Source organism: Camellia sinensis, chromosome 2 (assembly GCF_055761805.1).
Source record: "Camellia sinensis isolate YWXY chromosome 2, ASM5576180v1, whole genome shotgun sequence".
NCBI lineage: Eukaryota > Viridiplantae > Streptophyta > Magnoliopsida > Ericales > Theaceae > Camellia > Camellia sinensis.
This window is the reverse complement of record NC_138962.1, coordinates 49,694,892-49,839,070: the sequence shown is the minus strand read 5'-3', so window position 1 is coordinate 49,839,070 and position 144,179 is coordinate 49,694,892. Positions and strand designations below refer to the sequence as shown.

General features: G+C 37.7%; 4 protein-coding genes, 1 long non-coding RNA gene and 3 pseudogenes across 13 annotated transcripts; all 8 read right to left on the bottom strand.

The window, feature by feature from the left end:
* Window positions 1-47,438: 47,438 nt before the first annotated feature.
* LOC145820030 (uncharacterized) lies at window positions 47,439-52,646 on the bottom strand. The gene is made up of 4 exons (XM_082914343.1): window positions 52,524-52,646; window positions 51,157-51,367; window positions 48,969-50,061; window positions 47,439-48,541 (listed from the first exon to the last, which is right to left on the bottom strand). The coding sequence occupies exons 3-4, from the start codon at window positions 49,885-49,887 to the stop codon at window positions 47,490-47,492; spliced, it is 1,971 nt and encodes a 656-aa protein (XP_082770469.1). The 5' UTR covers window positions 49,888-50,061; window positions 51,157-51,367; window positions 52,524-52,646; the 3' UTR covers window positions 47,439-47,489.
* Window positions 52,647-52,652: 6 nt separating this feature from the next.
* LOC114300635 (uncharacterized) lies at window positions 52,653-119,799 on the bottom strand. Of its 5 annotated transcripts, none has more exons than XM_082914337.1 (22): window positions 119,652-119,789; window positions 119,214-119,261; window positions 118,564-119,096; window positions 106,890-106,993; window positions 105,686-105,752; window positions 104,233-104,320; window positions 103,778-103,947; window positions 102,838-102,981; window positions 101,445-101,573; window positions 100,069-100,247; window positions 63,448-63,514; window positions 61,952-62,057; window positions 61,515-61,684; window positions 60,568-60,711; window positions 59,625-59,753; window positions 58,309-58,484; window positions 57,974-58,040; window positions 56,501-56,606; window positions 56,070-56,233; window positions 55,096-55,239; window positions 54,152-54,280; window positions 52,653-52,999 (listed from the first exon to the last, which is right to left on the bottom strand). In XM_082914337.1, the coding sequence occupies exons 1-22, from the start codon at window positions 119,749-119,751 to the stop codon at window positions 52,817-52,819; spliced, it is 3,147 nt and encodes a 1,048-aa protein (XP_082770463.1). In that variant the 5' UTR covers window positions 119,752-119,789; the 3' UTR covers window positions 52,653-52,816. The 5 variants fall into 5 exon arrangements, with proteins under 5 accessions (XP_082770463.1, XP_082770465.1, XP_082770464.1 ...); XM_082914339.1 differs by having other exon boundaries at window positions 56,519-56,606; XM_082914338.1 differs by having other exon boundaries at window positions 61,970-62,057.
* LOC145820795 (5.8S ribosomal RNA) lies at window positions 53,689-53,839 on the bottom strand (annotated as a pseudogene).
* On the bottom strand, window positions 59,162-59,312 carry LOC145820796 (5.8S ribosomal RNA; annotated as a pseudogene).
* Window positions 91,923-94,054, bottom strand: LOC145820716 (uncharacterized). Its single transcript, XM_082917324.1, has 3 exons — window positions 93,902-94,054; window positions 93,195-93,783; window positions 91,923-93,109 (listed from the first exon to the last, which is right to left on the bottom strand). The coding sequence occupies exons 1-3, from the start codon at window positions 94,052-94,054 to the stop codon at window positions 91,923-91,925; spliced, it is 1,929 nt and encodes a 642-aa protein (XP_082773450.1).
* LOC145820031 (uncharacterized) lies at window positions 98,808-99,890 on the bottom strand. Its single transcript, XR_014360935.1, has 2 exons — window positions 99,772-99,890; window positions 98,808-99,261 (listed from the first exon to the last, which is right to left on the bottom strand). It is a non-coding gene; the product is annotated as an uncharacterized LOC145820031 (long non-coding RNA).
* LOC145820794 (5.8S ribosomal RNA) lies at window positions 101,062-101,212 on the bottom strand (annotated as a pseudogene).
* Window positions 119,800-128,312: 8,513 nt separating the features above from the next.
* LOC145820028 (protein KINASE OF THE OUTER CHLOROPLAST MEMBRANE 1-like) lies at window positions 128,313-137,481 on the bottom strand. Of its 5 annotated transcripts, XM_082914335.1 has the most exons (7): window positions 136,844-137,476; window positions 135,776-135,967; window positions 134,271-134,641; window positions 134,102-134,193; window positions 133,524-133,997; window positions 129,112-129,472; window positions 128,313-128,572 (listed from the first exon to the last, which is right to left on the bottom strand). In XM_082914335.1, exons 2-7 carry the CDS (start codon window positions 135,795-135,797, stop codon window positions 128,564-128,566), a joined length of 1,329 nt encoding a protein of 442 aa, XP_082770461.1. In that variant the 5' UTR covers window positions 135,798-135,967; window positions 136,844-137,476; the 3' UTR covers window positions 128,313-128,563. The 5 variants fall into 5 exon arrangements, with proteins under 5 accessions (XP_082770461.1, XP_082770462.1, XP_082770458.1 ...); XM_082914336.1 differs by lacking the exon at window positions 135,776-135,967 and having other exon boundaries at window positions 136,844-137,474; XM_082914332.1 differs by lacking the exon at window positions 128,313-128,572 and having other exon boundaries at window positions 128,917-129,472; window positions 136,844-137,481.
* Between the last annotated feature and the right edge of the window lie 6,698 nt (window positions 137,482-144,179).

The window sequence follows — 144,179 nt, the reverse complement described above, 5'->3', positions numbered from 1 at the left end:
TACATTCAACCCCTGTAAAGACACTCTGACAGCACATAGCAAGCAAATGAGAATCAAAACACCCCTATGTTGGGGTAGGGTTTCCCTATCCTATTTTGTCAGGAGCTAGGGTTTTACTACGCACGCAGCGGTTTCAAATAACCTATGATCGGGTAAGCAGCCTGTCCTAGTTTGGAAAAGTCACTATGAATTTTGACATGCACTAGGTCAAATTGTCAAAAGGGTGCCCCGGTGACAACCGGGGTTTATGTTCCTATCGTGGCAGAGCCCGTAACTGGTCTACCTTATAGCGTGCAGCCTCAGGCAAATCGTTTAAGAATAGCAGACGGCGAACACGGTGTCCTAGGCGCACCAATGCAAATGCAATGCAAAGAGACACATAAGTGTAATCAAAACAAGATATCATGAGTTTGAGTCAAGTTCTCTAACTCCCCAGCAGAGTCGCCAGAAACTGTAGACGCGCCCGAGGGCTCCCGAGCTCCGCGCGTGCGAGGGTGCGAAATTCGTTTGCTCTCTAGCTACTACAAGTTCGGACTCAATGTCACGGTTCTGAATCTAATCTCACAATGTGCGATATGAGATCGATAAATCACCAAAGAGTCCAAATCCGGCAAATCGTTTGGGAAAACTGATTTTAATAAAGAAGTGCCAAACATGGACTGCTTTGCCAGATACAGAGTCGCCACCTAAATATTTTGTTTTGGGGGAATTTAGAAAACCCTGACTCGTGCCTAAGGCCACGTGTCCGTCATCACCAAAGTTGTCTCGGCACGGGAACTTGGGTACGAGAGGGGAAGGTCATGCAATGAGCACCCCCGCTCGCCTGATCAAAGATCGGCCTGTACTAAGCATGATATTTTATTTTTGAAAACACATGTGTTCTTATTCCGATTAATTAGCTAATCTTATTACGTGATGCGCACAGCAAACAAGTATAGACTAGATCTCCTAATTTGGAACAAAACATTGCATATCCGTTTGTTTGGAAAATGGTTTAAAGTTTGCTACTCGCAAGTAGGCTAAAACGAGGATTTGATGAATTGTTCCAATTCAAGTAATCCAACCTTCACCCACAGGCATTTAGGCAGTTATATCAAATAAGCAGCTAGCCTCATGGCAGGCATGATTTCATGGCAACATTAACACACATGTAGTATGCTAAAGCGCAAACACTCACAGTGTACTCCGTGCCAAAACAAAGAACTAGTTAGAAATCATGCATGATCCTAGTTCATGTTAAGATTGCTAATGCAACACATGCGAAAATGGAACTAGGATAGGCTCGGCTACCTAGAATGTCATGTGAAATGCAACTTGGTACATGTATTCAATTTGGAATTGAAATACAATGTAGTTAATATGATGCACTGAGCTCGGTGCATGCAATATAGATGAATGGATGCACGCATGCAAGCATAAGGTATGCTAAACGAAACATGCCCTAAAACTAACCATCGTAAGCGGTTAAGTAAAAAGGAGAAAGAAATGGGGGTTGGAAGACATGCATCACACATACGCACGCTTATTACAACAATACGTCCTCTTGACGGAGGGACTGAATAAGAAGCTAACTAGCTAATCTAAGCTAATTAAACTAATTATTACACAACAATTAATTAACTAATCCTAGTTAACTAATTATTATAAAACAAATTGAAATAACTAAACGCATTAACTATTAAGGTACAAACCAAAGCAAAAGCTAGCTATCTAAGCATGACAGCTAAGGAAAGCAGTAAATCAGGAGCCTCAGAGGGAGAGGAATGCATGCAAGCCCGGTCGCGTCGTTCGAAAATCCAATGCGATGCCCCGATTTGCCTCTGTTTTCAATTGTCCTCAGAAACTTGCACCAAGCTCCAGAAAGTTGAAACTCCACCTTGAGAATCCTGTGGGATGGTGGCCGACCACTTTTGGTCTCTCCAGCCACCTGCCGACCACTTTTCTTGCAGAAAGCTAGAAAAAGTGGTCGGCTAGCTAGTTTTTCTGGCTGGCCGACCAGTTGTTGCTGTTGGACTTCACTTTGCTGCAACAGAGAGCAAGAAAGGGCATGGCAATGTATTTGCAAGATATGTGTGCACAACCACCCTCCCTATCATATCGTGAACTTAATGGAGTGTAGTTCTCGACCCTCGGGCCACCAGTCGCGCATTTCAATGCATGATGGCCGAGAGGCGAAGTTGCACAATTCAATGTAAAATGAATGCACAAGTAAACAAATAAAGCCTAAAACTCTATCATGTATGATCAAGAGCGTCGGCGACCAAGAATTGAGACACGTTTCATCACTTGAAGTATGAAACGTCCATCGTTTCTCATGTTTGGACTAACACCTATTCCAAACAACAATGCAACACAAGTAACATGGCAAACATGCAATGTAACTTAAGCAGACAAACATGCAACTACATGGCATACTCAATACAATGTGATATGATTAACTTAACAAAGCTAATGATATGCGAACAATGCTAATTCATGCACACGCAATACAATGCAACAAGGGCAACTTAGCAATGTTAGGAACATGCATACTCAATGCAAAGGAACAACTTGGCATACACAATGCAAAGGACTACATGGCATGCACAATGCAATGTAACTTGGCATACTCAATGCAATTAAACAATATGGAATACTCAATGCAATATACATGGCATACTCAATGGACTTAAACCAAAAGGGGTAGACCTCAGTCATGCCCAAATTAGTGGCCATTAGTGATGAAATCAAAGCACAAAAGGCAAGGAATGCATGCACCATGCATTGGCCATCCAACTAGGCCCAAGAGCACAACCCTCAAGAAGGCTTAAGTAGTGACAAATGCAGAAGTGTAACAACATTAAATGCACTGAAATTAGACAAGAAAGGATGCCAAATCACTTAGTCAACACAAGCATGGCATGCAATGGTCCTTAAAGCATAAGACTAACAAAGAGGACTACACATGAGACACGCAATACATGGCACAAATGCATGAACCAATTATGGACAGAGGTCAAATAGGTCAAAACAAAGACCTAAACATGCTGAGATAAGGGCTCAAAGGCCTAGGCATGCAAGCATACAAGCTAAGCCATAAACTAGGCAACAATGCACAACACTCAAAGGCACTTAAAGCATGAATGAAGTGAGAACATGGAAATGCTATAAGTTTAGAAATGAAGTATTAAATGATACCAAATCATCTAAATAGCTCAACGATAGCATGCATGAGTCACCAAAACACAAAGCTAGCAAGGCTAATTGCACTACAGCTATACAAAGCATGAAGGATATGGTAAAGACAACCCAAAACAGTCCCAGAACATGTTAAAATGAGTCTAAAACATGCATGGAAGGAAGCCAAAATAAGCTAGCATGGAGGGCATAAGGCACAATGCATACAAGGCAAATAAGGTAGATTACACTACACCTATTAAGACCAAGCATGGAATGACTTAACCAACAAAAATCAAAGTTATATCATGGCATAATAATCCCAAAAACACACTGAAATGATAGCTCGCAAGCTATGGCATGAAGGTATACACAATGGTTCATGTTAAGACATAAAGGGGGAAACCCTCAAACGCATTGAATGAGTGACAAATGTGAATACATGGACATGAAACATGAACTGAAATCACATTAAAAATGATGCCAAATCATTAAAATAGTCTAAGTAATGCATGCTAGAGGACTCAATACACAAAGCTAACAAGCTAGATTGAACCATAGCTATACAAAGCAAGTCATGCATGACCAAGACAACACAAATCAGACCTTAGCCTCATTAGTGAGCACCTTGTTTAAGTGTATGTTGGCCATGCCTTAACTGTTTTTTATGACTATCTTGCCATGATATAGCATTGTCGTGAGTTGGCTTAGGCACACCATGCTTGCTTAGCATACATGTCTTGTAATGCCATGAATTGCCTTAACATGCCTTGTGCTTTGAGCCTTGTTTCTAGCATGTTTTTGGCTTAGCTTTGTGAAGCTTTTATGCTTGTTTTAGCATGCTAAAGGTCTGTTTTTGGTCATTTGAGTCGTCCATGCTTTGCGTTGTATAGCTACCATGCAAACTCTCTTGCATGTCTTGAGCATTGACCCCTCTAGCATGCCATCCTTGCATCATTTCAGTGGTTTGGCACTACTTATAGCACCATTTCAGTCCTCATGGTATGCTTGTATGCTTGCATTTGATGTCCCTTTAATGCCTTACAAGGTTGTCATCTTATGCTCCATGTGTGGCCTCTTTTGTATGCTTGAATGTTCAGACCACTTATATGCCATCTAGGTGTGTCCTTAGCTTTGTTTAGGTCTGCCTCGGACCTGTTTTAAGTCCTTTTAGCTTTGTGGGGCTTGTTTGACTTAGCCATGGTTTAAGCCCCTTAGGCTTTCCTTGAATCTTGGACCATTGTTGCATGTTTAGCTTGTCTTGTTTGCCCGGTTTGGCACCTTTATAACATGATTTTCAGAGCTTTCTGTGCATGCTATGTGTCCATGTTTATCCTCTTTTAAGTGTGCTTAAAAGTTGTCTCCATATGCTTAAGTGTTTAGGCCTTAACATGTGCATGTTTGTGTGTGTTTTGCCTCTCATTCCTTAGTGTGTTGGCCACTGTTTTGGGCCTAGTATAGGGTTGCCCAAATTGGTATAAGTCCATTGTTTGCATGTTGTTGCATGCTCACCTTGTGTGTTGTCATATACTTAGCCTATCGCATGTGTTGTATGCTTCAATCGCTTTGCATTTGGCACGCATTCTCTTGGCTAAGTTGTCTAACATGTTGTCCATGTTGCACCTTGCATGCTTGTATGGTTAAGCTTGCATAGTTATTCCATGTCTTGCATACTTATTTGCTTAGGTTGTGTGCCTATTGCATGCTTACTTGTTTGCATCTCATGTTGCACACTTAGCTCACATGTCTAGGTTGCATATCATTGCATGCATCTTTCACCTCTTGATCAAGCCATGATAGAGGTTGAAAGCCCCTTTGTATGTTTCTATGCATTGCATTTCATTTGAAATCAAAATGCACGACTTGGTTCCTTGGGCCATCACGCATTGAAATGCGCAATTGGTGGTCCGAGAATCAAGGAACATACCCCTTTGAGTCACAAACATAATAAGGGATGTGTTGGTGCACACATTTGCTTGAAATGCATTGCCATGCCTTGTTTTGCCCTCTGCTGCTGTCAAAACAGTTTCCACAGGAAGCTTTGGCTGGCCGGCCGGCCATCCATACTGCCGACCGACCAATTATTGATGGCCGAGAGCTCACCAAATGGTCGATGACCATCCAGACATGGTCGGTGGGGTTTCCACTTGGTCGGTGGTGATCCACAGTGTCCATAGAGCATACCTTGGGAGTCGTGCAATTTTCAGAAGAATAGAGCAGGGGAAACAGAGGCAAACTTGTGCATGACAGTGGACTTCCGAGCGGAGCCGAGCACGCATTGCATCGGGCCCTCTCCCCGAGGCTGTTTACTATTTTATTAGATTAGTTAATTAGCTTAACTAGTTTAATTGGTCTGTAATATTTAATTAGCTTGTAGGTTAGTTAAATCTGTATTATTTTTTCGGTCCCTCCGAGCGAGGGCAAATTTGTAATAAGTGTGGGTGCGTGTGTGCATGTCATCCAACCCCCACTTCTTTCTCCCTTTTACTTACCTGCTTTGATGGTTAGTACTAGGGCATATTTAATTTAGCATACCTTATGCTATGCATGCATGCATCATTCATCAGTATTGCATGCACCGGGCTCGGCGCATCATGCTAACTACATAAGTATTTCAAATCTAACTTGAATATGTGCATCAAATGGTTGCATTTCACATGCCATCCTAGGATTAGTCGAGCCTATTCTAATTGCATTCTGTATGCGTTGCATTAGGCAGTTAACATGGACTTGGATCATACATTGATTGCTAACGAGTTCTCTGTTTTGGCTTGGAGTACACTGTAAGTATTTTGTGCTTTAGGATCTCGCACGAGTGTGAATGTTAACATGACAGCATGCTTACCATGTGGCTAGATGCTTATGTGATATGAATTGCCTGAATGCCTGTGGGTGAAGGTTGGATTGCTTGAGTTTGAACAACTCATCAAAATCCGTGTTTTAGCCTACTCGCGAGTGGCAAATTTCAAAACGTTTTCCAAACAAACGGATATGCGATGCTTTGTTCCGAATTAGGCGATCTAGTCTATACTTGTTTTGCTGTGCGCATCACATAGTAATTCTAGCTAATTAACCGGAATAAGAACACATAACGTTTTCAAAATTGGATATCATGCTTAGTAGAGGCCGATCTTCGGATCGGACGAGAGGGGGTGCTCATAGCTGACCTTCTCCAATCGTACCCAAGTTCTCGAGCCGAGGCAACTCTCGTGATGACGGACACGTGGCCTTAGGCAAACGAGTTAGGGTTTCCTAAATTCTCCCAAAATAAAATATTTAGGTGGCAACTCTGTATCTGGCAAAGCAGTCCATGTTTGGCACTTCTTTACAAAAATCTATTTTCCAAAACGATTTACCGGATTTGGACTCTTTGGTTCACATTAAGAACCGTGACGATTTGAGAGTCCGAACTGTAGTGAGCCCAAAACAAACAGAACGGGACTCATCCTCCCGGGGCGTTCGGGGACGTCTACAGTTGGCCGACCACTTTAAGTGGTCTCTCAAGACAAAAACTGATCGGCCATATGTGGGAGTGGTCTACACACTGAATGCAAGGTGGTGGTATGGTGGCCGACCAGAAAAGATGGTCCAAAGACCAAGAAAGCCAGTTATCCGACCGGAAAACTGGCTGGCAAAAGGAAAAGTGGTCTCCAAGGAGAAAAAGTGGTCTCCCACCCTTGTACCACCTTCCAAACAAGAGAAACAAGATTTGTACCAAAAACAAACTAAAGCGGATGCAAGACGAGAGATCGGGAGGCAAAGCACACGGCTGAAAGCCCCGAAAACTAGCTGACGAGCACCAAAAGTGGTATGCAACCACAAAAGTGGTCTCCCAGACCACAGTGTCCCTCTAGGAAGAGGCAACAAGGTGTGGTTCAAAAACCACGCCAAACGGAGAACGTTAAGCGGTCCTGAGACAAGGCGCGCGACTGAAGGCTCCAAAAATCAAAAACTAGTCTCCAAACGAGAAAAGTGGCCTACGACCACGAAAAGTGGTTTATGACCACAAAAAGATGGTTTACAAGACCTCTCCCTCCCTCCGGGAAGAGAAAACAAGACTCGGTCCACAAACTGAGCCAAAGCACAAAGAGTTCAGAGGCCCGGAGGCAAGGCTCTCAGCCAAAACTCTGGAGACTCGAAACGAGCACAACATGCACTATCACCGAGCGCTCAATCGATGACGTCTGAGTCTTAAGGTCAGTCAAAAATGGGGTGTCTACAGAAGCTCTGAACACAAAAGTGGTCGCTCGAGTGTAGAAGCCAAAATCTGGGTTTTCCAGATTTGCTTCCAAAGCTCAAACCAAGAATCAAACATGCCAAAACTCATCCTTTTGGGCCAATTTTCTGGAAAATACTAAGAAACTCATAATACAACATGTTTTAAAGATCATTTTATAAAATCAAAGCCCAAAAGTATGTCAATTGAACACAATTCCAATGAAACTTTCGTGAACAATGCAAGAACATAACATGCATGAGTTCTCATGAACTTTAATGCTCCAAAACATGATCAAATGCAAGATTGAACTCTAAAACATGGTGAATTCTTGGACCACAACTAACATAAGAACATGCATGTAAGAATTTCATGAAAAATAACTTCAAACTCTATGATATGGACATGCATGCATGAATTCACTCTCAAATCAACACTTTAAGCTAATTCTTGACTTAAATCACCAAATTTTCCATAAACCAATCATGAAACAACTTAAGTTCATAATTAAAAGATTGAATTTCCTACCTTAAGTCTTGAATTCCAAATGTGGTAGCTCAAATATGAAATTTTCCTTCAATCCCTCTAATTTTCCAAGCCAACCTCTAGATGAATCAATTTTCCTTTATTCTCCCCCTCTCTCACGGTTTGGTCTTGAGGAGATGATGAAATGATAGTGCCAAACACATATGAATCAAGACTAAATAAATGGTCTAGAATTAATCCACTCAATGGCAATTGTGTAATAAATTCAAACTAATGTAATTTAACATTATTTATTCTAATTTAATCATTCCAAATCGAATTTTAATTAAACCTACCATAAAATCATATAATTCCTAATTAGCATATAACACTAAACAATTCCTGAATCGGTCACCGATAAGGCTTTCAATTCACAGTTCGAAATTAAAACATGAACAGATCATTTAATAACAGACAGATAGAAATGCATTCTAAATAACACACTCACACAACAATTTAGGATTTCATTTTAATCAATTACTTATCATGCTTAATCACAATTTAACGCTAATTAGATGTGAGGGTTGTCACAACTATCCCCTGTTCAGCTTCAATGCCAACCCCGAGTATCCTTTGGAAAAGATCACATTACCGGTTCGTGCAGGCACCAAGTCAGTCGATGTGGAGTTTCTGGTCGTCAAACTTCCATCACCATACAATCTTATCATGAGGAGAACCTGGTTGCACGTAATGCAGGCCGTACCAAGTACCTACCATCAATTACTTTGTTTCCCAACGCAACATGACATCGAGCAAATTCAGGGTTCTCAAAAGTTGGCAAGGGCATGTTACATTACCGCTTCGGCAAAGAAGCCAAAGGAACTGCAAGTAAACTCGATTGAAGTCCCGGTTTGAGAATTCCTCGAGGACGTTGGAAAAACCCTTAGTGATAAGGCAACTGAAGACCTCGATCGGGTCGGAATTGAAGGGGAACCTGACAAGTTCTTTATGATTAGCACCTCCCTGAACTCAGCCGAAAGACAAGAGCTGGTTTCCTTCTTACTCAGCAACATCGACGTATTTGCCTAGATGCCGTATAAGATGCCGGGAGTGGATCCGAGTGTAGCCTAGCACCGTTTAAACGTTGACCCAAAGGTTAAACCAATTATTTAGAAAAGTCGACGGTCGGTTGCGGAGCATACTTCAAGTTGACAGATTGCTGGAAACCGGGGCAATTCGTGAAGTAACTTATTCAACGTGGCTGTCCAATACCGTGGTCGTCAAGAAGAAAAACAGATCCTGGTGCGTTTGTGTGGATTTCGCGGACTTGAACAGGGCTTGCCCCCAAGGATTGTTTTTCCCTTCCTTGAATTGACCAACTTGTGGACGCAACTGCGCACCACCAACGCATGAGTTTCTTGGATGCTTACCGGGGTTACCATCAAATTGCAATGCATCCAGAGGACTAGGAAAAAACTGCATTCCTCACCCTACGAGGAACCTATTGCTACAAGGTCATGCCGTTCGGACTGAAGAATGCGAGGGTAACCTACCAGAGGCTAGTCACCACTATGTTTAAAGAGCAGCTCGGCCGCACCACAGAAGTGTACATTGACGATATGGTGGTGAAATCCAAAGAAAAATAGGCCCATCTAGCTGACTTAGCCACGACCTTCAGCATTCTCTAAAAGTACAAAATGAAACTAAATGCCTCGAAATGTGCATTCGGTATCGGATCCGGCAAGTTTCTCAGCTACATTGTGAACCATCGCGGAATAAAGGCCAACCCGAAGTAGATCACGGTAATTATTGAACTCGGCTCTCCTAATTCGGCCAAAGAAGTTTAGAAGTTGATGGGAATGGTCGCCGCTCTTAATAGGTTTATCAGCCGCTTCTTGGACCGCTGCTGACTAGTTTTTCACACACTTTGGTAGGGCAAAGCATTTCAGTGGACCCATAAGTGCCATGCTGCGCTGGACTGCTTAAAAACCTATCTCGATTTAGTACCACTTTTGGCAACTCCATTACCAGGTGATCCGCTCATCTTTATCTAGCAGTATCCGGCCAGGCGGTCAGCGTCGTGTTATTGAAGGAGGAACTCGGGGAGCAGCGACCAATCTACTATGTAAGCAAAGCAATGGTCGATGCCAAGACACGATACCTACCCCTAGAAAAGCTCATTCTAGCTCTTGTGGTGGCTACCAGAAAGCTAATGCACTATTTTCAGGCTCATACCATAGGGGTACAAACGGATTATCCTCTCTGAGCAGCGCTCCGTAGTGTGGAAACATCAGGGCAAGTCTCTAAATGGGCTTTGGAACTCGGTCAGTATGACATCCAATTTTTGCCCAGAACGGCCATTAAGGGGCAGGTGCTGGCCGACTTTGTAGCTGAGTTTACAGGGTGCCATGTCGACTTCAAAACTGATCAACTCTCCCCTCAACCTCAACCAGACTGGAGAATGCATGTTGGAGACATTTGGCAAATTTACTGTGACGGATCATCCAACCAATGTGGCAGCGAGGCAGACGTAGTAATCATGACCCCCGAATGAGGCAATAATCGAGCAGGAAGTCAAATTGGGTTTCGACGCATCAAATAATGAGGTCCAATACGAAGCATTGCTAACCGGCCTTCGTAACGCGCTACACCTTGGTGCCCGGCGGTTGTAGGTTTTCTGTGACTCAAAATTAGTCATCAACCAGTTGAAAAGGGAATATGCGGCTAAGAACGACCAAATGACAGCCTACATGAGAACGGCGAATTCCTTGGTCACAAAGTTCGACCACCACAAGCTAAATCAAATAACCCGAGATCTAAACACACATGCGGATGCCTTTGCTTGCCTAGCTTATGCCATTAACTCATAATTCAAATGAACCATTAAAGTAGGATTCATCCCAGAGCCGAGTATCACTTCTTCTGAACCAGTTTAGATTAACATCATTGAGTCAGGACCGAGTTGGATGGACCTTATCGCCAAATTTCTCTCCTCAGAACAACTCTCAACAGATAAGAAAGAAGTCCATAAGCTGCGGAATAAAACCCTATGATATTACCTGGATCCCCTGGGAAAGCTTTACAAAAATTCTCTCTCAAGGCCATATTTGGAATGTGTTCACCCAGATAGAGTTGAGGACTTTTTGGCCAAAATACATGAAGGCAGTTGGGGTGCCCACTCTAGAGGACGATCGCTGGACAACCGAGCATTAACGCAAGGATATTATTGGCCGACCATGTGTACTGATGTCGAGAGCTACGTGAAGAAGTGCGAACAATGCCAAAAGTTCTCCCCATTAATCCATATGCCTGCCGAAGAATTAAATTCCGTTACTAGCCCTTGGCCGTTCGCTCAATGGGGCCTTGACATCGTCAGACCATTACCGCGAGCACCGGAAAACAAACGATTCTTGATCATTGTAACAGACTATTTTACAAAATGGGTCGAAGTAGAATCACTGGCACATATCCAAGATGTCAATGTTAAACGCTTTGTGTAGAAAAACATTATAACTCGATTTGGCATACCAAGAGCACTTGTATTCGACAACGGCACCCAATTCGATTGTGGTGTCTATCGGGAGTTATGTAATATATATGGTATCCAGCCTAATTTTCCCTCACCGACTTACTCACAAAGTAACGGTTAGGCTGAGGCCTCTAATAAAGTGATCCTGGACGGAATCAAGAAACGACTGGAGAAGGCCAAGGACAAGTGGGTTGAAGAGTTGCCCAGTGTATTGTGGGCTTACCATACCACTCTGAGGCGGTCCACTAGAGAAATGTCGTTCACATTTTGCTTTGGGACAGAGGCTATTATCCTTCTTGAAATCGGCTAGCCCACTCTGAAATCAAAGGCTTTTGACACAGGGCGTAACGGCATGATATTGGCCTTAGATCTGAATTTGATTGAGGAATGCCGAGATCGAGCTCTTGTGCGCATGGCACGATATCAACAGCAGTTCGCCAAGTCGTATAACCAGCGCGTGCAGATGCGCCGTTATGCTCCTAGAGAATTGGTACTCAAGAAAGTGCTTCCTGCAACACAAAACCCAGCACACTGAAAACTAGGTTTCAATTGGAACGGCCCTATCATATTGATTCGATTGCCGGTACGGGAGCATATGGCCTTTCCGACATGATTGGAAGACGTTTACTACGACCTCGGAATTCGACCCACTTGTATAAATTTTATCATCAAACCAACTTGTTCGATATGCTAGTCCGCTTTTATTTTTGCTGCTAGCCAAGCATGTAAACATCTATGTAGTTACTCGGCAATACAATGTGCATTTCTCGCCAACTTCTCGTTTTAATTTGCCATTTGGTATAAGCCTCCGAATTCGGAGCGCCTTTCGTGCTTGATCACGTTTGGCCATTACAAAGACTCCGAATTTGGAGCGTCTTTCATGCTTGATCACGATTGGCCTTTACAAAGACTCCGAATTGGGAGCGGCCTTTGTGCATTGCACGATTGGCCAAATGAGTCTCTGAATTCGGAGCGCCTTTCGTGCTTGATCATGATTGGCTTTTACAAGGACTCCGAATTCGGAATGCCCTTCATGCTTTGCACGATTGGCCTAATAAGCCTCCGAATTCGATGTGCCTTTCGTGCTTGATCACGTTTGGCCATTAACAAGACTTTGAATTCAGAGTGGCCTTCGTGCTTTGCACGATTGGCCGAATAAGCCTCCGAATTCGGAGTGCCTTTCATGCTTGATCACAATTAGCCTTTACAAAGACTCCAAATTCAGAGCGCCCTTCGTGCTTTGCACGATTGGCTAAATAAGCCTTCAAATTCGAAGTGCCTTTCATGCTTGATCACGATTGTCCTTTACAAAGACTTCGAATTCGGAGCGCTCTTCGTGCTTTGCATGATTTGCCGAATAAGCCTTCGAATTCGGACCGCCTTTCGTGCTTGATCACGATTGGCCTTTACAAAAACTTCGAATTCGGAGCGCCCTTCATGCTTTGCACGATTGGCCGAATAAGCCTCCGAATTCGGAGCGCCTTTTGTGCTTTATCACGTTTGGCCATTACAAAAACTCTGAATTCGGAGCACCCTTCGTGCTTAGCGCGATTGGCCGAATAATCCTCCGAATTCAGAGCACCTTTCGTGCTTGATCACATTTAGCCATTACAAAAACTCCGAATTCGGAGCGCCTTTCGTGCAACCCTCGATTGGCCGAATAAATTTGAGAATTCAGAATTACCTGAATTGGAAAAATTAAGCAATCAAATCATAATACCAAATAGACAAACGCAATTTATATTTATGTCGAACGGTACGTGGTACATGGTTTCTTGTTACAAATACAAATACATGGATCCTACTATAAAAAAAAAAAAACATACAATACAAGTCTCTTGTTAATTAAGCCTTCTCTGGACTGAGACCTTCTTCTTCATCGTTAGTTTTTTCGACGTCATAAGCTTTGAAGGGAAACTTGTAACTTTGATACAACGGCGATGCTGAGTCTATACCAGCAGCTTACAAAGCCTTGGTCCACCCATGCTTAAAGCCACGGTTCTCATATCGGTAAACGTCATCCGTCAACTTTTCTTTGGTCTTCTCAATGCTGATTTTTCGGCCGTCAAAAAAGCCTTCTTCATATGCCCATGTTCTTATCGCTTCTTTAGCAAACATGCTTGCCGTATCCCAATCGGCTATAGCATGATCAAGTAGGCGTTGGTTTACTCTGTCTATTACGACCGGGTTCGTTGCATCTGTCAATTGGGTCTTAGTGGCTCTGGCTTTTCTCAGTTCACTCTCAGTCTTTTTCGCGCGGTGCTTTAAGTCTCGAATACGCCCCTCTTTCTGCTCAGTTTCCTTTTTCGCGGCTCGAAGGCGCATGCCAATCTTATCTGAGCTATAGAGTCCCCAGATTGCTCCATGAATGCCCTCTCTGAAAATTTCAAGTCATTCCGTCCAACCATTGATTGTTAACTTCGGGTGGAAACATTTGCCGAGTAAACTCGACTACCACATTTGGATCACGAATAATTGAGTTTGCTTCGGTCATTTGTTTGTTCCCAACAAACACAGAAAAACATAACGGGCGTGGTGGCCTGCTCTGTTCGTTCCGCATTGAAGCAGGTGCACTCCCAGTTCTTGAGTTCCCTCATTGCTGCACCCTCCTCCTAGGTGATTTTTCTACCTCGCCCCCTCTAGGGGACCTGCTACGACGACGGGGGGATCGACACCTCTTTCGCTCCTTCGACGCCATTTTACCCATTCGAGAGGATTCGCCACCGATTTCGTGGTTCATTTCTGTATCCAATTCAGCTAACGTCTTTCCTTCCCTCCTACCATTGAAGAATACTCTGCTGGACATACGAATTTTACTCAAATTAACGTAGTGCTTCTTTCCATTTTTTACATTCAAATAGGTCTGAGAGCTTCCATTTAATGAGGCCATAAGCCCCACACACGCCTGGCCACCCTGCCTATTAATTGCGTTTACAACAATTAGGAAGCGCCCACGATTGCCGGTGTCTTCTCATATTCTCAGCGATTATGCTCAGTGATTAGCTAAGGCAAGGGCAGATTTATTAATCTATTCGGCTTATCTTCAGACATTTTGCTGAATTAATACAATGCCCCACTTGATCCCATGAACATACTTCGTTTGTGCATTCGGCGGTTTCGCTTAGTGATCAACTGGGGCAAGGGCAAATTTATTAATCTATTTGGTTTATCTTCAAACATTTTTCCGAATTAGTACAATGCCCCACTTGATCCCATGAACATGCTTCGTCCGTGTATTCGGCAGTTTTGCTCAGTGATCAATTAGGGCAAGGGCAGATTTATTAATCTATTCGGTTTCTCTTCAAACATTTTGCCGAATTAGTATAATGCCCCACTTGATCCCATGAACATGCTTCGTCTGTGTATTCGGCGGTTTCGCGTAGTGATCAATTGGGGCAAGGATAGATTTATTAATCTATTCGGCATATCCTCAGAAATTTTTCCGAATTAGGACAATGCCCCATTTGATCCTATGAACATGCTTCGTCCGTGTATTCGGTGGTTTCACTCAGTGATCAATTGGGGCAAGGGCAGATTTATTAATCTATTCAGCTTCTCTTCAGACATTTTTCTGACTTAGTACAATGCCTCACTTGATCCCATGAACATGCTTCGTCCATGTATTCGGTGGTTTCGCTCAGTGATCAATTGGTGCAAGGGAAAATTTATTAATCTATTTGGCTTCTTTTCAAATATTTTGCCGACTTAGTGCACTACCCCACCTGATCCCATGAACATGCTCCGTCCGTGTATTCGGCGGTTTCGCTCAGTGATCAACTGGGGCGAGGGTAGATTTATTAATATATTGCACATTTTAGTTTCATAATGCCTAAATTATTCACATTCATTAGCAAAACAGGCATTTTCATTAATAAACTGCATGAGTTCACTTTATACATGAAAATGGCCTAAAAATTCAAAATAAAGTGCTAACAAAAGCTAACAAAACAAAAAAAAAAGGCAGAAGAAAATCTATTACAAAACACGGCCGATCAAATGTCAAAATCCTCTGGATTCGATTCCAGTGGTTTGACTTCTAATTGCTCATAGGGAATCGGTTGATTGAGAGTCACCTTGCCGGCCGTCAAAGCTTTGAGCCATCCGTGCTTGAAGCCTCAATTCTCAAACTTCAAGGCTTTGTCAACGTACAACTCCTTGGCCTTCAGCTCACCAGCATCAAAGGCTTTGGCAGTTTCTGCCTCAATGAGCTCTATTGCCTTCTTCTCATTTTCCAAGTCGGCCTTTAACTTTGAGATTTCTTCTTGAGCCGATTTTAGAGAGCCTTCTATCAGGTTTGCCCTCTCTTCGGTGGCCCTTTGGAGCAAATTGGCGTGTTGAGCCTTCTCCTGAGCAGCAACTGCCCTTGTTTGCTCTTCTTCGGCCTTCGCCGTCACCGCAAACAAATTGGCAATTACAGCAATGGCCTTGTTTTTCTCTTCTTCTAACTGGTTTTCAAGGATGTCGAATTGCTCTACGATGTCATAATGACAACGACCGATCTCCGCGATCCTTTACTCCGCCTAGCAAAGCAATAAAGCCAAAACATGTTAGTTTGAGTAAGAATGAAAATTTTAGCTATTGGGAAATTTTGAGTGTTTACAAATTACCAATATGGCTGACTGCACCGCCAAGGCAATCGAGATGACATTCTGTTCGGTACGAAAAATAGCTCTATCAGCCAGCAAAGAGAGCACCGAAGCCACACTTAGGGCTATGATGAGATCTTTGATGGTTGACCCACTGGTCAGCACCGGTGCACTCTTCATCCGCGGTTGGATGACGAATGCCTTGGCTAAATCATCTTTGTTGGGCGGCATCTCCAATCTTGGTCGTTTATCGATTGGTGCTTCTAACAACTTGGTTGTGATCTCGGCAAGTCGCTTCTGCCCTGTCAGATTGGCTCCCAAGACTTTTGTTTGATTCTTTTCAGCAACAAACTCGGCCACTGTCATTTTGCGGGTCATTTCTTTTGCATGAACTTCACGTGTTGGCGTTATTTGACTTTTCCCAGACTCATCGACTTGCCTCTTGGCCGCTATATTCTCTACATTTCATCGTCTGACAAACTGGGCAAGTGATTCTCCGCCCATCTCCTCGGCTTCAGATTCGGCCCCAGGAAGATTTTCTAATCTGGTAAAGATATCGTCTTCTGGAGCAGATAGATCTACTCGGCCAGAGGTGGAAGGGTGATTAGTGCAGTGGTCTAGGCTGACGTGCTCAACAGCCAATTCAATTTCTCTGTTACGTTCCTGATCCTTTGCATAACCCTATGATTGCGTGTCCTCACTGGTCTCTTCGCCGGCGTCGGAACTCTCAATACCAATATCCTTTAGACTCTTGTAACTTGGAAATATAAGCGCAGTAAGCTGCCGTTCGTGTCTTGGCACAGGGGTATTATCTGCGACTGAGAAAGTTGAGTATGTTGGGTCGTATCTAAGCAAAATGTGGGTTGCGCGCCCTTGTCCTTGAAGGTTTGCATAACCTTTGAATTTAAGGACCGTCTTAACTTGCTCCAGAACAGCTTCGTCCGCCGATGTCAATGCCATTTTTAAGTCATTGCTTGCAAGACAAACAAATAATCAGCACCCATTATTTGAGCCAAATAAACTGTTCATTTTAAGCCATGCTAACAATTCTAATCAGCCACCTGGTTCGCCTTTTTGCCTTGGCACTGGGTCTTGGCGATCTTCTCTTTTGTCGAACTCCCAATTACCTCGAATGGTAACCATGACATCGTCAACCCTTTTGCCAGAACTGGCGAGCATGGTCACCAAGTGATAGTCAACATCTTTGGCTCTCAGAAAGTAATGGCCCTGCCCCACCGGTTGATTTCGCCATAACATAACAGTGCGGAATAGTTGGGATTCCTAGGTTAAGACCTAATCGGTGATTTAATTCTACTATACCTATGATTATTCGGTAGAAGTTCACGTTAGGCTGGGAAGGAATTAATCCCCAATAGTGCAAGACTATCCTAAGAAGGGGATGGAGGGGGAATCGAACTCCACCCTTAGTAATTGCCAAAAGAGGGAAGTCAATGGTGTTTGTGTCAGTCCTCTCCATGTCCACCACATTGTCTGCAACGAGAGATAGGTGGACATTGTCTGGGATGGAAAAATGACGACGGAGGGCTGTGATTCGTTCCTCTGAGATGAGGGCTTTCAAGTGCCTCGCCATTTAAAATGGAATACAAACAAAATGTATACTAAAAGAAAAAACAAAACACGGAGGGGATTGGAATGAGAGCAAAATGGAAAGAGAGAGTAGAACTTACAGGTTAAAGAAGAAGATGAACAGTGGGGAGTAAAATTGCAGAAGTCCTAAAGGAAGTTGGTGTGAAGAATGCCAAAGGAAATTGAAAGCCTTTTGATTCGAGAGTATATGGAGGGCTGGTTTTCAAATCGAACATTAAATGATTGTCAAACACGAAGGGGCGGGAAGCTGTAATGATTAAAATATCGCGCCTGTTCTGACGAGTCAGTTCCAAAAAGAGTGCAACCACCATATTCCCGACTTTCGAGGGTTTCTGACATGATATCCAAGAGTAATGTATTAACCAAACATGCCAACTGGAACGAATTTACTCGGATGTTTGGGGGGCAATTGTGAGGGCCGAGTTTAAATCAGCCCAGATTGGGCTTTATCCACAAGACCGCTGAATACACAGTGATGAACGGTTCTGTGGCCGATTAGAACTTGATCGTAGGGCCGGATAGGCCACAGATCTTGTGAAAATGCCTGGGGGTCCAACTGTGAGGGCGGGGTGTCCATAATAGAAAGCAGGCCCCTGGGGAGCAATATAAAAAAGGAGGACCATCAGCCAAAGAGAGGGCATGTAAGAAAAAAAAGGAGATAACTTGTGACAAAAGAAAAACTTGAGAGAATATTAACTGATCCGTCGGAGAGCTAATTCCGACACCTCTGACCGAAGTGCATACCCCCATTTCAAGTACCAGTTTGAGGATTAGGAGAGTCTGCTAGGACCAAAAGGTATTTCCAAACCCCTTCACCACAAATCTCTAACTATCATTTTATGTAACGATAAAATAATAATAATTGTTAATTGAAAATAGTCATTTACTTAATAATTTATCAATAAAAATAATCATTTGTTGTGTAATTAGAAATTTAAAATGACATAATATGATTTTCATATAAAATAATTCGCATTTTAATCAAATTTCAAGAAGTGTATTTATAGTTTACTCAAAATTTTAAGTTTGGCCACTTAGCCTGAATAATTAATATAAATATTTTTTAAAATACTTTAAAATAAAAAATATAATTAATTTAATTATTTGAGTGCTTCTTTAATTTATTAGTTCAAATTTTATAACTAATTTTTTTAATAATACATGAGTCATGCTTATAAAAAATAAAATAAAATAAATATATTGTATAATATAATTTGTAGCTAAGGTTGACTTGCGTCACTCTTTTCAAACCGAATCATATTATAATTGGATCTAATTTTTTTTTTTTTTTTTTAATTCGGCCTTACGGAATTAAATCATAATCTCAAATCTTATAAATATAATTGGATCTAAAAAAAATTGTTTAATTCAGCCTTGTAGAACTAAATCATAATCCCAAAACCTTATAAATCATGGGCAATCTCCAGCGTGCATGAGTCTGTTTGGGTAGATTCTAGCCAGATTCATATTATAATATACTGTTAGCAGTTGACTCGTATAATATATGTATTATTTTTTAAAAAAAATATTTGATGGTACAATATGTATTATAAAAAAATAATTTTAATTTTCATTTAAAATTAAAATTAAAATATAATTTTAATTATGAGATTTTTATTGATAAGTCCAATTTAGAAGTGTTTTAACCCAATAAGTCCATGAAGGAATTTTTTAACCCATTTAGTCCCATGTATGTATAGTTTTATTCCATAAAGTCTATTTTCTTGATTTACACTATTTTCTTGGACACTTATGCCCTTATATTAAATTTTGATACCTTTATAAATATTTTTTGAACGAATAGCAATTTAATGATGTGAACATTCATATTTTAAAATTCACATTGGTAGGAATGTAAAATTGGCCCGTGGGCGGCCCGAAATCCGCCCGCGAGCCGGGGCGAGCCCGGCCCGTTGACAATGTGAATATTCACATTGACATATTAACATTCACATTAATAGGAGTGTAAAATTGGCCCGCGTCCCGTGGCGGCGTGAAACCCGCTCGCGGCCCATGGGCGGCCCGGGGCGGGCCCAGTCCGGCCCATTGACAATGTGAATATTCACATTAACATATTAACATTCACATTGATAAGAGTATAAAATTGGCCCGCGGTCCATGGGCGACCAAAAGCCCGCCCGCGGTCCGGGGGGGGCCCGGCACAGCCCGTTGACAATGTGAATATTCACATTGACATGTTAACATTCACATTGATAGGAGTGTAAAATTAGCCCGCGCCTCGTGGCTGCCCGAAACCTGCCCACGGCCCGTGGGCGGCCCGGGGCAAGCCCGGCCCGGCCTATTGACAATGTGAATATTCACATTGGCATGTTAACATTCACATTGATAAGAGTATAAAATTGACCAGCAGCCCAGGGCGGGCCCGACTCGGCCGGGCCCGTTGGCAATGTGAATATTCACATTGACATGTTAACATTCACATTAATAGGAGTGTAAAATTGGCCCCCGTTCCGTGGTGGCGCGAAACCCGCCCACGGCCCACGGGCGGCCTGGGGCGGGCCCGGTCCGGCCCGTTGACAATGTGAATATTCACATTGACATGTTAACATTCACATTGATAAGAGTATAAAATTGGCCTGTGGCCCATGGGTGGCCAAAAGCCGGCCCGTTGACAATGTGAATATTCACATTGACATGTTAACATTCACATTGATAAGAGTGTAAAATTGGCCCGCAGCCCGTGGGCAGCCCAAAGCCCGACTGAAGCCCGAGGCGGGCTTGGCCCGACCCGTGACAATGTGAATATTCACATTGACATGTTAACATTCACATTGATAGGAGTGTAAAATTAGCCCGCGCCCCGTGGCTGCCCGAAACCCGCTCACGGCCCGTGGGCGGCCCGGGGCGGGCCTGGCCCGGCCTGTTGACAATGTAAATATTCACATTAACATGTTAACATTCACATTGATAAGAGTGTAAAATTGGCCCGTGACCCGTGGGCAACCCGAAGCCCGACCTCGGGCCGGGGCGGGCCCGGTCCGTTGGCAATGTGAATATTCATATTGACATGTTAACATTCACATTGATAGGAGTGTAAAATTAGCCCGCAGCCCGTGGGCGGCCAGAAGCCAGATCGCAGCCCGAGGTGGGCTTGGTCCGACCCGTGACAATGTGAATATTCACATTGACATGTTAACATTAACATTGATAGGAGTGTAAAATTTGTCCGCTGCCCGAAGCTCGCCCGCGGCCCAGGGTAGGCCCGGACCCAAACCCGGGCAGCCCATGGGACGCAGGTCAATTTTACACTCTTATCAATGTGAATGTTAACATGTCAATGTGAATATTCACATTGTCAACAGGCCGGGCCGGGCCCGCCTCGGGTAGCCCACGGGCCGTAGGCGGGTTTCGGGCAGCCACGGGGCACGGGTTAATGTTACACTCTTATCAATATGAATGTTAACATGTCAATGTGAATATTCACGTTGTCAACGGACCGGGCCCGCCCTGGCCCGGGGCCGGGCTTCGGGCTGCCCACGGGTCACGGGCCAATTTTGCACTGTTATCAATGTTAATGTTAATATGTCGATGTGAATATTCACATTGTCAACGGGCCGGGCCGGACCCGCCGTGGGCAGCGGGCGGGCTTCGGGCCACCCACGGGCCACGGGCCAATTTTACACTCCTATCAATGTGAATGTTTATATGTCGATGTGAATATTCACATTGTCAACGGGCCGGGCCGGGCCGGGTTCGCCCCAAGCCACCCACGGGTTTCGGGCCGCCCATGGGGCGCGAGTCAATTTTACACTGTTATCAATGTAAATGTTAACATGTCAATGTGAATATTCACATTGTCAACAAGCCGGGCTGGGCCCGCCTTGGGCCGCCTACGGGCCGTGGGCTGGTTTCGGGCAGCCACGCGGCGCGGGCTAATGTTATACTCTTATCAATGTGAATGTTAACATGTCAATGTGAATATTCACATTATCAACGGGTCGGGCCGGGCCCGTCCAAGGCAGACCACGAGTCGCAAGCGGGTTTTGGGCCGGCCACAGGCCGCGGGCTAATTTTACACTCCTATCAATGTGAATGTTAACATGTCAATGTGAATATTCACATTGTCAACGAGCCAGGCCTGGGCCGGCCCGGCCCGGGCCCGGGCTTCGGGCTGCCCACGGGTCACGGGCTAATTTTACACTCTTATCAACGTTAATGTTAATTTGTCAATGTGAATATTTACATTATGAACGGGCCGGCCCAAGCCCACCCTGGGCGGCGGGCTGGCTTCGGGCGGCCCACGGGCCGCGAGCCAATTTTATACTTCTATCAATGTGAATGTTAACTTGTCAATGTGAATATTCACATTATCAACGGGCCAGGCCGGGCCTATTTTTTTGGCCTTTGGGTCGGCCCGGCCCGACTCGAATTTTTCCGAGCACCCACGAGGATCGACATGGGCCGGGCCCCTACACATTGACGATATGAACATTCACATTGACAGTGTGAACATTCACATTAGGGGTATTTTGGTAATTATGTCACCCATAGGACTTATTGAAATATAAGAAAATAATGTGAACTAAATGGAACATAAGTAGATGAAAAGGGTATTTTGGTCTTCTTATCTCAAATTGGACCTAATGGAATAGTCAAAAAGAATATGGGTTGGATGAAATAAAACTCTTAGAAAATGAATTTATCAAAAAAGCTCCCTTTAATTATTTATTTTGATAATATTGACGCTGTCGTTTTATAAAATTATTATTTGAATACTTATATATATATAAATTTTAGTTAAATTATTTATATATTTTGATAATGTTAGATCTATCATATTATAAAAGTGTAATTATCATATAATAATTTTGTATGATATATACTAAATTGTAAATAATAAAATAAATACTAATTTTGATATTAAAAATAATATTTAAATTAGAAGAAGAATTAGTAACATAAAATTAAAAGTAATTCTAATTATTTAATTTTCTTTTATATTCATTTCGAAAATAAAAATATGTAGAAATAGAAATTCTATAAAATTTATTAAAAAAATTAAATATAAATTTGTTATAATTGGATTATCATATAATAATTTTATATGATATATATATATATATATATATTAAATTATAAGATTGTAAAATAAACACTCTTAATTAAATTAAAATATCAACTATATAAAAGAAATTCAATAACGACTAACCAAGAAAGAATTACATAACAACATCTAAACTCAAAAAGCAAAAATAATGAGAACGTCCAAACGATAGATATATCTTAGTGTGTAAAGTGATTAATCATCTGTAATATGATATCAAAACATAAAAAAACTTACTGTTCAACATTTAAAAAAGTAACTTAAGCAGTAAATCTGAACTTTTGAGGTTCCTCGATAGTATCATTGTTGTACATGTTTTTTCTCATGTAAGTTGTGATTATATAAAATAATGTAGGAAATAAATTAAAATTTCATATATAGAATCACTATAAAATTTAAGCGATAAATCCATAATATAGAATAATATAAAATTAGTAGTGGATATAGAATAATGCATGGAAAAATAAGAAGAAAAAAACTAATTTAGCATTAAAAAAAATCTTAATACTTTTGAAAGAATTAAGAAGAAAAACATGATATGCAAAATTTATATTGGCTTTGTGGATTGTCTCAATTTACAATGAAAAATATATGGAAAATAAATCAATGTGTTTGGTTTCAATTTTCTGAATTCAATTTCTTGGAAATTGAGTTTTTGTTTTTAGTGAATATTTTTAAAATTTTAAGCAATTTTTTTAGAAAATATTGGTCTAACATCCCTTTCCAACTTTTAGTAATAGGAGAGGTTCACAATATTTTTTTTTGTAGGCTAAGATCCATCACCCACACCCATGTATCACACCCACTCTCTCTCTCTCTCTCTCTCTCTCTCTCACTGTAGCCTCTTCCTCTGCCTCCCACGCCATCGCCACCTCCACCACCACCACGACTCTCTCTAAATTGAGAACGATAACAAAATTGAAGCAAACAATAATGGCTTCTTCAATTTCAGGATTTTCCTTTCTGAATTTGATTTGCCCATCCAAATCTCACATCACTTCTTATGTTTCTTCAAGCTTTCCAGTTGGATCCCTTCTATCTCTCTCTCTCCCCCCCGTTGTAGCCTCTTCCTCCGCCTCCTACGCCGTCGCTTCCTCTACCACCACCGTGACTCTCTCTGAATTGAGAACGATAACAAAATTGAAGCAAACAACAATAGCTTCTTCAATTTCAGGATTTTCCTCTCTGAATTTGATTTGCCCATTCAAATCTCACATCACTTCTTCTATTTCTTCAAGCTTTCCAGTTGGATCCCTTCTCTCTCTTTCTCTCTCTCTCTTATTGTAGCCTCTTCCTTCGCCTCCCATGCCGTCGCCTCCTCCACCACCACCGTGACTCTCTTTGAATTGAGAACGATAACAAAATTGAAGCAAACAACAATGGCTTCTTCAATTTCAGGATTTTCCTCTCTGAATTGGATTTGCTTATCCAAATCTCACATCACTTCTTCTATTTCTTTAAGCTTTCCAGTTGGATCCCTTCATCTTCAAAGCCATAGCAGCTCTGTCAATCATATTCAGCGAAGCTACGGTTTCATCTCTGTGAAAATCTTTGAGATTTCTTCTCAGAAATTTCTCTGATGCATTTTACTTTCGTTCTTGAGTCTGTTTATCTATAACTCTGTTAATTTTTGTTTGTAATTAGGGTTTCAATATCATTACCTCACTCTGGTAAGTAATTCTATTCTTGAATTGGTTTTTCTCTGTATCTACAGTTCATTGCATTTTATAATATTCTTCAATTAATTAGGGTTTTTATTTCTTAATAATATCCAAATTAATTAACATTTCGTTTGCATTTTGTATCTTCTTGAAACTTATTATGTGATTCTGTCTATAATTTTCTTTTGTATTTGAATTTTCTCTGATGACATTAGATTCATTTTACTTTATGTGCTTGCTTGATCTTGTTGAAGCTAGTAGTTTGGTTGAGATGAATTGCTCTGTAATTTCTTTGCCATTAGTTTGGTTAAGATGAATTTTCTCTGGCATTTCAATAGATATTGCCTGTTTGATTTTCACTGGTTGGTTTCCTCTATGTCATGAATTTTCTCTAGAATCTGAATTTTCTCTGACCACAATTATAATCACATTAACTTTTGTGCCTTAATTGATTTTTTCTAGCATCTAAATTTTCTCTAACCCATCAATTTATGTTGCTTGTTTGATTTTCATTAGTTAGTTGTCTCTTTGTGTGTAATTTTTCCCTTGAGATGAATTTTCTCTGGCATCACAATTTTCTCTGAATACATTGGATTTTGTTTACTTTATGTACTTGCTTGATCTTGTTAAAACTAGTAGTTTGGTTGAGATGGATTTTCTTTGAAATTTCTTTTTCCTTTGGAGTTGGTGTCTTCTTAATGCTAGTTGCCTCTTGGGCTTGGACTTTCTGTTTTGTTTGCGATGTTTCTGGTGTTTTGCTGCTACCTTTAGATCTCAACTCATAACTGGCAGTGACAAAGACTTTCTATTTTGTTTGGGCATTTGTAGTGTTTTGCTGTTGCTACGTTTTAATCTTAGCTCATAACTAGAAGGCTGAAAGACTTTTTGTTTCTTTTGTGGTGCTCTAGGTGTTTTGTTGTTGCTGTGTTTTGCAATTTTTAGACAATGAAAACATAAAGATGTCAACAGGAAATTCAATACAAGGACAGAAAATTCAACATTAAAGATGTCAAATCCTTGAATTTTTTCAAAAAACAGAAAAAAAAAATTACACACACAAGCAGACAACTAGACAGAGAAAATCAAAGAAGCCACAAAAAGAAATTGGACTCTACTATGGTTAAAGAAAATATAGATGCCATAGAAAATTTAGTACAAGGAGACAACAATTCAGTGAAAATCGAACAAGCAACATAAATTGGTAGGAGTTTAATGTGGGCAAGAAAAATTCAAATGCCAGAGCAAATTTAAGAGAAAATCGAAGAAATAACTAGCCAAAGAAAATCAAGCAAGGCACAAAGAGAAAGTGAGTCCAATGTGTTCAGAGAAAATTAATCTAAAGTGGATATCTTAGTGCTAGAGAAAATTCATCTCAAAGATAAAATTACAGATAAGGAGACAACTAATTGGCAAAAATCAAACAAGTAACCTAATTGCAAGCAAATCAAAGAAATTTCAAAATATAGAGAAAATTTGAAGACACGGAGTAATTGAGCAAATCAGAGAAATTTCAAACTAGATAAATTTCAAAACACGGAGAAATGTCAAACAAATTGCTCTATGTTTTGAAATTTCTCTGTAAGAATTAAACTAGGTAGTAAGTACGGTTTGCTTGAGTGGAGTTAAAGCAAAAGAACAGAACAAAGGATCTCAAGAGAGTCCTTTTGTGGCCCACCATTTGTTAAACCCCTTTTTCTCAAGCAATAGGGATTGCCTTGTTACGTCCTTTGTGCTATAAAATCTTAATATGAGAGATTTTAGACAAAATTTTCCATTTTTTTGATTTAAATGCACCTTACTTAGATGTATCTAACAAGTAAAATATTTGTAAAAAAATATTTTAAAATAATAATAAATACACAAGAATACGAAAAAATGTATTGAATTTTCATATTTTTTTATTATATATTTTTGGTATTTAGTGATTTTTTCAAAGATTTTTTTAAAAAATATTATACTTTTTAAGTGTATGTATGTGTGTATCTAAAAAAATTTAAATTTTTTTTTTGCGTAGAATATTAAAAAATATAGTGAAAACAAAAAGATAGGAAAAATAAAAACTTATAATTTTTTAAAAAGTGAATCTTGAAAATAGGAACCAAACAATTTGTCAAATAAAATTCATATAAAATAGGTAAAGTTAGTATAATTTAAATTAGGTTTGGATTTGTGAAAAATTCTGTATGTAATTAAAAAAATACATACTGACGTGGTTCTCTTAGAAAAAAAATTAAACATTTATAATGTGTTAACATAGGAAAAGCACTATTTTTAATAATATATCTATATATATATAAACCGCTTAACTGCTTGAGGTTCATTTTTGTTTTCGATTTTGCCATTTCATTTTGAATAATTTACTAATGGTGACCTATATGTTGAGTGGAGGTGTTTCATAATTATGCACATATTCTTGGTCAATTATGCAACAGGTTTTTTCGTAATTATGTCAAAAATTTTGGTCAGTTATGAAACATGTTTTTTTCGTTATTACGCAAACATTCTTGGATAATTATGAAATATAAATCTTTTATTTTTTAACAAATTACAAATATACCCATAAGGTTTGTTTAAAATATGATTCGGTCCTATAATACTAGAAATTACAACTATCGTTTGTTATAAATGTTAATTTAACACAATACTCAAGAAAGAAAGAAAAAAAAAAAAACTATTCTCCTATGCAATAATAAATTATCAAAATTGTTTATTGAAAAATATTTCTCATATAATTAAAAACTGTTAACTGATTTAATGATTTATTTATTAACAAAATGGTTAACTGAAAAATATTTTTTACATCATTAAAAATTATTAATTTACTTAATGATTTACTTATTAATAAAATTAGTCTTTTGTTATGAGAGTGTGATTTATGTATTAATAAAATTAGTCATTTGTATATATACTAGCGTATGCCCGTGCCTGAAGGCACGGTACAATTAATTATGAGATTAAAATATAAAGAAATGTATATCATAGAGGAATGTATACAAATTTTTTGTTTATGGGATGAAAGTTTAAAAATCTGATGAAAGTTCAAATATTTAAACTAATAAAAAAAATCTAAAACTAACCCAACACATTGAAAAATAATGGAAAGATTGGAAAATTTAAAATCTAAAATCTGATGGAAGTTTAAATATTCATGGGATGAAAGTGTTCATGGCAGAAATTTTATCAGATAAAAGTTTCTGCACCAAGTGCAGCAAGGAAGTGCAGCAAGGAAAAAACCCAAGTAAAACTATAAAGTATTCCACAAATGGCATAGAAAACCTAAATAAAACTAATCCAAATAAAACTAACCCAACACATTGAAAATACAATGGAACACAACCATCATCAAATGCACAACAATTTCCCCCACTTTCTTTCCAACCAAACAGGATATAATTTTTTTGGTACAAACTATTGATTTATGGGTTGATAAAAATATGATGAAACTACTGATTTATGAGCCGATTTATGGTGGATTTTCGACATATCTATGGGATGAAAGTTTGAAAATCTAATGAAATTTTAAATATTTGAACTGATAAAGAAACCTAAAACTAACCCAACACATTGAAAAAACAATGGAAAGTTTGAAAAATCTAAAATCTGATGGAAGTTTAAGTATTCATGGGATGAAAGTATTCATGGCAGAATCTTTTATTCAATTTGGTCTGATTTTGATAACAAAAATACAACAATAATTTCATGGCTTTTCATAGATATCCATAAAAAGCAAAATAAGAGAGAGACATAGAGAGAGCATACCATTTCTGCTCACAAATTTATATGTTTATAGATTCATATATCTATACACATTTCTAGGAGAGATAGAGAGAGTAAACTCACGGGGATGTGTCGGAAAGCACCGAAGGCAGAAAACTTGTTCCCGGGGATGATGTCTCAAGTGAAACGACTTCAAATTTCTGCAGATTTCTGCGAATAAAACCCATCAAATCCATTTCAAATTTCAGAAATCAAAACCCATCAAACTTTTTTGGTACAAACTACTAATTTATGGGTCGATAAAAATATGATGAAACTACTGATTTATGGGCCGATTTATGGTGGAATACTCGACATATTTATGGGATGAAAGTTTAAAAATCTGATGAAATTTTAAATATTTGGACTGATAAAGAAACCTAAAACTAACCTAACACACTGAAAAAATAATGGAAAGTTTAAAAAATCTAAAATCTAAAATCTGATGGAAGTTTAAGTATTCATGGCAGAATCTTTTGTTCAATTTGGTCTGATTTTGATAACAAAAATACAACAATAATTTCATGGCTTTTCATAGATATCCATAGAAAGCAAAATAAGAGAGAGCATACCATTTCTGCTCACAAATTCACATGTTTATATATTCATATATCTATAAACATTTCTAGGAGAGATAGAGAGAGTAAACTCACGGGGATGTGCCGGAAAGCGCCGAAGCCGGAAAACTTGTTCTCGGGGGTGATGTCTCAAGTGAAACGACTTCGAAGTTCTACGGATTTCTGCGAATAAAACCCATCAAATCCATTTCAAATTTCAGAAATCAAAACCCATCAAACCCCAACAAATTAAAATAGCTTACACCAAAATCATGAACTTTAAAGCAAAACCTGGAGAGTATTTGTGCATTTTTTCCTAATGTAAGAGTTTAGGTTATTCCTACACTCTTCTAACTCATTGAGGGTATTGTTCAATGGAAACCTGAAAAAAGGAATGTGAGACATGTATTTCATAGAAAAGAAAAGTTACATTATTAATTGGAACATGATTAAACAACGTTATAATGGATAAGAATTTTTTAAGATTGTAAACCGACACATAATTAAATTCAAAAAGCAATTAAAGTTTACCTTGTGTTTAATATTCATTTTTGGATGAATATGTTGCTTTGAGTTCCCATCAAGAAAACAAACCAGTTGGAAACATTGTTAATTATAAAGGTTAAAAAATATAAAATAAATATAAATGATAAAAATAAAAATAAAAAAACAATATAATATTTTGATTCAGATCCAAAAATATACATGATCCCCTAGCCAGAAAATTCAAATCATATTAAATAAAACCTCCAACGAAGCTCAATAATTAAATCATGAATTTACCTTTTTAACTATAACTCATGCCTCAATCTGGAAGAGTTCACACTGGCAAATAAAAAAATTACAAACTTCAATCAATGTGAATTTTTCCAAAGAAAATGAGCATCAAAACTAACATCCTAAAAAGCAATATATTAAGGACATGGAAAGAATTTCAAAACAACAAATATGAAGGTCGAAAGAGCTTAACAGTTCAATAAATCCTAGTTCTGCTACATCAATGGAAAGAGTGTCTCGACTCCATACGATATAATATTAACACCTAAGCTCAATCCCGTTCAGTCAGTCAATTTTATTTATTTTATTTACTTTTAACAAAAAAAAAAAATAAATAAAACAAAGAAGACCATGAATTACTCTACTCAAGAAAATAACTTAACATCCACACAAAGATAAAGAATTACATGCCTAGAATCAAACCATGACAAAATTGGACTTTCAGCATGTTTAACTAATAAAGATAAAAACACATTAGCATGTTTTGTAGACCAAAAGAGAAATAGTTGTATAACCTAATCAGCATAATCCACAAATCTAAAAGTAAATATTTGAAATCCAATACACAAACTGAAGGGAAAAAAAAGAAAAAGAAGAAAAAGAAATCTTCCTTAAATTAGCAAAAACTTTAGTCTTCCCTGGAGATCGATTAGTGCCCTGTTGATTTCTTATAATTTATTTTTTCAAACTCTTGCTAGACCTTTAATTCCATAACACTGTTCAGATTCCATAAAAAAAAATAAAAAATAAAAAAATAGGAGTATGATGCTTTATCGATCATAACTCACATCAACTTATAACTTTTGCGTATATCACTTGCATAAGAACTGAAGAACTGAAGAAATAAAATACCTCTCATATTGGGAGGGTGGGAGCCGAGGGAGGGTGGACAGTCACGGAGCTTGATGTTGATCAATGGCGAGACCACCGTTTCTGTTGCAGAGAAAAGGGAAAATTGGAAACCACAACCAGAATATAAAATTATTAAATTAAAATGTAATTTATTAAATTCATTGCTAAAAATTTGAGGTTAAAATATAATTGTTGGTTTCGACTTTTAAATGAATTTTGTAAAATTATTAGGCCATAAATGCACCCCAATAAAATTAAAGTAAAAACTGGAAAAGATAATTTATTGTAAGAATATGTCCCGTGGGCTTTGTCACAGAGATGGATAACAAAGTTTTGTTAAAAAAAAAAAAAAAAAAATTCCTTTTCCCAGTCTTGAAACAAATAACATCACCCCTATTATCTCTCTTCTCTCTCTCTCTCTTTTTCACTTGCCTTGTGAAAAGATTACATTTAATAGTAAAGCATAAACTACTTTGATTACTATTTTTTTTTTTAACAGAACTCAATTCAAATTTTGAGTTTAAATTTGTCCACTAAAAAAAAAAAAAAACATTTCCAAAAAACAATTTCACATGCCCATTGCCTCCAAATCCTTCCCTACTTTCTTTTTACCTTTCCTATACAAACTACAAAAACACATAAATATAGGTCATGCTATTCACTTTAAGAAGTCCCATAAAACCCATAAAAAAGAGGGACCAATTTTACACTTAAAAAGCCATCAACTCATACCATACACTTTCTTTAGGAAGTCCCCTTCTCAAGACACTCCTCTTTCTACCCCCACTCACTTTATATAGAATAGAATGAATTTATATATAAATACTGGTTAAGATATAGAATACTGATAAATTAAATGTGACAATACAAATTTTTTTTTTTTTGTTTTTAGCTCACCAACATATTCAAAATTACATCCCAACTAATCTTGAGATGTATGTATTTCGCATATACCAAGTAATTTCCGTCATTTTCATAAAATCTTAAAAAAAACTAACAACCATATATTGTAGTCAAATATTTTTTCCAAATCATTTTTTTTAAGCTCTCTAATTTCTAAAAAAAATAAATCATAAAAATTGTAACAATATATTCAATAGAAATCAAAACCTAAATATTCAATAGAAGTAACCAAACACCAAATATATTCAAAAAAACATACATACAGATGTATGTATGTTTCTACAATTTAAGTAGTATTCAAAAGCATACCCACCTTCCCCTCTCTCTCTCTCCATTTTCTTTTCTCCTTTTCTTAGGTTCTCAGAAATCCTATGATGATCAACCTTTCTCTATGGTGTTTGGTTACTTATATAGATTTAAAAAAGCTTTAAACAATATATCAAAACCCAAATATATTGTAGGTTATTAATAGCAACAAAGACACTATTTAACCACAAAAAAAAAAAAAAAACATTTCCAAAAAACAATTTCACATGCCCTTTGTCTCCAAATCCTTCTCTACTTTCTTTTTACCTTTCCTATACTAACTACAAAAACACATAAATCTAGGGCATGCTCTTCACTTTAAGAAGACCCATAAAACTCATAAAAAAGAGGGACCAATTTCACACTTAAAATGCCATCAACCCATACACTTTCTTTAGGAAGTCCCCTTCTCAAGACACTCCTCTATTTACCCCCACTCACTTTATATAGAATAGAATGAATTTAAACCATTTGCCTACAGGAAATGGTAATGTTGAGACATGGTCAAAATGGAGCAAATTTGGCTGGAGATGTGTGGGTGATGAAAGAAAAGAGAACATATAATGTAGTTCTTCTATTAGTCTTTTATATACATATATATAACAATGTCAAGTTATCCACAAATTGAATAAACAAAGAAGTTTCATCTTGAAATTTGTTCAGTACTTGAACCTTTGAATTCCCCTTTTTCTATAAATTTAGTGCATAGGCATAAGATATACTTGAAGATACAATCTTTTTGTTGCAACAAACCAAAAAGATCAAAATTGAGATTTAAAAATCACCTACTGAACAAGACACTAACCTTCTTGCACCCTGAAGCTGGACTATCACCAGCTAAAAATCTATGCTCATACCATAGAAGCCTCCTATGATGTTCGGCCACATGTTCAGGCTCATGTTTAGGCTCAAGAGGCAAATTATGTTCATCAGGCACATGTTTAGGCTCATGAGGTGCATTAAGCTCATCAGGCTCATGAGGCAAATTAAGCTCTAGTCCATGGTGCTGGGGAGGATGTTTCATGGGGCGTGGAAACATTGTGTCTGTGAGCTTTATGGGAATACAGATGTTGGCAATGTAGTGTTGCCCAAATGTCAAGAGTAGGGAAATAAATCCAAGAACCATAAGCTCTGCAAAAATTAATCAAGAAGAAGATAGCTTACTAAGAATAAGAGAAACACACGAAAAAAATCAATTGCAAAAACCAACAACCCATATAACTTCATAACTATTTTAAAAGTATTATATCTTAGGATCAAGTGCTCATGTAGTTACCGACTTTAATTTTCTCGAGCGCTTCCAGCATAGGTTTCTTGCGTCTTTGCCTAAACCACTGAAAAGAAACATTGTTTCTTATAGGAGAGAAACCAATGAAGAAACTAAAAATAGATGTGAAACATAAAAATTCCAAGCAGTAGAGATTTGATTTTTTTATTCTTTCATTGTTCAGTCCAGCATTAAGAAAAGCTTTCTGTGTGAATTGAGTTTTGAACCCAAAATTCATCGTATGGAAAAGAAGAACAACTCTTCAATCTGATCGTTTTCCTTAGCAATCCACCAACTTGAGTAGTTTTGTTACCTTAGATCTGGTCAAATTATCATTTCCCAAAACAAAAACAAAACAGTTCTAGAGAAACAATGTGTTACCTTGAGTAGTTTTGTCAAAGAAGGTTTACATCCTTTTCTTTTCTCGTACTAAACAAAGGCCAGTACCTACCAACACTGCATTGGCTTCGAATGGTGTGAAATCTCAAGAGTGCAATGGTAGTGATGCATCTAAAAGCCAAAAGGTAGCTCATTCAACAAAAGCAGTGTCTACGAAACAAACTGTTGATCATTCTTTTGTAAAGGATAATTTGACCAGATCTAAGGTCAATAAAGTGCTTTCTGGTCCACAGGACAACTTGAGTGGCTTTGGAAATTCTGCTACCAAAAAGTTTCCTGCAACTGTTAATGGAAAAATTGTTAATAAAAGTCAATCCAACGGAAAGAGTGGGGATCTGAAACCCTCAATTTCTATGGAGAAGGGTGAGAAGAATATGTCATCAGTAAATGGAAATGGTGTTACAAAAAGTAAAACAGTTGAAGCAATTGATGGTGAGAACAGCCATGCATTTCCTTCAGCAAATGGGAATGGTAAAAGCCAGAGTGCACCTGTTAAGTCTGCAGAAGCAGGCATGCCTGAAAATAGTCATGGAAGAAATGGGTTGACAACAGAAAGAGGAGCCAGTAGGCATGAACTGCAGAATGGTGTTCACTGCCCCTCCAACATCTCAGGGTCAAAGAGAAAATCACTGGATGGAGAGTCATGCATTTTGTTCGCCAAAGATATTCATTCTCAGGAAAAACTTAAAGAATTCAAAGAAGTGTATGTTCCTTGTCTCATATGCTTCTGAAATTTTATTTGATGAGATATGAATGGATATGAATTTACCCTCATTATATGTTTGAATTTGATTTAGATGGTATATGCTTATGCTTGCTTATTTCAACATTGCTTATTTGAATTTGAAGTAGTTTTTCCAGCTGGGAGTCATCAAATATGACCTACTGGAGTGTTGCATCATTTATTGAATAAACAATGTGAATAATCTATTGAATAAATAATTTAAATAAACACAAAATAAAAAATAAGGGTATTCTCAAGAAACCTCTTCTGATAATTTCTTTCTGCTTTTTTTTTTCTTTTTTTTTTGTTTGAATTCAATTTCAACAGCCCAAAAAGGAAAAAAAACCAGAACTTCACGCCACCAAGAATTACAAATTTACAATCTATCCAACATGCGGATTATATATATATATATAGCACACACTCTCTATAAATCTTGGATGAAGATTATTCACCACAACCAAAAACTAATAAAAATTGTGATAATTGATTCAGATTAGTTGATTCAAAAAATAACCTCTGTAAACTAATTCAGATAAGTTGATTCAAAAAATTGTGGGTTTTACTATGGAGCCCAATGTAAGTGACCCATAAACAATTGAAGCCTCTGGAATTGAAGAGCTTACCTCTGTTGAACCGAAGAACGATGGGTTTGAATTGAAGCAACGATGGGGAGCCGAGCAAAGAGGGATGGGTGCAACCAGGAGGGTAGGTGCCGATCTTCAATGGCGGCGATGAGCGGAACTCAATCAACGATGGGTTTGAAGGGAGCGAGTGCGGCAGCGGGTGCGAGTGCGAGGAGGGTAGGTGTCGATGAGCCAAGTTCGATCTTCCCCTTCAATGGTGGCGATAGCGAACGTGTAGAGAGAGAACTTGTAGAAAGGGCCAGATGTGTAAAGAGGCGTCTGTTTGGGTAGACTGGGAGTGAAAGAGTAGAGAGAGTTTGGGCGGGAAAAAAATAGATCTCAACCGTAGATATTGAATAGTGTAACGCCCTCAAAATAATAACATTAAACCCATCAAATAGGACATGCATTTACATTTAAACTAACCGCATTCCTTTATTCATTCAAATTCCATTACATAAGTATTACATGTTAACATCAAAACAAAATGCCCTACGGGCTTACAGCTTTCCAAGTTAACACTTGGTTTCAACAAAAGAGTACTAACTCGTTTACACATTAAGCCCTTGGCTTGAAGTTACATGTAATACATCAAAAGTAAAACAACTACACTATGTCCGCCTCTAGCCTCCCAAGCTATGTCCTTGGAGGTGGCATGCTTCCTGCACCTGAAAATGATATTCCCATATAGGGTGAGCCACAGCCCAGTAGAAATACACTAAACCAACCATGGATAATGACTAAAACATTAGCAATTGATAGTTGGTCAACACTGATACAATCACATAAATTACATATTTATGTCAACGACTTACAAGTCCCAATTACTTTTCATTTTCCCTTTTTCAACAGATAAGCTTGCTAGCTCTATCATCATTTCCACAGATATGTATAAAAACTATATCTCACATTCAGATAAGCATAAAAGCTATATCCACATTCTCAACAGATATGTATATCAACAATATCCACAGATAAGCATACAAGCTGTATCCACACTCTACAACAGATATGTATATCAACAATATCCACAGATAAGCATACAAGCTGTATCCACACTTCACAAAGATAAGCATATGAGCTCTATCTTCACTTCTCTAGACAAGCATATGAGCTCTGTCTACGGAGTTCATCCCCTATCTCCTCCCAATACCTATCCGGTTTAGAGGTACATCCCCTATCTTCCCCTAAACCGCGGAGTACATCCCCTATCTCCTCCTCTACACATAACGTATATAAACACATTGGTTCTATATACAATCACACAATACACACAATTAATGTATTCTATCAACCGTCAAGTTCCATGACACATTCCATTGATTAGTTTCCGTTTACCAAATCATCATGCATTGTCTACAACAATCTCGACTATCCTCCACCGATAGCCCAAAGCAGTTATTTCTAAAACAGAAAATAAATGCACAAATGGATATTCAATCAACATTTTATTTCCTCATTTCTCACCAATTAATTATCCCAATTAATTAAACAATGTAATTAGGCCATTTTCCATAATTACTATTTCAACCCTTAGGTCCCATTTTCATCAATGATTCAACAATCATTCCGTTTTCTATGCCAAACATGCATCTAGGTTTATTATGAATAAAACCCCAACTTTTGTAAAATTACACAAAAGCCCCAAACTTTCACAAAATTACCAAACCAAGCCCAACATCTCAAAATACCAAAATTTAAAGACAAAACCCATAGAGAGGAGTAGGTTATCCCTACCTCAAATTCGGAGTCCCAAAGGAGAAGACGACAAAACCCAACGTGCTCCAAAACCCGTGATTTTCAGATTAAAATGTAGCCCTCGACGATCAACAACTTTTTTGTAAAGGCCAAAGGTGAGTAAATCACTCCTACTAGATCAAAACCTAGAGAGAAGGTAGAGTCTAGAGTGAGAGGCTCAACAATGGTGATTTTGGAAAAGTAAGAGAGAGAAGAGAAAGTGAAAAAGTGATTTAAAGAGTCACAAATTCGGAACTTTAACCCAGGTCTCCGCTCGAGCGTAAAACACCCCGCTCGAGCGGCCACTCACAGACTTCCGCTCGAGTGGCCAACCTCCCGCTCGAGCGCAGAATGCACTCGCCCAGCACTTTTGCAGAACCAGGCCTCCGCTCGAGCTCCCAACCCTACGCTCGAGCGTACAACACTGCACAACAATTACTGAATGGGTGTAATCTACGCTCGAGCGCCAACACCTCCGCTCGAGCTTACAGGCCAAAAATCTGGGCAACTAGTTTTGGTTTCTAAACTCAACCAACCTGAAACAAATCCGCCCAACACATCCTATAACTCGATATACAAGGTACAAAGGATGCAAACACGATAATAAACAACAACCAACATCCACGGACACATGTCCGGATCACTGTACAACAAGGGTAAACCCGAGATCGCTATAAATAGGATTGATCTAGACCATTTAAATGAAATGTATCTCACATACATTTTATACATTTTCAAAATCCCTCTTGCCTTATTATATAGATGTATTTTCTTCTGCTTCTTTATTAGTATAGTGAATTATCTTAGTAGTTTTTTTTAGATGAGAAAATTATCTTAATATTTATTTTATATTTATTTGTTGAGTTACACACCATAATTTTTTAAAATAAATTCGGAAGAAATGTTAAAAACTCATAAATTCACCTAAAATGATATTGTAATAGAATTAGAGTTCACATCATTAGGTGTATAACAAATTAAAAAATAATACATATCATACCACATAATTGGACGGGTCTTTTTAATTTTTTTGACTTTTATAAGAAAAAAAATGAAATAATTATGATTTAAATATAATATTGTGTCTTATTAATTTTTTAACCTATTTTATTATTGGGGAATTGACTAGTAAATCCCATTTTGTGAACTTGTAATCCATAAGGTCCTGAATGTTTTCTTAGTAACTGGGTGGTCCCTTAATTTGTTTGTTGACAGTTTTGCCACTGCTAATATTATTGATTGACATTTGGTGTGGGTTTGTATGGAATAAAGTGAATGGGTGTTTGTGTGTCACGTTGATCGAAAAAGCACATTAATACCTTTTTAATTTAATAAGTGTGTAACACTCACAACATGAGACGTGGGTTGTGACGTGAACACAAATATTTTGACATTTTTTTTTAATGCGTACGACATAGGTTGTGACGTGAACACGAGATCATTGCCTTTGTTTGTTTCACTTTATCTTCTTAGAACACTGTCAAATTTCAATCTGACTCTGGAACACATCGGCTATGGAGGCAGCTTTGTTACATTCGTCTCCAGATCAATCAATCTCTCCCAACGAGCAGTTCACAAACCCTAAGAGAAACAACCAGCCTCTCATTTAACGAAGCTCTGAGAACTTCACTCCTTCAAACTTCCATGGCGGTCTTCTTCACGCGCCTCGTCATTCTCTCTCACTTCTCAATCCTCAGCCACCTCTTCTTCCTCTTCCGATCCCTAAACCTAACATTAACCCTCTCAGCAGAGGCCTTTCGTGCCCTTCCAAAAAAATCAAAAATCGAAAGAAATCGAAGACACCAGTGAATTCAGATTCAAAACCAGATCTGAAATCGACGGACTGTGTGCTTATTAGACCATCAATTGACAGGTACTGCAGGTACGACGTGGGTTGTGACGTGAACACGAGAATCGGTGGGATTGGTTAAAGCATCACCCGTCGTACCCCGCCGAAACAGGCGATCGAATTCTGCATCACCCGTTGGGTTCACCCAGATCTGAAATCGACGTAGTGTGTGCTTATTGGACCGTCAATTGGTAGGTACTGCAGGTACGACGTGGGTTGTGACGTGAACACGAGAATCGGTGGGATTGGTTGAAGCATCACCTGTCGTACCCCGCCAGAATAGGTGATCGGATTCTGCATCACCCGTTGGGTTCATATTTGTTGGTCCACGCAGTGTTGTGTGACTCCATAACCCAAAAACATGGATCCGAATTATTAAACGTGGATCAGGAAACGTATCCCACAAAATCTGCATTCAATCCCAATATACACCTGTAAAAAGAAAAAATAAAATAGGGTCAAACCCGTCCACACACACATCACATAAATTTAAAACGGACCTGATTGTCCACAAAACATACCAAACAGGACTTGTCAATCCAAGAGAATAAATGTGGGACCAAATGGAGTAATAGATTGATAAATAGGACTTTCTGATAATTTTCCCTTTATTATTTTGTGACTATTTGAATCAAAAAGTTGAGCAGTGTATATGATTTGAAATTATTTTCCAAGTCTAACCCAACTGGAGGTCAGACTTGTGCTTTGTCCACAAATTCATTAAGAAACAAAATAAAAAAGTTTCAAATCCACCCACTTCACCCGAAAATATAAATATTTTCTTTTCTTATTTTCAAATAAAAATAATAATTAATTTAATTATTTGGGTGCCTCCTTATATGTAGTTCAAATTTTGTGACTATTTTTTTTTTTTTTACATAACTAGTAATAAATGATTTACGCTTACAAAAAAAGTTAAATAATATACAACAAATAAATTTGTAAAAAGATATTGTAAAATATAATTCGTGATTGAACTAAATTTGAATCACTCCCAAGCCCAACCTATATTATGATTAGGCCTAAAAAAAAACTATCCAACCCGTTGGGTGATTCTATTTGCATCAAAAAAAAAAAAATATTCAATACACCTTTCAAAAAAAAATTTTAATTATTATTTTTATTCATTGTTTGATTTTATTAAAACTTTCTTTTACTTGTAAATAACAATACAATAAGAAACAATTATGTTGATGATAAGGATAAGGAAGAAGATGAAAAGAAAATAATTAAAACTTAAAAAATAATATGAAGAGATTTGAATACGAAGAATACATATTAGTGATTAGAATATATCATAAAAAAATAAAATATTATATTTTTAGGATTTAGAGTGTATTGTTTTTATTAATAAATTCATATTAATATATAATAATAACTAAAATTTCAAAATTTTATTAAACATACTGAATTACTATTTGGGTGCAAATAAAACCACCCCAATCCATTCTGAGCCTAAATTATAATTCCAAACCCTACAAATCAGGCTCAAGCAAGCTTAGTGAGCCCATATATCCACCCCTACACAGAGCATCTCCAATGGTACATCAAATTTTTCATCAAATTTGAGTAAAAGGTCAATTTGATATCAAGTGCTCCAACGGAGGTTTATGAAGCTTCTTAAGAATATCGGTCAACCGGGCAGTGTAAATTTTTCACAAATTTTTGCCTTGAGGTGGTCATCCGGAAGGACAAGCAGGCGAATGTTCAGCCAGTCAACCGGCCATTGTAAATTTTTCACAAATTTCTACCTTGAGGTGGTCATCTGGTGGTAAAAATTCAACGGTAATGAACAGTAATTTGATGGAAGATACATTGGTCCCCAATTTGATGAAAGTGAAATATTGGATTTGATACTTATTTGATGAAACCGTTAGAGCAAAAAAATGAGCCATTTTCATCAAATTTAAATTTGATAATAAATTTATGGGGAATTTTTTTTAAGGTCCCTAATAATAACAATTTAGAGGATAAAGGACACCCAAAAAGATAGTGATGCATCAGGTCCCTGAAACAACTTGGCGTGCGTTTTTAATTATTTTGTGGACCAAAATACCCTTGCCAAAATCAACACAGAAACAAACTCATTCCGACGTCTGAGTTACATTCCAAACATCCAGCATCTTCACGAACAGGAGAACAGCAGAATTAGGGTTTCAACATCATCTGCACCATCGACATTAGAGCTTCGTTATCTTCTCCAAAAATCATTCTCATTCCTTCCTCACAAATTTCTCTGACCTAGGTTAAAGCTTCGTTTTCACTGCTCATCATCATCTCAGTCCATCTTCGTCACGTCGCATCTTCATCCCGGGCCATATCAACTCGTCATTCAAGTTTTATCCTAACTCTGGTAAGTTTTCCTACAATACAACTAGATTTTCTCTGGAAACACAGTTAATAGCATTTTATAATAACCTTCCATAAATTAGGGTTTCAATTTCGTAATAAAAAGCTACCTGAATTTGGAAAAAGTTATTTCTGTGTGTTTTGAACTTATTCTTCAACATGTTTGTGTGATTTTATCTGTAAATTTCTCTGGCATTTGAATTTCTCTGATTTTTTATTAATGTACGTTTCTTCTTTCAATTTTCTCTGGCATGTTTATTTTCACAAAAACAATTTTCTGTGTTTTTATCTTATTCTTGAACATGTTTCTGTAATTTTGTCTATAAATTTTCCTGCTCCGTAAATTTTTCTGTAATATGTATTTTTAATTGGAATGTCTATCTTTCTCTAGAATGTCTATTGCTTTCTTGCCTCTGTCTTAAGTTTCTCTGGTATTTATAATTTTCTCTGACCACATCACATCACTTTCTTCCCTTGTGTGTCTTTGTCATTTTTAATTTTCTCTGGAATTTAAATATTATGGACTGGAATGAATGTTTCTTCATTGAATTTTCTCTGCCATGTGTATTTTGAGAAAAAGTTATTTCTCTGAATTTTGATCTTATTCTTGAACATGTTTCTGTGATTTTGTCTATGAATTTCTCTGCTTTGTAAATTTCTCTGGAATATGTATTTTTCTCTGCTCTTGCCCCTGTCTAAGTTTCTCTGGTATTTATAATTTTCTCTGACCACATCGCACCACTTTCCTCCCTTGAGTGTCTCTATCATGGTTAATTTTCTCTGGTTGTGTATGTAAATTTCTCTTGCATTTTAATATTATGAATTGAAATTTTCTCTGGAATGGAAATTTCCTCAAGAATGTGTAATTTTCTCCAGAATGTGCATTTTTCTCTGGTATGTTTATTTTGTTCAATTCTTGATTTCAATATGGTGTAATTCTCAGTGGCATGTTTACATTACTTTGTTTATTTTATCTTTGCTAATTGTGGAATGGAAATTTTCTTTCGCTTACCATGTTTACTTTTTTTTATCATTCATTTTCTCTGGTATGTTTACTTCTATATGTAATTTAAACAATTATTGAAAATTTCTCTCCCATGTTTATGATGCTGTGTTGATTTTCTCTGACATTTAATTTTTAATGTCCAATTTTCTCTGGCATGTCCAATTTTCTGTAATTTTCCCTCATCTATAATTTTCTCTGGCATCTCCAATTTTCTCTTTTCTGTAATTTTCTCCCTTATCTGTAATTTTCTCTGACATGTCCATTTTTCTCTGGGATTTAATGTTGACATCTTTATGTTTTAATCATTGTCTAGAAATGGCAAAACGTAAAAGCAGCGAGACACCGGAAACACCAAGCAAAAAACAGAAACTCTCTCAGTCTTCTTATGGACTAGGATAAAAAACCAGCAGCAAAACACTAGAAATACCAAGCAAGAAAGAACAACTCTCTCAGTCTTCTTATTATCTAAGATCAAAAACCAGAACCAAAACACCACAAACTCCTCCCCAAAACACACAAGTCCAAGCTGATGAAGCAACTAGCATCCAGATGAGTACCCCAACTTCAAAAGACTCAAGCTCAAGGGGGAAAAAACCTGTTAAACTCCACAGAAAGAGAGCTCACTACAGCATTCAATTCCGATCCAACCTCTCATCTGTCATCTCCTTCTTTCAAACACTTAAATTCAATTCAAAACATCTTCTAGAGCTTCAAAAGATCCCATTCTGGTATTTGATCCAAGCTCTAACCACTGGAAGGATGGATACAAAGAAATCTACGAAATCTGATGATGATGTAGTTGCCATAATCCAATGTTACAATGAAAAAACAAAAGCATTCACAGTTGGGAAGAAGAACCTGACATTTACAACAAATGACATGACCTTGATTTTTGGTTTGGAAGGAGGTAAAGGAGCCATGTCATTAAGATACTCTAAAAAGCCAAAATCTACATTCCTCAGGAGAAGATTCCAAAAGGACACAAGGCTCACTGGTCCTGTTCTTAAAAATGCCTTGGTCAAAGCAATGAAAGGGAAGCAACCAACTGACTTCAAAGATGTAGCAATCATTGTTACATTGTACTTGTGTCTCACCCTATTTTTTGCAACAAGTGGGAATTCAATAGGTTGGGTTTTTATAAAGTATGTGGAACCTCTTGAATCAATGAAACAGTATGATTGGCCAGAAGCAATCATATCAACATTGATTGATTCTATCATGGCATTGCACAAAACTCCAGAAAAAGTTACGGGGTGTGTCATTGCATTGCTGGTAAGTATAATATCCATTCAAATTTGCAGTTATCATACTTACAAATTTGTGTGTTTACAAAATTTTATTTACTTTCATTTTCATCACAGTATTGGCTATGTGAACATGCAACTATCATTGACTCGGAAGACAGTAACACAACTGGCTTCCCAAGATGTGCCAAGTGGAACCTGCAAACCTTGACGAAACAGCTGTAGAAGACACCAGTCCACTCTCTTGCACCTCGACAGGTTAGATTCCTATTGCTACTGAAATCTCAGTGAAATTCCAAAATTTCTCTGACCACTGCTTTGTTTCCCTCCTTGTGCATTGATTGATTAAGATCAATTTACTCTAAACTATCAATTTATGTTTTCTTCTTTGCTTACCACTGGTCTATTTCTGCCATTGTAATCAATTTTCTCTGCCATCCAAATTTCTCTGACCACAATTGTAACACATTAACTTATATGCCCTGATTGATTTTCTATAATATTTGAATTATGTTGGTTGTTCATAATTTTCTCTGGCCCATCAAATTTTATCTCCTTGTGTGTAATTTTCTCTGCCCATAACTTATGTGCCTTGCATCTTTGATAAACACTGTTTATTTCTACCCTTCTAATGAATTTTCACTGGAATTTAAATTTTTCTGACACAATTATAGTAAAACAGTAACTTATATGCCTTGATTGATTTTCTCTGATATCTAAATTATGTTGCGTGTTTCATAATTTTCTCTGCCTCATAAAATTAACTCCATGTCTCTAATTTTGTCTGGCCCATACAATTTTCTCTGAAGTTTGTTTCCCATTAGTATCATTTAGATGAATTTTATTTTCCTTATTTGAATTTTTTCTCTCAGTGAATTTTATAACATTTCTCTAATAAAAGAGTCTCCTGTTACAGATTGATAACAAACAGCTAGTCAAAAACCCATCAGAGGAGTTCTATCTTGGAAAAAAGACGAAGAAAGAATTAAAAAAGGCAATTGTCAAATTCAAGGAGACATTACAAGATCCATCTGAAGATGGAGGGAATGAACAAGCAGAAGGCAACACAGAAGAATACGAAGCCAGCAATGGACAAGAACATCAAGCAAGCAGCACAGAAGAAGAAACCAGCGAAGAAAGTGAAGAAATAGAACCAGAAGACAAAGAACAAAATGAACAGAAAGAAGAAGACAGTGAACAAGAAGATGAAGAAGAAGATGAACAGCAAGAAGAAAACAAGGATGAAATTGATGAAGAAGAAAATAATGAGCCGATGGACCAACAACATGATGGCATTTGTGGCTAAACAATGCATCAGCCTGAAGAATTTGAGGAATCAAAGGATGCCCAAATTGCTGATCTACGTCAAAGACTGAAGGCACTTTCTCAATCTAAAAAAGAAGAAGACAGAAATTGGATTGACTTACTTGCTGAAAAGGATATTTCAATAAGAATCCTGACATCACATAACTCAGAACTTCAAGAAAAAGAAAGCACAATCCGAATGAAACTAAGGATGTTGGAGGTTGAAAAAGCAGACGATACAAAAACAATTCAACAATTGAGGTGTTCAAATTCGGAGCTTGAAACTGAAAATGCTAAATTGCATGAACAAGTTCAAGAACTATCCGTCCAACTAGCAACACAACCATACCGAACACCAACACAACTTCAACCACAAGGTCAGTGAAAATCTTGAGCCACAAAAAGTTATGTCCTTGTGTCAACATAACTCAGAGAAATTTCTATTTATTATAATTTTCTCTGTCATTGGTAATTTTCTCTAGAAGTTATATCTCTCTGAACACATTAGTTATATTTCTACTGCTCATTTCATTTCTCTGTACATTTTCTTATTCCATTTTTGGGGCTTGTTTGATTTTCACTGTGTATAGTTGGAATGCAAGTGGAACAACAACCAACAACCCAACAAGAACAAATGGCACACAAAGAACAACCGAAACAAAAGACAAAACTCTATGGTAACTGCAAAATATTGAATTAAATAAATTTACATATTGAAATATCATCTATTGCTTCAGAGAAATTTCACTTTTCCTAATATTTTCACTGTCTACAGTAAAAAAAGATCCGACGTCAATGATAAAAAATTTAAAGGCAAAAGAAAGGAAGGAAAAGCAGCATGATCTAGAATTCCAATATCCCAAAGTTGCGAAAGTGACTAGAGCTTCAAAACAAGCTGCAAAGCAAGTTGAGCAAAGCACGAAGGACAAAGAAGTGCTTGATGCTGATGCTGATGCATATGTCTTGCCTCAACCTATAAACATCAGAAAATCTTGGGTCTTTCCACAAACTCTTCCAATTTCAAGATTGATAAAAGATCATATAAAAGACATCTTGCAGCACATATCAAATGTGTCTGGGGTTGAGTAAGCACAACAAACAAAATAGAACATAACAAACAACAAATTACAAACTTATATTGCATTAACAACAATTCAATCTCTTCTTTGTCATCTTGTAGAGCTTTAATTTGGACAAGTGAGTTGAATCTCATTACCTTTGAAGACATTGGAAACCTAATAAAGCAAAAAGAAATTGCCAACAATGTAAGTCTTTCCCTTTTATCAAAATTTCTCTGCAATGTTCCATCAGCCTTTATAAAACAATATTACAATTATAAATCATATTTTTCAGGTCATTGATGGCTATGGAGAGATCCTTTTGGCTGACTAAATAAAAGAGAGACAACAACCAACCTCATTTTTTTTCACATCCATGTGCTTAGTATGTTACTACTATTTTATTTGATTTTCTCTGGAATTTACTTACTACTTTATCTTCTTAATATACTTCTTGAAGCCAGTTGTGTCACTAGTCATAACAAAACCATTTGTTGATTTTCTCTGAACACAGAATTTCATCAAGATGACAGAAAATCAAACTTTTCGAGTGTGCTTATTTGACAAGCATATTGAAACAGCATGGAGGAACTACAGGTTCCTCCATTTCCCAATAAATACTGGAGGTAATGAGAAGTCCACACATGGAAATCACTGGACCTTGCTTGTCCTGGACAAACAAGACAATTTATAGAGGTTCTACAACTCACTAAGGCCAAGGAGGGATGATGCAGAAGACAAATATGTCAAAGATGCAAAATAATTGGTAACGAGTGCAAATTTCTCTGATCCATCATCATCTTTATGTGATGATAATTTTCATAGAATCCATTGACTTGTCCGTAAATTTCTCTGTTATTTAAAAATTATTTTTTTGCAGCAAGATTACGTGGAGAATTTTTTGAAAGCTTGCCTTGAAAGAGACGCTCAATCACAACCCTCTTTCAAATTAATAAACTCACAAAACACAAGTTACGACTTTGAGTATGTCAACAATGCTCCACAACAAGAAAGCGATTCATAAGTTTCATACATCTATAAATAAGATAATCTGATTTGCATGTTTCTTAAAACTAACCATACCTATAATTTGTATGCAGTCTGGATTGTGGCCTCTTTGTCTGCTATATAATGAAACAATATAGCAAGCATGAACCTATCAGCTCCAATTGTCCACACAAGAGATAAGGTTGATGAGGGCAGAACTCATAGAGAGATTTGTGACCGAAGTTGCCGGTCATGGATTGAACCAATTGAAATACCTCCAGAAGAACCACAAATGTAATAGTGAAACTAGTGAAAGGAAGACAATGTACATATCCACACAGAAAAAATTGTCTCACATATATGTATATATCCTTTCTTGTTGATACATTGAAGGAATGATGATCTTTCACATATATGTATATATCATTTCTTGACTAATCTAAATTTCATTTTTTTTTATTTCGACTAATGTAAATTTCATACCTATCGATGGTTAAATATATATATATATATATATTTTTATTGTCATTCACAGAGAAAATTGTCTGCCAGAGAAAATTGTCTGCAAAAATTTCTCTGGTATGAACTACCAGAAATTCACAGAGAAATTTAACTTGTATCGTCCCAAGGGGATGCCTATATGATCATGTAATCTTTAATACTTTGTGTTGGTACAAAACAATCATCAAACTCAACAAAACACAAAGCACACAGTAATTTTATCTGCCACTGAAAAATTTCATTGCATGAATTTCAAATTTCAGAACACAATGCCCAGATAGTTTTCTCTTATGGTGGAAAATTTCTCTAGATGAATTTGACAGAAAATGGAATTTCTGAGTTATGAATTTCTCTGGGTTGAGTGATTTGGAGAGGAGGAATTTCTCCGAGTTGGTGAGGAAAATTTCTCTGGCTTTGACACAAATTTCTGAGTTGAAGTGAGTCCAGAGAAATTCTTCCCTGGTCCAGAGAAATTCTTAACTTAGAGAAATTCCAAAAGAGCTTAATTTTGTTTCTTGGTTGTACAATAATTTTTTGTGTGCTCTGTCTGGTGTGCACATTTCTTGAAATGACTGATATGAAGCTACCAGAAATTTACAGATAAATTTAACTCATATCTCGCCAAAGAAGGTGCCTATATGATCATTCAATCTCTAATGCACTGTGTTAGTACAAAACAATTACCAAATTCAAAAAACACAATCCACACAGTACTTTAGTCTACCATTGTCAAATTTATGTGGATGAATATGAAGCTTCAAAACACAACACACAGAATTTTCTCTGCCATAGGAAAATTTCTCTGGATGAATTTGACAGGTATTACAAACCCATTGCCTATAGTATATATCAACAAACACACTTTAACTGATATTGGAAAATTTCTCTGGATGAATTTGATTGATATTATTATATACATTGTCTAAAAAATACATTTCACAAAACAAAATACACAAAGTAATCATCAAATGTATTATTCAATCAATAAAATGTATAATCCTCAACTATTTAACAAAGGTTCCTTGTATGTCCTCTTATTATGGTGACCAATACTCTCACAACGACTACACTTAATCACCCTTTTAAACTCTCCAGTAGAAGCAATTCTGTTCTTCTTCGGCCTCCCAGCAGGTCTCTTGCTCAATGGAGGTAAAATCATAGCATCTTCAATGCTGCACACAGGTTTTTCAATAGTTGGAACTGGGCCAATCGAAAACGAGTATGCTTGACGATACATATCAGCATGAAAAAATGGTTCAACAAATGAATTCAAATTCTTTCCACTCCTAAAAATTGCAGCAACAGCATGTTGACATAGATACCCATTTATTTCCCATTTTCGACATGAACAAGTTCTCAACCCAAGATCAACCACAACCGAAGGAAAACAATGCACTTCAAAGACATTATCAGATGATAAACTCACATTCCATGTCCTCCCATCCAAAAAAGACTTCTCCAACACACTATATATACGAGGACATAGAATTTTATTCCATTTACTAGAGAGTAGCCTCCTATCAGACCTCATATTCATGATTTGCAACCGTATCATGTCCACCAAATTTGTTATTGGCAAGTGCCGAGCTTCTCGTATCCATGAATTGAATGACTTAGCAACATTTGAATACATCTCACCATAACGTTTCCCCACAAAATATGCATCACTCCAATTTTCATATGGTAAACTTCTCAAGAAAACACTCACAATGTCTCCTCCCTCACTTTTTAATTCATTTAACTTGAAATGAAATGATGCCTTTGTTGGAGCATATGCACATTCTGAAAACTCGAACACAATCGTCTCCCTAACCAAATTTGTGTTTCCACATGACAACTTATCCCTCAAATTTCTCTTTAGATGTTCCAGACAAAATCCATGAAAGTAGTTAGGGAAAAACCTAGCAATTCCCTCCACAATTCCACAATGTCGATCTGATATGAAACTTATCACCTTTTCTGATCCTAATACTCCACATAAATGTTCAAGAAACCAACACCAATTGTCTTTATTCTCAGCATCAACAACAGCAAAAGCTGCAGGAAAAAAACCTACAAAACAAATAGGAACAAGCATATTAGATATACACATGCAGAGAAAAATAGAACAATAAACAACCAGAGAAGTTTGACACTGCCAACATCCAGAGAAAATTCACTTAGTGCCCAACTCCAGAGAAAATTCACACATTGGCAACATCCAGAGAAAATTGACTTAGTGACTAGCTACAGAGAAAATTCACACAATCATAATATACAGAGAAAATTCACTTAGTGACCACCTACAGATACAATTCACACAATGACAACATCCAGAGAAAATTCATACACTGACCAAAATCCAGTGAAAATTCTCACAGTGGCCACAACAATAGAAAATCCACACAGTGGCCAAACCAGAGAAAATTCACATTCACTCAATTCCTACATGTATAGAAAATTTACATACTTAGATAAAATTAGATATATTTACAATTACCTTCATTCCCATCTTTCCCCGTTGCAGCAAGCATAACTCCTTTGTATCGTCCTTTCAAAAATGTTCCATCAAGAAAAAGCAATGACCGACAATATTTGAAACCAGCAATGCATGCATGAAAAGCCACAAACACTCTTTTGAAACGCTTGTTATCTTCAAAATCTAACTCAAAACGACTACCTGGATTGTTCTTCAATGCCTCATCAAAATACCACCGTAATTGATCAAATGACAAACAAGAATCCCCATATGTACTACATTTTGCTTTTTCAACACCCAACCAACCACAGTTATAACTGATTGAGACCCCATACTTGTCTTTCATTTCTTTTACAACATCCACTGGACGAGTTAAAGGTTTTGCACTTACCTTTTCAAGTATCAGCCCAGAAACTAAGCTAGAAGTCATCCTCGAATGTTTACTCATACGAACTGCCACACCACACGTATGTTCATTGTTCAAAGTCCTTATGTAGAAGAACCCATTTGTTTTTTCAACAGAAGCATGTACACGCCACATACATCCCATTGATTCCTTATATGCACATTCTGCCGTAACCCTCAGCTTGTCATTTTTAACATACGTAAACTGAAAACCAACCTCAATAGCATACTTGCATAAAAAAGTACGGAACTCAACCACACCACCCTCAAACTTTTGTCTAACACTCGTAATATTATTCCGCCAACTAGCCGACAATAACACCTTTTCTTGGTGAGAACAAAACTTAGAGAGTGAATTCCTTTCAACATCCACCAGCCTATCACACTCACCATCCACAATATCTACCCAATTAGACCCCACTTCATCCTCTTCATCAGAAGTACTACATCTACTAACTGAAACATCAACTATATCAACACCGCGTGCACAAACAACCCTCAACATATTCAGAAAATCAATATTATTTCGAACCATACAATTCGGATGGCCCAAAATAGAATATGAAATACACAGTCTCAGGTTTCAAATTCTCCCATGTTTTACACAAAATGCCAACCAATTCCTCAAAATTCAATTCGCATGAAACATTAATGACAATAGTATCATTCCCATATTTTCACAGCAACAACACTGCACTGTCCATTGAAACTGAAACAAAAAACAACAAAAATAATTTGTTTAACATAGAAACACTTCACAAGAATAACATAAAAGTCCAGAGAAATTTCTAAAAATTATAATTTTCTCTGAACTTACAAACTGATATTCACCTTCAAGATGATAAAAAACAAAATCACAGAAACTTAATGAATCACAGAGAAATTTACTGCTAACTATTAAACATAATTATAGAAAAAAAAATCACATAGAATATCTGTTATGAAATTATAGGCTTTAACATGATTTTCACCTCACTACAAGCTAACAATTTTCTATGCGTCATTCTGTAATATTGCACTCATTGAAAAATCCAGAGAAATTTACAAACTTATATACACCTTCAAGATAACAAAAAACACTGCATTGTCCATCTAAACTAAAACAAAAAACACAAAAAATAACTTTTGCTTAGAGAAACAAAAACTTCTATTCATCTTCTACAAACATATACTTTTCTCTGAATTACAAACTGAAAGTGAGTAACAAACTTATAATTTTCTCTGAACTACAAATACAAGTCCAGAGAAATTTATGAACTTACATTCACTTTCTCATATTCTATCTGCATTAGAAACTTCTAATAATATGTCCATATGCACTTATAATTTCCTCTGGACTACACAAACAAAAGTGCTGAAAATGAAATTTCTCTGGTTTGAAAAAACATAGAACAAAACTTATCATTGATCAGTATGTTGATAAAAAACAGAGCACCAAAAATGAACTCTAAACATCAAAATCACCTACACTGTCAACACTATTTGAAATTGATCAAAAAACAAAGAATGAAAAATTAATTCCAAAAATAAAAATCAACTCTATCAAGCTGGCCTCTCTCTAAACAAAAATTCAAAACAAAAATCAAAATCCATGTGGAATCTAAATCGAAAACAAACCTAATTCAACTCCACTCAAAAACCTACGTGATCAACACACTGTCAACACTCTTTGAAATTGATTAAAAAACAAATAATAAAAAATTAATTCCAAAAATAAAAATCAACTCTATCAAGTTGGCCTCTCTTTAAACAAAAATTCAAAACAAAAATCAAAATGCATGTGGTATCTCCATCAAAAACAAACCTGATTCAACTCCACTGAAAATCTACGCGATCAACACACTGTAATACCACTGAAATCTCCGACGAAATCTCCAACGAAATCTACACGATCGTAGCAATCTTTCTCGTCAACTCCATTGAAATCTCCGACGAAATCTCCACCATGAAATCTCCACTGAAATCTCCGACGAAAACTCCGACAAAATCTCCACTTCAAATTCGGTTTCCAAAATCTATCAGTTAAGTCAACAATATAATATTCAAACAAATTTATGTTATAAAGGAAGGGTAATTTAGGTACTTTATAACCTAAAATAAATTTGAGGGACCTTAGCCATCAAAACATATTATAAAGGACCTCTCCTCCTATCAAAAGTAGAGGAGGGACCTCAGGCCAATTTTCCCTAAATTTAAATAAACATTAGAGATGGTCTCATGAGAGATTTTTTTTTTTGTATTTTGTACACATAATTTATGTCCACGTAGTGCTGTTGCATTGCTTATTTGTGGTATTGAAGAGTGTGGATGATTTTCACATAATAAGATATAGACACAAATGATAAGTCTCAATAAACACTCATGTGAGACTTATCTTTTGCCTCGCTATGTTTAATTTTAGAAAATTAAATTCATTTTTTAAAAAATGAGTTTTTTATTTTTCATTTTATTATTTATTTTTTATTTTTAGTAATTTTTGTTAATATTTTACATTTAAATTTTTTTTTTTAGATGTACCTAATCTAAATACTCTCAAAAGTATAATATTTGTAATAAAAAAAATGATCAAACACAAAAAATCAAAAAATAAAAATATAATATATTTTCATATTTTGTTGTATTTAATAAAATTTTTACAGATTTTTGTGCATTTTTTTTTATTTTTTAAATATATTAAGATTAAGTGAGTGTATTTTTTTTTAAAAATAATTATAATGTTTTAAAAAATCATTAAGAACACAAGTCAGAAAACTGTTTTTAAAACTCCAAACTAAACAAGGTTTTTTTTTTTAAAGAACAAATAAGCTAATAAATTTCATAATTGTGCTATGAACACAATTCATAATTCATTTATCTTATTACCTCCTTTCACTTTTTCTCTCCTTCTAAGCCACCCAAACAAGAAAAAGGAATTTACTTTTAAAGTTTTCTCTTCCATTCTTTTATTATCTTCCATCAAACAAAGCATAAAATACCACTAGTAAATGTCTAATTTCAAAACTATATGAACACATAAAAGCAAAGCATTACCCTTCAGAGAGAAACCATCAAAATAAACCCAAAGGTTATCTATCACCTCAATCTGAGGCATAAATATGAATGTGCAGGTCAAAATCAATGAGAGAGAGAGAGAGAGAGAGAGAGACAATACCTCAGCACCGGAAAACTTACCTCTCTCAGTGAATAGCAAAGCCAACTCAAAGATTTGGTCGAAAGGCGTTGAGATTGTAGAGGACTTCAAATATGATCAATGATTGAAAAAGACTAGAAGGAATAATTCTTGGTGATAGCTTGCTAATGTAAATCAAACAAAGAATTAATAAATTATATCATACATTCAAAGACACATCCAAATATATATACCAAATAATTACACATTGGGGAAATAAGACCAGAGCATATGTTGGCTCAAAAGTTATGAAGATTCCATACTAGAAACAAGAAGAAGATCAAAGCAATTGAAATTACTCCATGTGAGGGCTTGATATTTTTTGAACCAAAGAGACGATAACAACCACGTCATCAAGCTTGCCACCAGTAAATCCCTTCTTGATCCTACGTGCCGCATATGCATCTACAAATGGAGTCATACAAGTTGTTGAATTCCCTATCTCATGTGCTCTCCTAGCTAGGGCTTCCGCTATTTCCTACGGATAGTATGCAGAATTTTTAAAATAAAAAAATGATAGGCAAAAAAAAAAAAAAAAAAAAGCATTGAGAAAACATGGAAGGATTGTTGATGAGCATCTCCAACCCTCAACTACTTTTTTTCATCTAATTTGATTCCAATTTGAAAAAAGAAAAAGAAAAAAAGAAGCTTGATTTGATATGAACTACCCTAACTCTTTCATGAGATTTTCAACCCTTAACCTTTTTTCATCTAATTTTCAATTTTGATGAAAATTTGATGAAAGGGTTGGAATAGTTCAATATTGAATCAAGTTTTTTTATTCAAATTTGAAATTATATATTTCCTAAGCTAAAAAACTTTGGACACTGAATTTCACCAGTATCTAACCTGTATGTCTTATAGTATAATCCACTTGATTTTCAAGTTTGGCTTTTCGCGGTTGGGTTGCTGTTATCAGGGAAATCCTTGTTTAGTTACTTTTTGTCATCTTAATGATATGCTAAAACTTAGTGGGCAGACTTGCCTGACCTGGTCATTTTCAAAGCAACGTAGCAAAAGCACATTCGGGTCATGGGCGCTCGCTCATGGCGACAAAGCACACACAACAGGACACAACAGTTTGACAATCACAACTATCTATAAAGTCTATTGTTGGGGACTCATTTTTAGGATGGTATGCATAGGCATGCACAAAAGACCAACATTTGCTCCCAAAACATAAAATATAAGCTACATGGCTTCAGGAATAAATTGTGTTCAAAGACTCGATGGTTCACAAGATTCTGCAATTTGCACAGAACATCACATTTTGCCACATCCTTCATTGATGCGAGAACTAAGATATTTGTTGCAAGTCATTTTGTTTCACACCATTGCCTGCCTAGCACCCATGAATAGGACTTCAGGGAATCACTCTTAGGTTCGAGTTTGCGAGTCATTTTGTTTCACACCATTGCCTGCCTAGCACCCATGAATAGGACTTCAGGGAATCACTCTTGGGTTCGAGTTCAAGGAGAGAATAAATAGTGGGTCACTCTTTGTTTTGGCCAAATGCCTTGTGCAATGACCACACTGCAACCAGCACGCCTTGCTACAAACTTATTCTCAAATAGTTCAGTCAAGAGTCTAGAGAAGCTTAAAAATGTTTAACAAGGCATCTAGGAAGCACCTCAAGTTTAAAATTGGATTGCATTGACTTGGATACAATTGAAACTATTTCTGGGTTGTACAGATTGTCAAAAAGGCCATCTGTTGAAGTCACGATCACATCACCCTCGTCCAAATCAATTCTGTATATCTGAAATGCAAATTGTTAGACATAATAAAATTAATAATTTCTAATCATTTATTTTTTAGAAGAGAAAAAAAATAACTTTCATTTGTATGGCCTATTATGAGGAAAAATATCCTTGTCATTTTTGTGCTGGCAATTTCATTCCAAGAATTGTATCTAGTACTTCAGAGTCTCATGAGCATGTCATGATATTTTGAAAATCCAAGCTATTAGCCTTAAGGTTTTTCAAGTAAAGTTTAAATTGATTTTGATGATAACAAAGTAAGTTCAAGGCAGTAATATACCAATTTTCCTAAATCTTGAAACTTTCTATATTTCAAAATAGATTATTATGCTTAAAACTTCATATCTTGTGAGTATCATTTCATTCTATGTTGTTTAATCATTCAAGAAATCCAAGCTTGGTGCTGTGGATTGAGGGTGTTGAGGTCATGGCAGTGGATTAGTAATCATAGCATGCTAGCGGAGACAACAAATCTAAGTAAGATTGGAACAAACAGGTTGAAGATCAAAACTACAGAACTGCTCATGGGATTTGGGTCGATAGGATTTTTGTCCAGATCTTATGTACTAGTAAACTTAATTTCCTAGCTAGTGGATTGTGCAGCGCAGTAGGTTTTTTTGCCTTCACATTCTGAAGGGTTTTTCCCACTCTAAATATATGTCTCTTGTGTGTGTGATTGCTCATAACATTACAGATGATTACTCCTACTCACTGCAAGCTTAATTTTTCAATGGATTTAAATATTCATAACATGATCAATATTAAAGTGTTTAGTCAGCATTACTTGAATGTATTAGTAATTGATACAACATACCTCCACATATTCGGAGGGATCAACTCCACTTTCAATCTGAAATGGACAGTTGAACTTAAATGACCTTGGTGTAGACCTTTTATAAACAACACCATTTCTTATTACAATAAATCCTGAATCTCCAATATTGGCCACATGAAGAACCTGAGGAACATTAATACTGTCAGTTGATATCCTTACTAGCAGAGTTCTTAAAGCATCAAAATTTACATCATTATCTTCTAAAATTGTTGAGCTATAGGTGGAATAAAACCTAGTGCAGTTTCTATGATTTTAAACTGACTTTCTCAATACAGGTATCTTTCCATACTATTCCTTCAGATTAAACTGATGTGTGACGGATATGTTTCCTTGCCATTTAAATAAAAATGGTGAGTCACTCTCAGAGAGTCTGTAGACCCTGATCCTGACCTACGCAGGCTATCAGAATATCATTTCGGAGTTAGAGCCTTCGAAAGGCAAAGCGCATGGTGCCAAGCAAGTAGTTGCCGAGTACAGGGTAGTGAGGCAATCAGATGGTTGCAGAGTTGGGTATCTGCTCGGGGAGCAGGGTTAGTAAGGCAAGCACCCATAGCACTTAGGTGAGGGAAGGCTTACAAGCCAATGTGAAGTGCTTGGGGGAGCACCTACCATGGCAAGGCGGCTTATGCCTTGAGGTTGTGAGGTCCACGCAATGGGTGAGGTTGTGAGGTCCACTCATTGGGGGTCATATGAACTGTCAAAGGCATTCAAATACCTACATTGCGCAAGTTCCTTTCTATTATTTTCCCACAAGCTCGTTTATGGGCATTTTGGAGCCCATTGCATTCAAACATTGGCAACTAACTTCCTCAACTTATATCCTACCAGGGGACTGAAAAAATTTCCTGAAATTTAGTTAACATCATCTAAAAGAGCATGGAAACACTAAACTTGTTCTGATAATTACACTTCCTCAACAACGTAACCACCCAACAGAAAGAGTCTACAAATACCTGACCATCAAAGTAGGCAACCAAAATTGTTGATGATCCAGGAGACTCTGCTTCCAGAGCACTTTCACTGATAACCTCCTCAGGATGAGGAACACTATTGCATTCTGAGACAATCTTTCGACAGTTCTCCATCAGTTCTCGAGAATAAATTCCTGGATCAATCCCTGGAAAGTACAATTCAATACAAATTATATTTAAACCAAAATCAAGATACAGATTCTTCTTGAACAATAGCATATTATTGCCTATGAGGGCTACCTAACAGCTGTATTAGGAAAACTTGTCTATTGAATAGATGCATAAGTGTATCTATTAAGATATAAATCAACAACTAAATCAAGATCACAAATGTTGGTAAAACCACCAACACCGAGACAAAATAAACAGAAAAATTAAGTTGACATAGCAATGGAAGCTGTAACTTGACATACTCTGTCCACAGCAATTACCTTCTTCTGACCACGAACCAACTCCATCAGCCACACCTAACCAGTTCTGGCCAACAATAAAATAAGCATCCTCCCCACCTGTCGATGCCTGTCATTCATTATTGCTGAATTACTTACTACAGAAAAATAGTTTGAAAAAATCACATCCAAATTATTACTGATAAATTTATAAATCATAAGAGAATGCAAGAATAAAAGAGAGAAGTAAAAGAGAAAGAAAAACAAGATTTACATGGTTCAGATAGAATGGCCCACGGCCAAGGAAGTCAATAGCACTACCTTTTGGATTTAAGCGGACCAAAATGTGATTTCATACAACTCTCTGCCAAACTTCAACCCCAAGGAATTCAATAAAACTTACTTTTAGATGGACCAAACTATGATGCAATTTTGAATTTGGGAAAGCTTAGTTTTAGAGAAGGATTTTAGTTTTTTTTCGTTACAATGGTGTCACCCCATGTCTGTTTAATAAAAGTTCACTTATAAAAAACACACACACACTAAAAATTTTATTATTTAGATTTACATAAAGTCAATGATAGGTAAAAAATTAAAATAAAAAAAATTATAAAAAAATAAAAGAAATTAAGTATTTCTTTTTTATAATAATTTAATATATATAATTCATTGCTTATGCAGAAATTGTATAATTCATCAGCTCATTCCAAAAATGGAAATACGTTTATAAGTTCATAAAGATTAATAAATAGCTATTTAACGTGCTTCTAGAGTAATGACATGTATTGTTATCATTTGGCAAAGGTGTGAGGGAGAGAAAATTTCCATGGCTCCAATCACCATTACAGTTACCCAATATCCGTTTTAGTGAATTGAGTCAGCAAACCAAGTCTGTGGCACTGCACCCAAGCTAGCATTCCGTTTGTTTCCCACCAAACCATAGCCTCCTCAAGTTTGCCTAGCATGATAGGTCAAGGTGCAAAGTGGCTTATTTGTCCACAAGTGCCCTCATGGCATTTGGTCAAATTGGACTGTCTACAGTATTATTATCCTTTTGTTTGATGAGTAAAACTATTCAATATGACGCTTTGTAAATGTTAAATTGACGACAATAATAATCCAAAATTTTCACTTGGCTCCAATTTCAAAACTTTAAACTCTCCGTCAAGAATAAATTCAAATATATAAACAAAAAATTTCAGTCAATAGCTGACCCCACCCCCATCCCACCAAAAAAAAAAAAAAAACTCAATTAGTAGCAAACAAGATGTCATAATGGCTCCTTTTTTCGCCCCACCAACTAGAAAACCATGGATTCCAAAGTCACAATGACCCACAATTTGAGGAACTTGAGATACAATTTTGAATCCTAACACTCTCTTTTCTCAGTTTGAATGCTCTTTTTAAATTATCTGAACATTATTACACAAGTATGTCAATTTCTTGTCATTCAAAAATATAAAACAGCATTTGTCATATCCATCATATGGAGATTACCTTAGAAGGATGTGGTAGTAAATAAGCACCAGAGGATAAGATATATCGTGCTGTTGAGATTTCCTCCCTGGTTAGAAGTAACATACACAAAAAATGATGATCAGAAGGATAATGATGCGTCCCAAGCAATTTATCCTGAAATTTGGTTCATTGGTTTTCAAGGAATCAACTATTATATGCTTTTCGTCTTCACCCTTCTTAATATGTCCAAATAAATCCCTTAGGCTGTGTTTGATTCAAGGATTTCAAAAGGGATTTGGAAAGAGAAAGGGAAAAAGACGGTTATGAAGATTCCATACTAGAAACAATAAGAAGATAAAAGCAATTGAAATTACTCCATGTGAGGGCTTGATATTTTTTGAACCAAAGAGACAATAACAACCACGTCATCAAGCTTGCCACCAGTAAATCCCTCGATCCCAAGTGCCGCCACTGCATCTGCAAATGGAGTCATACAAGTGGTTGAATTCCCTATCACATGTGCTCTCCTGGCTAGGGCTTCCGCTATTTCCTACAGATGGTATGCAGAATTTTTAAAATAAAAAGATGATAGGCAAAAAAAAAAAAAAAAAATGCATTGAGAAAACAGGGAAGGATTGTTGATGAGCATCTCCAACCCTCAACTACTTTTTTTCATCTAATTTGATTCCAATTTGAAAAAAATAAAAAGAAAAAAAGAAGCTTGATTTGATATGAACTACCCTAACTCTTTCATGAGATTTTCAACCCTTAACCTTTTTTCATCTAATTTTCAATTTTGATGAAAATTTGATAAAAGGGTTGGAATAGTTCAATATGGAATCAAGTTTTTTTATTTAAATATTTCCTATGCTAAAAAAATTGGGACACTGAATTTCACCAGCATCTAACCTGCATGTCTTATAGTATAATCCACTTGATTTTCAAGTTTGGCTTTTCGCAGTTTGGTTGCTATTATCTGGGAAATCCTTGTTTAGTTACTTTTTGTCATCTTAATGATATGCTAAAACTTAGTGGGCAGACTCGCCTGACCTGGTCATGGTCAAAGCAACGTAGCAACAGCACATTCAGGTCACAGGCGTTCGCTCATGGCGACAGAGCACACACAACAGGACACAAGAGTTTGACAATCACAACTATCTATAAAGTCCGTTGTTGGGGACTCATTTTTAGGATGGTATGCATAGGCATGCACAAAAGACCAATATTTGCTCCCAAAACATAAAATATAAGCTAAATGGCTTCAGGAATAAATTGTGTTCAAAGACTCGATGGTTCACAAGATTCTGCAATTTGCACAGAACATCACATTTTGCGACATCCTTCATTGATGCGAGAACTAAGGTATTTGTTGCAAGTCATTTTGTTTCACACCATTGCCTGCCTAACACCCATGAATAGGACTTCAGGGAATCACTCTTAGGTTCGAGTTTGCAAGTCATTTTGTTTCACACCATTGCCTGCCTAGCACCCATGAATAGGACTTCAGGGAATCACTCTTGGGTTCAAGTTCAAGGAGAGAATAAATAGTGGGTCACTCTTTGTTTTGGCCAAATGCCTTGTGCAATGACCACACTGCAACCAGCACGCCTTGCTACAAACTTATTCTCAAATAGTTCAGTCAAGAGTATAGAGAAGCTTAAAAATGTTTAACAAGGCATCTAGGAAGCACCTCAAGTTTAAAATTGGATTGCATTGACTTGGATACAATTGAAACTATTTCCGGGTCGTACAGATTGTCAAAAAGGCCATCTGTTGAAGTCACGATCACATCACCCTCGTCCAAATCAATTTCGTACATCTGAAATACAAATGGTTAGACATAACAAAATTAATAATTTCTAATCATTTATTTATTAGAAGAGAAAAAAATAACTTCCATTTGTATGGCCTATTATGAGGAAAAATATCCTTGTCATTTTTGTGCTGGCAATTTCATTCCAAGAATTGTATCTAGTATTTCAGAGTCTCATGAACATGTCATGATATTTTGAAAATCCAAGCTATTAGCCCTAAGGTTTCTCAAGTAAAGTTTAAATTGATTTTGATGATAACAAAGTAAGTTCAAGGCAGTAATACACCAATTTTCCTAAATCTTGAAACTCGCTATATTTCAAAATAGATTATTATGCTTAAAACTTCATATCTTGAGAGTATCATTTCATTCTATGTTGTTTAATCATTCAAGAAATCCAAGCTTGGTGCTGTGGATTGAGGGTGTTGAGGTCATGGCCGTGGATTAGTAATCATAGCATGCTAGCGGAGACAACAAATCTAAGTAAGATCGAAACAAACAGGTTGAAGATCAAAACTACAAAACTGCTCATGGGATTTGGGTCGATAGGATTTTTGTCCAGATCTTATGTACTAGTAAACTTAATTTCCTAGCTAGTGGATTGTGCAGCGCAGTAGGTTTTTTTGCCTTCACATTTTGAAGGGTTTTTCCCGCTCTAAATATTCGTCTCCTGTGTGTGTGATTGCTCATAACATTATAGATGATTACTCCTACTCACTGCAAGCTTAATTTTTCAATGGATTTAAATATTCATAACATGATCAATATTAAAGTGTTTAGTCAGCATTACTTGAATGTATTAGTAATTGATACAACATACCTCCACCAATTTGGAGGGATCATCTCCGCTTTTAATCTGAAATGGACAGTTGAACTCAAAAGACCTTGGTGTAGACTTTTCATAAACAACACCATTTCTTATTACAATAAATCCCGAATCTCCAATATTGGCCACATGAAGAACCTGAGGAACATTAATACTGTCAGTTGATATCCTTACTAGCAGAGTTCTTAAAGCATCAAAATTTACATCATTATCTTCTAAAATTGTTGAGCTATAGGTGGAATAAAACCTAGTGCAGTTTCTATGATTTTAAACTGACTTTCTCAATACAGATATCTTTCCATACTATTCCTTCAGATTAAACTGATGTGTGACGGATATGTTTCCTTGCCATTTAAATAAAAATGGTGAGTCACTCTCAGAGAGTCCGTAGACCCTGATCCTGACCTACGCAGGCTATCAGAGTATCATTTTGGAGTTAGAGCCTTTGAAAGGAAAAGCGCATGGTGCCAAGCAAGTAGTTGCCGAGTACGGGTAGTGAGGCAATCAGATGGTTGCAGAGTTGGGTATCTGCTTGCGGAGCAGGGTTAGTAGGGCAAGCGCCCATAGCACTTAGATGAGGGAAGGCTCACAAGCCAATGTGAAGTGCTTGGGTGAGCACCTACCAAGGCAAGGGGGCTTATGCCTTGAGGTTGTGAGGTCCACTCATTGGGGGTCATATGAACTGTCAAAGGCATTCAAATACCTACATTGCCCAAGTTCCTTACTATTATTTTCCCACAAGCTTGTTTATGGGCATTTTGGAGCCCATTGCATTCAAACATTGGCAACTAACTTCCTCAACTTATATCCTACCAAGGGACTGAAAAGATTTCCTGAAATTTAGTTAACATCATCTAAAAGAGCATGGAAACACTAAACTTGTTCTGATAATTACACTTCCTCAACAACGTAACCACCCAACAGAAAGAGTCTACAAATACCTGACCATCAAAGTAGGCAACCAAAATTGTTGATGACCCAGGAGACTTTGCTTCCAGATTACTTTTACTGATAACCTCCTCAGGATTGGTAAGTGGAATACTATTGCATTTTGAGACAATCTTTCGACAGTTCTCCATCAGTTCTCGAGAATAAATTCCTGGATCAATCCCTGGAAAGTAAAATTCAATACAAATTATATTTAAACCAAAATCAAGATACAGATTCTTCTTGAACAATAGCATATTATTGCCTATGGGGGCTATCTAACAGCTGTATTAGGAAAACTTGTCTATTGAATAGATGCATAAGTGTATCTATTAAGATATAAATCAAAAACTAAATCAAGATCACAAATGTTGGTAAAACCACCAACACCGAGGCAAAATAAACAGAAAAATTAAGTTGACATAGCAATGGAAGCTGTAACTTGACATACTCTGTCCACAGCAATTACCTTCTTCTGACCACGAACTGACTCCATCAGCCACGCCTAACCAGTTCTGGCCAACAATAAAATAAGCATCATCCCCACCTGTCGATGCCTGTCATTCATTATTGCTGAATTACTTACTATGGAAAAATAGTTTGAAAAAATCACATCCAAATTATTACTGATAAATTTATAAATAATAAGAGAATGCAAGAATAAAAGAGAGAAGTAAAAGAGAAAGAAAAACAAGATTTACATGGTTCAGATAGAGTGGCCTACGGCCAAGGAAGTCAATAGCACTACCTTTTGGATTTAAGCGGACCAAAATGTGATTTCATACAACTCTTTTCCAAACTTCAAGCCCAAGGAAGTCAATAAAACTTACTTTTAGATGGGCCAAACTATGATGCAATTTTGAATTTGGGAAAGCTTAGTTTTAGAGAAGGATTTTAGTTTTTTTTCCTTACCATGTCTGTTTAATAAAAGTTCACTCATAAAAAACACACACACACTAAATTTTTTTTTATTTAGATTTACATAAAGTCAATGATAGGTAAAAAATTAAAATAAAAAAAAAAATTATAAAAAAATAAAAGAAATTAAGTATTTCTTATTGATAATAATTTAATATATATATATAATTCATTGCTTATGCAGAAATTGTATAATTCATCAGCTCATTCCAAAAATGAAAATATGTTTATAAGTTTATAAAGATTAATAAATAGCTATTTAAAACCCCAATTAACGTGTTTCTAGAGTAAAGACATGTATTGTTATCATTTGGCGAAGGTGTGAGGAAGAGAAAATTTCCATGGCTCTAGTTACCATCACAGTTACCCAATATCCATTTTAGTGAATTGAGTCAGCAAACCAAGTCTGTGGCACTGCACCCAAGCTAGCATGTCCTTTGTTTCCCACCAAACCATAGCCTCCTCAAGTCTGCCTAGCATGATAGGTCAAGGTGCAAAGTGGCTTATTTGTCCACAAGTGCCCTCATGGCATTTGTCAAATTGGACTGTCTACAGTATTATTATTCTTTTGTTTGATGAGTAAAACTATTCAATATGACGCTTTGTAAATGTTAAATTGACGACAATAATAACCCAAAATTTTCACTTGGCTCCAATTTCAAAACTTTAAACTCTCCGTCAACAATAAATTCAAATATATAAACAAAAAATTTCAGTCAATAACTGACCCCACCCCATCCCACCAAAAAAAAAAAAAAAAAAAAAAAAAAAAAAAACAACTCAATTAATAGTAAACAGGAAGTCATAATGGCTCCTTTTTTCTCCCCACCAACTAGAAAACCATGGATTCCAAAGTCACAATGACCCACAATTTGAAGAACTTGAGATACAATTTTGAATCCTAACACTCTTGTTTCTCAGTTTGAATGCTCTTTTTAAATTATCTTAATATTATTACACAAGTATGTCAATTTCTTGTCATTCAAAAATATAAAACAGCATTTGTCATATCCATCATATGGAGATTACCTTAGAAGGATGTGGTAGTAAATAAACACCAGAGGATAAGGTATATCCTGCTGTTGAGATTTCCTCCCTGGTTAGAAGTAGCATACACAAAAAATGATGATCAGAAGGATAATGATGCGTCCCAAGCAATTTATCCAGAAATTTGGTTCATTGGTTTTCAAGGAATCGACTATTATATGCTTTTTGTCTTCACCCTTCTTACAATATGCCCAGATAAATCCCTTAGGCTGTGTTTGGTTGAAGGATTTGGAAAGAGATTTGGAAAGAGAAAGGGAAAGAGACGGTGAAATGTGAATAAAATACACCTATATTTCACCTAATTTCACACAACTTTTCTTTTTCCCTTTTCAAATCCCCCCAAATCCTTCATCCAAACACAGTCTTAGTGTGGAGATGTCATAATACACACTTATAAATTATAATATTGGTTTCCCTAGCCATAAAGAGGGAGACACGGAAATGTGTTTTTGATTAAGGTCTGATTGTAAAATATAAGCTCTGTCAAAGTAGAAATTTATGAGATGGCAATAAGGCCAGCTATTGACCGCAGAATGTTGGGTAGCTGGATCAAAGAAAAAATTCACAAAGTAACAGAACTAACAATGAGATGGCTATGATACCAATATATAGACATAGAGAGAGAGACAGAGAGGTTGGTGTGGTAAAAAGAAACTTAATTGAAGATGAAGGCACCCAACAGAAGAGAGGAAGTAATACAAACATGACTCAAGGTTGTCAGAAGGCAAGATAGGAAAAGATCGAAGCATGGATACAGATACAAATATAGAATACAGATACAAACACGGACACAACACAGATTTGGACATGCCGACAAGACAATGTTGAAAAAATCAGGACATGACATGACATGACAAGGACAATGCAACAAATAAATATATATTTTATTTCTTCATTTTAACTATTAATATGTCGAAATAGTACAAAATCATGTGTCTCTAATCAATGGAAACGTGTCCACCAAGTGTAGCATGTTTAGTTCAAAAAAATAACACATTTGGACATTTATCCAACACATGTAAGAAGTGTCCGACGAGTTTTGATGTCCAACATGACATGTTTGTAGCATTCATAGAAGTGTCCTGCCTTTTAGCCAAAGATTTGGTGGAGCATAAGGCTACTTTATTAGAGTGGAACTTAAAAGAAGAATTCATATATTTGACCCCAAGGAATTCATGATGCTCAGATACATGGAGTAAAGAAATGCACATGTGTGCCCGCTTTGGCACTTTTAATGAAAATAATATTACTAATCAAAAGAAAAGGGACAGTTTCACATATGGTGTAACACCTTATACAGTGCATTTAGTGATTTAAGCAAATAAAACACAAAAATCCAGATTGTAAAGATAGTAATTCTATTGAAACACTTGTACCAAATGTTAGGAGAAATCGGAAATTGAACATGTCAAGGAAAGGGAGACAGGATAGGAGACAGGGAATAAGCAGAATACCTCTTTACAGCAGTTTCTGATTCCAAATCTACTGCTCTGTGTTCCGATCCGTCTAAATCTTTGCTTTGTGCTTCCAATTCAACATTAGGGACACCATCATGAACCTACAAACAACATAAACACAAAAGGTGTCTTGGGACTAAGAGAAAATCACACTTTTCTTTTTTGAGTTACAACTCAGTAAAGAGCATCAAAGTAGTGGCATCATCCATGTACACACAGGGCATACAAAAACTTTAATTATAGCAGTTTGAATCCACCAAAAGAAGAAAACAGACCACTTACAAACTCTATAAAGAATCTGTTAAAGGTGGAAAACCCTCCTCAACACTAAATCCCATTTTAATCAACAAACCAAAGATCCTATGCCTACTATTCGGTTTATTTTAGGTGAGACATTAGGCTTCTAATGAAAAAAAAAAAAAAAAAAAACTGCAGAATATCCAGCAGCAGCAGGAGGTTCTCAGATGTATAGTGCATTGCCATAGCATACATCCCAACCCAACTAAGCTTGCCGCAATTTGCGACATGCCTTGCCCAAAAAACCAAGATGAGCTAAAAACCTTCCTGGGTCGAATCTCTTTTCTCCAAAGAGTTATCCCAGTTATGACAGAGATCACCCAAGCTTTTAGTTCCCTACTGGAGAAAGAAAAAAAGTTCAAGTGGATGGATCATGGATGAACATGGTAAGGCTTTCAAAGACACGAAGGCAGCTCTTACTTCTCCCCTCACAATGACTCCCCTTCGCAAGGCAAGTCCCTCCTTTACATCACCTCCACTTCGAAATCTATCGGAGCTCTTCAACTAGCTCAAGAAATGGATGAATTCAATTATTAATGTTGAGTAAATAAACAATTATAATAATAATAAAAACAAGAAGTTGAAAGAGGAAAAATGAGCAAAAAAATTGGCTTTTAAATGTCGCAGATTTGTCATTGTTCTGTAATGACATTAAGGGTTGTAACGGTGTTGCAACATCCTGCAATGGGTGTTACGTGACGGTGGCAGCCGTTACATTTGTAAAATTTAATCACGCTGCTATAGTGGCTGTAATAGGTAGCAATGACAGCCCATACAGTTATGTAATAACGATAGGTTATAGTTACAGTCCATTTTTAAAGCAGTTGTCTAATGACTAACAATCTTCCACTTTATTTTTGTACTTCTTCTCATACATGGCATTCAAACTACCTTAGCCAGTACTAAAGTAAATTTGATATTATTGTTGCCATAATAAAAGTAAGGATAATTAAGTGAAGATGCAAAGTAACCACATTAGTATATAAGAGAAAGAACAGTAAAAGCCAACCTTCATTGTGCTTTCACTTTTGTTTGTGTCAATGAGTTCTTCCAATGTGTCATGACTAGTTTCCTCATCAGGAATTGGTTCAGCCTCTATTGGATTGGACATGGTCATGGTTTCATTCACATTTAGAGCACCATTGTTTTCTATGTTACTCTTTTCACCAAGCTGGGAAACACTAACTGGATTTGAAATCTCACGCCTTTCATTCTCCATACAACCTTTCAGAGCATGCACACTTTTTTCCTGAGCAAAATCGAATCCGGAGCTAGAACAATCAATCACTTCAATTTGTAATTCTTTAAAATCAGACAATTCAAAATCTCGATTATCTTCCAACAATATTTTATTACATTCCATCCCGCAACCAGTTACTTCTATGACCACACTAGTATTGGTCTCATTATCACCATCATCTTTGTTGAGCACACCTATGTCTATGTTCATAACTGTATCAGCTACCTCAGTCAAGATATCTGTGTCATTGGGTTCCTCCATTCCAAAATTTATTGTAACCTCGCTCATGTCTCCAACCTGAAACACAGTGCTATCATTGGAACACTCTGCACCCAAAAACCATTAAACCCCGCATCAAGAAGCAAACAAGAAACCAACTAGGCTTAGCCTAGTTGGCCACCATACCTTCCTTAGGGCTTAGTCCCAAGGAGGTTATGGGTTCAATTCTCCTTAGGGGAGTTGAATTAAGGGAGTGCAAGCACTTAGGTGCTTTGCCAAGGGTGGGGAGATTTTCTCCCATAGGTGTTAATCTAACAACTAACAACTAACATTTGCCGATTAAAAAAAAAAAAAGAAAAAAAAAAAAAAGAAGAAGAAGCAAGCAAGAAAGAAAATATTAATACGGGCAAATTTCACTTTATCCCCTTAGGGTGGTTTAGTTCAAATGCAGATTACCTATCATTTAGAAATAACCGCATAACCCAACTGAAGTATATAGTCAGGCATTCTATCCAAGTTAACACCAAATCTGAAACTTGTGCCCAGACACAGAGGTTATATACTCATTTCCAAATGTCCGTAAATTTAAAGTGAATTTCGAAAATTCCGTAGTTTAACGTTGAAGTTACTTATATACAAGGTATTTTAGTATTTTTCACTTAAATTATTAATGGGTTTTTCACAAACCACATGGATTATGCGCTAATTTCCAAACAACATGGGGTTAATTATGTGCACATGAGCCAAACCACATAAGGCTAATCTGAAATTTGCTCTATTAAAATTGAGCATAATAACCCCACCTCAAATTGAAAAACCAATAAGATTTTGTTCTTTTTAAAAAAATAAATAAATCACTAAGTAGATTAATTCGGACCAAAAAGCAAACCTGCCGCATAAATGTGATCCAAGTCCGGCGAAGTGGGTTTGGATTGTTAGTTCTTCGTCTTTGGGGATGAGTTAAGGGTGTTTTGGGGGGTGAAGGGCATGGATGAACAGGTAGAAACTGTTGAAAAATTGAGAGTTGAAGAATTTAAAGTACAAATGGGCCATTTATATGTTGAGGGAGAGTCGTAAAGAGCTTCTTTGCTTGTGCGAATTGTCTAGGAAAAAGGGTGTGAGCTAGGGTTTCGAATAAACAACTGTTGACGGGGAATATGATTGAGTGTTTGAGACTCTCAGAATGACTGAACAGGGAAGGAAGAGTGGGATCATGGCGGTTGGTGGTCGTTTAAATTTTGAGTAAATTACACTTTGGCTTTTTATTTTCTCGTTATTACATTTTAGGGCAAATTATAAATGCGCTGTGTAGTTTGTTTAAAATACAAGTTATTTAAAAATTACAAACATTTTTTATCAGAAATTTTCATTTAACAAAATTAATAAAAAAAAAATGAAATTTCTAACTGCTCGTATATACAATAATAAAATTACTTTAATTATTAATTGAAATAAATTTTTAACATCATTAAAAATTGTTAATTAACTTGATAATTTATTAATAAAATGGGTCATTTATTATAAAATTAGAAATATCAGGAGTCTGTATATAATTTTTAGAATCACAGAGGACAATTCGTATTTTAAGTAAACATTAAGGGATGTGTTTGTAATTTATCCTAAATTAAATTTTTTTTTTCTACTTTGACTTGTCATATTTAAAATTTTTCACAATTTACTATTAAAATTAGATTAAAAAAAATATTTTGTTAGCTATCACATAATATAAAAATATATTATTATATTGAGATTTTAATTTGTATCAGATTTGTAAGTTATATATAATAAATTATTTATATGTCACATAATTGTCAATGTGTTGTTTTTCTGTTAATTTTTGACATAATTAATTTTTGGAGTAAATTAAAAAAAAAAAACCTTCAAACAAAAAGGATCAAAGTGGAAGAAATTTTTTTTTTTAAGAACCAGAATGAAAAACTAGACAATATTAAGAAAGCAAAGTGTAATTTACCCTTAAAATTTTACAACATCTCCAATCTAATACTTGGACTAGAAGATGAAAACAATTTTTTTAATTCAAAAAGTGGATATAAATATTTTACTATTCATCAAATTTCCAATTACAAATTTTATTTTTTAAAAATATTTCCCTTCAAAATTAATTACGTTTTCTCTCTATTCATTTATTTTCAAAAATTTAAAAATATAATTTTAAAATAAAAAAAATTATTTTTTTGATAAAAAAAAAATGATAATTCAATAAAGAATTCTATCATTTTTTACTGAGATATGGTGGGTCCATCAATCTATCATGGAATTTGATCAGATTATTTTCCAAGTTACTGTGACGGTGCTAGAAAATCAAATTAGAAGAATACTTATTAATTACAATATCAAAAATTTTAATAACAATATTTCACGTAAGTTTTTACGATTGATTTTAAGAAACATAAAAAAAAATAATATTATTCATAACTAATGTATCATGGACAATATAAAAAAATATAGATAGAAATCTTAAAATAAATTATACAATGATAAATTATTTTTTTATACAAAATTTGATTAAAATTGAATATAATTGTAGAACCACGTTATCATTAGTATATGATATCACCAACTAATAGTAAATAAACACGTAGACAGTGAACCTCACATGTCAAATGTAACTAAAAATCTAATAAATTTCATATTTTTATAGTGAGATTACTTATACTTGCATAACAAACGGACCTCAAATTGAAAAATCCAATAAGATTTTGTTCTTTTTAAAAAAATAAATATATCAGTAAGTAGATTAATTCGGACCAAAAAGCAAACCTGCCGCATAAATGTGATCCAAGTCCGGCGAAGTGGGATTGGATTGTTAGTTCTTCGTCTTTGGGGATGAGTTAAGGGTGTTTTTTTGGGGGGGCGGCCTGAATGGCATGGAATGAAGAGGTAGAAACTGTTGAAAAATTGAGAGTTGAAGATTTTAAAGTACAAATGGGCTATTTATATGTTGAGGGAGAGTCGTAAAGAGCTTCTTTGCTTGTGCGAATTGTCTGGGAAAAGGGTGTGAGCTAGGGTTTCGAATAAACCACTGTTGACGGGGAATATGATTGAGTGCTTGAGACTCTCAGAATGACTGAATGGGGAAGGAAGAGAGGGATCATGGCGGTTGGTGGTCGTTTAAATTTTGAGTAAATTACACTTTGGCTTTTTATTTTCTCCTTATTACATTTTAGGGCAAATTATAAATGCACTCTATGTAGTAGGGCTGAGCAAGTGATCCGTGAAATCCGTAATCCGATCCAGTCCAGTCCAATCTGATAGGTTTGGATTAGTTTTTTGAATCTGCAGTTCTGTTCCGGATTGAAGAATTAAAAATCCGTAGTTTACGGATTGGTTCCGGATTAAACCCCACGGTTCCGGATTGAAACCGATCCGAACCATATACAAATAGTCTATATTTTTATTATATATCCTCCCTCATAGTATCTTCTTTTAATTCTATATAAAATCTAAACTCAAACCTAAAATTGTATAATATTTTCTTTTATTACTCTTGTTTGTTGGTTTTTAGTTTTAAGTTGTAATGGTTTTAATACTTATAGTGAAACCAATTTTCTTATGGTTGTTTAAATTTTAGAACAGTATGTCGCTATTATAGAAAAATATGTTGCTATTGTGGAACTAATATTGCGCTATGTTTATATGTTTATAAAATTAAAGTGTTATAAATATATTTTTGTTATTTAATTATATGAATCCGTGGTCCTAAACCGATCCAATCAGTATTTAAATGGATTGGTTCGGATTGGTTCTATGATTTAAACGGATTGGATTGGTTCCAATTTTTTAGGAACCGTAGATAACGGATTGGTCCTGGTTTTATCCCAATCCGGTCCAATCCGGACCATGCTCACCCCTACTATGTAGTTTGTTCAAAATACAGATTACTTCATATAATTTAAAAATTATAAATATTTCTTTATCAGAATTTTTTATTTAAAAGAATTAACTAAAAATAAAATAAAATTTCTAACTGCTCATATATACAATAATAAAATTACTTTAATTATTACTTGAAATAAATTTTTAACATCATTAAAAACTGTTAATTAACTTGATAATTTATTAATAAAATGTGTCATTTATTATAAAATTAGAAATCTCAGGAGTCTATATATAATTTTTAGAATTACAGAGGACAATTCGTATTTTAAGTAAATATTAAGGGATGTGTTTGTAATTTATCCTAAATTATTATTTTTTTTTCTACTTTGACTTGTCATATTTTAAAATTTTCACAATTTACTATTAAAATTAGATAAAAAAAAATATTTTGTTAGCTTTCACTTAATGTGAGGTAGAAACTGTTGAAAAATTGAGAGTTGAAGAATTTAAAGTACAAATGGGCTATTTATATGTTGAGGGAGAGTCGTAAAGATCTTCTTTGCTTGTGCGAATTGTCTGGGAAAAGGGTGTGAGCTAGGGTTTCGAATAAACCACTGTTGACGGGGAATATGATTGAGTGCTTGAGACTCTCAGAATGACTGAACGGGGAAGGAAGAGAGGGATCATGGCGGTTGGTGGTCGTTTAAATTTTGAGTAAATTACACTTTGGCTTTTTATTTTCTCCTTATTACATTTTAGGGCAAATTATAAATGCACTCTATGTAGTAGGGCTGAGCAAGTGATCCGTGAAATTCGTAATCCGATTTAGTCCAGTCCAATCCGATAGGTTTAGATTGATTTTTTGAATCTGCGGTTCGGTTCCGGATTGAAGAATTAAAAATCCGTAGTTTACGAATTGGTTCCGGATTAAACCCCACGGTTCCGAATTGGAACCGATCCGAACCGTATACAAATAGTCTATATTTTTATTATACATCCTCCTCCATAGTTATCTTCTCTTAATTCTATATAAAATCAAAACTCAAACCTAAAATTGTATAATATTTTCTTTTATTACTCTTGTTTGTTGGTTTTTAGTTTTAAGTTGTAATGATTTAAATATTTATAGTGAAACCAATTTTCTTATGGTTGTTTAAATTTTAAAACAGTACGTCGCTATTATAGAAAAATATGTTGCTATTGTGGAACTAATATTGCGCTATGTTTATATGTTTATAAAATTAAAGTGTTATAAATATATTTTTGTTATTTAATTATATGAATCCGTGGTCCTAAACCGATCCAATCCGTATTTAAATGGATTGGTTCGGATTGGTTCCATGATTTAAACGGATTTGATTGGTTCCAATTTTTTAGGAACCGTAGATAACGGATTGGTCCTGGTTTTATCCCAATCCGGTCCAATCCGGACCATGCTCACCCCTACTATGTAGTTTGTTCAAAATACAGATTACTTCATATAATTTAAAAATTATAAATATTTCTTTATCAGAATTTTTTATTTAACAGAATTAACTAAAAATAAAATAAAATTTCTAACTGCTCATATATACAATAATAAAATTACTTTAATTATTAATTGAAATAAATTTTTAACATCATTAAAAATTGTTAATTAACTTGATAATTTATTAATAAAATGTGTCATTTGTTATAAAATTAGAAATCTCAGGAGTCTATATATAATTTTTAGAATTACAGAGGACAATTCGTATTTTAAGTAAACATTAAGGGATGTGTTTGTAATTTATCCTAAATTATTTTTTTTTTTTCTACTTTGACTTGTCATATTTTAAAATTTTCACAATTTACTATTAAAATTAGATAAAAAAAATATTTTGTTAGCTTTCACATAATATAAAAACTAGCCTATCACCCGTGCTATGCACGGAATAATTATAAATGCTTATATTTGTTTTAGATTTTTTTTAATATATAAATTGTGTTTTTTTATATTTTTTATAAAAATGATTTAACAATCTTATCACTAACCATAGTGTATGGGAAAAGTTAAAAAGGGTACTGCAGTAACTATCCACATATTGTATCTATAATTATGCACGAGTTGTATCTATAATTATTTGTATGAGAGGATTTTGACTCAAAAGGCATGTGGAAAGGAAAAAGTTAATAAATACTGATCAGGGGACTTTGACCAAATCAATAAATGCAGGCATGTGGAAAGACATGTGAATTGAAAAAAGTTAATAAATACTGATCAGGGAATTTTGACCAAATCAATAAATGCTGAGTTTTTTTTTAAATAAAAAATTTAGAAAATTCATATTGAGATATTGAAACTCTCACAAGCCTTGGGGGTTAAAAACCTCATTTTGCTTAATATATAGTATAGATATATTATTATATTGAGATTTTAATTTATATTAGATGTATGAGTTATATATAATAAAATATTTATATGTCACATAACTGTCAATGTATCGTTTTTCTGTCAATTTTTGACATAATTAATTTTTGGAGTAAATTAAAAAAAAAAACACTTGAAACAAAAAGGATCAAAGTGGAAGAAAAAAAATGTTTAAGAACCAGAATGAAAAACTAGTCAAAAATTAAGAAAGCAAAGTGTAATTTACCCTTAAAATTACGACATCTCCAATCTAATACCTAGACTAGAAGATGAAAACAATTTTTTTAATTCAAAAAGTGGATATAAATATTTTACTATTCCTCAAAATTCCAATTACAAAATTTTATTTTTTAAAAATATTTCCCTTCAAAATTAATTATTTGTTTTCTCTCTATTCATTTATTTTCAAAAATTAAAAACTATAATTTTAAAATAAAAAAATTATTTTTTTGATAAAAAAAAATGATAATTCAATAAAGAATTCCATCATTTTTTACTGAGAAATGGTGGGTCCATCAATCTATCATGGAAGTTGATCAGATTATTTCCCAAGTTACAATATATAGTGACGGAGCTAGAAAATCAAATTAGAGGGACACTTATTAATTATAATATCAAAAATTTTAAAAAAAATATTTTATGTAAATTTTTACGATTGATTTCAAGAAACATAAAAAAAATAATATTATTTATAACTAATGTATCATGGACAATATAAAAAAATATAGATAGAAGTCTTAAACTAAATAATATAGTGATAAATTATTTTTTTATACAAAATTTGATTAAAATTGAATATAATGATAATACCACGTTATTATTAGTATATGATATCACCAACTAATAGTAAATAAAGGCATAGAAAGTGAACCCCACATGTTAAATTGTTGGTTACATATTTTGTACAAGCCAGTGACAATTCGACGCGTGGCAAAGTAAGGGTAATATGGGGAGACCAGTCAAGTCTTCGATCCTGATCATACACGTGGCAGTTAATATTGGTTGTTATAAGATCTGAGTAGCAGCGGATCAACAAAGAGATGCAAGGTGACGTGGCTTCAACGGTTACTCACATTCAAATTCAAATATAGGAGGGAAGCCTAACTGCAAGTGAAGGCGTAGTGGAACTACTTATAAGGTAGCGTGATCAGCGATCACGGAGGAGCAGTTCGACGGTTTGAAGTGCAGTTCGATGGTTATCTTTGAAGAGTATAAATAGCAGGAAGGACTTCAGAGAAGGGGGCGGAAAAAATCTAAAGAAAACCAGTCCTACTTTACATATTCCGGTTTTATTTCCTGTTCTTTACATTTCTGTACTTTAAATTTCTGCACTGCACTTCATTTGTAGGAGTAGTTTTCGAGTATATTGCTGCTGTAAATCTCTACGAGGCTGAAATCATTGTAAGTTTTTCATACTAATGAAATGCTTCAATTTATTTAACTGTTCTTATGCTTAAATTCTCCTAAATCAAGCTACCAGTAAGCCACCAGTAAAAGTCCTATTCATCGAGGCTGAAAGAACCATAACACAATCGCCTGAATAATTGGTTGGCAATTACAATTCTGTAAGGACTGATTGATCCTTGCTGGCACGCTCATAATTATAAAAATAACCTTCAAAAGCCAAAAAGCCAACATATATTTTTGACACGCCCAGTGGGACGATTTAAAATGGCTAGACGTAGGAGACAAGGAGAAAATGAACGTTTTGAAGAAGGCGTGGAAGGAGAGGTGGAGATACCTAATCCAGAGGATAATGTGATAACACATCCTATGGAGACTCCTATCTTATCGGAACCCATGGTCGAACAGACCAGTACTTCAGAGCAAATACCATTTGTTCGTAATAGTGGACGGGACCAAGGAATTGGACCATCCAATGTCCCATCTACTCAGCCAGTAAATCCGTGGGGTGGCTTAGTAGATGCCATGGGACAGCAATTAATAAACACAATGGAAAGGTGGGCAGCGTCCTTTTTGGATCGAATGAATAACCACCAACCAACAAATATAAGACACATGGAGGAAGTAAATGTCCCTCAGCAAAGATTGGCTAGAGATAAACAGCCTATGCAAGTTAATGGACATTCTAATAGTCAAACTAGTAATCAGATTCATGAAAGATTACCACCTCAGTCTTGGTACGAACCCATTTCGAGGCCTGTAGCAGGCCAGAATGCCTCAATGTTCAACAATGAAACCATGCAAATTGGTGGATCTGGCCCAGTACAAGAAAATGGCATAAGAATGGTTCCAAACCCCACATTCGAAGCCATACCTGGCACTAGGGGGTACAATAATCCCTTATTCGAATTTATACACGGGAGGTTGGAAGGTTTTTCTACAAAAGGGATACAATACCTGTTCCAGCACCTTTCGTAGGTCCCTTCGCAGGACAGACTCAAAGAGGTTACCTACACTCCCAACAGCAACCTGTACCACAGGGACAGCCAGTCCCAAATGTACCACCCTATGGACCAAGAGGACCACAAGCACAAGTTTGTCCACCAAATCCTGTGTTTGTTCCCCCAGTAATGGTTCAGCAGACACAAAATATGGTTCCTAGGGACCAAATTACTGATATAGTTAGAGAGTTGTGTGGACCAATGGCTCGGGGGGTCCAAACTCCTGTGTACAGAAAACCATACCCAGAATGGGTCGACAGGGTACATGAATATCCAAGAGATTTCAGGATACCAGATTTTGTCCTCTTTCATGGAAACGGAAACCAATCAACAGTAGAGCATATTGCTAGGTTTACTGCTCAATGTGGTGAATTTACCAATCATGACTATATGAAGTTGAGACTATTCCCAAATTCTCTAACTGGGGGAGCATTTGTATGGTACATTAACCTTCCACCTGGCTCCATCCAGACTTGACAGCAAATGGAAGAGGCATTTCATGCCCAATTCTTCCAATCAGAGCCAGAAGTTTCCATGGCAGACTTGGCAAGATTGAGTCAAAGGCCTGAAGAGAAGGCTACTCAGTTTATTTCCAGATTTAAGAGGGCTCGAAATAAATGTAGAGTAATCTTGTCAGAACCAGAATTCGTAAAATTGGCCCAAAATGGCTTAGAGTTCAGGCTTCAAAAGAAGTTTGATTCAACAGAGTTCAGGGATTTAATGGAACTGACTTACAAAGTATCTAGATATGAAGCATTACTAGAAGAGGAACAAGATCGAAATAATGCATCATATAGGACATACTACAAAGATCCTAATTATGAGATTGATGCAGCAGAGATTGTGGGAAAAGAACCTATGATCTGTGAAGCATTAATTCATAAAGATACGACAATTGACCAGCAGTTTAAAAAGAAAGATCTCCACAGGAAGTATTCTTTCGATTTAACTAAGGCAGATGATATTTTTGATAATTTGCTTGCGGCTAACTTTCTTAAGTTACCAAAAGGGGTTAAAATTCCATCTTTTGATGAACTTAAAGGAAAAGTATATTGTAAATGGCATAATTCTTGGTCTCACTCGACTAAAAACTGTGTTGTTTTTCGAGACAGGATCCAAGAACAAATTCGGAAAAGGGAGTTTGAAATTCCCAGCCAAAGCTGAAAAAGCCATGGGGATCGATAGCAATCCATTTCCAGAAATTGGAGAGGTGGCAGCCAATGTCATTATGTCAGACTTTTAGAACCTGTCTTTGAAAGAATTGGAAGAAGTCAATCTACAGATGCATGTAGCCAACCAGACAGCAATCAAAAAAGACACTAGAAAGCTACCAGCTATTGGACGAGATTTCTCACGTCAGAGGGAAGACTTTGATGAAGAAGCACTGGATGATGACTCCTTAGAGGCAGCCGTAATGCAAAGGATGTGTCCCAGGTGCAGACTGAGTTATAAGTGGTTGAAAGGCCTTCCAGTTGATGGGAAGCAATATTACAAGGATGTGCAGAGGCGTTCCAAACTAACCGATGCTTATAATAAAAGGCCGTATCCGGCTAATGTTAGGCGGCAGCCATTAGTAGTTGAGCCTGCAGTTGATAGAATGCATGCTAAAGGCAAGAGGCCCTTATATGAGACCAGGTCACCTAACTATTACAGAATGGAGAGTAGTCATTCTGAAAGAAGATTGGAGAAGAGTTCAGATTTTAGGATCAAAGCCAGAAATTGGCCCCCTGGACTAGCTTCACGAAGGACAGAAAATGATCACCATCATCGAAAGCCTGAATCAGGCTCAAAGCTTGGAGACAGGGCTAAACAATTGTCTTCACAGCCAGCCTCGAAGGCGACCTTGAAGGAAGAAAAGGGCAGTTCAACGTCTGGGTCAGTAAGTTCGTGGGTACCTGGGATCCCAGATTGGTTTGTGATGCAAAACAAACCTAGGGAAATGCCTACCCAAAGGAATGTTGGAAATCAAGGTAGGATGGTTAAGCCTCCTTTGGTGGCCCCCAACAACTGGGTATTGCTGAAACATCCAAGAACGAAGGAACCAGATATGGTCCCCGTTATTTCCAGATCACAAAGGAGGAAAATTCAGCGTAGGTACACCCAATACCAGCAAGACCTGAAGGAAAGTGGAAAGAGTTCTTCATTGATCCAGACTGGAGAAAAGAAGAATAGAAAGTCAGACCATACTCCAAAGCCAGTTCTACAAAACGAGGTGGGTTGCAGCAGGGAACAGTTAGCCAAGGTTCATTCTGAACTAAAAGTCAGAGAGAAGGATAGCCTAGGAGGATTGGAGAAAGCTCTGATGGAGAGTGGTAGCGAGACAGAAGAAGAAATTGGCATGAGCCAAAAGAAAGAAATGGTGGAAGAAGAAATGTTCGAAGCTTTCATGGCCAAGCAAACATTTTTGGTTGGAAAACCAGCTGAGGAAAATCATTCGAAGGAACCTGTTCGCAATGAAATACCAGAATGCAGCATGCAGGATGTTGCTGAGGTAATTGACCAAGGTGGCCAAGAGGGAAAACAGGTACAGCCAGCCATCCTGTAACGCCCTCAAAATAATGACAATAAACCCATCAGATAAGACATGCATTTACATTTAAACTAACCGCATTCCTTTCATTCATTAGAATTCCAAGACATAAGTATTACATGTTAACCTCATAACAAAATGCCCTACGGGCTTACAGCTTTCCAAGTTAACACTTGGTTACAACAAAGAGTTCTAACTCGTTTACACATTAAGCCCATGGCTTGAAATTTACATGTAATACATCAAAAGTAAAACGACAAAACTATGCCCGCCACTAGCCTCCCAGCTATGTCCTTGGAGGTGGCATGCTTCCTGTACCTGAAAATGATATTCCCATATAGGGTGAGCCACAGCCCAGTAGAAATACACTAAACCAACCATGGACAATGACTAAAACATTAGCAATTGATAGTTGGTCAACACTGATACAATCACATAAATTACATATTTATGTCAACGACTTACAAGTCCCAATTACTTTTCATTTTCCCTTTTTCAACAGATAAGCATGCTAGCTCTATCATCATTTCCATAGATATGTATAAAAACTATATCTCACATTCAGATAAGCATAAAAGCTATACCCACATTCTCAACAGATATGTAAATCAACAATATCCACAGATAAGCATACAAGCTGTATCCACACTCTACAACAGATATGTATATCAACAATATCCACAGATAAGCATACAAGCTGTATCCACACTTCACAAAGATAAGCATATGAGCTCTATCTTCACTTCTCTAGACAAGCATATGAGCTCTGTCTACGGAGTTCATCCCCTATCTCCTCCCAATACCTATCCGGTTTAGAGGTACATCCCCTATCTTCCCCTAAACCGCGGAGTACATCCCCTATCTCCTCCTCTACACATAACGTATATAAACACATTGGTTCTATATACAATCACACAATACACACAATTAATGTATTCTATCAACCGTCAAGTTCCATGACACATTCCATTGATTAGTTTCCGTTTACCTAATCATCATGCATTGTCTACAACAATCTCGACTATCCTCCACCGATAGCCCAAAGCAGTTATTTCTAAAACAGAAAATAAATGCACAAATGGATATTCAATCAACATTTCATTTCCTCATTTCTCACCAATTAATTATCCCAATTAATTAAACAATGTAATTAGGCCATTTTCCATAATTACTATTTCAACCCTTAGGTCCCATTTTCATCAATGATTCAACAATCATTCTATTTTTCTATGCCAGACATGCATCTAGGTTTATTATGAATAAAATCCCAACTTTTGTAAAATTACACAAAAGTCCCAAACTTTCACAAAATTATCAAACCAAGCCCAACTTCTCAAAATACCAAAATTTAAAGACAAAACCCATAGAGAGGAGTAGGTTATCCCTACCTCAATTTCGGAGTCCCAAAGGAGAAGACGACAAAACCCAACGTGCTCCAAAACCCGAGATTTTCAGATTAAAATGAAGCCCTCGACGATCAACAACCTTTTTGTAAAGGCCAAAGGTGAGTAAATCACTCCTACTAGATCAAAACCTAGAGAGAAGGTAGAGTCTAGAGTGAGAGGCTCAACAATGGTGATTTTGGAAAAGTAAGAGAGAGAAGAGAAAGTGAAAAAGTGATTTGAAAAGTCACAATTTCGGGACTTTAACCCAGGTCTCCGCTCGAGCGTAAAACACCCCGCTCGAGCGGCCACTCACAGACTTCCGCTCGAGCGGCCAACCTCCCGCTCGAGCGCAGAATGCACTCGCCCAGCACTTTTGCAGAACCAGGCCTCCGCTCGAGCTCCCAACCCTACGCTCGAGCTCACAACACTGCACAACAAGATACTGGATGGATGTAATCTACGCTCGAGCGCCAACACCTCCGCTCGAGCGTACAGGCCAAAGATCTGGGCAACTAGTTTTGGTTTCTAAACTCAACCAACCTGTAACAAACCCGCTCAACACATCCTATAACTCAAATACAAAGTAAGAAAGGATGTAAACAAGATAATAAACAACTACCAACATCCACGGACACATGTCCGGATCACTATACAACAAGGGTAAACCTGGGATCGCTATAACCTCCCCCCCTTAAAGAATTTCGTCCCCGAAATTAAACACAAGTTTTCAAAAACAAGTTTTCCTCCATTTTAAACAATGTTACATTTTAACATTCAACAATTCGACCCATTACCGGTCATCCCATCCCTTTAACAAGAGACATAACACAATATGTAAACAACATATGTATTTTCAACATGCATTAACATTATGCACTATCTTTCCAATTTCAACAATATATTCAACACATATAGTGTCACATTCAACTTCCATATGAGGCAAGTTCCAAACATACTTCCAATAATCAAAACATTTTCAATGTTTCACAACTTAAGACATATATAAAAGTTCTTAAGTTCAACAAAAATGTAAAATTTAAATATAAGATTACATATCAACAAACAAGTCCGGATATTTCTCTCGGACTTCCAACTCACGTTCCCAAGTGGCTTCCTCCACTCCGTGATGTTTCCATAAGACTTTCACCAAAGGAATGGTCTTGCCACGCAGGACCTGATCCCGCCTATCCAAGACCCGAACCGGTCTCTCCTCATACGAGGCATCCTCATCTACCTCATAATCAGTCCAATCCAACACATGTGATGGATCTGGCTCATACTTCCGAAGCATACTCACATGAAACACGTCATGTACCCCGGACAACTGCGGCGGTAAGGCTAACCGATAAGCAACCTCACCAATCCTCTCAAGGATCTCAAAAGGACCAATAAACCGAGGGGATAACTTCCCACTCTTCCCAAACCTCATCAGGCCTCGTCTAGGTGATATCTTCAGAAAGACATGATCACCTACCTCAAACGCCAAAGGCCTCCTCCTACGGTCGGCATAACTCTTTTGTCGACTCTGGGCTGTAACAAGCCTCCTACGGATAAGCTCAACTTTCTCCGTCGTCTCCCTAACCAACTCCGGACCCAACAAAGGTGCATCACCCACCTCGGCCCAACAAACTGGAGACCTACACGGTCGGCCATACAAGGCCTCAAACGGTGCCATACCGATGCTAGACTGAAAACTGTTATTGTAGGCAAACTCTACCAATGGCAAGTGCCTCTCCCACGTCCCACTGAAATCCAGGACACAACCCCGAAGCATATCCTCGAGGATCTGAATAGTACGCTCGGACTGCCCGTCAGTCTGAGGATGATAAGCCGTACTAAAGGTCAACTTAGTGCCCAAGGCACTCTGCAAACTCTGCCACAACCTAGCAGTAAAACGAGGATCTCTATCTGAGACAATCGTCACTGGGACCCCGTGCAATCTCACTACATCCCGAATATACAAATCGGCAAGGTGATCTACCGAATCTCTCACGCGCATAGGAATAAAGTGCGCCGACTTAGTCAACCGGTCTACAACCACCCAAATAGCATCACTACCCCGCTGAGTCCTCGGAAGACCTACAACGAAGTCCATAGTGACATGCTCCCACTTCCACTCGGCAATAGGCAAGGGTTGCAACAAACCCGCTGGCCTCTGATGCTCGGCCTTCACTTGCTGGCAAGTAAGGCACTTCGATACGAAAACAGCCACATCTCTCTTCATACCCCACCACCAAAACTGGCGACCCAAATCCTGATACATCTTAGTACCTCCCGGATGCACCGCAAGGCGCGAATGATGAAACTCTCGGAGTACTTCCTCTCGGCAAGCCTCCGGTACAAACAAACGGTCTCGGTATCTCACACTCAGGTCGGGATACACCGTCAAACCCTTCTCAACTTTCCCACTGGAGATCTTCTCTCGGAGGGATTCTACTTCAAGATCACCTCTCTGTGCCTCTAACACTCTAGTCACAAGTGTAGGCTGCACCACGACAGAAAACAAGGCCGCAGCCTCAACAGATTCGCCCAGTAGCAAATCAAACTCGCCAAGTGCTCCCAACATCACCCATTCCCGGATGGCTATACAAGCTACATCACTAATGGTTTTCCTACTAAGGGCATCGGCCACAACATTGGCCTTTCCCGGATGATAATGCAACTCAAAATCATAATCCTCGATGAACTCCATCCATCTCCTCTGCCTCAAATTCAAGTCTCTCTGTGTAAACAGATACTTCAAACTCTTATGATCCGAGAATACCTCGAACCTCTCACCATAAAGGTAGTGCCTCCAGATTTTCAAGGCAAAGATCACAGCTGCTAACTCTAGGTCGTGTGTGGGGTAATTCTTCTCGTGTATTTTCAACTGACGTGAGCCATAAGCTACCACTTTCCCCTCTTGCATCAACACACAACCCAAACCCTCTCGTGAAGCATCACAATAAACCGCATAACCCAACCCTCTCTCCGGAATAATCAATACCGGAGCGGTGGTCAATCTAACTTTCAACTCTTGGAACGACTTTTCACAAGTCTCACTCCACACAAACTTGACTCCCTTCCGAGTCAGTCTAGTCAACGGTGACGCTAACCTGGAGAAATCTTTCACAAACCGACGGTAATACCCAGCCAATCCCAGAAAACTGCGGATCTCAAACACACTCTTAGGCTGTGCCCAATCTTGCACTGCCTCAACCTTGGATGTATCAACAGACACCCCTTCCCCGGATACCACGTGGCCTAAGAATTTGACTTCCCCCAGCCAGAACTCACACTTCCCAAACTTGGCATACAGCCTATGGGCTCTAAGTAACTCAAGCACCACTCTCAAGTGTGCCTCGTGCTCCTCCTTAGAAGACGAATAGATAAGGATGTCGTCCACGAAAACAACCACAAATCGGTCTAAGAACTCCCGGAAAATCCGGTTCATCAAGTCCATAAAGACTGCCGGTGCATTGGTAAGCCCGAATGGCATCACCAGAAACTCATAATGGCCATACCGCGTACGGAATGCCGTTTTCGGAATATCTTCCTCCCTGACCCTCAACTGATGGTAACCCGATCTCAAGTCTATCTTAGAGAAACAACGGGAACCCTTCAATTGGTCAAACAAATCATCTATACGGGGCATAGGGTACTTATTCTTAACAGTAGCCCGATTCAACTTCCGGTAGTCTATACACAATCTCAAGGCACCATCTTTCTTTTTAACAAAGAGTGCCGGTGCTCCCCACGGTGAAACACTAGGGCGAACAAAACCCTTATCGAGCAATTCCTGGAGCTGAACTTTCAACTCAACCAACTCTGCTGGAGCAAAACGGTAAGGTACCATAGAAATCGGCGCCGTACCAGGCACTAAATCTATAGAGAACTCTATCTCTCGGTGAGGTGGCAAACTAACAAGATCTTCGGGAAAGACATCCGAATACTCACAAACCACCCTTGGCAATACAACCTGGGTCTCACCACTCTCACCACTCTCAAAGCTGGCAAGTAGACTACTAAGCTCACTTCGCCCTCGCGAATCATACCCCGGTGGCAAAACACTACCAACCCGGTCTCCCAAGAAATGGAACCACTCCCCGCTCAAGGTACACAATGTAACCCTCTGGCGGTAGCAATCAATAACAGCTCGGTATGACGATAACCAGTCCATACCCAAAATAACATCAAAACCCTTCATGGGCATGACAACAAACGGAAAAGGAAGCCTATAATCGGCGACCTCTATATCACATCCTCTAACACCCTGTTTCAGAATCAACTCACCACCCAAAGGCGATACCACACAAATAGGAGATGCTAACTGTGCTAACTCCAATTCCAAAACAGATGCAAATGCAGCAGATACAAAAGAATGAGATGCACCCGTGTCTATCAACACATTAGCAACTGAGTTGCAAAACAGAAAAGTACCTCTCACTACTGATGGAGCCGGTACTAAATCCTGGGCGGTAACAGCATACACGCGCCCCGTAGGCCCCTGGTCTACCTGCTCACCTCTCGGAGCAAAAGATTGCTGCACAGACTGGGATGACGAAGCTCCCGGATTGGCCCTCGAGGCCTGCACAGACTGAGCTGGCTGAAAACCCTGCGTCTGCCTAGAACCAGACGCTCCCGAAGTGGCACTCAACTGTGGGCAAAACCTCTTCATGTGCCCAGGTTGTCCACACTGATAACAAGTCAAGAGCTGGCCCCTGCCCAAATTCTGACTCGGCGATCTAGCTGAAGAAGAAGCAGCTTTCTGACTCCCACCCTTCTGCGGGCAAACCGAAACCTTGTGACCCAGCTGGCCACACTTGTAACAAGTGAATTCTCCCTGACTGCCTCTCCCCGAGCCTACACTAGGCACTGGAAAGGTCGATCTAGAGACTGCACCCTGAGACTGCTGAGGGTTATTACCCTTCTGTCTCCTGCCATCACTCTGACTATCCTGGCTCCTCTTGGAGCCTCTCTGACCCTCATCCTCCTCCTGCATCATAAGCTCCATATGAGCTGCAGCGTCCACTAGGTGTCTATACTCTCGAATATAAGATCCACCAATTCTCAACTTGAGGCCCCGCCTCAACTTCCGCTCAAACTCATAGCAACGGCGTTCCTCAGACGCCACCAGTTCAGGTGCAAACCTAGACAGACTGGTAAAAGTAGCCTCAAACTCGGCCACTGACAAGCCCTGCTGATTAAGCCGGCTAAACTGATCCCTCAGCTTCTCCCTAGCTGCTGCTGATAAAAACCTCTCCTGAAAAGCATTCACAAACGCCTCCCAAGTACCACCAACACGAGCTTTCTCGTACTTCCACCATTGACCCGCATCTCCCTTCAGTTGGAAGGATGCCAAGGTCACTTTCAGTGCTCCGTCCTCGATGCCAAGCATCTCAAACGTCTTCGTTGTCTGTTCGAGCCATTCATCTGCCTTAAGCGGCTCTTTAGGATCCCCGATAAACTCGTCCGGATTACACCGAAAGAACTCCCTCTTCAAGAAGGAAGGTCCTGTCTCAGCTGCCTGATTCCCAGCTCTAAGAATACCTAAAGCTCCTGCTATCTCTCTGGCCAAGGCACCCATAGCCTGCTGACCTACTGGCTCGGCCACATTGGCCTGCCCAACTCCCTCCTGCACTGCCGGAATCTCACCCTGTAACGGTACTTCCTGCCTCGCAGGTCTACCACGCCTAGCACCTCTTCCTCGTCCTGACATCCTAATAAAGGCAACACAGAACGTTAGCACATTCATAGGTGTGCCGAAACTAAACACTCACGTCCTAATGCATGGACAAGTGTAATTCACTCCACATAAGCACATAAACACATAAGCACTTACGAACTTCATTTCCGGATAATAATAGTCCCGAGGCGTTACTAGAGTTCCGGTTAGAAACAGCATTGATCAAGTGCTTTTCCAACAAGACTCCCAGAAACTCAAGGATCCAATCAATATCCCAGAAATCAAATCCCATACCCACATAGTCACATAAACATGTTATCACTTAAGCACATAGCATATGACACTACATCTAAGTCTCTACCAAGCGAGACAAACCCATTGTGATACTAATCACTTCCCACGTACCCAAAGTATTCGAACCCGGTACGCTCTGATACCAAGTTGTAACGCCCTCAAAATAATGACAATAAACCCATCAGATAAGACATGCATTTACATTTAAACTAACCGCATTCCTTTCATTCATTAGAATTCCAAGACATAAGTATTACATGTTAACCTCATAACAAAATGCCCTACGGGCTTACAGCTTTCCAAGTTAACACTTGGTTACAACAAAGAGTTCTAACTCGTTTACACATTAAGCCCATGGCTTGAAATTTACATGTAATACATCAAAAGTAAAACGACAAAACTATGCCCGCCACTAGCCTCCCAGCTATGTCCTTGGAGGTGGCATGCTTCCTGTACCTGAAAATGATATTCCCATATAGGGTGAGCCACAGCCCAGTAGAAATACACTAAACCAACCATGGACAATGACTAAAACATTAGCAATTGATAGTTGGTCAACACTGATACAATCACATAAATTACATATTTATGTCAACGACTTACAAGTCCCAATTACTTTTCATTTTCCCTTTTTCAACAGATAAGCATGCTAGCTCTATCATCATTTCCATAGATATGTATAAAAACTATATCTCACATTCAGATAAGCATAAAAGCTATACCCACATTCTCAACAGATATGTAAATCAACAATATCCACAGATAAGCATACAAGCTGTATCCACACTCTACAACAGATATGTATATCAACAATATCCACAGATAAGCATACAAGCTGTATCCACACTTCACAAAGATAAGCATATGAGCTCTATCTTCACTTCTCTAGACAAGCATATGAGCTCTGTCTACGGAGTTCATCCCCTATCTCCTCCCAATACCTATCCGGTTTAGAGGTACATCCCCTATCTTCCCCTAAACCGCGGAGTACATCCCCTATCTCCTCCTCTACACATAACGTATATAAACACATTGGTTCTATATACAATCACACAATACACACAATTAATGTATTCTATCAACCGTCAAGTTCCATGACACATTCCATTGATTAGTTTCCGTTTACCTAATCATCATGCATTGTCTACAACAATCTCGACTATCCTCCACCGATAGCCCAAAGCAGTTATTTCTAAAACAGAAAATAAATGCACAAATGGATATTCAATCAACATTTCATTTCCTCATTTCTCACCAATTAATTATCCCAATTAATTAAACAATGTAATTAGGCCATTTTCCATAATTACTATTTCAACCCTTAGGTCCCATTTTCATCAATGATTCAACAATCATTCTATTTTTCTATGCCAGACATGCATCTAGGTTTATTATGAATAAAATCCCAACTTTTGTAAAATTACACAAAAGTCCCAAACTTTCACAAAATTATCAAACCAAGCCCAACTTCTCAAAATACCAAAATTTAAAGACAAAACCCATAGAGAGGAGTAGGTTATCCCTACCTCAATTTCGGAGTCCCAAAGGAGAAGACGACAAAACCCAACGTGCTCCAAAACCCGAGATTTTCAGATTAAAATGAAGCCCTCGACGATCAACAACCTTTTTGTAAAGGCCAAAGGTGAGTAAATCACTCCTACTAGATCAAAACCTAGAGAGAAGGTAGAGTCTAGAGTGAGAGGCTCAACAATGGTGATTTTGGAAAAGTAAGAGAGAGAAGAGAAAGTGAAAAAGTGATTTGAAAAGTCACAATTTCGGGACTTTAACCCAGGTCTCCGCTCGAGCGTAAAACACCCCGCTCGAGCGGCCACTCACAGACTTCCGCTCGAGCGGCCAACCTCCCGCTCGAGCGCAGAATGCACTCGCCCAGCACTTTTGCAGAACCAGGCCTCCGCTCGAGCTCCCAACCCTACGCTCGAGCTCACAACACTGCACAACAAGATACTGGATGGATGTAATCTACGCTCGAGCGCCAACACCTCCGCTCGAGCGTACAGGCCAAAGATCTGGGCAACTAGTTTTGGTTTCTAAACTCAACCAACCTGTAACAAACCCGCTCAACACATCCTATAACTCAAATACAAAGTAAGAAAGGATGTAAACAAGATAATAAACAACTACCAACATCCACGGACACATGTCCGGATCACTATACAACAAGGGTAAACCTGGGATCGCTATACATCCAGTTTGGCTCGTTTTCCCCAGTATCAGTAAACATGGTACACATACTACCGCAGGAATTCCAAGCTGGAGATGAGAATCAAGAGGGGCAAGAAGTTGATCCAATTCCAATCTCTAGTGAAGATTCACAAGCGAGTATGGTACAAGATAATTTCGGAATGGTTACCCCAATGGAAGCTAAGTATGAGAGTGAAGAAGTGGTAAGTATTAACCTCTCGTATCCATTTGAGTATCCATCGAATTCTATGACACATCATGTTAAGCCTTTGTACATTAAGGCCTTCTTCGATGGGATACAGTTAAACCGAGTCTTAGTGGATAATGGGGCAGTGGTGAACTTACTACCGAAATCCTCCTTGAAGAAATTAGGGAAAAAGAATCCCAGGTTGATCCCAACCAGTACAACCATTGCTGGTTTTGCTGGAGACAAACAGATGGCCCAGGGAATTCTACCCATCAACCTAAGTGTGGGAACCAAGGACTGCATGATGGCGTTTTTCGTCATCGACAGCAATGCGAAGTACAATGCTTTACTTGGTAGAGATTGGATCCACACTAATAAATGTGTGCCTTCCTCTTTGCATCAGAAAATGATAATAGCTCTAGGCAATGGGGAGACGGAGGAAATTAATGCAGATCCTCAACCTTTCATAGCCTGTGCAGATTTCGCAGAAGCCAAGTTATATATTGATGGCGTGGCACCGCTCAGTATACTGATGAAATCCGATGGCTCAGCCGAAATACCGGCTGATGAGGAAGTAGCACACTTGAAGCACTTAGTCCAGGAGAGTGCTGATGAAGAGCTGGTTGTTAAAGATGACAATGATGCCTGGTTGTAAGCAGCAAGATGAAGCACCAGAAGCCAGGTCTTTGGCTTTAATTGAGTTTTCAATATTGGATATAAAGTCAATAGTCCAGAAAGTACGGGAGCAAGAGAAAGAAGTCATGACAATTGGCTACAAGTGGGAGCAGCAACAAGCCAGAGTTTTGACCCTTGATAAATACTGTGCATTGGACATAGAAATGAAAGTCCAAGAAATACAGGAAGAAGAAACCTTGTGGACAGACTTTGTCTATGAGGAGGAGAATAAAGAGGAGGAATCAAAGAGCCTGGAAACAGAACACAGCAAGGAGACTACTTCGAAGTCAGAAGGGATCAAAGAAGGAGTTCCAGTAAGTACTCAGATACAAGAGCCCTTAGAAGAAATAAATTTAAGGGAAGATTCTGTACAACAACCTATTTATATAAGTTCTTGGTTGAATTCTCTTGATAGGGACCAGTTGTTGATTATTTTGAGAAGATATAAAGATTGTTTTGCATGGTCATACAATGAACTACCAGGATTGGATAGGTCATTAGTGGAACATAGGCTTCCCATGAAGCCTAACTTCAAGCCATACAAACAAAAACCAAGAAGAATGGGTTCAGACATGATCCAGAAAGTTAAGGAAGAAATTCTTAGACTACTCAAGGCAGGCTTTATCAGGACAGTCAGGTATGTTGAGTGGCTATCTAATATTGTACCTGTAGTTAAGAAGAATGACAAAATGAGGGTATGCATCGATTTTAGAAACCTAAATCTGGCGACTCCAAAAGATGAATATCCTATGCCTATAGTAGATTTGCTAGTGGATAGCTCAGCAGGACATCAGATTTTATCAATGATGGATGGGCACTCTGGTTATAACCAAATCTGTATTGCGGAGGAGGATGTTCACAAGACAGCATTTAGATGCCCTGGGAATATCGGGACCTTCGAATGGGTTAAAATGCCGTTTGGCCTAAAGAATGTCGGGCCACGTATCAGAGGGCTATGAACACTATCTTTCATGACCTTATTGGTGGGTATTTAGAGTGTTATATTGATGACATTGTGGTTAAATCCCAATCCATGGAGGAGCATCTGTTTCACCTAGAGGCAGCCTTTGAAAGAATGAGAAAGTTCAAATTGAAGCTTAATCCTCTTAAGTGTGCTTTTGGCGTATCATCTGGAAACTTCTTGGGCTATGTAGTACACAAGAAAGGAATACAGATCAACCAGAATAAAGCCAAAGCCATCATTGAAGCCAGACCTCCATCAAGTAAGAAAGAATTACAAAAGTTCCTTGGACAGGTTAATTTTCTTCGAAGATTCATTTCTAACACTGCAGGGAAAACTAAAGTTTTTTCTTCCTTATTAAGGCTGAAAGATGAAGAGGAATTTGTATGGACAACGGAGCATCAAAGTGCTTTCGATGGAATCAAAGCCTACTTGGCCAACCCTCCAGTACTGATGCCACCAAATGGCGTTAAGCCTTTGAAGTTGTACATAGCTGCAGCAGAAGATTTATTGGGAGCTTTCTTAGCCCAAGACAATGAGGAAGGCAGGGAGCAAGCTGTTTATTACCTTAGTAGGTTTTTAAATTCTTGTGAATGTAAATATTCAGCTGTAGAAAAACTTTGCCTTGCGCTGTATTTTGCTGTAATGAAATTAAGATATTACCTTTTGCCTACGACTGTCTTGGTAATTGCAACCACAGATTTGGTTAAATATATGTTATCTAGACCTATGTTGAGGGGAAGAATTGGCAAATGGGTATTAGTCTTGTCAGAATTTCACTTAGAATATGTGCCCCAAAAGGCAGTGAAAGGACAAGTTTTAGCCAATTTTTTGGCAGACCATCCATCTCAAACAGAGAGTCAAGAGATAATGGAACTTAGTATGGCTAGTGTCAAACCATGGCAAATGTGGTTCGATGGATCGAAAGCCAATGGCTTAACTAGAATTGGTATAGTGATCAAGTCACCGCAAGGAATAGAAACCACACATGGTTTCAGAGTGGATGAAACTGCTTGTTCTAATAATCAAGCTGAATATGAAGCTTTGATAGTAGGATTGGAAATTCTTATTGGATTACAAGTACATGCAGTTGACATATTCGGAGATTCCCAATTGGTCGTTAACCAAGTAAAAGGGATTTTCAAGTGTCAAAGTATAAGTATGTTGCCATATTATGTTGTCGCATTACATTTGCTCTCTCAATTTGAAATAGCAAATGTAACTCATGTTCCGAGATTCTTAAATAATAGAGCTAATGATGTGGCTCAGGAAGCTTCGAATTTCAAGAGAAAGAATGATACCCAACGGGACGTAAGCCAAACAACATACCAAAAATCTATACCACCCTTAAATAAAAGGAATGTGGTCCTGGAAATCAATCATAATGATTTGCAGGAACAAGATTGGAGGCATCCAATAATACAGTACTTGACTGGCCCATCCTCAAAAGCCAGCAGAAGAGTTAAATTGCAATCTGTGCAATACATCATATATAACAATTATCTCTACAAAAGGGGGGGAGATGGTCTATTGTTGGAATGTTTAGGGCCAAAAGAAGCATTAACAGCTATGGCTGAGGTTCATGAAGGCATCTGTGGTGCACATCAGCCTGGTGTAAAGATGAGATGGCTGCTTCGAAGACATTCTTATTATTGGCCAACTATCCTTAAAGACTGCATAGAATATGCAAAGGGCTGCCAAGCATGTCAAAAGCATGGTACAATAAGGCATGTGCCCATAACTGATCTGCATGCAGTAGTAAAACCTTGGCCGTTCAGAGGGTGGGCCATGGATATGATGGGGAAAATACACTCACCCTCTTCGAAGCATCATTGTTTCATTTTGGTAGCTACTGATTATTTCACCAAATGGGTCGAAGCTAAGCCATATAAAGCTGTAGATCAGACGGAGGTTATTGGGTTCATTAAAAATTTGATCCATAGATTTGGCATCCCACAAACGATAACGGTTGATAATGGGACTGTTTTTGATGGGAAAATGGTAAAGTCTTTTGTGTCTGAGTTTGGAATTAGCCTTGTTAATTCCACCCCATATTATGCACAAGCCAATGGTCAAGCTGAATCATCCAACAAGTCCTTAAAAAAAGGAATACAAAAGGTTGTGGAAGATAATCCTAGGGACTGGCATAACTTATTGTTAGATGTATTGTGGGCTTATAGAACTTCCCCAAGGTCAAGCACAGGAGTCACTCCTTATGCCTTAGTTTATGGGCATGATGCAGTATTACCTGTGGAGATCAATGTTAAATCCTTGAGGGTAAGATGCCAAGACCAGTTGGATCCTGAGCAGTACTATCAGAGTATGTGCTTGGAGTTAGAAGACATAGATGAAACTAGAATTCTGGCATTAAATAGCATTCTCTTTCAGAAGAAGAAAGCAGCCAAAAATTATAATAAGAAAGTCAAACATGTTGGCTTTGATGAAGATGATTTGGTGTGGAAAACAATACTTTCAATAGGAATTAAAAGCCATAGATTTGGAAAATGGTCACCTAATTGGGAAAGACCATATCAAATTCATAGAGTTTTGCCTTTTGGAGCATACCATTTGAAAAATTTGAATGGTTATGTGCATCCCAAAAAGATTAATGACAGATATTTAAAGCCTTATTTTCTAACTATTTGGGAAACACAAGGAATAAAATAAACACTGAGTACAAGAACATAAGATGATAAACAAGAAAATGTTTTTTATAAAGAGTCAAGTACATCGTGCCACAAATTGGCCCAAAAATCATTACAATGTTTTAGTTGTTTTTGTACAACAGCTTTCCTATTGGTAAATGGCGAAAATAGTTGAATAGCTGTAGCCATGTCTCTCTTTTGATTGGTCAGCCCTTGATTGGTGATTTGCAGTTTGATGTCAGTTCGGAGTAAGGCCTGATTCACTGCAGAAAGCTCCTCTTCGAGTTGAGCTTTCCTCTCCAGTAGTTGAGTTCGAAAGTGAGAGGCAGAGGAGTGTTGTTCCTTAAGCTTCGATACTTCAGTATGCACTTGAGAAACAAAACTTTGGTCTCTAACCAATTTCTCATCCGCAGCCTTGGCAGTATGACAGATGCTGGTGTAGAAGTCGATAGTAGCTGCTGCCTGGGATAGATGATTTGAGACATCCATACCAGACTGCTCAGCAAGTTTACAGCATTGAAGAAACCCATTTTTAATTATAGGCCTTTGTAGAGCCTCGAAGGGAATCCTCGAAAAGGAAATTAACAGGTCCAGGCAGGTGTCTGAGTCTATCAAAGGTACAGAAGGCTGGCTGCTGGAGGAAGGAAAGCTCTCAAAAATTTCCAGCAAAGAATCAGCCAAAACTAATGGCTCAGCTTCCTCATCGAATGTCGGAGAAGTAGAGGTGATGTCAAAGAGACTAGCCAATCTTACTTCGAAGACATCAATCTCATCATTAGACATGAGGGGCGCAGAGAGAGTTGCCATGGGAGACACAGAAGACTGCATAGGGATAGGAGAAATGGGTGGAGCATCTTTAACGGTCTCTATGGTCCTAGCCACTAATGAATCAAGTGAGGGAGGGCTGGAGCTAGGTAAAGGTGATAAGTCACGAGTTAGAGAGCTGCCAGCACCCTCAATAGGGGAATCAATTGCCATTAGAGATGAGGTAGTAGTTGGAATCTCTTTGGAAGGAGAAAGAGGAGCAAGACTCGACAGAGAAGTAAATTGAGGAAAGTCAAGGGTCAAGTGGGAAAGACGTGGAGTCAAACCAAGAGAAAGAAGTGCAAGAATGCTTGGCCTCAAGAAAAATGCAGGAAGTATAGACCTTGGAAGTGGAAGTATGGTCTGAATAGCCCTTACATCCTGCATCTGATCAACCTCGAGTGAAACTGAGAGAGGTCTCATTGGAAAGATGAACTCAGAAGTTGCTGCTGCAAGAGGAAAAAATGTAAAGCAATGTTAACCTTCAATACCAAAGGCTGACAGAGGAAAAATCGCAGAAGTATAAAGAATTACCTGCTCTAGAAGTGTTGGCGATGATGGGAGAACTACGAAGGGTGTAATGTCTGGCAGTTTGTTGCCTTCTTGCAGTTTCCCTTTGTAGTATGTCAGCAGCGGCAGCTCCATCTCTCAGAAATTGTTGCTGCCGTCTCTTCTCAGCTCTCTCGAAGACAATCATGGCTTTAGAATGTTCTGGTTCTACTGCCTTGACGGCTGCTTCATGGATGGTATCTTCAACCAAGATATGGGCGGAAGCAGACATCTTTTTTCTCTTTTCCATTGCTTTGGCAATTGTCTCAGAATCAGAGTCTTCGACCATATCAGAAGGAGAGACAGTCACCTTTCTTTTCCTTTTTCTCTGTATTGGCAGGGTCTGCCTCTTCTCAATTTCCTTCTCAACTTCTTCAAGCTGAGATCTGGATTCCGAAGAAATGAGTTCATCTTCCATCTCTCTGGCAGTTGTCTCATCCCTAACCAAGTCAGATGAAAAAATGATCGCTCTCTTCTTTCTTTTCAAGGGTAACTCTTCCTCTTGATCTGCTTCTTCTTTTTCTTCTCCTTGAATATCGGATGTTTCCTTCTCAAGCTCAAAGAGCCTCCTTTTCTTTTGTGATTGACCACCTCCACAAAAGAAGAATTAAAGATAAGGCAAAATGCATTATAAAAAGACAAAAGGAGAAGGGACAAGGGTATATACCTTTCTTCGAGGCAGCCCGAGTAACTCTAGGAGAAATTGAAGCAGCAGGAGCAGATTGTGCTGTAGCATGTGCTACAACTGAAACAGTGGAAGAAGTGACAATTCCAGCTCCTTTGGGCTTGGTCACATCTAACACCGTTAGTAGGTTTAGAGGTGAAATGGCTAAGTAGATCTCCATGTTAGTCACCCACCAGTTTTGGTATCTCTTCAATACGGTACCTTGAGGAATGAAAGGGGTATACTCGAAATTGACCAAGTCGTCTATAAATTTAAAAGTTGCCTCTTCTAGCCTGGACTTCCGGACTTTCAAATCCCTTCTAGTAAAGCTGAGATTTGTGTTGCTACAGAGAGGTATTGGGACCCCTTGTGTGAGGCCAAATTGTCTAGCAAATTGAGCAGGACAGTAAGGTTCAGCAATGCATTTGTAGGCCTTCGGGTTCAAAGTCCCGATAAATAACTCTCTGGGAATCAGAATAGAAGCCCATATATCTTTGTGAATAGGTGAAGTACAGGACTGATCACTTAGGAAATTCCTCAACCAAGATGGACCAATGGAGGGTTCGAAGGGACGAAAACGGTAAGTAGGAAGGGAGACTGGGAGCTGGTGGAAGAAAGAGAAGTAAAAAGCAAAGGTAGAGGGGTAAAGTGAGGCATTGGCCAACCTTATGCCATGAGTAAGAGAGTTTGGCTCAGAAAATTTGAGGCATTTGGATTGTAACTCAGTAAAATAGGCGAAAAGCCAAAACTGAAGAATGCAGAATGGCCCCCCTTGATTAGCATCTAAGGGTTTCTCACAGAAAAGGGAGCAGACTCTATATACGTGACCTAGAACATGTGGGGCTAAGGCCACCTTTTTCTGTAAAACAAAGGCTTTGGCAAGAGGGGCAAATTCAGGCATGATTCTCTGAAAAGAGGTGCAGAAGAGGAATTTACAAAGCCAATACAATAAGAAAGAAAAGAATTCCCTATCAGTCACAGGGCCCTCTCTTTTATTCTCAGCCCTAGCAAAATCACTATAAGATGAGTTAAGGGAGGGGAGAGAGAAAGAGACTGCTAAATCAGGATAATCCGGTCCAAATGAGGTACCAATGGGGGATAGTCCCAGTAAATGGCAAATATCAAGAATAGTAGGGGCCATCATCCCGCATCTAAATTGGAAAAAGTTAAAGACAGGATTCCAAAAACACAAGGCAGCAGGAATAAGGAAAGGGTCCTCTGAGATAGTTACCCTAGATAGTCTGAGAGCATCGAGAAGGCAGAGTTCTTGAAGGTCTAGGGTCCTAGCAGGAATAACTCGATCATACCATTCTTGCCACTCTGGTCTCACCGTGGGCTAGCATCGGTGGGGGCGATTTATCCTCCAATTCCTCCAGTCAAGACCACCTTCGTAAAGAAGACATTGGTCTTCCAGACGGGGATACAGGGCTGGGAGCTCAGTAAGGATCTCTTTGAATATGGGCCCGAGCACGTAGTCTAGTTGCACATGGCGACGAGGGACAAAGATGCGTCCATCAATAGCGCTTTTCTCCCCAGCTTTGTACTTCTCACATTCTGCATCAATGATCCTCTCAGGGCCACAGATGGGCTCGTACGCTCTACGACTGATACTAAAGGAGAAGCCATTGACAGTATGCTTTAGAGAGGAGCCGTAGATTGGTAGAAAGAGGGGTTTGTGTGTTAAAAGAGCAAGTGGTTTCAGAGCACGAAACAAAAGGGTTTTTTAAAAACCCTCGTGTCTGAAAATATATTGCGTGAGCTATTAGAAGTGCGAATACAAAAAGTTTCCTTCAATATTGATACTTTTGGAGGGAAAAACAAAGCCCAGATGTTGAGGCTAGCTTCGAAGTAAGATATTTGACTTCGAAGCCAAGTCTTAGCGCCAATTTAAAAAAAAAAAAAAAAAAAACAGCTTCGAAACAGAGAAGCCGGCTTCGAAGCAGGTTTCCATACCCAAAGCATAAGAATACTCGAGTGTTTATTTCACTTCAAAGGGTTTAAAGACCTGTTTTTAGGTTTTTAACAAAGGTAATGTCCTTCGAGGCAAAACTTGAGATTCTTTAAGGATGGGATTTGGTGTTTGAAACATCAAAAGCAATAATGACAATGACTAGATGTTGACTATGGTCAAAATAGACTTTAAGTATAAGATTGCTAGATTCGAAGCACTGTTTCTAATTGAAAATCAGCCAAAACTGTCAACTTTATTCCACAAATTGGAAAGGTTCATAATTGGCTCTTTTTGTTTCATTTAAAACAATTAAGTCCAGATTCAAAGGATGAAATTGTTCAAAATTCGAAGCTCTGAATTGACTTTTAAAACACAAGTGAAAGCAGGGTCAAACAATGCCAAATGAAGAAGAATTTTGTTCATATTAAAACCAAAGCGATTACATCAGATGACCGTATCTCGGTATGAACTCGAGCTTATAAAAATAAGGAATGGAATAAATAACAAGATCATGAAATTTAGTCCAACAATGATCAATAAACTTTTGTTCTTTCCTTATTCTATCTTCCAAGTCTTCTAGCATTGGCTGCATAAGTTGATGTGCTCTCACTTCGTAGTAGAGCTCTTCAGCCTTTATTTCGAAAGCCACCTCTCTTAATCCTTGTTCCAATTCGTCAATGTCTAAGTCATCCCAATACGCAGAATCTTTATTCTTGAAATCACCGAATTCTTCAATGAAGTTCTCTGCTTCGTACTGAGCATGAATTCGAAGAGACGAAAGTTGGTCTAAAGATTGTGTAGTAGCCACAGAATTTCGATGCCAGTAAAGGAGCAATGGAAGTTGGTCCAGAAACATATGAAGTTCTGCCTGAGCAAGGGGATTAAGGACATGGCCCATAGTCAGAATATCACAAACCCATCGAAGGTTCTTGAGAGGGACTTCGTCCTCAAGAACATTAAAAGGAAAGTGAGAGAAAGCTGCAAGCAGAAGTTGAGCTTGTTTCTGCTCAGCTGGAGTAGGAGAAGGTAGAGGTTTATAAGGTGGGAAGACGTTTTCCATGGATAGGGCAAGCTTCAGTCTCTCTGTCCAGCAAAGAGTTGGTAGGGGAGAAGGTATGAATACTTCAATTTCGGGAGACGAAGAAGAAGGTGTGGACGCTTCTATTTTCGGAGATGACACGGGAGCAGAAGGAACAAAGGCATTAATATAATCAAGCCAGTCAAAAGAACAAATCTTCGCCTTCTGGGCTAAGAATGATGGGTTGTACCCTTGTGCTTCTTCTGGGCGGCGAGCAGCGTGCACTATCTTTGTAGGCATGGAGGATGTATACCATGTTACAAGAAGATTCTCCTCTAGACTACGCCGATGGTCAATGGGCACATAGGGATAGACCACTGAACTTCGAGCATATGAAGGAAACTTTAAAGGGTCAGTGAACTCAACAAAATGATGGTTGATTCGCTCCTTCAAATCATAGGTCTCAGGTGTTGACCAGCTTGTCCAGTCAGAACCCCCAAAAGAGGAAGAAGTTGCAGCTTTATCCCATACAGAGATTTGTGAAGAAGAGTTTCTCAAGTCCATATTTGCAATTTTTCAAATCAAAGGTTTGAGAGCAGTTTATTCGAACTGTAAGGGTGAGTTAGAGGAAGAACTTCTTATGTCTATATCTGCAACTTTCTGAATCAAAGGATTAAGAGCAATGTGTTCGTAATCCAAAGGTTGGTAATTTGCAAAGGCATCCATAACCTGAATATAGAAAGGTGGGTAAAGGTGGCTAATAAATGCATAGACGTTCTTTCGATGAGGAACAGCATCAACATATGACTCTTCGTGTGCTTGATCGTTGGAGGAAAAAATTAATTCGGCCATGAAATGTATCAGTCTGTTCGAATGCTAAGACAGTGGAAGTGTTTAAAGGATTAAACGAGAGTATTAATACAGATGGTGAGTGACAGTTGCATTTCTGGGAAGATGCAAAACCCATGCACGTTCTAAGACGTGGGAAAAAGATCCTGATCCACTAATATCACCAAGTCTTGGGCATATTAGTGCGGGGGGTAATGTTGGCTACATATTTTGTGCAAGCCAGTGACAATTCGACGCGTGGCAAAGTAAGGGTAATATGGGGAGACCAGTCAAGTCTTCGATCCTGATCATACACGTGGCAATTAATATTGGTTGTTATAAGATCTGAGTAGCAGCGGATCAACAAAGAGATGCAAGGTGACGTGGCTTCAACGGTTACTCACATTCAAATTCAAATATAGGAGGGAAGCCTAACTGCAAGTGAAGGTGTAGTGGAACTACTTATAAGGTAGCATGATCAGCGATCACGGAGGAGCAGTTCAACGGTTTGAAGTGCAGTTCGATGGTTATCTTTGAAGAGTATAAATAGCAGAAAAGACTTCAGAGAAGGGGGCGGAAAAAATCTAAAGAAAACCAGTCCTACTTTACATATTCCGGTTTTATTTCCTGTTCTTTACATTTCTGTACTTTAAATTCCTGCACTGCACTTCATTTGTAGGAGTATTTTTCGAGTATATTGCCGCTGTAAATCTCTACGAGGCTGAAATCATTGTAAGTTTTTCATACTAATGAAATGCTTCAATTTATTTAACTGTTCTTATGCTTAAATTCTCCTAAATCAAGCTACCAGTAAGCCACCAGTAAAAGTCCTCTTCATTGAGGCTGAAAGAACCATAACACAATCGTCTGAATAATTGGTTGGCAATTACAATTCTGTAAGGACTGATTGATCCTTGCTGGCACGCTCATAATTACAAAAATAACCTTCGAAAGTCAAAAAGCCAACATAAATATAACTAACAATCTAATAAATTTCATATCTTTATAGTGAGATTACTTATACTTGCATGTCAATAATAATGACATCACCGTTACGTTCAAAAGTTTTCATAGATAATATGGTTTATGATAGTCTCTTAATTTTCAATCAAAATAACTATTATTATTCTCATAATGTTTAAAATGTCATTGACATTTCACTCTAATAATATTTTTGTAATTTTTTTATTTAAAAAAAAAAAAAACAGGGCATTGAGATTGAGTCTACTGAAGATAAAGCTTCTAGAACAAGGAAGTATCTCAGTCTAGATAAAGATAAAGCTTACAGGGGGTTTATTCCTATCTAGCTGAGAGTCTAGGATGAGTATTGAGTTTGAGTCCATTGAAGTAAGGCTTCTACAAGGATCAGATCAACAGGGCACCCTGTGGGTCTCAGGTAGGTGCAAGATGCTGAAAACCATAAGTTCTTTCTTGTGAGTTGAAGCACAATTTGCTATCTTTGAGAGATATTTGATTATTGACTTGATCGTCGGAGTGCCCCCGGGTAGACGAACCACCGCCGGATTCTTATTTTTCTGTGACAGGTTGTTCGAACTTAATCTATTCTTCTGGTACTTTCCAGCTGAGTTTCCTGTTTGGTTGTGTGGTCAGAAATCAACACCCACAATTATAATATTTTAAAAAATCATTAAGAACACAAGTCAGAAAACTGTTTTTAAAACTCAAAACCAAACAAGGTTTTTTTTTAAAGAACAAATAAGCTAAATAAAATTTCATAATTGTGCTATGAACACAATTCATAATTCATTTATCTTATTACCACCTTTCACTTTTTCTCTCCATCTAAGCCATCCAAACAAGAAAAAGGAGTTTACTTTTAAAGTTTTCTCTTCCATTCTTTTATTATCTTCCATCAAACAAAGCATAAAATACCACTTGTAATGTCTAATTTCAAAACTATATGAACACATAAAAGCAAAGCATTACCCTTCAGAGAGAAACAATCAAAATAACCCAAAGGTTATCTATCACCTCAATCTGAGGCATAAATATGAATGTGCAGGTCAAAATCAATGAGAGAGAGAGAGAGAAAGAGAGAGAGAGAGAGAGAGAGAGAATACCTCAGCACCGGAAAACTTACCTCTCTTAGTGAATAGCAAAGCCAACTCAAAGATCTGGTCGAAAGGCGTTGAGATTATAGAGGACTTCAAATATGATCAATGATTGAAAAAGACTAGAAGGAATAATTCTTGGTGATAGCTTGCTAATGTAAATCAAACAAAGAATTAATGAATTATATCATACATTCAAACACACATCCAAATATATATACCAAATAATTACACATTGGGGAAATAAGACCAGAGCATATGTTGGCTCAAAAGTTATGAAGATTCCATACTAGAAACAAGAAGAAGATAAAAGCAATTGAAATTACTCCATGTGAGGGCTTGATATTTTTTGAACCAAAGAGACGATAACAACCACGTCATCAAGCTTGCCACCAGTAAATCCCTCATCAAACTCAAATGTCGCAACTGCATCTGCAAATGGAGTCATACAAGTTGTTGAATTCCCTATCTCATGTGCTCTCCTGGCTAGGGCTTCCGCTATTTCCTACAGATAGTATGCAGAATTTTTAAAATAAAAAAATGATAGGCAAAAAAAAAAAAAAAGCATTGAGAAAACATGGAAGGATTGTTGATGAGCATCTCCAACCCTCAACTACTTTTTTTCATCTAATTTGATTCCAATTTGAAAAAAAGAAAAATAAAAAAAGAAGCTTGATTTGATATGAACTACCCTAACTCTTTCATGAGATTTTCAACCCTTAACCTTTTTACATCTAATTTTCAATTTTGATGAAAATTTGATGAAACGGTTGGAATAGTTCAATATCGAATCAAGTTTTTTTATTCAAATTTGAAATTAAACTAGATGAAAAAAGTAGTGAAGGGTTAGAGATGCTCTAAGGGATCAATTTACTTGAGTTGTAATTTTATTTCAATATTTCCTAAGTTAAAAAACTTTGGACACTGAATTTCACCAGCATCTAACCTGTACGTCTTATAGTATAATCCACATGGTTTTCAAGTTTGGCTCTTTGCAGTTTGGTTGCTGTTATCAGGGAAATCCTTGTTTTGTTACTTTTTGTCATCTTAATGATATGCTAAAACTTAGTGGGCAGACTCGCCTGACTTGGTCATGGTCAAGCAACGTAGCAACAACACATTTGGGTCATGGGAGCTCGCTCGTGGCAACAAAGCACACACAATAAGGCACAACAGTTTGTCAATCACAGCTATCCATAAAGTCCGTTGTTGGGGACTCATTTTTAGGACGGCATGCATAGGCATGCACAAAAGACCAATAGTTGCTCCCAAATGCCAGCATCCTTCACAGGGGATGGGATAGGGGGCAATGCGATGTGAGACGCCAAAACATAAAATATCAGCTAAATGGCTTCAGGAATAAATTGTGTTCAAAGACGCAATGGTTCACAAGATTCTGCAATTTGCACAGAATATCACATTTTGCCACATCCTTCATTGATACGAGAACTAAGATATTTGTTACAAGTCATTTTGTTTCACACCATTGCCTGCCTAGCAACTAAGAATAGGACTTCAGGGAATCACTCTTAGGTTCGAGTTCAAGGAGAGAATATATAGTGGGTCACTCTTTGTTTTGGCCAAATGCCTTGTGCAATGACCACACTACAACCAGCACGCCTTGCTATAAACTTATTCTCAAATAGTTCAGTCAAGAGTCTAGAGAAGCTTAAAAATGTTTAACAAGGCATCTAGGAAGCACCTCAGGTTTAAAATTGGATTGCATTGACTTGGATACAATTGAAACTATTTCTGGGTCGTATAGATTGTCAAAAAGGCCATCTGTTGAAGTCACGATCACATCACCCTCATCCAAATCAATTATGTATGTCTGAAATGCAAATGGTTAGACATAACAAAATTAATAATTTCTAATCATTTATTTATTAGAAGAGAAAAAAACAACTTTCATTTGTATGGCCTATTATGAGGAAAAATATCCTTGTCATTTTTGTGCTGGCAATTTCATTCCAAGAATTGTATCTAGTACTTCAGAGTCTCATGAGAAAGTCATGATATTTTGAAAATCCAAGCTATTAGCCCTAAGGTTTCTCAAGTAAAGTTTAAATTCATTTTGATGATAACAAAGTAAGTTCAAGGCAGTAATATACCAATTTTCCTAAATCTTGAAGCTTTCTATATTTCAAAATAGATTATTGTGCTTAAAACTTCATATCTTGAGAGTATCATTTCATTCTATGTTGTTTGAACTCTTTATGGTGATGATTTAGTGTCCCATGATCATTATTTGTCATATATATTGAGTTTGGTATGATTTGGAACACCTTGGTTGAGAAATCTCAAACTTTTCCAAAAAATGTGTCGACACTATTTTGCAGTAAGATGTGCAAGGTGTGCAAGGTGTCGACACCATCTTTGTGAGTGTCAACTACATTTTCCAATTAATAATATTCTATTCAAGGTGTAACACAATGTCAAGTAGTGTAGACAATTTTTTCCAGAAGCGGCCGAAATCCTTCTGCAACAAGGTGTCAACACACCTATTGGGAAAAGCAGAATTGGGCGCAAAAATTTAGAATTTCAACTACTATTGTTGCATTAATGAAACCCAACTACCTCCAACGACTACAAATCAATGGCTGGCTATAAAAGGAAGATATTTACTCACTTGAGGACAATATTTGGTGTTCAACCTTTTTAATCATTCAAGAAATCCAAGCTTGGTGCTGTGGATTGAGGGTGTTGAGGTCATGGCTGTGGATTAGTAATCATAGCATGCTAGCGGAGACAACAAATCTAAGCAAGATTGGAACAAACAGGTTTAAGATCAAAACTACAGAACTGCTCATGGGATTTGGGTCGGTAGAATTTTTGTCCAGATATTATGTACTAGTAACTTAATTTCCTGGCTAGTGCATTATGCATGGCAGTAGGTTTTTTTACCTTCAAAATTTTGAAGGGTTTTTCCCGCTCTAAATATTTGTGTCCTGCGTGTTTGATTGCTCATAACATTACAGATGATTACTCCTCATTGCAAGCTTAATTTTTCAATGGATTTAAATATTCATAACATGATCAATATTAAAGTGTTTAGTCAGCATTACTTGAATGTATTAGTAATTGATACAACATACGTCCACATATTCGGAGGGATCAACTCCACTTGCAATCTGAAATGGACAGTTGAACTCAAAAGACCTTGGTGTAGACTTCTTATAAACAACCCCATTTCTTATTACAATAAATCCCGAATCTCCAATATTGGCCACATGAAGTACCTGAGGAACATTAAAACACTGTCAGTTGATATCCTTACTAGCAGAGTTCTTAAAGCATTACATCATTATCTCCTACAATTGTTGAGCTCTAGGCGGAATAAAACCTAGTGCAGTTTCTATGATTTCAAACTGACTTTCTCAATATAGATATCTTTCCATACTATTCCTTCAGATTAAATTGACATGTGACAGATATGTTTCCTTGCCATTTAAATAAAACTGGTGAGCCACTCTAAGAGAGTCCGTAGACCCTGATCCCGACCTAGAGTACCATTTTGGAGTTAGAGCCTTCGCAAGGCGAAGCGCATGGTGCCAAGCAAGTAGTCGCCGAGTAGGGGTAGTGAGGCAATCAGACGGTCACAGAGTTGGGTATCTGCTTGTGGAGCAGGGTTAGTGAGGCAAGCACCCATAGCACTTAGGTGAGGGAAGGCTCACGAGCCAATGTGAAGTGCTTGGGTGAGCCCCTACCAAGGCAAGGGAGCTTATGCCTTGAGGTTGTGGGGTCCACTCGTTGGGGGTCATATGAACCGTCAAAGGTAGTCATATACCTACATTGCCCAACTTCCTTACTATTATTTGCCGACAAGCTTGTTTATGGGCATTTTGGAGCCCATTGCATTCAAGCATTGGCAATTAACTTCCTCAACTTATATCTTACCAGGAGACTGAAAACATTTCCTGAAATTTAGTTAACATCATCTAAAAGAGCATGGAAACACTAAACTTGTTCTGATAATTACACTTCCTCAACATCGTAACCACCCAACAGAAAGAGACTTAAGATAGATAAAAATACCTGACCATCAAAGCAAGCAACCAAAATTGTTGATGATCCAGGAGACTCTGCTTCCAGAGCAGCTTCACTGATAACCTCCTCAGGATTGATAAGAGGCATACTATCGCATTCTGAGACAATCTTTCGACAGTTCTCCATCAGTTCTCGAGAATAAATTCCTGGATTAATCCCTGGGAAATAAAATTCAGTACAAATTATATTTAAACCAAAATCAAGATACAGATTCATCTTGAACATTAGCATATTACTGCCTATGGGGGCTATCTAACAGCTGTATTAGGAAAACTTGTCTATTGAATAGATGCATAAGTGTATCTATTAAGATATAAATCAACAACTAAATCAAGATCACAAATGTTGGTAAAGCCACCAACACCGAGACAAAATAAACAGAAAAATTAAGTTGACATAGCAATAGAAGCTGTAACTTGACATACTCTGTCCACAGCAATTACCTTTTTCTGACCACGCACTGACTCCATCAGCCACGCCTAACCAGTTCCGGCCAACAATAAAATAAGCATCATCCCCACCTGTAGATGCCTGTCATTCATTATTGCTGAATTACTTACTACAGAAAAATAGTTCGAAAAAATCACATCCAAATTATTACTGATAAATTTATAAATCATAAGAAATGCAAGAATAAAAGAGAGAAGTAAAAGAGCAAGAAAAACAAAATTTACATGGTTCAGATAAAATGGCCTACGGCCAAGGAAGTCAATAGCACTACCTTTTGGATTTAAGCGGACCAAAATGTGATTTCATACAACTCTCTTCCAAACTTCACGCCCAAGGAAGTCAATAAAACTTACTTTTAGACAGACCAAACTATGATGCAATTTTGAATTTGGGAAAGCTTAGTTTTGGAGAAGGATTTTAGTTTTTTTTTTTTGGTTACAATGGTGTCCCATGTCTGTTTAATAAAAGTTCACTTATAAAAAACACACACACACACAATAATTTTTATTTAGATTTACATAAAGTCAATGATAGGTAAAAAATTAAAATAAAAAAATAAAAGAAATTAAGTATTTCTTATTGATAATAATTTAATATATATAGATATATAATTCATTGCTTATGCAGAAATTGTATAATTCATCAGCTCATTCCAAAAATGAAAATATGTTTATAAGTTCATAAAGATTAATAAATAGCGATTTAACGTGCTTCTAGAGTAAAGACATGTATTGTTATCATTTGGCGAAGGTGTGAGGAAGAGAAAATTTCCATGGCTCCAGTCACCATCACAGTTACCCAATATCCGTTTTAGTGAATTGAGTCGGCAAACCAAGTCTGTGGCACTGCACCCAAGCTAGCATTTCCTTTGTTTCCCACCAAACCATAGCCTCCTCAAGTCTGCCTAGCATGATAGGTCAAGGTGCAAAGTGGCTTATTTGTCCACAAGTGCCCTCATGGCATTTGGTCAAATTAGACTGTCTACATTATTATTATTCTTTTGTTTGATGAGTAAAACTGTTCAATATGACGCTTTGTAAATGTTAAATTGACGACAATAATAACCCAAAATTTTCACTTGGCTCCAATTTCAAAACTTTAAACTCTTTGTCAAGAATAAATTCAAATATATAAACAAAAAATTTCAGTCAATAACTGACCCCACCCCCATCCCACCAAAAAAAACAAAACAACAACTCAATTAGTAGTAAACAGGAAGTCATAATGGCTCCTTTTTTCTCCCCACCAACTAGAAAACCATGGATTCCAAAGTCACAATGACCCACAATTTGAGGAACTTGAGCTACAATTTTGAATCCTAACACTCTCGTTTCTCAGTTTGAATGCTCTTTTTAAATTATCTGAATATTATTACACATGTATGTCAATTTCTTGTCATTCAAAAATATAAAACAGCATTTGTCATATCCATCATATGGAGATTACCTTAGAAGGATGTGGTAGTAAATAAACACCAGAGGATAAGATATATCCTGCTGTTGAGATTTCCTCCCTGGTTAGAAGTAACATACACAAAAAATGATGATCAGAAGGATAATGATGCTTCCCAAGCAATTTATCCAGAAATTTGCTTCATTGGTTTTCAAGGAATCGACTATTATATGCTTTTTGTCTTCACCCTTCTTAAAATATGCCCAGATAAATCCCTTAGGCTGTGTTTGGTTGAATGATTTGGGAAGGGATTTGGAAAGAGAAAGGGAAGGAGACAATGTTGGGTAGCTGGATCAAAGAAAAAATTCACAAAATAACAGAACTAACAATGAGATGGCTATGATACTAATATATAGACACAGAGAGAGAGACAGAGAGGTTGGTGTGGTAAAAAGAAACTTAATGAAGATGAAGGCACCCAACAGAATAGAGGAAGTAATACAAACATGACTCAAGGTTGTCAGAAGGCATGATAGGAAAAGATCTAAGCATGGATACAGATACAAATATAGAATACAGATACAAACACGGACACAACACAGATTTGGACATGCCGGCAAGACAATGTTGAAAAAATCAGGACATGACATGGCAAGGACAATGCAACAAATAAATATATATTTTATTTCTTCATTTTAACTATTAATATGTCGAAATAGTACAAAATCATGTGTGTCTAATCGATGGAATCGTGTCCACCAAGTGTAGCATGTTTAGTTCAAAAAAATTACACATTTGGACATTTATCCAACACATGTAAGAAGTGTCCAATGAGTTTTGATGTCCAACACAGACATGACATGTTTGTAGCATTCATAGAAGTGTCCTGCCTTTTAGCCAAAGATTTGGTGGAGCATAAGGCTACTTTATTAGAGTGGAATTGAAAAGAAGAATTCATATATCTGACCCCAAGGAATTCATGATGCTCAGATACATGGAGTAAAGAAATGCACATGTGTGCCCGCTTTGGCACTTTTAATGAAAATAATATTACTGATCAAAAGAAAAGGGACAGTTTCACATAGAGTGTAACACCTTATGGAGTGCATTTAGTGATTTAAGCAAATAAAACACAAAAATCCAGATTGTAAAGATAGTAATTCAATTGAAACACTTGTACCAAATGTTAGGAGAAATCGGAAATTGAACATGTCAAGGAAAGGGAGACAGGATAGGAGACAGGGAATAAGCAGAATACCTCTTTACAGCAGTTTCTGATTCCAAATCTACCGCTCTGTGTTCTGATCCGTCTAAATCACTGCTTTGTGCTTCCAATTCAACATTAGGGACACCATCATGGACCTACAAACAACATAAACACAAAAGGTGCTCAGTCTTGGGAGTAAGAGAAAATCACACTTTTCTTTTTTGAGTTACAACTCAGTAAAGAGCATCAAAGTAGTGGCATCATCCATGTACACACAAGGCATACAAAAACTTTAATTATAGCAGTTTCTATCCACCAAAAGAAGAAAACAGACCACTTACAAACTCTATAAAAAATCTGTTAAAGGAGGAAAACCCTCCTCACCACTAAATCCCATTTTAATCAACAAACCAAAGATCCTATGCCTACTATTCGGTTTATTTTAGGTGAGACATTAGGCTTCTAATGAAAAAAAAAAAAAACTGCAGAATATCCAGCAGCAGCAGCAGGAGGTTCTCAGATGTATAGTGCATTGCCATAGCATAGATCCCAACCCAACTAAGCTTGCCGTAATTTGCGACATGCCTTGCCCAAAAAACCAAGATGAGCTAAAAATCTTCCTGGGTTGAATCTCTTTTCTCCAAAGAGTTATCCCAGTTATGACAGAGATCACCCAAGCTTTGAGTTCCCTACTGGAGAAAGATAAAAAGTTCAAGTGGATGGATCATGGATGAACATGGTAAGGCTTTCAAAGACACGAAGGCAGCTCTTACTTCTCCCCTCACAATGACTCCCCTTCGCAAGGCAAGTCCCTCCTTTACATCACCTCCACTTCGAAATCTATCGGAGCTCTCCAACTAGCTCAAGAAATGGATGAATTCAATTATTAATGTTGAGTAAATAAATAATTATAACAATAATAAAAACAAGAAAGTTGAAAGAGGAAAAATGAGCAAAAAAATTGGCTTTTAAATGTCGCAGATTTGTCATTGTTCTTTAATGACATTAAGGGTTGTAACGGTGTTGCAACATCCTGCAATGGGTGTCACACAAGGTTTTAAAAAGCGGCTGCAACCGTTATATAGCGATCCCGGGTTTACCCTTGTTGTACAGTGATCCGGACATGTGTCCGTGAATGTTGGTAGTTGTTTATTTTCTAGTTTGCATCCTCTTTACTTTGTATTTTGAGTTTTGGGATGTGTTGGGCAGATTTGTTACAGGTTGGTTGTGCTTGGGAACCAAGTGTTGCTGCCCAGATTTTTGGTCCTTCGCTCGAGCGAAGAGGTTGTCGCTCGAGCGAGAGTAGTGTTGCCCCGGTTCTGGACCTGAGAGTTGTAGTTTCTGGCTCGAGCGAGCTTTTCGTGGCTCGAGCGGTCTGGGTTTTTATTCGCTCGAGCGAGTGTTTCTTGGCTCGAGCGAGAGTTTTCTGTGTCTGGTCGCTCGAGCGACCAATCCTTCGCTCGAGCGAGCGTGTTTTATATCAGCGGGCAGCAGCGTCTAAAACATCACTTTTTCAGTCCTTTTCTTTGATTAAACCCTAAATCCGACACCCTCTCACTCTAAACTTGCACTCTCTCTAAGATTTCATCTCCCTAGGGTGTGAATCTAGCCTAGGGCCTTTGTTAAAAAGATAGAGGGCGTTGAGAGCTTCAATTTAATCTGAAAAAGTTTGGATTTGGAGCAAGTTGATCTTGGAGTCTTCATCTCCTTTTTGGCTTAAACTTTGAGGTAGGGATAACCTACTCCTCTCTATGGGTTTTGTCTTTAAATTTTGGTATTTTGAGATGTTGGGCTTGGTTTGGTAATTTTGTGAAAGTTTGGGGCTTTTGTGCAATTATACAAAAGTTGGGGTTTTATTCATAATAAACCTAGATGCATGTTTGGCATGGAAAATGGAATTAATGTTGAATCATTGATGAAAATGGGACCTAAGGGTTGAAATGTTAATTATGGGAATTGGCCTAATTACATTGTTTAATTAATTGGGATAATTAATTGGTGAGAAATGAGGAAATGAAATGTTGATTGAATATCCATTTGTGCATTTATTTTCTGTTTAGAAATAACTGCTTTGGGCTATCGGTGGAGGATAGTCGTGATTGTTGTAGACAATGTATGTTGATTAGGCAAACTGAAACTAATCAATGAAATGTGTCATGGAACTTGACGGTTAATTGAATACATTAATTGTATGTATTGTGTGATTGTATATAGAACCAATGTGTTTATATATTTTGTGTGTAGAGGAGGAGATAGGGGATGTACTCCGCGGTTTAGGGGAAGATAGGGGATGGACCTCTAAACCGGATAGGTATTTGGAGGAGATAGGGGATGTACTCCGTAGACAGAGCTCATATGCTTGTCTAGAGAAGTGAAGATAGAGCTCATATGCTTATCTTTGTGAAGTGAAGTGTGGATACAGCTTGTATGCTTATCTGTGGATATTGTTGATATACATATCTGTTGTAGAATGTGGATACAGCTTGTATGCTTATCTGTGGATATTGTTGATATACATATCTGTTGAGATTGTGGATATAGCTTTTATGCTTATCTGAATATGAGATATAGTTTTTATACATATCTGTGGAAATGATGATAGAGCTAGCATGCTTATCTGTTGAAAAAGGAAAAATGAAAAGTAAATGGGACTTGTAAGTCGTTGACATAAATATGTAATTTATGTGATTGTATCAGTGTTGACCAACTATCAATTGCTAATGTTTTAGTCATTGTCCATGGTTGGTTTAGTGTATTTCTACTGGGCTGTGGCTCACCCTATATGGGAACATCATTTTCAGGTGCAGGAAGCATGCCACCTCCAAGGACATAGCTGGGAGGCTAGTGGCGGGCATAGTTTTGTCGTTTTACTTTTGATGTATTACATGTAATTTCAAGCCAAGGGCTTAATGTGTAAACGAGTTAGACCTCTTTGTTGTAACCAAGTATTAACTTGGAAAGCTGTAAGCCCGTAGGGCATTTTGTTATGAGATTAACATGTAATACTTATGTAATGGAATTCTAATGAATGATAGAAGGTGGTTAGTTTATCTATCAACGCTTGTCTTATTTGTTGGGTTTAATGTTATTATTTTGAGGGCGTTACAACTTGGTATCAGAGCGTACCGGGTTCGAATACTTTGGGTACGTGGGAAGTGATTAGTATCACAATGGGTTTGTCTCGCTTGATAGAGACTTAGATGTAGTATCACATGCTGTGTGCTTACTTGATAACATGCTTATGTGACTATGTGGGTATGGGATTTAATTTCTGGGATATTGATTGGATCCTTGAGTTTCTGGGAGTCTTGTTGGAAAAGCACTTGATCAATGCTGTTTCTAACCGGAACTCTAGTGACGTCTCGGGACTATCATTATCCGGAAATGAAATTCGTAAGTGCTTATGTGTTTATGTGCTTATGTGGAGTGAATTACACTTGTCCATGCATTAGGACGTGAGTGTTTAGTTTCGGCACACCTATGAATGTGCTAACGTTCTGTGTTGCCTTTATTAGGATGTCAGGACGAGGAAGAGGTGCTAGGCGTGGTAGACCTGCGAGGCAGGAAGTACCGTTACAGGGTGAGATTCCGGCAGTGCAGGAGGGAGTTGGTCAGGCCAATGTGGCTGAACCAGTGGGTCAGCAGGCTATGGGTGCCTTGGCCAGAGAGTTAGCAGGAGCTTTGGGTATTCTTAGGGCTGAGAATCAGGCAGCTGAGGCAGGGCCTTCCTTCTTGAAGAGGGAGTTCTTTCGGTGTAATCCGGACGAGTTTATTGGGGATCCTAAAGAGCCGCTTAAGGCAGATGAATGGCTCGAACAGACAACGAAGACGTTTGAGATGCTTGGCATCGAGGACGGAGCACTGAAAGTGACCTTGGCATCCTTCCAGCTGAAGGGAGATGCGGGTCAATGGTGGAAGTACGAGAAGGCTCGTGTTGGTGGGACTTGGGAGGCATTTGTGAATACTTTTCAGGAGAGGTTTTTGTCTGCAGTAGCTAGGGAGAAGCTGAGAGATCAGTTTAGCCGGCTTAATCAGCAGGGCTTGTCGGTGGCCGAGTTTGAGGCTACCTTTACCAGTCTGTCCAGGTTCGCACCTGAACTGGTGGCGTCTGAGGAACGCCGTTGCTATGAGTTTGAGCGGAAGTTGAGGCGGGGCCTCAAGTTGAGAGTTGGTGGGTCCTATATCCGAGAGTATAGACACCTGGTGGATGCTGCAGCTCATATGGAGCTTATGATGCAGGAAGAGGATGAGGGGCAGAGAGGCTCCAAGAGGAGCCAAGATAGTCAGAGTGATGGCAGGAGACAGAGGGGTTCTAACCCTCAGCAGTCGCAGGGTGGTGTTGCTAGATCGACCTTCCCAGTGCCGAGTGTAGGCTCAGGGAGAGGTGGTCAGGGGGAATTCACTTGTTACAAGTGTGGCCAGTTGGGTCACAAGGTATCTGTTTGCCCGCAGAAGGGTGGGGGTCAGAAAGCTGTTTCTTCATCAGCTAGACCGCAGAGTCAGAGTTTGGGCAGGGGGCAGCTCTTGACTTGTTTTCAGTGTGGACAACCTGGGCACATGAAGAGGTTTTGCCCACAGTTGTGTGCCACTTCGGGAGCGTCTGGTTCTAGGCAGACGCAGGGTTTTCAGCCAGCTCAGTCTGTGCAGGCCTCGAGGGCCAATCCGGGAGCTTCGTCATCCCAGTCTGTGCAGCAGTCTTTTGCTCCGAGAGGTGAGCAGGTAGACCAGGGGCCTACGGGGCGCGTGTATGCTGTTACCGCGCAGGATTTAGTACCGGCTCCATCGGTGGTGAGAGGTACTTTTCTGTTTTGCAACTCGGTTGCTAGTGTGTTGATAGACACGGGTGCATCTCATTCTTTTGTATCTGCTGCATTTGCATCTGTTTTGGAATTGGAGTTAGCACAGTTAGCATCTCCTATTTGTGTGGTATCGCCTTTGGGTGGTGAGTTGATCCTGAAACAGGGTGTCAGAGGATGTGATATAGAGGTCGCCGACTATAGACTTCCTTTTCCGTTTGTTGTCATGCCCATGAAGGGTTTTGATGTTATTTTGGGTATGGACTGGTTATCGTCATACCGGGCTGTTATTGATTGCTACCGCCAGAGGGTCACGTTGTGTACCTTGAGCGGGGAGTGGTTCCATTTCTTGGGAGACCGGGTTGGTAGTGTTTTGCCACCGGGGTATGATTCGCGAGGGCGAAGTGAGCTTAGTGGGTTACTTGCTAGCTTTGAGAGTAGCGAGTGTGTTGAGACTCAGATTGTGTTACCGAGGGTGGTTTGTGAGTATTCGGATGTTTTTCCCGAAGAACTTGTTAGTTTGCCACCTCACCGAGAGATAGAGTTCTCTATTGATTTAGTGTCTGGTACGGCGCCGATTTCTATGGCACCTTACCGTTTTGCTCCAGCAGAGTTGGTTGAGTTGAAAGTTCAGCTCCAGGAATTGCTCGAGAAGGGCTTTGTTCGCCCTAGTGTTTCACCGTGGGGAGCACCGGCACTCTTTGTTAAAAAGAAAGATGGTGCCTTGAGATTGTGTATTGACTATCGGAAGTTGAATCGGGCTACGGTTAAGAATAAGTATCCTATGCCCCGTATAGATGATTTGTTTGACCAGTTGAAGGGTTCCCGTTGTTTCTCTAAGATAGACTTGAGATCGGGTTACCATCAGTTGAGGGTCAGGGAGGAAGATGTTCCTAAGACGGCATTCCGTACGCGGTATGGCCATTATGAGTTTTTGGTGATGCCATTCGGGCTTACCAATGCACCGGCAGTCTTTATGGACTTGATGAACCGGATTTTCCGGGAGTTCTTAGACCGATTTGTGGTTGTCTTCGTGGACGACATTCTTATCTATTCGTCTGCTGAGGAGGAGCACGAGGCACACTTGAGAGTGGTGCTTGAGTTACTTAGAGCCCATAGGCTGTATGCCAAGTTTGGGAAGTGTGAGTTCTGGCTGGGGGAAGTCAAGTTCTTAGGCCACGTGGTATCCGGGGAAGGGGTGTCTGTTGATACATCCAAGGTTGAGGCAGTGCAAGATTGGGCACAGCCTAAGAGTGTGTTTGAGATCCGCAGTTTTCTGGGATTAGCTGGGTATTACCGTCGGTTTGTGAAAGATTTTTCCAGGATAGCGTCACCGTTGACTAGACTGACTCGGAAGGGAGTCAAGTTTGTGTGGAGTGAGACTTGTGAAAAGTCGTTCCAAGAGCTGAAAGTTAGATTGACCACTGCTCCGGTGTTGATTATTCCGGAGAGAGGGTTGGGTTATGCGGTTTATTGTGATGCCTCACGAGAGGGTTTGGGTTGTGTGTTGATGCAAGAGGGGAAAGTGGTAGCTTATGGCTCACGTCAGTTGAAAATACACGAGAAGAATTACCCCACACACGACCTAGAGTTAGCAGCTGTGATCTTTGCCTTGAAAATCTGGAGGCACTACCTTTATGGTGAGAGGTTCGAGGTATTCTCGGATCATAAGAGTTTGAAATATCTGTTTACACAGAGAGACTTGAATTTGAGGCAGAGGAGATGGATGGAGTTCATCGAGGATTATGATTTTGAGTTGCATTATCATCCGGGAAAGGCCAATGTTGTGGCCGATGCCCTTAGTAGGAAAACCATTAGTGATGTAGCTTGTATAGCCATCCGGGAATGGGTGATGTTGGGAGCACTTGGCGAGTTTGATTTGCTACTGGGCGAATCCGTCGAGGCTGCGGCCTTGTTTTCTGTTGTTGCGCAGCCTACACTTGTGATTAGAGTGTTAGAGGCACAGAGAGGTGACCTTGAGGTAGAATCCTTCCGAGAGAAGATTTCCAGTGGGAAAGTTGAGAAGGGTTTGACGGTGTATCCCGACCTGAGTGTGAGATACCGAGACCGTTTGTTTGTACCGGAGTCTTGCCGAGAGGAAGTACTCTGAGAGTTTCATCATTCGCGCCTTGCGGTGCATCCGGGAGGTACTAAGATGTATCAGGATTTAGGTCGCCAGTTTTGGTGGCGGGGTATGAAAAGAGATGTGGCTGTTTTTGTATCGAAGTGCCTTACTTGCCAGCAAGTGAAGGCCGAGCATCAGAGGCCAGCGGGTTTGTTGCAACCCTTGCCTATTGCCGAGTGGAAGTGGGAGCTTGTCACTATGGACTTCGTTGTGGGTCTTCCGAGGACTCAACGGGGTAGCGATGCTATTTGGGTGGTTGTAGACCGGTTGACTAAATCGGCGCACTTTATTCCTATGCGCGTGAGAGATTCGGTAGATCATCTTGCCGATTTGTATATTCGGGACGTAGTGAGATTGCACGGGGTCCCAGTGACGATTGTCTCAGATAGAGATCCTCGTTTTACTGCTAGGTTGTGGCAGAGTTTGCAGAGTGCCTTGGGCACTAAGTTGACCTTTAGTACGGCTTATCATCCTCAGACTGACGGGCAGTCCGAGCGTACTATTCAGATCCTCGAGGATATGCTTCGGGGTTGTGTCCTGGACTTCTGTGGGACGTGGGAGAGGCACTTGCCATTGGTAGAGTTTGCCTACAACAACAGTTTTCAGTCTAGCATCGGTATGGCACCGTTTGAGGCCTTGTATGGCCGACCATGTAGGTCTCCAGTTTGTTGGGCCGAGGTGGGTGATGCACCTTTGTTGGGTCCGGAGTTGGTTAGGGAGACGACGGAGAAAGTTGAGCTTATCCGTAGGAGGCTTGTTACAGCCCAGAGTCGACAAAAGAGTTATGCCGACCGTAGGAGGAGACCTTTGGCGTTTGAAGTAGGTGATCATGTCTTTCTGAAGATATCACCTAGGCGAGGTCTGATGAGGTTTGGAAAGAGTGGGAAGTTATCCCCTCGGTTTATTGGTCCTTTTGAGATCCTTGAGAGGATAGGTGAGGTTGCTTATCGGTTAGCCTTACCACCGCAGTTGTCCGGAGTGCATGACGTGTTTCATGTGAGTATGCTTCGGAAGTATGAACCAGATCCATCACATGTGCTGGATTGGAGCGATTTAGAGGTAGATGAGGATGCCTCATATGAGGAGAGACCGGTTCGGGTCTTGGATAGGCGGGATCAGGTCCTGCGTGGCAAGACCATTCCTTTGGTGAAAGTCTTGTGGAAACATCACGGAGTGGAGGAAGCCACTTGGGAACGTGAGTTGGGAGTCCGAGAGAAATATCCGGACTTGTTTGTTGATATGTAATCTTGTATTTAAATTTTGCATGTTGTTGAACTTAAGAGCTTTTATATATGTCTTAAGTTGTGAAAATTGGAAGTATGTTTGGAACTTGCCTTATATGGAAGTTGAATGTGACATTATATGTGTTGAGTATATTGTTGACATTGGAAAGTTAGTGCATAATGTTGATGCATGTTAACAATACATATGTTGTTTACATATTGTGATATATCTCTTGTTAAAGGGATGGGATGACCGGTAATGGGTCGAATTGTTGAATGTTAAATTGTAACATTGTTCAAAATGGAGGAAAACCTGTTTTTGAAAACTTGTGCTTAATTTCGGGGGCGAAATTCTTTAAGGGGGGGAGGTTATAGCGATCCCGGGTTTACCCTTGTTGTACAGTGATCCGGACATGTGTCCGTGAATGTTGGTAGTTGTTTATTTTCTAGTTTGCATCCTCTTTACTTTGTATTTTGAGTTTTGGGATGTGTTGGGCAGATTTGTTACAGGTTGGTTGTGCTTGGGAACCAAGTGTTGCTGCCCAGATTTTTGGTCCTTCGCTCGAGCGAAGAGGTTGTCGCTCGAGCGAGAGTAGTGTTGCCCCGGTTCTGGACCTGAGAGTTGTAGTTTCTGGCTCGAGCGAGCTTTTCGTGGCTCGAGCGGTCTGGGTTTTTATTCGCTCGAGCGAGTGTTTCTTGGCTCGAGCGAGAGTTTTCTGTGTCTGGTCGCTCGAGCGACCAATCCTTCGCTCGAGCGAGCGTGTTTTATATCAGCGGGCAGCAGCGTCTAAAACATCACTTTTTCAGTCCTTTTCTTTGATTAAACCCTAAATCCGACACCCTCTCACTCTAAACTTGCACTCTCTCTAAGATTTCATCTCCCTAGGGTGTGAATCTAGCCTAGGGCCTTTGTTAAAAAGATAGAGGGCGTTGAGAGCTTCAATTTAATCTGAAAAAGTTTGGATTTGGAGCAAGTTGATCTTGGAGTCTTCATCTCCTTTTTGGCTTAAACTTTGAGGTAGGGATAACCTACTCCTCTCTATGGGTTTTGTCTTTAAATTTTGGTATTTTGAGATGTTGGGCTTGGTTTGGTAATTTTGTGAAAGTTTGGGGCTTTTGTGCAATTATACAAAAGTTGGGGTTTTATTCATAATAAACCTAGATGCATGTTTGGCATGGAAAATGGAATTAATGTTGAATCATTGATGAAAATGGGACCTAAGGGTTGAAATGTTAATTATGGGAATTGGCCTAATTACATTGTTTAATTAATTGGGATAATTAATTGGTGAGAAATGAGGAAATGAAATGTTGATTGAATATCCATTTGTGCATTTATTTTCTGTTTAGAAATAACTGCTTTGGGCTATCGGTGGAGGATAGTCGTGATTGTTGTAGACAATGTATGTTGATTAGGCAAACTGAAACTAATCAATGAAATGTGTCATGGAACTTGACGGTTAATTGAATACATTAATTGTATGTATTGTGTGATTGTATATAGAACCAATGTGTTTATATATTTTGTGTGTAGAGGAGGAGATAGGGGATGTACTCCGCGGTTTAGGGGAAGATAGGGGATGGACCTCTAAACCGGATAGGTATTTGGAGGAGATAGGGGATGTACTCCGTAGACAGAGCTCATATGCTTGTCTAGAGAAGTGAAGATAGAGCTCATATGCTTATCTTTGTGAAGTGAAGTGTGGATACAGCTTGTATGCTTATCTGTGGATATTGTTGATATACATATCTGTTGTAGAATGTGGATACAGCTTGTATGCTTATCTGTGGATATTGTTGATATACATATCTGTTGAGATTGTGGATATAGCTTTTATGCTTATCTGAATATGAGATATAGTTTTTATACATATCTGTGGAAATGATGATAGAGCTAGCATGCTTATCTGTTGAAAAAGGAAAAATGAAAAGTAAATGGGACTTGTAAGTCGTTGACATAAATATGTAATTTATGTGATTGTATCAGTGTTGACCAACTATCAATTGCTAATGTTTTAGTCATTGTCCATGGTTGGTTTAGTGTATTTCTACTGGGCTGTGGCTCACCCTATATGGGAACATCATTTTCAGGTGCAGGAAGCATGCCACCTCCAAGGACATAGCTGGGAGGCTAGTGGCGGGCATAGTTTTGTCGTTTTACTTTTGATGTATTACATGTAATTTCAAGCCAAGGGCTTAATGTGTAAACGAGTTAGACCTCTTTGTTGTAACCAAGTATTAACTTGGAAAGCTGTAAGCCCGTAGGGCATTTTGTTATGAGATTAACATGTAATACTTATGTAATGGAATTCTAATGAATGATAGAAGGTGGTTAGTTTATCTATCAACGCTTGTCTTATTTGTTGGGTTTAATGTTATTATTTTGAGGGCGTTACACGTTACGTAACGCCGTTACGTAACGGCTTTGGCAGTTACCGCTACCCGTTACGGCCGCTTTTGCCGTGTGATTGAGATTCACAGGTGTGTCGGCCGTAGCGGCTGCCATAGCGGTCGTAACGGTGCCGTAACAGCCGTAACGGCCTGTTACGCACCGTTACGTAACGGTTCCAAACTGTTTCTTTTGAAAAAATACACAAAAAAAAAGCTGAAAATGGGGGAAGAGGGATAGAGAAGAGGGAAGATAAAGAGAGAAAATGGAGGAGAAAGAGATAGAGAGAGAGAAGAGGGAAGATGAAGAACATGTTATTGATTTGTTGAAACTATAAGACCCATGCTATTCTATTCAGCTGCTATCATTAAACCATTTTGTTTGTGTGTCTATCTATATATTGTTTGAAAATAATAATAATAATAATAAGTGTGGTCATTACCTATTTGGCTTGGTTAAAATATGTATATATATATATATATATATATATATTTAGGCTCTTATTTATTCTCTTACTTTTGTCATTGTTTATCTTATATATAATAGTTAGTGATTGATTTTTTGTATAATATAAAGTCATTAATTATTAAAAAAAATGTAAAAAATTCAATTTATAGTGATTTAAAAATATGAAATATATAGGATCATACTTAAAAATTTACAAAAATTTATCAATATTTATTTTTAACCCACTAAATATGATCATGGAAAAAAAATATGTGTACCGGTAAGTTTTTTTCAAATTGTGTGAAAAATAAAAAAATTCAGGGTTCTGGTTACCGCAATCGTTACACTACGGCTTTTACACCCCGCAACCGCAACCGCGTCACAGCCACCGTTACAGCGACCGCAACCGCTTTTCAGAACCTTGGTGTCACATGACGGTGGCAGCCGTTACATTTGTAAAATTTAATCACGCTGCTATAGTGGCCGTAATAGGTAGCAGTGACAGCCCATACAGTTATGTAATAACGATAGGTTATAGTTACTGTCCATTTTTAAAGCAGTTGTCTAATGACTAACAATTTTCCACTTTATTTTTGTACTTCTTCTCATACATGGCATTCAAACTACCTTAGCCAGTATTAAAGTAAATTTGATATTATTGTTGCCATAATAAAAGTAAGGATAATTAAGTGAAGATGCAAAGTAACCACATTAGTATATAAGAGAAAGAACAGTAAAAGCCAACCTTCATTGTGTTTTCACTTTTGTTTGTGTCAATGAGTTCTTCCAATGTGTCATGACTAGTTTCCTTATCAGGAATTGGTTCAGCCTCTATTGGATTGGACACGGTCATGGTTTCAATCACATTTAAAGCACCAAGCTGGGAAACACTAACTGGACTTGATATCTCATGCCTTTCATTCTCCATACAACCTTCCAGAGCATGCACACTTTTTTCCTGGCCAAAATCGAATCCAGAGCTAGAACAATCAATCACTTCAATTTGTAATTCTTCAATATCAGACAATTCAAAATCTCGATTATCTTCCAACAATAATACTTCATTACATTCCATCCCGCAATCAGTTACATCTATGGCCACACTAGTATTGCTCTCATTATCACCATCATCTTCGCTGAGCACACCTATGTCTATGTTCATAACTGTATCAGCTACCTCAGTCGAGATATCTGTGTCATTGGGTTCCTCCATTCCAAAATTTATTGTAACCTCGCTCATGTCTCCAACCTGAAACACAGTGCTATCATCGGAACACTCTGCACCCAAAAACCATTAAACCCCACATCAAGAAGCAAACAAGAAAGAAAATATTAATACGGACAAATTTCACTTTATCCCCTTGGGGTGGTTTAATTCAGATGAAGATTACCTACCATTTAGAAATAACCACATAACCCAGCTGAAGTACATCGTCAGCCATTCTATCCAAGTTAACACAGGTTTGAAACTCGTGCCAAGACATAAACAGAGGTTATATACTCATTTCCAAATGTTTGTAAATTTAAAGTGAATTTCGAAAAGTCCATAGTTTAACGATGAAGTTACTTATATACAAGGTATTTTAGTATTTTCACTTGAATTATTAGTGGGCTTTTAACAAACCAAATGGATTATGCGCTAATTTCCAAACAACATGGGGTTAATTATGTGCATATGAGCCAAACCACATAAGGGCAATCTGAAATTTGCTCTATTAAAATCGAGCATAATAAACCCACCTCAAATTGAAAAACCCAATAAGATTTTGTTCTTTTTTTTAAAAAATAAAATAAAAAATCAGTAAGTAGATTAATTCGGACCAAAAAGCATACCTGCTGCATAAATGTGATCCAAGCCCGGCGAAGTGGGATTGGATTGTTTGTTCTTCGTCTTTGGGGATGAGTTAAGGGTGTTTTTGGGGGTGAAGGGCATGGAATGAAGAGGTAGAAACTGCTGAAAAATTGAGAGTTGAAGAATTTGAAGTACAAATGGGCCATTTATATGTTGAGGGAGAGTCGTAAAGAGCTTCTTTGCTTGTGCGAATTGTCTGGGAAAAAGGGTGTGAGCTAGGGTTTCGAATAGACAACTGTTGACGGGGAATATGATTGAGTGTTTGAGACTCTCAGAATGACTGAATAGGGAAGGAAGAGAGGGATCATGGCGGTTGGTGGTCGTTTAAATTTTGAGTAAATTACACTTTTGGCTTTTTATTTTCTCGTTATTACATTTTGGGGCAAATTATAAATGCACTTTGTATAGTTTGTTTAAAATACAAATTACTTCCTATAATTTAAAAATTCCAAATATTTATGAATTAGAATTTTTTATTTAATAGAATTAACTAAAAAAACTGAAATTTCTAATTGCTCGTATATACAATAATAAAATTACTTTAATTATTAATTGAAATAAATTTTTAACATCATTAAAAACTGTTAATTAACTTGATGATTTATTAATAAAATAGGTCATTTATTATAAAATTAGAAATCTCAGGAGTCTGTATATAATTTTTAAAATTACAGAGGGCAATTCGTATTTTAAGTAAACATTAAGGGATGTGTTTGTAATTTATCCTAAATTAATTTTTTTTTTCCTATTTTGACTTGTCATATTTTAAAATTTTCACAATTTACTATTAAAATTAGATAAAAAAAATATATATGCTATTAGCTGTCACATAATATAAAAATATATTATTATATTGAGATTTTAATTTGTATTAGATGTGTGAGTTATATATAATAAAATATTTACATGTCATATAACTGGCAATGCGTTGTTTTCTGTTAATTTTTGGAGTAGATTAAAAAAAAAAAACTTGAAACAAAAAGGATCAAAGGGGAAGGAAAAAAAAGAACTTTAAGAATCAGAATGAAAAAATAGTCAAAAGCAAAGTGTAATTTACCCTTAAAATTTTACAACATCTCCAACCTAACACCTAGACTAGAAGATGAAAACAATTTTTTTAATTCAAAAAGTGGATATAAATATTTTACCATTCATCAAATTTCCAATTACAAAATTTTATTTTTTAAAAATATTTCCCTTCAAAATTAATTATTCATTTTCTCCCCATTCATTTATTTTGGGTAAATTATTGATAAATCCTATTTAGAAGTGTTTTAACCCAAGAAGTCCATGAATGAATTTTTTAACCCATTTAGTCCCATGTATGTATAGTTTTATTCCATAAAGTCATTTTTCTTGATTTACATTATTTTCTTGGACACTTATGCCCTTATATTTAATTTTGATACCCTTATAAATATTTTTTGAACGGTTAGCAATTTTATGATGTGAACATTTATATTTTAAAATTCACATTGGTAGGAATGTAAAATTGGCCTGTGGGCAGCCCGAAACCCGCCCGCGAGACGGGGCGGGCCCGGCTCGTTGACAATGTGAATATTCACATTGACATGTTAACATTTACATTAATAGGAGTGTAAAATTGGCCCGCGTCCCGTGGCGGCGCGAAACCCGCACGCGGCCCATGGGCAGAGTGGGGCGGGCCCAGTCCGGCCCGTTGATAATGTGAATATTCACATTGACATGTTAACATTCACATTGATAAGAGTATAAAATTGGCCGGCAGCCCATGGCTGGCCAAAAGACCGCCCGCCGCCTGGGGCGGGTCCAGCCCAGCCCGTTGACAATGTGAATATTCACATTGGCATGTTAACATTCACATTGATAGGAGTGTAAAATTAGCCCGCGCCTTGTGGCTGCCCGAAACCCGCCCACGGCCCATGGGCGGGCCCGGCCCGGCCTGTTGACAATGTGAATATTCACATTGACATGTTAACATTTACATTAATAAGAGTATAAAACTAACCAGCGGCCCAAGGCGGGCTCGACCCGGCCCGTTGACAATGTGAATATTCACATTGACATGTTAACATTCACATTGATAGAAGTATAAAATTGGCCAGCGGCCCAGGGCGGGCCCAACCCGGCCCATTGACAATGTGAATATTCACATTGACATATTAACATTCAAATTGATAAGAGTATAAAATTGGCCAGCGGTCAAGGGTGGGTTCGACCCAGCCCGTTGACAATGTGAACATTCATATTGACATGTTAAAATTCACATTGATAGAAATGTAAAATTAGCCCGCGTCTCGTGGCTGCCCAAAACTCGCCCATTGCCCATGGGCGGCCCGAGGCGGGCCCGGCCCGGCCTGTTGACAATGTGAATATTCATATTGACATGTTAACATTCACATTGATAAGAGTATAAAATTGGCCAGCGACCCATGGGTGGCAAAAAGTCCGCTCGCCGCCCGAGGCGGGCTCAGCCCGGCCCGTTGACAATGTGAATATTCACATTGACATGTTAACATTCACATTGATAGGAGTGTAAAATTAGCCCACGCGTCGTGGCTGCCCGAAACACGCCCACGGCCTATGGGCGGCCCGGGACGGGCCCGGCCCGGCTTGTTGACAATGTGAATATTCACATTGACATGTTAACATTCACATTGATAAGAGTATAAAATTGGCCAGCGGCCTAGGGCAAGCCCGACCTGGCCCGTTGACAATGTGAATATTTACATTGATATGTTAACATTCACATTGATAAGAGTGTAAAATTGACCCGCAGCCCGTGGGAGGCCTGAAGCCCAACTGCAGCCCGAGGCGGGCTTGGCCCGACCTGTGACAATGTGAATATTCACATTGACATGTTAGCATTAACATTGATAGGAGTGTAAAATTTGCCCGCTGCCCGAAGCTTGCCTGCGGCCCGGGGTAGGCCCGGCCTGTTGACAATGTGAATATTCACATTGACATGTTAAAATGCACATTGATAAGAATGTAGAATTGGCCCGCGACCCGTGGGCTGCCCGAAGCCCGCCCACGGCCCGGGGCAGGCTCGTTTCGGTCCGGGCCCGAGCATGTCCGAGACCCTAGGTTAGGGCCTAGGTCATCACTTTGAAGCCTGGCCCGGCCTATCGGCCCGCTTAAGGCCCATTCAAGGCTCGGTTCGAGGCCCAGACCGCCCGAGGCGCAATGTATTTTTTTGTGGAAAATAATAAAATTTTGGTAGAAAAAATTAAAAAGAATTAAAAAAAAATGGCCAGGCCCGCCCAAGCCCAACCTAAGCTTGAGGCTAGGCCCAGGCCCACCGGCCCGACCTGAGACTCGATCCATCGGCCCATCCAAAGCCCGAATACCCTTGTGCCAGGGCTAGGGCCTGGGCCCAATTTTTTGGCCCGTGGGCCGGCCCAACCCGGCCCGGGAAAGGCTCGTTTGGGCCCAGGCTCGAGCCTAGTCCAAGACCCTAGGCTAGGGCCTGGGCCATCACTTTGAAGCCCAGCTCGGTCCATCGGCCCCGTTAAGGCCCATTCAAGGCTCGGTCCAAGGCCCGGCCCGTGCCGAGGCCTAGTGTCTTTTTTTGTGAAAAATAATAAAATTTTGATAGAAAAAATTTAAAAGAATTAAAAAAAAATGGCCGGGCCCGCCCCGGGCTGCCCACGGGCCGTAGGCAGGTTTCGGGCAGCCACGAGGCACGGGCTAATTTTACACTCCTATCAATGTGAATGTTAACATGTCAATTTGAATATTCACGTTGTCAACGGGCCCGGTCGGGCCGGGCCCGCTGGCCAATTTTATACTCTTATCAATGTGAATGTTAACATGTCAATGTGAATATTCACATTGTCAACAGGCCGGGCTGGGCCCGCCCCGAGTCCCCACGAGCCGTGGGCGGGTTTCGTGCAGCCACGAGGCACGGGCTAATTTTACACTCTTATCAATGTGAATGTTAACATGTCAATGTGAATATTCGCATTGTCCACGGGCCGGGCCAGGCCTACCCCGGGCCGTGGGCGGGCTTTTGGCCGCCCATGGGGCCGCGGGCCAATTTTATACTCTTATCAATGTAAATGTTAATATGTCAATGTGATTATTCACATAGTCAACGGGCCCGCTCCGGGCTGCCCATGGGCCGCGGGCGGGTTTCGCGCCACCACGGGACGCCGGCCAATTTTACACTCCTATTAATGTGAATGTTAACATGTCAATGTGAATATTCACATTGTCAATGGGCCTGGCCCGCCCCGGCCCGACTCGAATTTTTTCGGGCACCTACGAGGATCGACATGGGCCGGGCCCCTACACATTGACGATATGAATATTCACATTGACGGTGTGAACATTCACATTAGGGATATTTTGGTAATTATGTCACCCCTAGGACTTATTGAAACATAAGAAAATAATGTGAACTAAATAGAACATAAGTAGATGAAAAAGGGTATTTTGGTCTTCTTATCTCAAATAGGACCTAATGGAATAGTAAAAAGAATATGGGTTGAATGGAAAAAAGCTCTTAGAAAGTGGATTTATCAAAAAGCTCCCTTTATTTTTAAAAATTAAAAAAATATAATTTTAAAATAAAAAATTATTTTTTTATAAAAAAATAAATGAGAATTCAATAAAGAATTCTATCATTTTTTACTGAGAAATGATGGGTCCGTCAATCGATCATGTAATTTGATCTGATTATTTTCCAAGTTACTATATATTGATTGTATATGAAAAAAATTAACTATTTATTTATATGTCTTTTATAATATTTAATTTTTTTTAATTAAACATCAATTATATTTAAAAATGGGATTTTTATTGATAAGTCCAATTTAGAAGTGTTTTAACCCAAGAAGTTCATGAAAGAATTTTTTAACCCATTTAGTCCCATGTATGTATAGTTTTATTCCATAAAGTCCATTTTCTTGATTTACACTATTTTCTTAGACACTTATGCCCTTATATTCAATTTTGATACCTTTATAAATATTTTTTGAACGATTAGCAATTTAATGATGTTAACATTCATATTTTAAAATTTACATTGATATGAATGTAAAATTGGCCTGTGGACGGCCCGAAATCCGCCCGACAATGTGAACATTCACATTGACATATTAACATTCATATTAATAGGAGTGTAAAATTGGCCCGCGTCCCGTGGCGGCGCGAAACCCGCTCGCGGCCCATGGGCGGCCCGGGGCGGGCCCGGTCCGGCCCACTGATAATGTGAATATTCACATTGACATGTTAACATTCACATTAATAAGAGTATAAAATTGGCCCGCGGCCCATGGGCGCCCAAAAGCCCGCCTGCGGCCCGGGGAGGGCCCGGCCCGTTGACAATGTGAATATTCATATTGACATGTTAACATTCACATTGATAGGAGTGTAAAATTAGCCCGCGCCTCGTGGCTGCCCAAAACCCGCCAATGGCCCGTGGGCGGCCCGAGGCGGGCCCGGCCCGGCCTGTTGACAATGTGAATATTCACATTGACATGTTAACATTCACATTGATAAGAGTATAAAATTGGCCAGCAGCCCAGGGTGGGCCCGACCCGGCCCGTTGACAATGTGAATATTCACATTGACATATTAACATTCACATTAATAGGAGTGTAAAATTGGCCCCGGTCCCGTGGCGACGCGAAACCCGCCTGCGGCCCATGGGCGGCCTGGGGCGGGCCCGGTCTGGCCCGTTGACAATGTAAATATTCACATTGACATGTTAACATTCACATTGATAAGAGTGTAAAATTGGCCCGCAGCCCGTGGACGGCCCGAAGCCTGACCGAAGCCCGAGGCGGGCTTGGCCCGACCCGTGATAATGTGGATATTCACATTGTCATGTTAACATTCACATTGATAGGAGTGTAAAATTAGCCCGCGCCCCGTGACTGTCCGAAACCCGCCCACGGCCCGTAGGCGGCCCGGGGTAGGCCCGACCCGGCCTGTTGACAATGTGAATATTCACATTGACATGTTAATATTCACATTGATAAGAGTGTAAAATTGGCCCGTGACCCGTGGGCAGCCCGAAGCCTGACCTCGGGCCGGGGCGGGCCCGGCCCGTTGGCAATGTAAATATTCACATTGACATGTTAGCATGCACATTGATAGGAGTGTAAATTTGGCCCGCAGCTCGTGGGCGGCTCGAAGTTAGATCGCAGCCTGAGGCGAGCTTGGCCCGACCCGTGACAATGTGAATATTCACATTGACATGTTAATATTGACATTGATAGGATTGTAAAATTTGTCTGCTGCCCGAAGCTCGCCTGCGGCCCGGGGTAGGCCCGGACCCAAACCCGGGCCGCCCATGGGACGCGAGTCAATTTTACACTCTTATCAATGTAAATGTTAACATGTCAATGTGAATATTTACATTGTCAACAGGTCGGGCCGGGCCCAGCCCGCCTCGGGCTGCCCACGGGCCGTGGGCGGGTTTCGGGCAGCCACGGGGCACGGGTTATTGTTACACTCTTATCAATGTGAATGTTAACATGTCAATGTGAATATTCACATGTTAACATTCACGTTGTCAACTGGCCGGGCCCGCCCCAGCCGGGGGCCGGGCTTTGGGCTGCCCACGGGTCACGGGCCAATTTTACACTGTTATCAATGTTAATGTTAATATGTCAATGTGAATATTCACATTGTCAACGGGCCGGGTTGGGCCCGCCCTGGGTAGCGGGCGGGCTTCGGGCCGCCTACGGGCCACGAGCCAATTTTACATTCCTATCAATGTGAATGTTAATATGTCAATGTGAATATTCACATTGTCAACGGGCCAGGCCGGGCTCGCCCCGGGCCGCCCATGGGACGCGAGTCAATTTTGCACTCTTATCAATGTGAATGTTAACATGTCAATGTGAATATTCACATTGTCAACAGGTCGGGCAGGGACCACCTCGGGCCGCCCACAGGCTGTGGGTTGGTTTCGGGCAGCCACGGGGCGCGTGCTAATTTTATACTCTTATCATGTGAATGTTAATATGTCAATGTGAATATTCACATTATCAACGGGTTGGGCCGGGCTCGCCAGGGCAGCCCACGAGCCTCGGCCGGGTTTCGGGCCAGCCACAGGCCGCGGGTTAATTTTACACTCCTATCAATGTGAATGTTAACATGTCAATGTGAATATTCATATTGTCAACAGGCCGGGCCCGGGCTTCGGGCTGTCTATGGGTCACGGGCTAATTTTACACTCTTATCAATGTTAATATTAATATGTCAATGTGAATATTCACATTATGAACGGGCCGGCCCGCCCCCGCCCCGGGCGGCGGGCTGGCTTTGGGCCGCGGGCCAATTTTACACTCATATCAATGTGAACGTTAACTTGTCAATGTGAATATTCACATTATCAACGGGCCGGGCCGGGCCTATTTTTTTGGCCTGTGGGCCGGCCCGACCCGACTCGAATTTTTCCAAGCACCCACGAGGATCGACATGGGCCGGGCCCCTACACATTGACGATATGAACATTCACATTGACGGTGTGAACATTCACATTAGTGGTATTTTGGTAATTATGTCACCCATAGAACTTATTGAAATATAAGAAAATAATGTGAACTAAATGGAACATAAGTAGATGAAAAAAGTATTTTGGTCTTCTTATCTCAAATTGGACCTAATGGAATAGTAAAAAAGAATATGGGTTACATAGAATAAAGCTCTTAGAAAATGGATTCATCAAAAAAACTCCCTTTAAAAATAGATCATTTAATTTTTTTAAAAATAAATATAAAAAATCACAATTTACAAATTATTTTTATTTTTCCTGTAAATGGGCTATGTCCAAAAACTTACAAAATCTCAAATCGAATTAACGCAATAAAACTTCTAATAAACTGACAAACTTCTAATTTCATCTAATTAGGGTCTTTAGCATAGTGGTTATGTTGTACCTACTTTATAGTGTGAGGTTACACTACAAGAATTATCACTTTTGGCAACAAAAAAATTGGTCGCTAAAAGTCAATTTTTGGTCGGCAAAAGTTATCCGCGACCAATTTTTTTGGTCGCTACTTTGGTCGCCAATTGAGGGTCGGCAAAAGTAATTCGCGACCAAAATTATGGTTGGTCGGCAAAAGTTAAATTTCGCGACTAAATTTTTGGTCGCTAAATATTTAATTACCGCGACTAATTTTTTTTGTCGCCAAAACACTTTGGTCGCAAAAAGTGATATTTTCCCGACCAAAAAGTTTGGTCGCCAATTATCACATTCAACGACTAAAAAGTTTGGTCGCCAATTATCACATTCAACGACCAAAAAGTTTGGTCGCCAATTGTGACATTCCGCAACCAAAAATTTTAGTCGCCAATCATGACATTCCGCGACCAAAAAATTTTGGTCGCCAATCGTGACATTCCGCGACCAAAAAGTTTGGTCGTCAATTGTGACATTCCACGACGAAAAAAAGTTTTGGTTGCCATTTATTACTTTTCGCGACCAAAACTTTTGGTCGGCAAAAGTGAGTTTCCACGACCAAGAGTTGTTTTGGTCGGCAATAGATGTATTTTTTGCGACCAAAACTCTTGGTCGGCAATTGTCATTTTTTGCGAAAAAAAATAATTTATTTGTTGCGACTAATAAATTGGTCGCCAAAGCAGGAAAACAATACACCTGTAATTCCTAATAATTCATTCAATCCATAATAAACCTATAATTTAAAACATCATTCAAATTAACTGAATCATTAACATTCGACACAATACATAATTCATTAACATTCGACACAATACAACTATTCTAAGTTTTCATTCACAAGTCACATCCATCTAGCATAACAAATTGAAACAATACATAATTCAGATTTACAGCATCAAGAAAATTGCTTAATCCACTAAGTTGCCTTGATAGCCAATCAAAAAGATCCTTGCGCCCTTCCGTGCCACGCTTCGCATCCATCAAAGCAGTAGTGATCTAAGGCACCTAATAAAGAAACAGAATTGGAAAAAAAATAATCAGAGAAGCATGATAGTGGCAGCAACACTGGATTGCAAACCCGTATCTTTGCAAAAATCAATTAAATCCTATAAACATGTACATCGTATTGAGACAACTAGGTGGCATAATAAAACTGTACCTGTTGCTGTACCAGCAAATTTCAGTACACAATGATTAATAAGCTAACAGCCATAACAAATATAGGCATAGTTAACTATCAAAGCTCCATTGATTCAGTTCACTTTTATATATGATTTTTTAATAAAGTTGGTAAAGTTTATTTTAATGAATAATACCACAGATTAATTAAAACATGAATGATTCTGATGTTCTTAGTTTTAGATTAAACTTTGGGTTGTAGATGAGCAGCTTGAGCAGACATTCGATTTCAGCCTCACGAACTGGCCCACACAATACGATTCTGCCATCTGGAGCTCTGAGTAAGTACCCTTCCAAAGGGTCTCCCCTCCTATAAACCCAACAGCAACACTTCCATCGCGATGGATCGAATGAAGAATACTCACCGGTGAGTGCTTCTTGTCTTCCTCCTTCAAACGTACCCAATCCCCTGCTGCCAAACCAAATGTGACCTGCTTCAATGTAGATCCATGAACTCTTATTGGGTCGTGGATCCCATGGACCCGAACTAAAACAAACCCATTTTGATCTGCGTCACGTTCTAAACCAACTATAGTCCCTTCTGGAACATCCATGTTTTCATGTTCGCATGAGTTAGATGGCTTCCTGGACCGTACCATGTCCCCCACTTGGAGTTGATCTTTTGAAAGAAACCACTGTGTGTATCCACTGCCACTTGATTTGTCTATTATTGTTCTACTAGTGAGACCTGTCCAGCCTCCATCCTGAAGAACTGCATTCTGAGAGCTGCAAATTTGCAAGCAATTTTAAATGAAGGACAAGGACTGAACAAATAATTAGCAATTTTCCTTGAAATAAATTACCACGCATCAGAAGCTTAATGCAGCGTACAGAACACGTCTTCATATTCGTGGGGAAAAAAAAAAGATGCATGATAAGATTTAATTCAAATTTGACTGTTTGAATGCAGTCATGCGCAACTTCTACAGACAATATCATGATCTTGATACAGCAATTGCAGAAACAAATTTTAAATCTACAGTAATTCTGAAATGTCTGCTAGATTTTCAATCCCAGTGTACCCTTTTGTTTGGTAGTGCAATAAATAGATTAAACCCAAGCATATGGCATTAAGTACTCAAATTATGTACTTTTTTGGCTGGAAAATGTTTCTTTCTAAAGCCCTATTTCTCTACAGCTCTATTTTTATTTTATTTTTTCAATAAAAAATATGGAAGACACAAGAACTATATTCTATTTTTTCTCAAATGAAGGACACCTCAAGCAAGTGAGAAATAATTGCTCAACGACCAAACAATCTTGAAATAGCAACTTTATCAAATGCCAATTAGTGAGCTACTGTGAGAGCACATCTGGATGTGCCATCCCTTCAATCTTGGTTTTCCGAAGAACTTAAGTCACATTGCCATTCTCTAAAATTGAGCATCGAAGGAAGATGGGGCCATAACAATAATAGATAGCAGAAATGAAATCCACAACATACAACAAAATTCTTACACTAGACAAACAAGAAGAAAGAAACAGATATTATAATCAAGATCTCCATACTAGCGGCCTATGAAATGTTTCAAATGCAATAAAAGAAATTATTAGGATAAGTTTCTATTCATGTTGAAGAAAAATGGAGGATATTATTCACATGGAATGTTTAAATATGCCTTATATTATAAGGTTCAACTTTTGTGTAACATTGTTATGATGGTTATTCAAATTAGGATATGAAATCTGAATAATTGTTAACCATTAGGTACATAACGATTTATTTATCGAACATTTTTTGACAGAAATAGATACCTTAACTAAATGCACGCAATAAAAACACAAAACATAAACAAAGTAATATATATATGCGTGCACGTGTGTAGAATCTATGAAACTAAAAGATATCGTTTAGTTACCACTCCCATGCTCTAAATCTCACTCTTATTTCATACTCACGTAACTATGACATTCAATCATCCTCTCACTCAGCCATTGAGTCTAGACAACGACCATAGCAGAACATTATATTGGTCCATTTTGTGCAAGCCTATCTCATTTCAGATTTAGAATAATATTTCAATTGATAATAATTATTTTTATAAGTTTCAAAATCACTTAATGAGAGAAAACATAAACACGTCATTTTTTAATGATCAGTCTCTAAACACAACTTTACAAACCTCCCAACTCACTCTTAAAAAAGAACTCCCACCTTCATATAGTACTTCCAATTTCCAAACACTACTATTCTAATGTCATCAATAATTATTTTAAATACTATTCTCATATCAATTTTACATCACACAATGACAAATGGAAAGGATACGAACAATCCATAGGATTAAGTACTGACCAAAAAATCCATGTAATATGAAATTGTAAGCACTATGGATTTATAGATGACAGTGTAGGGAGATAAATACGTATAAACTAACAACTCTGTCTTTATCCTCGGATTAAGACATTTCATGTGCTTACAGTACCCAGGTTCAAAACATAAAGCTGGAACCTTCAAGTCTTCAATTTTAGATTCCATTTGCTAAATAAAAATATAAAAATGATTTATCTTGTAAGAGTCTTTAAGAGATTTGTTTGACTTGAAAGTTTTCAATTGTCTAATCATTTTCACTGTGAGACACACTATTCAGGTTGCGTTCAAGTCTCTCCATGGCCTTCTACCAATCTTTTTGACAACTTCAACTAATCAAATCACTTGGAGCATTGATTAGTCTAGATACAACATGAGAAATCATATTAGCTAAACTCCTCTTATTTCATCTTTAAAATCACCCATTTCTAATTTCCCATTATAGCACCACTTGTACTGCCATTCATGTATGTTGAAATCCTGATTCAGGTCTTGACTGGTTAACATGTCTGTCTCTAACTTATTCAATGTCAAATGTAGGGCTGTACAAAAACTCAAATCACTTGCCCAGCCCGACCAATCCGATCCGAAAATTAACGGAACGGTCGGCTCAATGGCATGGAATGGTCGGCTGCGGGTAGGAATACAAAATTTCGGTTTTTTGGGCGGGTATCGGATTGATACACACCCCAACCAACCGACTGATGATTATTACAAGAATATGTGGCATTGTTTTATTGGCCATCCAGATTACACATAATCTCTAAGAGATCCTCACCTGACAACCTTCTCTCTCTCTCTCTCTCTCTCTCTCTCTCTCTCTCTCTCTCTCTCTCTTATGTGTTCACATTCTCTCTCCATCACCCTTGAAACCCCCTCCCCCACAAAACACTCCCCCACTCCGATCTTTCCGATTACTATACCACATCCATGGGGTCAATGATGAAGGGTGATTCCTAGTGATTGATGTCAAGCTAGAAACCACTTGCAAAACTGATGAAGGCATATTGAAGTCACTGAATAACTGAGTCGATGACCCATTTTGATTACTGGAGAGTTTTCCCCTTTAATCTAATTTTGTTGTTCTATGGAAACCACCTTCCCTTTTTCTTTTCATTTTTTGTTCTGAGATGTTCTTCCCATGAATTTTATTTTATTTTATTTTTTTTTTTTTGGGGGAGGGGGGGTGGGGTTTTAGATTTTGGTTTTTTATTCTTGCGTTTGTGATTTTTTGTGACAGTGCAGTCTGCCCAAATCTGACCACAATGAATTTTAGAACGGTTGATTTCGAACACCACATCGGTCAAAATTGCATGATTACATTTTTAACCCGTCATAATCGGGTTGGGTCGGTTGACAAGAAAAACAATATGATCCGACCCTTGAACAACCCTAGTTAAATGTACTGTTGTATTGGAAATTTCCATAGACAAAAAGTAGGTTTGGTTGAATATCACATTAGTTTTAGAGTACGTGTTTTTAATCGGGAAAAAAAATACACCTAATTCACTTACTTTCAATCTTTAACAAGTTTTAGAACTTATTGTGTGAAAAACGGGAATTGTTACTGTAATGAACCCTAAATTATTAACAGATTCTTATTCTGGTAAGGTACATGGTTTTTTTTTTATTATTATAATTTTTATGGAAATTATTGCTCCCAAGGCTTTCCATGTAAATCGGTGACTTCTCTAGTATGGTTGCCTTTTGGATTGATTCATAGATATTGACTAGCATATTTGATCGAATTATTAAATCTTTAATTGGCTAGTAGTACCTAGGGTCTTGCCTATTCAGGCCCCTTCAGGTGCAAATTTAGTTGATCTCCAGTCTTTCACTCAACATTTTGTATTACTTTTTTTTTTTTTTGGGGGGGGGGAAGTACTCAACTTTCTGTATTACAATGCATAACTAGTTCTAAACCTCTTTAATAAACCTTTTCTTTGGACTTGGAAAGTATTGATTACCACACTCAAAAGCATTTTCATTCCACTCATCCTAGTTTAGGTTTATAGATAACTTCTTCTTATAATTGCCTGCCTTGTGAACAATTGACCACCAACAACAAACGTGTTCACCATCCTAATTTCTATTTTGAATTTACTAAAGTTATATCATACATCTTGTTAAGTCCAACTTAACTCATAACCACCAGACTGAGTATTATCTTTTCATACTTTTCACTTCAGATAAAAACCCTACCATAGTTTCATGAATACAAACTAATCAACAAACAACAGATAATTGGGTTGTTCTCTTTTATATCCACAATAAGTTCATCCATAACCATATAAATATGAAAACTCACTCCTCTTCTTTTCAATAAACCCTCCACATCATACCTGTAGGACCTCATCATTTGCTTTTTCTTGAGTCAATATATATCATATATCCATAGAATAACTCATCCAATAATCAACTGTTGAGGTTTTATTTTCTTTCATATTCAGTAAACAAAAAAGATACCTTTTAAAAGCAAGTAGGATGTCTGCCATCACAGGACGACTTCGGAGGTCATACTCAAAACACCCAATTATGACATTCTCAACAGCAGGAGGAAGGCCACTGGGAATTTGTGGTTTCTCTTGTTTTTTAACAACTAAGTTATATAATTCATCCACAGACTTTCCACGCCAAGGCTGAATTCCAGTGAACATCTCCACAATGCTGCAACCAAACCCCCACGAATCAGTTTCAAAGGATATTGGACCTCTTACTTCTGGTTGCCATTGCTCTGGAGCCATGTAGTTTGGGGTTCCAAGTCTTCGAGCCATATCTGAACTTAGCAATGGAATTCCGAGCAACACATAAGGAATCCCTAAATCTCCAAGAACTGCCCCCTCATTTTCATTCAAAAGGAAATTAAAAGGTTTGAGGTTAAGAACTAAAATCTCTTTTGAATGCAGTTCCATAATTCCCTGAGCCAAATCCATCCCATACCTGTTAAAAACACCATGAAAGCATATTAGGCACTTCACCATATTAGGCACTAAGGGTGAAAACCATAAAAGCATATGTTCATGTCCGCATGAAGTAAACATCACCTCAAAATATTATGCAATGAGAGTTTTCCCCCTTTAAGGCTACCCATTTTGTCACCAACTGATCCCTCATAGAATTTCATGACAATACATATCTGGAAGGACAAACAACGTTTAGCAAAAAGGGTGGAAATATATCAAAATTATAAACAAATTCAGATAAAAGACTTACCTTTCCACTAATAATCGAAATGCCATGCAACCAACAAACACCCTTTAAGCCTTGACATTTAGAAAACAAATCATTGAACTTATCTAATACAACCTTAACATTATCTTCCTTAATTGGATGCAACATCTTGATAGCCACTTCATGATACTCGTCATCTTCAGTTGCTTGATGATGAGTTGCTAGCCATAGATCACCAAAAGGACCCCTCCCAATTCTGTGTCTCAGTTTTATTGTTGCAGGGTCAATCCATGGACTAATCTGGTTTGGTGATGCTTCAACAGTCCTTATTTGACCAACATCACCTTCAATAAGCTCAAAATCAAAGGAAGCCATCTGTCGTTTGCCAATAACTTTTCCAGCCATTCTTCCTCCTGAGATAATAGTAACCATGAGTAAGCATTCCATACCCACAAAATACCATGTATAAAAAATTAAGTTAAAATAAAAACGCTTGTTTCAAATGATTGAGGATTAAAATAGTAACCTGTTGCAAATAATGAAGTTCTTCCTTCTCTGTTTGGATGAATTTTATTTTATTTTATTTTATTTTGATAAGTAAAGAGTATATGTACATTTTCCTTGTTGGGAACCAACAAAGCTTCTACCACATCAGCTGCAACATATCTAACCATGACAAGAAAAAGCAGTTACATGATTCTGTTGACAGCATCATGAGTACTGCATGGCATCAGAAGGCACCAAAAAGACATGACCAGAGTCCTTTTCCTTCCAAAAATGGTTTGCCTAATGTTGTCCCTATACATCATGGAGAATTACTAATTTTCTTTTTCTTTTTTCAATATTTTGAAGAAAATCAAGACATTATATTTTATTAGGGAAGAGGGATGAAAAGGTCAGACCCCTGACAAGTCAATGGATTGGGGTGTTCTGCTTGTCGACGTACTAGTTGCCCTGCCACAGGGGGTTCTATCACTGAGGATTTCTTGTAAATTCAATCGAGAAAGCTTCCTACTAATTATCACTACTTAATTAACTATGCAATCTAGCATTGAACAAGAAGTTTAGGTGATCAATTCCATTGTGTGTTTGATCACCAATAGAATGAAATTTTACAAGAGCTTTATGCTGCCAATTGGGCGACTAATCACTACTCTCCTGGACAAATTCCAGATCAGATCAGCCAATGATGCCCAATTCAAAGATGAATATTTAACTTAGTGAACATTTTATGATGAGGCTCATCCTAAAAAGTTTAAATGTTTATTAATTTGGCAAAAAAAATGGAACAAGTAGAATTATATTCCTAACCTAAGCTTGGAAGGACTACTATCTCCCACCTATCATTAACCTTTTCAGCAATCCTGATGAAATTGTTGAATTTGAATAGTATTTTGATTAAAATTATGAGAAGTAAAATGAATCAATAAATATTGAAATGAAAACCCTGGGAGGGCATCTAGTCTGGCTTTGGAGGCAGATTGAAGGTAGAGATTAACATAGTCAAGAAAAGACTTTACTAGAATACGTTGCCCATTAAGCTCAACCTTCACAGTCTTTCCAAGGCATCCCGCCAAGTCAATCACCCGCTTTTTCATCAGGGCAACAACATCATCTTCAAGATGAGTCATATTGAATTTTGATAAGTCAGGCTTAAATGTAACTTTTGTCCAGTTTTCGCTCTCCTTGCATTTTGTTATGACGGGCTCAGATTTCTTTCCCATATTGTTGGAGAAAACCTTCATAGGAGTGGAAGGAACTTGCCAGTTAGCAAAGCACATGAATCATAATAAGGCTTTGTAAGGAAAACTATATGTACAAACAACAGAATATGCTACCAACTTTTTTTTATAAAAAAGATTCAAATTAGAATTTACATATTAGCAGGCAAGCGAAACATGCATGGTATGACTTAAATTTGGAAGAAACCCCAATTGTCTTAGAAGGCTTTTACAGCCTTTACAAAGTTGGAAACCAGATAGCAAGTAATAAGTTCAATATTTGATGATGTTCTGCCTTTGCTATGCTTTGTCACTGGACCAAACAAAGCAATTGACGCATCTCTCAAAGGAACCCAACAGAATTCAACACAAATGAAGGTTATGTAATTACTCCTACTATATGGTTATGATGTAAACAAAAAACCTCAGTTTCAGACACATTAGAACAACATACCAATAACATTAGAACAACATACCAATAACAGAACCCTAACAGAAACCTAAATTCCACATGAAAAACTTCAAAATCAAAGATCCAAGTGCTCTGTAGTCAAAGCCCCTAGTTTATTTCTATTGAATTGGATCGGATAGGATAATCAATAACCTGAATTTTTAAAAAATAAAATAAAATAAAATAAAATTCAATATCTTCATTGACCCTAAAGTAAAGATATGCCTGCATTGTATAGATAAACATCCAAACATCAATAATTGCAAAGCAACCCTCAAAGTATCAGGAAAAGCATTACCTCAATTCCACTCTGTAATCGATTTACTTGACTGATTATTGACAATAATCAGTCTTTACCATTACCTCAATTCCACCAACAAATATCGATTTACTTGAAGCATAGAGAAGCATAGAGAGAAAGAGAGAGAGAGGGAGAGAGGTACCGGAGAGCTCCCATGGGGGTTCGAAGCAGAGAGAGAAAGAGAAGACAGCGGCGTCAATGTAGAATTTGAGGAAGCTGATGATGATGACGGTGGCTGTGGTGGTGGAAACCCTAGCCTTCGGTGACCCAATCGAAGCACAGTGTCGCGATTCACAATCGGAAACCCTACCTTGCGAGTGGGAGGATTGCGACTTGAAGACACTAAGAGAGAATGGGGGAGAGGCAGAAATGGAGGCCAGCGTCGGGAGCGAGCGCAAGAGGAAGGGTAGGAAAGAAGAACAGATAGGGAGAGAGAGACAGAGAGGGAATGGGAGGAGACGAGTTAAACCAAATTAGCCCAATCTGGGTTCGATTGATGCATCAACAGTGTGTGAAGTAGAAAATTACCCCAATCTGCAATTTTTTTTCTGAAATTCAATTCCCGCCCCACGATTCAAATTTCCCCCCAAACTTTTGGCGACCAAACTCTCAAATTAGTCGCAAAAATAGGTTCTTTCGCCGACAAATTTTTTTAGTCGCCAAATCTCAATCAACGGCGACTAAAATATTAGTCGCTAAAAGTACTAATTTGGCGACTAATTTTTTTTGGTTGCTGAAAATAAGTTTTTCGCGACCAAATTTTTGGTCGCCAGAAAATATGTGACATTCCGCGACCAAATTTGTAGTTGGTCGGCATAAGTATACCACTTTTTGCGACCAACATATTTTTTGGTCGCCAAAATATAACCTTCTGCGACCAATAAAATTTGGTCGCCAAAATTAATGATCATTCGCGACTAATTAATATTTGGTCGCCAAACGTCATTTTTTTGCGACCAAAATTTTTTTAGTCGGTAAAAGTGGTCGCAAAATGTGTAAATTCTTGTAGTGTTACGGTAATATTTCTTATATTTCTAATTAATCTTTTATTGAGTGATAATTTTTTAAAAAAACTTAACTACATCTACTCTATTCTTAGCCCATCTAATAACACGGGTAATGATATATAAATAAAAAAATTATACAAAATATTCATATAAAATATTTTCATATATAATGATGTAGCTAAATATAAATGTTTCATTTTAAAATAAAACACCTATATAAATGAGTTCATTTACAATAATGACATTGCCACATTATTATTATTATTATTATTATTATTATTATTATTATTATTACGAAATTTTTTATATGAATTTTATGTATAAATAGAATTTTCAAATTAACCCACACCCCTAACTTGAGAGAGTATGTCAAATGATTAAATTGATGTGATACACTTTTTGATAAATTATACTTTTAATTTATGTAATTTGATTTAAATTTTACTTCAGTCTTTATTATTTTAAATCGAACAATTTTGTTCTTACTCTTTAAGTTTAATTTTAATTTCTTTATTTTGTTTAAACTAGAGGTTAAAACTAATGATTTTATGAAACCAAGGTAGAAAAATTTAACGAACATTTAGATGGAATGATCAAAGTGAAATTGGTACAAAAGTGTAGGGATTAAATTATTTAAATTGAAACGATACAAACTAAAGCAAAATTTGAATTAAACTATAATTGTAAAAAAATATAATTTAACCTATATTTTTCTATTCATGATTTATTGTGTGATGAAAAAGTAAGACTAAAATTTGATGTGGTTAAACAATCACCATCTAAATTGGTTTTTTGGCAAGCCGGTACAAAGTCAATTTTTTGATTTTTTTAGATCACATCGCCTCTACTTTTTTACACAAAAAAGTCAAAAAGTTGGTTTTTTACCAACTTTTCAAAACTCCACTCACATTTACAACATAATAAATAAGGAAATTATACTATATATGCATTTTTAATTATGTCATTTTCTTCTTTAGTTATGATCAATTTTTCTTTTTTAGTTATGACAATATTTTAGTTATGACTTAAAAAATATAAAATTATATAATTTTATGTTTTAGTTATAAGTGCATATAATCTTTCACTAATAAATAATGCATAGGATAGTACACTAACTTAAATTTTGTGACTTATCTATTTTATAAAATACTTTCTCATGTGATTTTGGTTTTATTTGGTGTAATTTATTATAAATTAAAATTTGATAATTAGAAAGTAAAAGTTAAAAAACATCTCTTCTAATTTTTAGATAATTTGGGGGTTTGATTTTTTTTTTTGTGACTTTTTATTGACTTATTTTTGTCTTTTAATTAACTTTTCATAAAAAAATTTGAAAAAGTTTTTGGTTTCTAAATTACACCCAACGGGATAAATTGAATTGTTTTTTAAAAAAAATTAGTGGTGTTTGTTTTTTTGTGTGGGTTTTTTTGATTTTTAAAATTGTTTTGAGGATTTTTCAAAAAAAAAAAATATACTTTTTAGAATCATCTAAAGAAGACAGATTGAAAAAATAAAATTTGTCATAATTATGGAAAAAAGACCACTAATGATAGGTTTGGAGCATGAATTTAAATAAAAATTAAAAAATAAAAATAAAAAATAAGTAAACTATGAAATATAGTTATACTAGTGTATGTCCGTGCCTAAAGGCACGGTGTAAATAATATTTTGTTTGAATAATTTTCATATGCCATTCTCTCTTAAGCTAGGAACACTAAGAATCAAGTATACCTAATCTGTTTTCTCATGATATACAAAAAATGAATAGATAACATACATTTGAGCAAGGGGATCCCCTTTATTATAAACACAACTTCAAATAAAAGGAACAACAAAATGGTGTTCTCCCTTTGGAGCACACCATGCCAATACGAAAATAGTATTATTGATCAAAATCTAAATTACAAACACCTCAAAATGTTTACCTCTCAAACCAAACCAAATTTGTATAAGTTTACACAACGTTAATTTGCCATAATCTTTAACTTTATACAACGTCAATTATTTTCAAAGTTTGTCAACGATAAAACCAAAAATAGTATAAATTTTGCCCTCGAGATTGTTGCTCACTCGAGATTGCCCCTCTTTCAACACTCATCAATCAAAGAAGTGCACATTTAGTTTACACAATAATAAATACAAAATTATTAGAGATAAGAAAAACTTAAGCCTGAAAAAATGTAGACCTGTAAAAAGAGAGTTAATATTACCATTCACTTGTAGTCTTCATCCACCTGTAAAATACAGAAAAAAAAGCCAATATGATAATTAAAATAGACTACCCAATTCAAAACAAACACACGCATTGTCACACAAATGAAATGCTTTTTTTATAGACCACCAATTCAAACCAAACACAAACATTGTTGCAAAATAATAATTGGTTACCCAATGGAAACACTACAAACAAACAAAGCACATTATCAACACAGATACAAATTAATGATTGATAAAAATATTAATTTATAAAAATCAGTCAATATTTTCTTTGGATTTTATTTTTTTCAACTCTTTCTTTTTGAAACTTCCTTTAATTGATCACATAAGGTTATAGGGAAAATTTAAGAAAGACGTGTTCTTAAGAAAGAATTTAATAAAATAAAATTCAAAAAGCAAACTCTTCGCTTGGTAATTCAACAATAAACTCTAACTAACTTAATTCTCCCATCATTTACAAATCAATACAGCTTAAAAAACCCCCATTTATTTTCTTCCAAAAATCCAAAGCCATTTATTATATCACTTTAGTCCCATCAATTTTGTGTATGTAACCCTCCATCATCTTCTTCAATGTTCACCTACACCCATTCAGATTCATTTTGCTTCCAACCTCAAATAAATTTTCCATATTTGTTAAGCAATACATGACCGTAAGCAAAATATCAAACCAGCCCCTTTGGATCTATTTGGTTAGCTCATGGGCAGCAGCCAACAAAATTTAGATTGAAATTAAATAAACTATAAGACTAAACTGATATAATAAAATTCAATGGATAAAACAACAAATCAACAGCATACAGTAAGGGGGCAATTGTTTATAGGGTCTTAAAAAAGCAATAGGCAATGCTAAAACTACATATATATATTTTTATCACAACTTACCAATCCCCACTCCCAAATAAATGGGGAAAAAAATAGAAAAACACAAAAAGCCCAATAAATATAGGAAAATCCATATAAGTATTTAAAGAGTATTTAGCAAACTCAGAAGTATTTATAGATCTGTATATATTTATGAGTATTTAGCAAACAATAGAAAAACTCATAATATAGAAAAACCCATTTTATAAATAAAAAAATTAACACCCATTTCTCATTAAAGAATCAAACATTTCATTAACTGTGTGTGTGTTCAGTCGGTACCTTTGAGACCAAAAATAGTAGTAAGTGTCTAGTTCATCCTCCTCAGTCACAACATTTAAAAAAGGAAAAAGAAAAAAAAAGTGTTAATAAGATTACTTGCCTACAATTCTTAACTAATGTCCAATTCTTTGCCTTTTCATGAACTCTCTCAATAAGTCATCCTCTCTCTCCGAGGCCAAAACTATTCTTCTCTCATTGAACCAGTTTCTGCTCATTATCTCCCAGAACAACCTGGCATGCAGAACTGGAATTAGAGGTCAGCGATACTTAGATGATTGTTTAAACACCTATTGGCATAATGTTATTTTAAATTGGGGTTCTATTCCTAACAGAAAATTGACTATATGGTCATGAATTATGTGATATAATATTGAATTTGGTTTATAAACATGTCTATTGTAAGCAAAAGGAGTTTGTTCTAGCTTGAATGAAACAGAACTTTGATATTTATTCATACTATGTGATCTCAAAAGTACTGTACACATACCTTATTTGTTTGTCAGAAATCAAAATTATATTTATGGGAATGGCTGTGAAATTATAAGTTAATTTATTTTTGAGTTGAACAGAAAGGTCTGGAACCATTATTCTGATATTGCTTTCTTGGTTGGAGAATATTGTGGCCAAAATTGCCCCCATTGATGTTACAGGGGTCTGGGTTATTATTAGACCAAAATGGGGGCAATCCCTTTGGATGACATTGTCTTCTTCATATTTTTTATTTTTTGTTATTATTAGACCTGCATGTTCACACTAAACTAAACACCGAGGCCTTTACAATTGCACCAAGCAAAAAGTAATCAAATCAAGCACAAATACCTGCAGCATAAACTGATAAGTTTTCCACGTTGCTTATATTTGTTTCTAACTTTCAGCATGATCATAAACGGTTATTAGCATACAGATATTTATTAAATTTTATGTTTATATCAACTTGCATGAATCCATACATTGCCTGTGATGGGATACAGGAAAATCAAGGGTTATATTTTAAAAATTTTCCACTAATATCCAAAAGGAAAAAAAAAATGGAATGAGAATCTTTGACCTTACCAATGTTGATCCTCTTATTCCAGCTGCAGCGTGTGAGAGCATAGCAAATGGTGTCACCTGTTGACGAAATGTTGAAGAAGACAATGAAAATAAAGTTCTTGGCAATTGAAACATAAGAACTATCAATGATAAAGCAGTGACCAATGTCCAAAGGAAGATTAAGAACATGAAAATGCACATTCTGCTGCAATCACACATAAATAAATTGATATTCACGAGATTCCTTAATTTGGGTAAATTCTCAAAGACTTTGAACACATCCATAATATCTTCTCTCTTTGTAAATGAAAGACAGAAAAGGAAAAGAAAAGATAAATAAAAACAACATCGTGATGTTTAACCATGACAAATTATGCACATTTTCTTACATGCGTATAAAAAATTTAAGACTTTCAAGTCAAACAAAATTGTAATGTTTAACCATGACAAATTATGCACATTTTCTTACATGCGTATAAAAAAGTTAAGACTTTCAAGTCAAACAAAATTGTAAGCACTCTTAGCATATATCTACTAAAGCTATGCAAGTGGTGCAATGTGGTAACATGCCATAACAATACTGCCTTTCAGGTGCTTAAATTTAACAGTTTCTATAAGTTATTAGGGAGAAAGTTGGGTTGTTTACAAAAGTATCAAATTAAATAAAAAAATAAAGGTGAGGCCAATGCTTTCAATCAGCTAAGTAGTCTTAACATGTAGATAAAGAAACATATTCATGTGTTTTCATATTCATGTATGGTAATGTCCTTGCACCGTCTATGTTCTATACTTTTTAAAGGATTTACCTTATCAATGTTTTGATCTCTTGATGAGCCCTTCCATCTTTATGCCAGTTTCCATGCAACTTTTGATCTAGGATCAAACTCTTCTTTTGTTCAACCAGTTGATCATGTAGGAATTTAGACACTAATTTCAGCACAATATCACAATGATCTATAGTTTGGGAAACATGAACTGCTAACAACTTGAATGTTAAGAAGCACCACCAAAGTTCAGGCTTCAGGCATAAGCCCACAAAGTGTTCAAGCCATGTAAGGAGATTAGTGGGACTAGACTTCATCATGTTCCACCGACATGTAATGGGAATAAGGTAAATCTTTATACGGAATTGCAATTACTAAAGTAGATTATTAGAGGGATCCTTAAATATGCCATATCAGAAGCAAATGATTACAGCAAGAGAGAGAGATCAATTATACATACCATTTTTTGTATGACAGATAACAACTATCACAATCAAAATCCTCACCTGTAAGTGAATTGAATTTTATATTTCATGAAGCTCCTTTCCAAAATGCACTTGCAAGTAATGGAAAAATAAATAAATAAAATTAAAAATGAAATAAAAAAAAATGAAATAAAAGGACATGGATGATTACAGCAAGAGAGGAGCGATCAACTATACATACCAGTTTTTGTATGACAGATAACAACTTTCACAATCAAAGTCCTCACCTGTAAGTGAACTGAATTTTATATTTCATGAAGCTCCTTTCTAAAATGCACTTGCAAGTAATGGAAAAATAAATAAATAAATAAAATTAAAAATTAAATGATATAAAATAAAATAAAAAATGAAATAAATGGACATTGTTAAGTGATGGTCCCAAATTCTACTTAATCAAGTGTGCTACTGGATATAGATCTAATGTCAAGACCCATGCCTGACAACACAAAAAAGTAAAACAAATACATATTAGTTTAAGGTTTAGAAACACCAATCCAAATAAATTGAAAGCTACATAAATGAAAAATGAAAAAGAAACATAACAAAGAGAAGATTGTAAAGATCATCAAACCTGCAAGAGCTTTGAAGCAGAATTCAAAAACTCAGAACTAAACCCATAGCTAACTGAAAGAAGTCAGTAATTCGCTCAATTACTCAATTACTCTCTAGAATGTTTAACCAAATATAAAAACCCATCTCACAATTTGAACACACACATACTCTATACTAACTATTAATAAAAAAATTTAGCTTATACAAAATATGTTATTAATCAATCAATAAAAACAAATAATCAAAAAGAGAAACAATCTCGTGAGAAACTCAAA

What these genes read in the sequence shown, in the direction of transcription:
- LOC145820030 (XM_082914343.1), bottom strand. Translation starts at nt 49,887, where the DNA reads ATGGTTCGAAATAATATTGATTTTCTGAATATGTTGAGGGTTGTTTGT. An exon ending in GGGGAAAGATGGGAATGAAG is followed by an intron (nt 48,542 to 48,968) that starts GTAATTGTAAAT and finishes TTTGTTTTGTAG; the next exon opens with GTTTTTTTCCTGCAGCTTTT.
- LOC145820716 (XM_082917324.1), bottom strand. Translation starts at nt 94,054, where the DNA reads ATGGAGATCTACTTAGCCATTTCACCTCTAAACCTACTAACGGTGTTA. An exon ending in CTGCTTCAATTTCTCCTAGA is followed by an intron (nt 93,784 to 93,901) that starts GTTACTCGGGCT and finishes CAATCACAAAAG; the next exon opens with AAAAGGAGGCTCTTTGAGCT. An exon ending in CGCCAACACTTCTAGAGCAG is followed by an intron (nt 93,110 to 93,194) that starts GTAATTCTTTAT and finishes TTCCTCTTGCAG; the next exon opens with CAGCAACTTCTGAGTTCATC.
- LOC114300635 (XM_082914337.1), bottom strand. Translation starts at nt 119,751, where the DNA reads ATGCCCTTCACCCCCAAAAACACCCTTAACTCATCCCCAAAGACGAAG. An exon ending in AATCCAATTTTAAACTTGAG is followed by an intron (nt 58,485 to 59,624) that starts GTGCTTCCTAGA and finishes TACCATCTGTAG; the next exon opens with GAAATAGCGGAAGCCCTAGC. An exon ending in TACTACCACATCCTTCTAAG is followed by an intron (nt 56,607 to 57,973) that starts GTAATCTCCATA and finishes AATGAATGACAG; the next exon opens with GCATCGACAGGTGGGGAGGA.
- LOC145820028 (XM_082914332.1), bottom strand. Translation starts at nt 135,797, where the DNA reads ATGCCTTGGAAAGACTGTGAAG. An exon ending in GCCTTGGAAAGACTGTGAAG is followed by an intron (nt 134,642 to 135,775) that starts GTTGAGCTTAAT and finishes CTATTATCTCAG; the next exon opens with GAGGAAGAATGGCTGGAAAA. An exon ending in ATCCTACTTGCTTTTAAAAG is followed by an intron (nt 129,473 to 133,523) that starts GTATCTTTTTTG and finishes GCAAATTTGCAG; the next exon opens with CTCTCAGAATGCAGTTCTTC.